We start from the raw sequence: 142,522 nt of genomic DNA, 5'->3' as shown, positions 1-142,522 counted from the left end.
TCTTGTCTCTTGTTAACCCTGGGTCATTGTCAGCATAAGCTATGGGTAAAGGATTTACCATCTCCCTTTATATTGACATCTACTCATTGGACATTTTGAGTGATTTTGAAATATGCCTCTGACTGGTTGGACAACCGTTTTTAATGGGTATTTTTTAATCTAATGCTTATATAACCTGTAGACAGCATGTATCACTGTAGGAAAAGGAATGCCTCTTCTGAGAAGAAGCATGCTGGAATGCATGTGGTCCAGCATCATAAAAAAAGTATGCATCCATTCCTTAGAACTATTGGTTGTCCTTACATGAAAATATGCAGATTTATTTAAATGGTTTAAATGGCTATCATTAACCGACTCAGATTTTTTAAATCTAGTAAGAGGCCACCGGAGTTGATTGCTGGCTCCATGTAGCTTCCTATATAATATTCAAAATGCAAGTTTTATAAGCAGACTGTGTATTTGTTATTGGACTCAAAGATCTGCATGCCTACTGTGAAATTGGTTTTCCATGTTACGGAAGATTGTGGGTCAGGCTCCTTCTTTATACATTGATCCCTCCCTTGGTATCTACTGGGGTTTGATTCCAGGATCTTCTGTGGATACCAAAATCTGTGGATACTCAAGTCTCATTAAATACAATGGATAGCAAAATCACGTGCTTAGATAAAATGGAAAAATCAAGTTTTGCTTTTCAGAATTTATATATATATATATATATATATATATTCAAGCCATGGATGGTTGAATCCATGGATAAGGAACCTATGGATATGGAGGGTTGGCTGCATTTTTTTGCACTAAAACATTGTTTTCATTTATTTATTTTAATTATTATATTGATTTGTATCCCGCTTTTCTTACACAATTGGGACCCAAAGCAAACACTTTTTTCCCTGGCACTTCCTGGGATCTTCTTCCTATCTGTTTTACTTTTAGAATGAAAGTGACCAGCTTAAGCCCATTTTTTCCACACAAAAATGTTTTAACATTATGTTAAAGTTTGTTTGACCCAGCTGACTCAAAAAGCATTGTGTTGGAACAGAAGCGGAGGGGCACAGATACACTATATATGGGTGCAGAGTATATGTGTGTGTGTGATTGTGTGAAAAAGCTGAAGAGACTGGAAGAAAAGAAGCCAAACCTGCAACTCTTACGGTTTCCATCAACATTTTTGGATCACTAGCTCATTATGACTCAGGTCCTTCAGTATGTAGCCTGGTACCCACCCCACTGTTGAGTCTCAAATGCTGTGATAGGCAACTGCAGCATGCATATTACAAGCAGCCTTGCTGATTTAATATATCCATAGTGCTCTCTTTGCTTTATGGCAGGGATAGGAACCATGTGGACCTTCACATACTGTTGGACTGCAACACTCAGCAACCCTACTTAGCAAAGGCAATGATAAGAAATGGTCGGAAATGCAATTCCAGAACATCTGGAGGACTGCGTCACCTCCACACCCGCTGTATGAGAATGATGGATGGGGAGAAGATGGCAAACCTTTTTCATCAGTAAAATACCACCAGAATCAGACCTAACATTAGGCACAGTAGTTGAATGTCTCGGGCAGCAGAGGATGTAGGATGGCAGCATACTTTAGCTAGTCTTCCTGAGCTTCTGGCAACTCTTCATGGTTAGAGAAAAGAGCTAGGGACCCTCAAGACTAAGGCTGCATGTGCAATGCAGAAATAATAATAGAATCTATTATTCTATTATTATTATTATTATTATTATTATTATTATTATTATTTCTGCATTGCAAATGCAGTCTCAGTCTTGATGATGATGATGATGATGATACCAACAACACTTCTGATTGTTGTTGTTGTTATTTCTTACCCATGGGTCGAGGCAGGGAACAACAACAGACCAACAATTACATAACATCACTTCAAAAACACAACATCAGTTAAAAACACATATCACTTAAAAGAACAGACAAGACACATGCATATTAAAACAAATCACATTTAAAATTCATCACTTAACATTTACAATTTAAAATCGTCTGGATAGGCCTGCCAGAAGAGACTGGTCTTCAATGCTGTGTTAAATCTAGACAGCATATTCAGCTGTCAAATCTCTTCCGGCAGGTCATTTCCATAGTCTATGGGTGGCTCAAGAATGCTGTTTGACACTGCTTTAACTGCCATGGCTCAATGCTATGGAATCATGGGCTCCTGGGATGTGTAGTTTGTTGTGGCATCAGAGCGCTCTGATAGAGAAGGCTATTTCATAAAACTGCAACTCCCAGAATTCCATAGCATCAAGCCATGGCAGTTAAAGTGGTGGAAAGTTGCATTATTCCTGCTGAACAGATGCAGCCTAAGACTTTCAGTCTCAGGTGCAGTGGAGATTACCATCTTGTTGCCAATGTGGGAGTGAATCTTCACTCCCCAGACTAGCCAACTTCTGAACATGGAACGGCATACCTGCCAACATTTCACAAATGAAAACTGGGACCCATGTGGCTGAGCAACATCAGAGGGTGATCAAAACGGTATGGCCAGGCAACAAGAACACAGAAGTTATTAATAGAGAAGAACACACAAAACTACTATTTAAAGCAGAGAAACCCTGGAATGTATATACAGTACTGAGTTTAGGAAAGCCTGACCTCCCTACTACCACAAATGAGCCTACTCCAGTCCCTCCAGCTGAGTTAACTGAGTGCAAACTACTTTTGTACTTTCTGCTCAGGTTTCAGCAACTGAAGTAAGCTGGGGACAAAGGGGGAAAGTGAGAAAGAAACTGGGACATTTTAAAAGGAGCTGAGAAAGTGGGACAGCAAAAGATTAATAACCCCTGCTAAACTGAGATAGTTAAAGGCTGCATCTAAACTGCAGAAAAAATGCAGTTCGACACCACATTAACTGCCCTGTCTCTGTCCTACAAGATCTGGGGATTTGTAGTCTTCTGGTCTGAGCACTGGACTATGACTCTGGAAATCAGTTTGAATCCCGGCTCAGCCATCTACACCCACTGGCTGACCTTGGGCAAGTCACACTATCTCGGCCTCAGAGGATGGCAATGGCACACTCCCACTGAATAAACTTGACAAGAAAATCCTTTCATGGGTTCCCCTTAGGGTTGCCATAAATCTGAAATGACTTGCCGGCACACAGTGACAATGAGGCAGTAACATTCCCTGGCAAAGAAGGCTAAAGACCTTGTAAAACTGTAAATCCCAGGGTTCCATAGGATGGAGTTACAGAGCTCAGGTTGTGTCAAACTGCAGTATTTCTACAATGTAGATGCCCCCTTAGTGTGTATGGAATGAAGTGGCGGTGACAACCCTGGAAATGTTGGGAAGGATATATAAATCCATGGGATTGAGAGCCTTCAAGAGGTTAAGAGGAGCAGCCAGGAGCTGACTTGCCCAATTTTGTAAGAGACTGCAATGAGCCAAAAAGGCTAGGATTGCCACAGGCAAGCAGAACTTCAGAGCCGGTCTAGCGGCTTCTCTCAAGAGGCCTGGAAGGGACTCAGGCTCCCCGAAAAAAGCCGTTACTAAGCAGTTTGCGCAGGGTGGAGGAGCAAGGCATCCCATCACACAAGCCACCAAATAGCTGAAGCTGTGCTAACGCAGCTGCTTTTTGCACCAAGAGATGGGGCGTGGATGGCTCAGGCGGAGGAGGGTGAAGGCTGGGGGAAGAGAAGCCAGGAGCAGGTGCAACTGGACTGGCCAGCTACACCTTGTCTGAGAAAGTTCCCATCAGGTGGGGGAGCCTGGTGCCTGGATCGCCTCCCAAAATGGCCGTGGCTAAGGCCCTTCCTCATCCCCTTGGCCAACTGGTCCCAGCTACTTATCCTAGAATCCTAGAATTACAGAATCATAGTGAGAGCAAAGAGAAGGTAAAATAGTGGTATATGGGAAATAAAGGGATATTCACATTGTTTAGTTTATCACACTGGGGAAAAAGACAGGAACATTGTCAGATGCTCCTGTCAATATTTGGCAAAGATTATCACATGGCGTTGCGCAACATCGCAAATGTCCCGCGGTTATCCCATGAATAAAGAGGAATTATAGTGCCGCTTTTTATTAACGGGAAAATCCCATTAATATATATGAGTCAGTGTGGTGTAGTGGTTTGAATATTGGGCTGTGACTCTGGAGACCAGGGTTTGAATCCTGGCTCAGCCATGTAAACCCACTGGGTGACCGTGGGCAAGTCACACTCTCAGCCTCAGATAATGGCAATGCAAACCCTTTCTGAGGCAACTTCCCAAGAAAACCCCATGATAGGTTTGCCTTAGGATTGCATAAGTCAGAAATGTCTTGAAGACACACAACAAATATATATCTATGAAAAATAAATAAATAAATAAAATATTCAGCCTCAAGGATCTGGGAAAGTCTAAAGACTTGCAGCTTTCTTTAAACAACAACAACAACAACAACAACAACAACAACAACAACAACATGCCATGCCTCCCCAATTCTATGAGCTGTTTGGTAGCTTTTGGAAGCAATATGGTCCTTGACTTTGCCATCTCCTGTTCCTGCTCTGCCATAAGCAACTGTGTTGAAGTCGCCAGGGCTCAACTGAACATGAAAAAAAGGAGACCCAAAGCGCCAGGCCTGCCAGGGCCCGCCTCAGCCCTGCCCTGCATCCACCTCACCTATGAAACTGCCATGAAGTTGTGAAGGCTGGCGGAGATGCAGGTGTGAGAAGAGCCCACCCCTTGGATGCCTTGCAGCAGCCAGCCCTAGATGAAAGGCTGCCTTGGTGAGGAAATCAAAAACACCTTCTGAAGCACCGCCAATGGAAGAACGCAGAAAGCTCATAAATGGGAACTGCTGTAGGCGGTAGCCGAGTCTGACACCTTTAGCAGCCTTGACAGGGAAGAGCAGGAGTACAGGATTGCCAGAGACATTACTAGGATCAGTCCCTGGGGTGGTCACCATTTAAATGTGCCTCAGTGGTTCTCATGTGGCATCGCTTGGGGCATTACGGGAAATTAAAATGTTGGCAAGTGGCCTCCAACTTTTTAAAAAGGAGGACCCAAACAGGGCAGATGTTGGCATGGAGCTGAGGTAGTAGGAACCTAGCAGCTGCCAGGTGACGATGCCATGCCTGCATGTAGAAATACCAAGGAAAGGAACTTGCCTTCCAATCTAGGACCTATAAGAAGGAACAGGAAAATGATGTAAGACAAGGAAATTCCTGCTATCCTATGTTAGTTAATGGAGATAGTCAGGATTTCCCTCCAGGAGTTTGGAGATGGGGAAAGCCTTGTCCAGAGACCTTTGCAGGCCAAATGAAGAACCGTGATGTACTGGATTAGACCTGAAGGCCAACAACTCCCCACTCCTTCTCTAAATGCTATTGCTCTTGACGGGAGGAGGCACTACGGAAACTGCTTGGGCCAAGAACAGTTCCTGCTTGGGGCAAAGGAAAAAACCATTCATAGCCTGTTCCCCCACTCATACTCTAGGCTTGAAGCTATCAGGTGACGTGACGAACATATACTTTGCTGTCTAATTGGATGGCAGCACCATCTACTTTGCTGCCTAATTTAAAAAATGACCCCAAAACCAGCATCAGTTTATCCATGGGTCAATGTGAGTCCTGTACTTTAACTCTTATAAAAAGGGGAATCATCCCCTGGTGAAAGGCAAGAGCATAATGTTCTGGAAGCACTGACCCTCTTCTATTCTTCCATCCAGCCAGCCTTTAGTGTGCACAGTAATGTTATACATGATTTGGCATTGTTTTCCTTTGCTTCATCATATAATAATAATAATAATAATAATAATAATAATAATAATAATAATAGTTTATTTATAGACCGCTTTTCCAAAATAGATCAAAGTGGTGTACAACAGAACAAAACAAATCAATTCAAAATAAAACATAACATATTACAATCATAATCAAATGATAAAACTACTAAAATTACAATTAAAAGCCATACAACTATTAAAACCCAATACAAACTAGCTGGATAAAACAATGTGCATATCGAGGGAAAACAATATCAGGATACATGGGGGAAAGCTTGTTGATTTTTTGTTCCATGCCATCAGTTTTATCCTTGACTTATTCACAGGTCATATCAAAATCCATAATTCAGCCATGGAAACCCACTGGTTGAGCAAGTCACACTCTCTCAGTCTCAGAGAAAAAGACAAAGGCAAACCCCCTCTGAAATAATCTTGCCAAGAAAATAATCTTTTGTGGGTTTTTCGGGCTATGAGGCCATGTTCTAAAAGAGTTTATTCCTGATGTTTTGCCAGCAGCTGTGGCTGGCATCTTCAGAGAATTTACTTCGCTTAAGATGAAGATGCCAGCCACAGATGCTGGCGAAGTGTCAGGAATAAACTCTTCTAGAACACAGCCTCATTGCTTGAAAAACCCACAAAAAACTATGGATGCCGGTTGTGAAAGCCTTCGACTTCCCTTGCCCAGAAAACTCTGTGCTAGGGTCACCATAAGTTGGAAATGAATTGATGGAACACAATGTCAAGACAAATGTGCACAGGCTCATTCTGGAGTGTCACCATGTCCCAAATTTGGATGTTTTCTGTGATGGTAAGTACCTTTCCTCTTATTCATGGAGGCGCATTACAGACGGGCCCATGAGGCACCGTCATCACGCCATCATTACACGCGAGGGGCGGCGCTTCCTGACGCGCCTTGCCGCTCGCGTGTAATGACTACGTCAAAATGGCGGCGGCTGTTTCACATGGCCGCCGCCATTTTGACATAGCGGACGCTCTGCGCACGGCAGAAGTGACACCACAAGTGTGCGACTAGTGCCTCGCAGCATCTCTTCTGGGGCCGAGGACGGAGCACGATTTTCGCGCTCCTTCTTTGCTGCGTCCGGGAACCGCGCGGTTTGGATGCTGTGGTTCCCAGACGCAGCAACCAGCAGCGGCGCGAGACTGCCCCTTCTGGGCCGTCTGTAACGCGCTGGAGTTTCATACTACCATCCAGAGTGCCTCAAGCTCAGATACTCATCCACTTAGGAACCATATGCCAGGAGTAAAGGGGTGGGGTGGGGTGTGTCTCCAACTTCCAAGATTGCTCTCTGGCGTCCTCCTGGGGTAGTGCAAGATTATGGACGTACACCATATCTCAGAGCTACTGAGCATGGCACAGTTACTCACTCAAAGTAACTCTTTGGCTTCTAAGTCCTTAATTTTGTTGCTCATACAACTATAGAGAGACCCCAAAGGCCATCCAGTCCAACACCAATCTGCCATGCAGGAAGACACAACCAAAGCACCCCCAACATATCACCATCCAGCCTCTGTTCAAAAACGTCCAAGGAAGGAGACTCCACCACACTCCAAGACAGTGTGTTCCACTGTTGAACAGTGTCTTCAAATTGTTATGTGTCTTCAAAATTGACCTGGAGCTAAGGAGACTTTATCATAGGTTTCTCTTGGTAATATTTATTAATAGAAAGTTTGCCATTGCCTTCCTTTAAGGCTGACAGTGTGACTTGCCTATGGTCGCCCAGTGCGTTTCCATGGCTGAATGGACATTCAAACCCTGATCCCCTAGAGCAGTGGTCCCCAAATTTGGTCTTCCAGGTGTTTTGGACTCCAATCCCCAGAAGCCCCAGCCAGCTTGGACCATGGTCAAGAATTCTGGCTGGGGCTTCTGGGGATTGAAGTCCAAAACACCTGAAAGACCAAAGTTTGGGGACCACTGCTCTAGGGGATCAGGGTTTGAATGTCCATTCAGCAGTGGAAACGCACTGGGCGACCATAGGCAAGTCACACTGTCAGCCTTAAAGGAAGGACCAACTGTAATTATATCCCGATGGCAAAATGCCTGGAATAATGTGTAAAACTTTACATATCAATGACAAACCCAGACAGGCTTCAAAACAGTCACTTTCCCCACTGTTTTGTGACAGGTATGGTGATGATCTGTTTTTATGTTCTCACTGGTTGAGTTTCCACTTGAGATAGGAACAAAAAAATGTCCAAGTGTGACGGCTTCAGAGTCGGATGCCTTGGGGCTCATGCTGTCATTCAACCCCTTGGCAACTGGAGTAATGCAACTTGCATGCAAGGCTGGGGATTCCCGTCCATAGCTCACAATGACACAGACCATGAGAACGGGCCTTAGGCCATCTTTGTCCACACAGCCAAGTACTTGTCTTTGAAAACTGGCTTCAGTGCAAGACCCACCCAGCAGAGCCCCATCTGTTCCTTGCATCAACAGCTCTCCCTTGTGGCATCAGTGAAACAATGCCAAATGGAACAGAAAAGCTGCGCCTCTATTGCCACAATGATGCACCAACATATGTTGTTGTTCTTGTTGTTGTGTGCCTTCAAGTTATTTTTGACTTATGGTGACCCTAAGGCAAACCTTTTGCAGGGTTTTCTTTCCATGGTCAAGCAAGGATTCAAACCCTGGTCTCTAGAGTCATAGGAGTTTATCACACGGGAGGAATTTCTCTTAATTTCAAATGAAAAGAAAGTGGGGCCAGAACGCATTCATGTGAATTCGCCAGTTCAGTGAATTTACGTGAATTCGAATTGCATTCAAACTGACTTCCCATTGCCCGAAAACAGTTTGCCATTGACCGAAATTGCGTGTGGTAATCTATCACACAATAACGTGAAACCCCAGGATTGCGTTCAGACTGACTTCCCATTGCCCAAAATGGCTTGTGGTAGTCTATCACGCAATAATGTTAAGCCCCATGATTGCATTCGGATTGCCATTGGATTATACTTCCAATTTCCCTTGTCTGATAAACTCCATAGTCCTATGCTTAAACCACTACAGCACATGGACTCAACTTTAACAACAACAACAACAACAGCAACAACATATTGTCCACATTTATAAATTGCATCAGGTGGGCTACTGTGGTCTAAGGGACCACATTAGCCCCTCAGGGAAATTTGGGGTCCGTGCTCCCATTGCACCCACTTCTTCCCAAAAAGACCCCCAAACACCCAAAAGCGAGATATTTTCACCATTTTGGAGCCTTCCTGGGCTGTTTTAGGCCCACAAAAAGCCATTTTAAACAAGTAATGAACAGAAGTCGCTTCCTTTTTGTGTCAAAAAAGGCCTCTCCTGGGTCTAGAATTGCCTTGAAGGGCCCTATAGCTTGCCAGGAAAGCAACCCAAATCCCATTGAACCCATTTGGGGGCAAAATAAATATTTGTTTTTGAAACATTTCACTTAAAAAAAAATAGTGGACCCAGAGGGCTTCCAAATGTAATGGAAATAATACTGGATCATGGGTAGTTTGCTGTGGCACCAGAGCTCTCCGACAGAGAAGATCACAAAAGTACAGTACCCAGAATTCCATAGTACTGGCAGTTAAAACGGTGTCAAACTGGATTGTTAGGAAACAAACAAAAAGAAACAGAAAAGTGTCAGAGGTTGTTTTGCCATGAAGCAACCACTAAGAGATTTATTGGTGGTTGCATCATGCCTCATATATATAGATATAGATATAGATATATTCTGTGTTTAAAAATTATATACACATATAATCTCAGCCACATTCCTGCTAGTAGCCAACCATCATCATTTTTTAAAAGTTAAAATAACATTCCTCAAACAAAAATAGATTGTTACCAAGGCCAACAAGATTTTGCAAGCCAATAAATAAATAGACCAACCCACCAAAGACTGGACAAGTATTGCCTAAGAAACATTATTTAAGACCTCATTAAGAAAGAAGCATTACCTCTTCCTTCCTTCCTTCCTTCCTTCCTTCTTGGATGGATTTTGTCATTAGGTTTGAGCAAGAGGAAGGGACTCTGCGTGGCTCCTCTGGCTGACACACCAACTTTAGTTTTTAAATTTGAGCCTCCTTCACACAAATACACTCTTGATGGAAGGAAGAGAAGTGGACAAGAATAACAAAAGTACATTGTGCCCATTTGTGGTGGCAATGCTGCTTGCTGGTGTTATCCTTGAAGGGCAGAAAATGGCCACTAAGAGGAGCTTCTTGCTTTTTTTGAGCCTGCCTAGCAATCACATTTTAAACTATCTGCACCTGCAGGGTTTGGCTGGACCATGAACAAAGCAAATAAAAAGAAAACTCATTTGAGGTGTAAAATTCAAACCTATGGCCGTGCCAGTCTGCAAAATCAGTATGTAGCACCTTTGAGACTGACTGAAAGAAGTTGGCAGCATGATTTATAGACTTGAGTCTACTTCCTCAGATGCATTTGAGAAAAATACCATGGATAGCCAAAAAGACAAAGAAATGGGCCCTTGACCACATCAAGCCTTAAATTTCCTCGGAAGGCAAGATAATAAAACTGAGGCTGTTGTTCTTCGGCCACATTGCCAGAAGGCATGAATCCCAGTAGAAAAGGTAGAATGCAGTAGAAAGAGAGGAAGACTGCATGCCAGACGGATGGACTCCATCAGGAACAGGGTGATCAGAGGCCCACCATTTCCAGGACATGTCCCACATGTCACCCTTCTGGACAGGAGGAGTTACAAAATGCCCTCCATTTTGAACAAGAGTAAGAAGCAGAGATTTACATTTATATGAGCGTCTTTAGCTTTTAGCTTGAAGCTGAGAGAGTGTGACTTACCTAAGGCCACTCAGTGGGTTTCATGGCCAAGCTGGGAATCCAACCCTGGTCTCCAGAGTCACAGTCCAACACTCAAACCACTGTGTCACACTGGCTCTCGCTGTTTATATTACACAGGCCCAAAACCCTGAATTGAATGCGGGCTCTTTTTACAATGCTCAGACCCAGTTTGGGGTTTCCCACCCAGAATAAAACATGGGGATGACGGCTGGCTCTCTTCCCACATGGTCTTTGCAAGTGGTCCTGCTGAGTTGCTCTGTGGGAAAGAGTTGCTCCGAGTTCAGAATGAAGCTAGGCATCTTGTTCTGATCTCAGATCAACTCATGTCTGCAGTAACAGTGCCAGCCGACTTGCAGGGGATACATAGGAATGGGGCTGCCTGGCATTTGCTGAAAGATAAGGGGTTGGATTCGGGGGGAAATTTGGGCCCAAAATACTCCAAGGGAAGCCTGGCGTATTCTGGCCAATGTAGACGAGCCCCTAGTCTGACTATTCCATAAATGTATTGAGGGCAGGGTGGACTTAAAGAAGCTGCTGTAATACCTGAGGGTTGTCCAATGTTTGTATCACATCCCAGAAACACACACATTTGGAATACAGAGCACAGAAATACTTTTATTCAGTAGTCTCCACATCAGAAGACAACTTCTAAAAGATTCAGTCCAAGGCCCTCATAAGGGCGATTTTGGGGACTGCTGTTTCTGAAGAGACTGGCATCAATCACCGCTTTCCATCTTCACATTTCAAAATGTTGAAGGCAAACTGGTTGCAGAAGAAAGACTGCCAAGGTCTTATGTGATAATAGGATAAAGCAATCTCCCTCAAGCTTGCAACTTTCAGATACCTGGGACTTCCACTCCAATCTACCCCAGCCATTGTGGCCTGTGACAATAGGTATTAAAGGCCAAGATACCTGTAAGGTAGAGGTTGAGGAAGACTGGAATAGAGAATCCCAAAGACAGAAAGACAGAGATGTCACACTGGTAGCTTCTACTGGAAACCTCCTTCACATGCTATCTTAGCTTTTTTTTGGAGAGATTTGACCTCGACTGCAACAACATTCTGGGTCCTTTGGCTAATGAGCCACTTCTTTGGTCAGACATAAATCAGGTGGAGGTCTATCATCTTCCTGCAGGAAAAGTGGCGGGCTTATCTTTCTCTGTTATAGATGCCAAATGAACTGAAAAGGTGTGGGCTGCATTTTGGCAGACTCTGAAAATACAGAGGTTGCAGCTTCATATCCCAAAGAAGAAGATATCTTGCACAGGGTGATTCCCTCATCAGTTGCTGCAGTCCTATTGGGTTTCCATCGCTTCTTGTTCCACAGTTTTCTCATCTGGCTGCATATACTTCTCCTGGACAGCCAGTGTACTGATTATTTAAGAGTTAAGGAGAAGGAAGCAACAAGTGGGACCTGATGCTCAAGGTCAGAAACATAGCTGAGTTAGTCTTGAATATCAATATGCAAAGGGATCTTTTAACATCTTTGAGTATGAGTGAGAGAAGTTGTAGCATAAGCTTTCGTAGACTGAGGAAGCAGACCAAGTCTACAAAAGCTTATGCTACAACTTCTTTCGCTCAGTTAGTCTCAACGGTGCTGCAAGATCTCTTTCCATACTGATGTTCAAAGTAAAAGATAGAAGCTCCCCAATCCATCATTCTTTATCTCTACCTGACTGTTAGTTGACAGCACAATTAATATGGGGGCATTCCATCCAAAGCACAGTAACAGAAGGGCTGAGTGATACAAAAAATGGAATTTAAGCTACATGGAATAAAAGTGGGAGAAGCAATTTGTCTATATCATAGGTAGCTATCTGATAACCCTCAGGCAAGACACAGAACACAAAACAATTTCCTCCTGACCCCACGAGTCCTCAAATTTTAATCAAAGAGTGGTAAAATTTTGCTCACAGCCTCACTCATGAGAAATTGTTTTTGAAAGCTGCAAGAGAGGGAAAAAGATGAGCCATACTTCACTGTTACCATATATCTTTGAGCTTTTGATCTGGTTAGTGCCCTAAGGGCTTGTAAAGCATCAGTTAAGTTTTCTTAGAAATCTCTGATCAAGGAAGCAGAATCTATACTGATAAACCAGATCCTTTGGGTTAGTTTACGTTGGCAAACTCATATATAGCATGCAGATGTGCCTTCTACAAATTCTTGGAGATTCTATATCTCTGCTTTGGTTCTGCATACCATAAAGAGCCAGACAGTCACATCTGGAGTAAACTCAGTGACACAATGAGACTTAGGTTAGTTATGATTTCACTGATTTTCTCAATGATTTCAGTGGGTCGTCCAGTTGTTAAACTGCCCTAGCCAGCATAGCCAATGGTCAGGAATGTTGGGAGCTGCAGTTCAACAACAACTGAAGGGTGCCATAATTCCCACCTCTAGCATAGTGCAAGTATAACCAACTAGTCTGGATTTATTCTACTATTTCAGAAAATGAAAATTTGTCTTAACTGCCATAGCCCTGACACATTTTTAAAAATATGTTGCAGTTGGAGAAATAGCTAGATCTTTGTTCACAGTAATTACCTGTGGATTTAATTCACAATTTAAGATGTCTACTTTTCTCTTTGCCCATGTGATGGTGATGTAAAAATAAGGGCATAATGATGGGGATGCAGGTTTCTGGCTGATTTATGCCTGGCCTTTGTAAATAAGACTCAGCTTCTATATATGAAGGAGGAGTGGAAAAACCATGAAAAGGATACGATGTGAAATGAAAATCAGCTCCTACTGCGGCAGACATCATTGCTTCAAGGCTTCTCTGCTCCAAGTCTCCAAAAGAATAGCCATTGGCTTTGTCCACTGCCTGCATCACACGCCTCATACTCTCCTTATCCTGGCAAGAGAAACAGTTGAAACATGTGAAGGGCCCAAAGTCATTTGTTGTCTTATGGTGAGTTTCATAAAAAGTTACTTGGATAGTTAGCTTTTTCAAGTTCTGACAAAACTGTTGTTTAAGCAATTTGTAGATATTAGTTCCCTAAGGTCTGTGTTCCCTGAAAAATGGGTATGGGTACCTGGACATTGAGAGGAATAAAAGAGACCAAGCTGTAGTCCTCAATCACTTCCACAAGTTTCTCATTTAAGCGACGGTATTTCTTGAAAAATGGATCTGAAGCCAAGTGATCCACGAGGTAAGACAGATCAAGAACTTCTGTGTAGTAATCTAGATTGAAAGCTGCAACAAAAGTAAAAGAGGAAAATATTGATGAAATTTAAGGACAGAGGTGAAAATCAAGCCAAACCAAGTCAGTCACATTGGCCTGTTACAGACTGCCAAAATAAAGCTACTTCAGGTCTCTTTGGAGGTATGCTGTTTAAATGATGCATGCATCCTAAGAATCCAGAAGCTGCACCAAAGCTGCACTCCAGTGCTTAGGAATGGAGTGTGGCTTTGGCTCGACCTCCAGACTCTTAGGACCCACGCATCATTTAAATAGCATACCTCCAAAGAGACTCGAAGCAGCTTTATTTCGGCAGTCTGTAACAGGTCATTGGTAAGAACAATGTCCTCATGTTGGTTGAGGAATTCTGGCAACTGTACTCCAAAAAATGGAACTTTTACAAGGTTTGGCTAGATTTCTTTCCCATTTAGATACAGTATGTCCGAGATCCTTTTTGACTGGAAAGAAAGGGGTCTACCATTCAGCTACAGAGCTCTTCAGGAACAGACCTAAATCACCACATTTCTTACGCTGCCTTTGGAGTGTGGTGCAGTCTCCTTCTTTGGAAGTTTTTAAACAGAGGCTGGATGGCCATCTGTCGGGAGTGCTTTGACTGTGTCTTCCTCCATAGCAAGGGTTTGGACTGAATGGCCCTTTTGGTCTCTTCCAACTCTATGATTCTATTCTTCTTATTATTCTCTCTTACTGGTACTTAATTAAAGGCTAGACTTATCTACCTCACACAGCCCTTCGTAGGAATGCACTTGCTTGAGACTCTTACCCAATTTCCCATATTGTTCTATCAGGTCCATTTTGGAGAGGACGTTGATATGGGGCAGCTCAACATGCAGCATGGTGGAGAGGGATGTGCAGAGAACAGAGATGAATTTGCCAGGGTCTGTGCAGTAATGAGAATCCACCAAATGAACTGCAGCCAGCTGCAAAGAGCAAATGAGAAAAAAAAGAAGAGAAGGAAAGAGTTGCTATCACGTTTAGGGTATTCCAACAGGTTAACACATGAAAACACAAAGTGGTTAAGATACTTTCTCTACCAAGGAGTGTGCTCCAGTTGTTTCTTGGACAGCACCCCTGACCATGGGCTGTCTTGGCCAGGACTTGGCCTGCAACATGTGGAGAGCTACTGTTGCCTAACCTTGCTTTACATCTACACTTTATTAACTTGTTGTTGCTCTCTATGGTGACCCTAATGCGAACCTCTCATGGAGATTTCTTGGCACGTTTCTTCAGAAAGGGTTTGCCATTGCCATCTTTTGAGGCTGAGAGTGTGTGACTTGCCCAAGGTCACCCAGTGGGTTTACATGGCTGAGCAAGGATTTGAATCCTGTCTCCAGGGTCATAGTCCAACACTCAAACTCCTATGCTATGCTATGCTATGCTATGCTATGCTATGCTATGCTATCCTATACTCTCCTATGCTATCCTATCCTATGCTATGCTAACCTATGCTATGCTATCCTATCCTTTGCTATCCTATGCTATGCTATCCTATCCTGCGCTATGCTATGCTATCCTATCCTATGATATCCTATCCAATGCTATGCTATGCTATGCTATGCTATGCTATTCTATCCTATGCTATGCTAGATTTTTAAAGAATACTCTTCTAACACATAATCAATAATTTGAAACAAAGGCACTTTCAAAATTCCCCCAAAATTGTGCTGTATCAATATATTTACAACATCCCTTTCGAAAACTGCTTGGTTGATATTCCTTGCCCTTACATCATCAGACAGAAAATAAGTCAACACTATATAACCACCATGAAAATACCCCTATCTATAGATGAAAATCGGAGCACACGTTTTAGTAAAGCAGTCCCATTTAGAGATGCCTGAAAGGAGATTACTATGGCGACTTAATCGCTTTCCAATGCTATTCCTGTTTACCAATCCAGTTCTGTATTGTGAAATTTAGACATGGATTCTGGGCATTCCACAATCTCCGTACAGACTGAAAGAAAAATAAAACTTAACAAATTGCTATAAAATACAGTAGCCTCTCCCAATTCATGGGGGATCTGTTCCAGACCCCCTTGCAAAAATGGCAACTTGCACATATTTGAGTCCCATAGAAAATAATGGTGTGTGGGCACACGCCGCTATTTTATTAATGGCCACTTGTCCCTCCCGCAAAGAGCAAGACCACCGATTCCAAGTCTGCAAAAAGGGAGGGACAACTGTATTTGTTTGTGTATATTGTATATGTCCTCATACTGATAATAATGCCAGCAAGTGGCCCAGGAATGATAATTTAACTATCTTTTGTTGCACCTCAGGCAATTTCCATCCAAGCCAAGCCATGAAAATGAGGCCTGCACTATGGCGCAATTTGAACTGCCTGAACCATATGAACAGAAAGCTTGCCATGAGAAGCTTCCTTCAAAAGGCTATCATGACACACAGAACTATGGTGAATTATTACTGATTCTGGCTTCAGCTTAACTTCCTAGAATGCTCTCATTGTGGAAAGCCGCTCCTAAGCAAAGCCTTAAAATGTGAGATAGTTTTCAATATGCCAGGAGTGTGCAACTTGATGGCCTCCAGATGTTGCTGGACTGCAGTTCCCATGATTCCTCCACCACTGGCTATGCTGACTAGGGCTGATGCGACTTGCAGTCCTACAACATTTGGGAGAGGGGCACAGTTTGTCCCTGTGCCAAACTTACCCTGAAGTTCCACTTAGCAAGCTGAGCAAAGATGTTTCTCAATGAACTATGGTGGGTGCATAGTTCCACTTGCCCTGGGCAGTCAAACAAGAAGTAATGACCCTTAAACTGGGCCAGTTTCTCCTGCAGCCAGTCAAAGTTAGCTTCCAAGTACTCCATGCAATAAATCAAGCCACCGTTGGGTCCCAATTCCAGGTTCTCCATGACGTCAGCCAAGGTGATCAGTTCTGATATGTCCACAGCACACTGGTAAGGAATCCTTTCATTGGCTGGGTCCAGATTCACAATGGCAACCTTGCGCCCGATTGTGGAAAGGAACTCCTGCATGCCAAGGCAGTAGGTTGTTTTCCCTGAGCCAGGAGGGCCAATCACTGCCTGGCTAAAGGCTAATGCAGACTGCTTATGGCTTTTTGACATGATGCAAACCTCTTTCTCCTAAAAAAAATGAAACAAAAAGGAAATTATCAAGTGTATATGTGTGTGTGTGTGTGTGTGTACACTTGATCCTCCACATTTGCGGCTTTGACTTTTGTGGATTGGATTATTCACGGATGTTATTACTATGTCTCTAGGTCCTCCAGCACAACTCTATAGTCAACTTTAACTAAAAGTTGCACAGAAGGACCTAGAGATTCCTATAGAGAACACTCCGCTAGGCATTTGTAGTGCCTCCAGCCTAATTCTGTGGTTAATGTTTGGCAGATGTTGACCACAGAGTTGCACTGGAGGACCTAGAGATTCCTAGAGAGGTGTTCTCTCAAGTAAAAACATAGTGTTTCTGTTATTTGCATTTTTTTGATATTCACGGGGGTCCTCTGCTCCTAACCCCAGCAAATGTGGAGTGTGTGTGTGTGTGTGTGTATATATATATATATATACACACACACACAATACAATACATGCTTGTGTGTGTATAAATATATAAACTAGATTACATATGTGTGTGTGGAGAGAGATCTTGTAGTACCTTTGAGACTAACTGAAAGAAATTGGCAGCACAAGCTTTCAGACTTCAATCTACTTCCTCAGATGTGTGTGTGTGTGTGTGTGTGTATATATATATATAGTGTGCATGTGTGTGTATATATTATGTATTTATGTGTGTATATTATGCACACACATATATATATACATAATACACACACAGACACACACACACACATATATATATTGTATTTTTATATATATATATACACTATATATATATATATATATATATACACACACACACACATATATATATGTATATATACACACACACATATATAGGACCAGGAGATGTCTTATCCATAGAGTCAGCATGGGTTGAGATTGACGTGAAGGCAGTTATCAACAACAACAACAAAAATATAAGTGTGTGTGTGTGTACACACACACATATATAGAATGTGTGTGTATAGTGGGTATATGTGTGTATGCATACAGTGTGTGTGTGTGTGTGTTGTGCATATGTGTGTGTGTATCCACACAACTAGGTATCTATTATGCTACCCTTCAATAGACTGAGGACTCCCTCCCCTCAACCATCTCTGAAAGAAAAACAAGCATGGGACCTTCCTTAAGCAGACTCTCCTTTTTAGGGTGCTTTATAAGGGCATCTGATCATTTTGTTGGGCTGAGCTGCCTGGCATCACAATGGAGACCAGAAGCTGCGCATTTGGCAAAGGCATTGGCAGGGAGGCTGGGCGCAGATCAGGAGGGAGCGAGCCCTGTCCAGAGGCAGAGCCCCTTCTTCCCTGGGGGACAATGGAATACATAAAGAGGGACACACAGAAGACTAAGAGAGAGGAGCCAAGGGACCAAGAGCAGCTCACCTCCATCTGCAGCACGGACCCTTTTCACCGACGCACCGCCTCTCCGCCATAGAGATAGGAAAAGTATAGACTGAGCATCAACTTCCGCTTTCCTCCCTCTCAGGCTTAATTAGTATTGGGCTCACTGACTTCCGGTTACAGATGTTAAGGGAGCCGAATGTGCTCCTCAGCATTGGTTCCCTCACAACATTCGGTGCAAAGAGCAGACATAACACCTCATAGGTTCCAGATATTGAAAATGAGAGAATGCACAAAAAAGTACACACTGCCTACACAAAGACACAAAACTTCAGTTCCTGAGTATGCTAATAATAATAAATATCCAAATATTAGAAGCACTGGGGACAAAACTTCAGTTTCTGAGTATACTACTACTGCTACTACTACTAGTAGTATTAGTATACTCAGAAACTGAGTATTACTACACTCAGAAACTGAATTATTATTAGTAGTAGTATACTCAGGAATTAAAGTTTTGTCTCCAGTGCTTCTAATATTTGAATTACTGATATTTGAATTATTATTATTAATAATAATTCAAATATCAATAATTCAAGTATTAGAAGCACTGGGGACAAAACTTTAAATCTTGAGCATACTACTACTAATAATAATAATTCAAATATTAGAAGCACTGGGGACAAAACTTTAATTCCTGAGTACACTACTACTACTACTACTAATAATAATAATATCAATAATAAAAATATTAGAAGCACTGGGGACAAAACATCAATTCTTGAGTATACTAGTATTATTTCTATTTTGTCGTCATGCGCAGGTGATCAGATGTCTTCCTTTTCAAGGACATGTGCCACATTTCAAACGTGTGTCCAGGATAGGGTTGCCATAAGTCAGGACCTCCAAACCGGGACAAATGTAGGGCAACATTTTCAAATGTAGGACATATTTTTTAAAAATTGAGGACACACGAAAAATTTTAATGATTTTTAAAATATCTTAATATAAATGCATGTTTCTTAGGCATGCTCAAAATGGAGGACATTTTGGCATTATTCCTAGACAGATGGCAGAAATGGACTTCCCTTTCTGGCCAAAGCACCCCCCTCCATTCCAAAACACACGACAGCACATTTGGGCATTTCACATGGCTTTACTTAACATGGCCTCTTGCATATTTCAGAGGCTTATTCCATAACCAAACCCTTTGGGTTTAACACTGAACATGGGTTAACATGGCTATGCGTATTGAACATGTCAAGGTGGTTAAACAAAAAGTGGATTTGCCCTCGGTTTCATAGAATCATAGAGTTGGAAGAGACCGCAAGGGCCATCCAGTCCAACCCCCTGGTGTCTTGCACCAACTATACCTCTCAGAAGTGTGTACTTGGTCAAGGTACTTTGGTTTTTCTTCACTGCGCATAAGTATGTAAAAATCAGAGCAAATTACATTGGCCATGCCTCAGAGGTTTCATCAGCAGCAGCATTAAAAGGAGAAAAAACCCACAGAAAAGGCACTTTGCAAAGTCACACTGTCTCGGCTTCAAAAACAGTGGGCACAGGCCTATGAAGCTGACTGATATCAATATCACTATCACCACCACCACCATCATCATCATCACTAACAATGTTAAAAGAAAGCAAACTTGTTAGCATGAAAAGCAGAAAAAATACAGAAAAAATAGACTTGGGAAAAATAAATATTAGAAAAATACACAAGGCTATGGAATCCTGGGAACTGTAGCTCTGTGGACCATTCAGCCTCCTTTTGTCAAGAGAGCTCTGGTGCCACAAGAAACTACAATTCCCAGAATCCCATAGCACTGAGCCATGGATGTTTAAGGGGGTTGTCAAACTATTTCTGCAGCCTTCTGCTACCCCAAAGCCCTTCCTATTGACAAGCAAGGCAAAAGCTCTTCCTTCCAAGGCATTGAAACCAACCCAAGGGGAGGGGGGCTGATTGCTTCTTTCCCATTGGTCAGCTTCGGGAGAGATTTGCATATTACAAGTAAAGGTGTTTAGGGCCTCAAAAAACGATCCTGTGATAAAGAATGACAAGAATACTGAGGCGGGAGACATTCAAAGGATGAGGCGTTTAGACTCCCGGTGAAACATGAACCATTTATGGCCTTTTGTTTCTCACCGTAACCTGGAAGGTAATGGCTCTTGCAAGACATATATACCAAGTGGGCCGGCGATAGCTCTGAGTGGCAGGTCTCCTGCAGGCCTGCTCTCTAGGCGAAGGGAGGCGGGAGGGGAGGGCGGCCAAGAGCCACGGGGAGGGTGGGGTGGAGCTGCCTCGCGGGGGGCGGGGCGTCCTGGGGGCGGGGCCAAACCGGGATAGTATGGCAACCCTATCCCCAGGGCCCCTAAAGGCCCATCCCCAGGGCCTGGGAGGAGGTGGGATCTGTGCCTTCCCTGAATAGCACTGGAATAATAAGGTCAGAAGAGAGGCAATGTATCCATTCAAAGCCATAGCAGCCTATTGATCCAAAGGGCCTCTTCCTGATGCAGCATAACTGCAGAGAACAATATCATTAGATTGCCCTTTCTGAGTTCTCTATTGCTTTCACAGGCATTCTCTTGACAACCGGTCAATGCATTTATTGCTTCTTAGTGTAGATCATTGCAACACAGAACCTAATAGAGCCAACCCTCCATAGCCATTGGTTTTTTTTAATCCATGGATTCAAGCATCCGTGGCTTGAAAAAGGAGCTTCCACCGGTTTCCAAGCTGGCCATGCAGCAGCTCAGCTTGGCGTCGGGAGTCAGCTCCGCATTACTTACCTGAGGGCCTCCAGGGCCTCGAACCGGCGACCAGCTGGCCATAAGGCAGCTCAGCTGGGCCGGGAGCCACGCTGGATCTCCGAGGGATAACAGCGCTGCTCGGGCTCTTATCCTCTCTGCTGGCTGCCTGTGACGTCACTTCGAACACTCGCTCCAGGCCTTGCTCTATGCCGCCCTCTGCTGGCTGCACTTCGGCTCTGCAGCCTCCTCAGACACCAAAGGAAAAGACCAGCAAAGAAAATAAAGAGGCCAAATTCAAAACAAAACATGACATTCACACGCATTAAGATTCTAAAAGAAGAAATAACATCAGATCCAAAGAAAAATAAGAACATTACAAAGACATTTTAAAAACTCAAAAATCAGATCATCAGGGCTTTCCATCTACAGGACCCTCTATGTGGCAGAAGAAGGGGATGGACTGGAGGGCCCTTGGGGATCCCTTCCATCTACAGGACCCTCTGTATTCCTGCATGGCAGAAGGAGGGTATGGGCTGGAGGGCCCTTGGGGGTACCTTCCATCTCTAGGACTCTATGTATACCTGCATGGCAAAAGAAGGGGATGGACTGGATGGCCCTTGGGGGTCTCTTCCATCTCTAGGACTCTATGTATTCCTGCATGGCAGAAGAAGGGGATGGACTGGATGGCCCTTGGGGTCTCTTCCTTCTCTAGGACTCTATGTATTCCTGCATGGCAGAAGAAGGGGATGGACTGGATGGCCCTTGGGGGTCCCTTGCATCTCTAGGACTCTATGTATTCCTGCATGGCAGAAGAAGGGGATGGACTGGATGGCCCTTGGGGGTCCCTTCCTTCTCTAGGACTCTATGTATACCTGCATGGCAGAAGAAGGGGCTGGACTGGATGGCCCTTGGGGGTCCCTTCCTTCTCTAGGACTCTATGTATTCCTGCATGGCAGAAGAAGGGGATGGACTGGATGGCCCTTGGGGGTCCCTTCCTTCTCTAGGACTCTATGTATACCTGCATGGCAAAAGAAGGGGATGGACTGGATGGCCCTTGGGGGTCTCTTCCATCTCTAGGACTCTATGTATTCCTGCATGGCAGAAGAAGGGGATGGACTGGATGGCCCTTGGGGTCTCTTCCTTCTCTAGGACTCTATGTATTCCTGCATGGCAGAAGAAGGGGATGGACTGGATGGCCCTTGGGGGTCCCTTGCATCTCTAGGACTCTATGTATTCCTGCATGGCAGAAGAAGGGGATGGACTGGAGGGCCCTTGGGGTTCCCTTCCATCTCTAGGACTCTATGCATTCCTGCATGGCAGAAGAAGGGAATGGACTGGATGGCCCTTGGGGGTCCCTTCCATCTCTAGGACTCTATGTATACCTGCATGGCAGAAGAAGGGGCTGGACTGGATGGCCCTTGGGGATCCCTTCCATCTCTAGGACTCTATGTATACCTGCATGGCAGAAGAAGGGAATGGACTGGATGGCCCTTGGGGGTCCCTTCCATCTCTAGGACTCTATGTATTCCTGCATGGCAGAAGAAAGGAATGGACTGGATGGCCCTTGGGGGTCCCTTCCATCTCTAGGACTCTATGTATACCTGCATGGCAGAAGAAGGGGCTGGACTGGATGGCCCTTGGGGGTCCCTTCCTTCTCTAGGGATCTATGTCTTCCTGCAGGGCAGAAGAAGGGGCTGGACTGGAGGTCCCTTGGGGTTCCCTTCCCTCTCTAGGGCTCTCTGCCTCCCTGCAGGGCAGAAGAAGGGGATGGACTGGATGGCCCTTGGGGATCTCTTCCATCTCTAGGACTCTATGCATTCCTGCACGGCAGAAGAAGGGGATGGACTGGATGGCCCTTGGGGATCCCTTCCGTCTCTAGGGCTCTATGTCTTCCTGCATGGCAGAAGAAGGGGCTGGACTGGAGGGCCCTTGGGGTTCCCTTCCATCTCTAGGACTCTATGTATTCCTGCAAACTAAAAGGGCAAATTTAAATAGATTCCCAAGCTGGGCGTCCGGAGTCTGCTGAAGGACCTCCAAGGAGGAGACCCCCCCCCAAAGTCCAAGGGAGGAGACCCCCCCCAAAGTCCAAGGGAGGAGACCCCCCCCAAAGTCCAAGGGAAGAGACCACCCCCAAAGTCCAAGGGAGGAGACCCCCCCAAAGTCCAAGGGAGAAGACGCCCCCCAAAGTCCAAGGGAGGAGACCCCCCAAAGTCCAAGGGAGGAGACCCCCCCCCCCAAAGTCCAAGGCAGGGCAGATGATGATGATCTGAAATGATAGGAATGTTTTGAAGGCTCTTTCTCCCTCCTTTTTGCAAAAGGAACTTGCACCGGTTTCCAAGCTGGCCATATGCTGCAGCTCAGCTTGGCGCCGGGGTTACTTACCTGAGGGCCTCCAGGGCCTCGAACCGGCCACCTGCTGGCCAAGAGGCAGCTCAGCTGGGCCGGGAGCCACGCTGGCTCTCAGCGGATGACAGAGCTCCAAGTGCTCTTATCTCCTCTGCTGGCTGCCTGTGACGTCACTTGGAACACGCGCTCCAGGCCTTGCTCTCCGCCGCCCTCTGCTGGCTGCACTTCGGCTCTGCACCCTCCTCAGACACCAAAGGAAAACACCAGCAAAGAAACCAAAGAGGCCAAATTCAAAGATAACATCACATTCACAGCAAAACAAAAAGACATGCATTCAAATTCTAAAAGAAGAAATAACTTCAGATCAAAAAGAAAATAAGAAAATTAGAAAGACATCTTAAAAACTCAAAAATCAGATCATCAGGGCTTTCCATTTACAGGACCCTCTATGTGGCAGAAGAAGGGGATGGACTGGATGGCCCTTGGGGGTCCCTTCCATCTACAGGACCCTCTGCATTCCTGCATGGCAAAAGAAGGGGCTGGACTGGATGGCCCTTGGGGTCTCTTCCTTCTCTAGGACTCTATGTATTCCTGCATGGCAGAAGAAGGGGCTGGACTGGATGGCCCTTGGGGGTCCCTTCCTTCTCTAGGACTCTATGCATTCCTGCATGGCAAAAGAAGGGGCTGGACTGGATGGCCCTTGGGGTTCCCTTCCGTCTCTAGGGCTCTATGTCTTCCTGCATGGCAGAAGAAGGGGCTGGACTGGAGGGCCCTTGGGGGTCCCTTCCATCTCTAGGACTCTATGTATTCCTGCATGGCAGGAGAAGGGGCTGGACTGGATGGCCCTTGGGGGTCCCTTCCATCTCTAGGACTCTATGTATACCTGCATGGCAGAAGAAGGGGCTGGACTGGATGGCCCTTGGGGTCTCTTCCTTCTCTAGGACTCTATGTATTCCTGCATGGCAGAAGAAGGGGCTGGACTGGATGGCCCTTGGGGTCTCTTCCTTCTCTAGGACTCTATGTATACCTGCATGGCAGAAGAAGGAGCTGGACTGGATGGCCCTTGGGGTCTCTTCCATCTCTAGGACTCTATGTATACCTGCATGGCAGAAGAAGGAGCTGGACTGGATGGCCCTTGGGGGTCCCTTCCTTCTCTAGGACTCTATGTATACCTGCATGGCAGAAGAAAGGGCTGGACTGGATGGCCCTTGGGGGTCCCTTCCATCTCTAGGACTCTATGTATACCTGCATGGCAGAAGAAGGAGCTGGACTGGATGGCCCTTGGGGTCTCTTCCATCTCTAGGACTCTATGTATACCTGCATGGCAGAAGAAGGGGCTGGACTGGATGGCCCTTGGGGGGTCCCTTCCTTCTCTAGGACTCTATGTATACCTGCATGGCAGAAGAAGGGGCTGGACTGGATGGCCCTTGGGGGTCCCTTCCTTCTCTAGGGTTCTATGTCTTCCTGCAGGGCAGAAGAAGGGGATGGACTGGATGGCCCTTGGGGGTCCCTTCCATCTCTAGGACTCTATGTATTCCTGCATGGCAGAAGAAGGGAATGGACTGGATGGCCCTTGGGGATCTCTTCCATCTCTAGGGCTCTATGTCTTCCTGCATGGCAGAAGAGGGGGCTGGACTGGATGGCCCTTGGGGTTCCCTTCCGTCTCTAGGGCTCTATGTCTTCCTGCATGGCAGAAGAAGGGGCTGGACTGGATGGCCCTTGGGGATCTCTTCCATCTCTAGGACTCTATGTATTCCTGCAAACTAAAAGGGCAAATTTAAATAGATTCCCAAGCTGCGCGTCTGGAGTCTGCTGAAGGACCTCCAAGGAGGAGACCCCCCCCCAAGGTCCAAGGGAGGAGACCCCCCCAAAGTCCAAGGGAGGAGACCCCCCCCAAAGTCCAAAGGAGGAGACCCCCCCAAAGTCCAAGGGAGGAGACCCCCCCAAAGTCCAAGGGAGGAGACCCCCCCCAAAGTCCAAGGGAGGAGACCCCCCCAAAGTCCAAGGGAAGAGACCACCCCCAAAGTCCAAGGGAGGAGACCCCCCCCAAAGTCCAAGGGAGGAGACCCCCCCCAAATTCCAAGGGAGGAGACCCCCCAAAGTCCAAGGGAGGAGACCCCCCCCCCAAAGTCCAAGGGAAGAGACTACCCCCAAAGTCCAAGGGAGGAGACCCCCCCAAAGTCCAAGGGAGGAGACCCCCCCAAAGTCCAAGGGAGAAGACCCCCCCCAAAGTCCAAGGGAGGAGACCCCCCAAAGTCCAAGGGAGGAGACCCCCCCCCCCAAAGTCCAAGGCTGGGCAGATGATGATGATCTGAAATGATAGGAATGTTTTGAAGGCTCTTTCTCCCTCCTTTTTGCAAAAGGAACTTGCACCGGTTTCCAAGCTGGCCATATGCTGCAGCTCAGCTTGGCGCCGGGGTTACTTACCTGAGGGCCTCCAGGGCCTCGAACCGGCCACCTGCTGGCCAAGAGGCAGCTCAGCTGGGCCGGGAGCCACGCTGGCTCTCAGCGGATGACAGAGCTCCAAGTGCTCTTATCTCCTCTGCTGGCTGCCTGTGACGTCACTTGGAACACGCGCTCCAGGCCTTGCTCTCCGCCGCCCTCTGCTGGCTGCACTTTGGCTCTGCACCCTCCTCAGACACCAAAGGAAAACACCAGCAAAGAAACCAAAGAGGCCAAATTCAAAGATAACATCACATTCACAGCAAAACAAAAAGACATGCATTCAAATTCTAAAAGAAGAAATAACTTCAGATCAAAAAGAAAATAAGAAAATTAGAAAGACATCTTAAAAACTCAAAAATCAGATCATCAGGGCTTTCCATTTACAGGACCCTCTATGTGGCAGAAGAAGGGGATGGACTGGATGGCCCTTGGGGGTCCCTTCCATCTACAGGACCCTCTGTATTCCTGCATGGCAAAAGAAGGGGATGGACTGGATGGCCCTTGGGGGTCCCTTCCATCTACAGTACCCTCTGTATTCCTGCATGGCAAAAGAAGGGGATGGGCTGGATGGCCCTTGGGGTTCCCTTGCATCTACAGGACCCTCTGTATTCCTGCATGGCAAAAGAAGGGGATGGACTGGAGGGCCCTTGGGGTTCCGTTCCGTCTCTAGGGCTCTATGTCTTCCTGCATGGCAAAAGAAGGGGCGGGACTGGATGGCCCTTGGGGGTTCCCTTCCGTCTCTAGGGCTCTATGTCTTCCTGCATGGCAGAAGAGGGGGCTGGACTGGAGGGCCCTTGGGGTTCCCTTCCGTCTCTAGGGCTCTATGTCTTATTGCATGGCAGAAGAAGGAGCTGGACTGGAGGGCCCTTGGGGTTCCCTTCCGTCTCTAGGGCTCTATGGCCTGTTACAGACTGCCAAAACAAAGCTGCTTCGGGTCTCTTTGGAGATATGCTGTTTAAATGATGCGTGCATCCTAAGAATCCGGAAGCGGACCAAAGCTGCACTCCAGTGCTTAGGAATTGAGTGTGGCTTTGGCGCAACCTCCGGACTCTTAGGACCCATGCATCATTTAAATAGCATACCTCCAAAGAGACCTGAAGCAGCTTTATTTTGGCAGTCTGTAACAGGCCTATGTCTTCCTGCATGGCAGAAGAGGGGGCTGGACTGGATGGCCCTTGGGGTTCCCTTCCGTCTCTAGGGCTCTATGTCTTCCTGCATGGCAGAAGAAGGGGCTGGACTGGATGGCCCTTGGGGATCTCTTCCATCTCTAGGACTCTATGTATTCCTGCAAACTAAAAGGGCAAATTTAAATAGATTCCCAAGCTGCGCGTCTGGAGTCTGCTGAAGGAGCTCCAAGGAGGAGACCCCCCCCAAGGTCCAAGGGAGGAGACCCCCCCAAAGTCCAAGGGAGGAGACCCCCCCCAAAGTCCAAAGGAGGAGACCCCCCCAAAGTCCAAGGGAGGAGACCCCCCAAAGTCCAAGGGAGGAGACCCCCCCAAAGTCCAAGGGAGGAGACCCCCCCAAAGTCCAAGGGAAGAGACCACCCCCAAAGTCCAAGGGAGGAGACCCCCCCCAAAGTCCAAGGGAGGAGACCCCCCCAAATTCCAAGGGAGGAGACCCCCCAAAGTCCAAGGGAGGAGACCCCCCCAAAGTCCAAGGGAGGAGACCCCCCCAAAGTCCAAGGGAGGAGACCCCCCCCAAAGTCCAAGGGAGGAGACCCCCCCCCAAAGTCCAAGGGAAGAGACCACCCCCAAAGTCCAAGGGAGGAGACCCCCCCAAAGTACAAGGGAGGAGACCCCCCCAAAGTCCAAACGAGAAGACCCCCCCAAAGTCCAAGGGAGGAGACCCCCCCCCAAAGTCCAAGGCAGGGCAGATGATGATGATCTGAAACGATAGGAATGTTTTGAAGGCTCTTTCTCCCTCCTTTTTGCAAAAGGAACTTGCACCGGTTTCCAAGCTGGCCATATGCTGCAGCTCAGCTTGGCGCCGGGGTTACTTACCTGAGGGCCTCCAGGGCCTCGAACCGGCCACCTGCTGGCCAAGAGGCAGCTCAGCTGGGCCGGGAGCCACGCTGGCTCTCAGCGGATGACAGAGCTCCAAGTGCTCTTATCTCCTCTGCTGGCTGCCTGTGACGTCACTTGGAACACACGCTCCAGGCCTTGCTCTCCGCCGCCCTCTGCTGGCTGCACTTCGGCTCTGCACCCTCCTCAGACACCAAAGGAAAACACCAGCAAAGAAACCAAAGAGGCCAAATTCAAAGATAACATCACATTCACAGCAAAACAAAAAGACATGCATTCAAATTCTAAAAGAAGAAATAACTTCAGATCAAAAGGAAAATAAGAAAATTAGAAAGACATCTTAAAAACTCAAAAATCAGATCATCAGGGCTTTCCATTTACAGGACCCTCTATGTGGCAGAAGAAGGGGATGGACTGGATGGCCCTTGGGGGTCCCTTCCATCTACAGGACCCTCTGTATTCCTGCATGGCAAAAGAAGGGGATGGACTGGATGGCCCTTGGGGGTCCCTTCCATCTACAGTACCCTCTGTATTCCTGCATGGCAAAAGAAGGGGATGGGCTGGATGGCCCTTGGGGTTCCCTTGCATCTACAGGACCCTCTGTATTCCTGCATGGCAAAAGAAGGGGATGGACTGGAGGGCCCTTGGGGTTCCGTTCCGTCTCTAGGGCTCTATGTCTTCCTGCATGGCAAAAGAAGGGGCGGGACTGGATGGCCCTTGGGGGTTCCCTTCCGTCTCTAGGGCTCTATGTCTTCCTGCATGGCAGAAGAGGGGGCTGGACTGGAGGGCCCTTGGGGTTCCCTTCCGTCTCTAGGGCTCTATGTCTTATTGCATGGCAGAAGAAGGAGCTGGACTGGAGGGCCCTTGGGGTTCCCTTCCGTCTCTAGGGCTCTATGGCCTGTTACAGACTGCCAAAACAAAGCTGCTTCGGGTCTCTTTGGAGATATGCTGTTTAAATGATGCGTGCATCCTAAGAATCCGGAAGCGGACCAAAGCTGCACTCCAGTGCTTAGGAATTGAGTGTGGCTTTGGCGCAACCTCTGGACTCTTAGGACCCATGCATCATTTAAATAGCATACCTCCAAAGAGACCTGAAGCAGCTTTATTTTGGCAGTCTGTAACAGGCCTATGTCTTCCTGCATGGCAGAAGAGGGGGCTGGACTGGATGGCCCTTGGGGGTCCCTTCCATCTCTAGGACTCTATGTATACCTGCATGGCAGAAGAAGGGGCTGGACTGGATGGCCCTTGGGGGTCCCTTCCATCTCTAGGGCTCTATGTCTTCCTGCATGGCAGAAGAGGGGGCTGGACTGGATGGCCCTTGGGGGTCCCTTCCATCTCTAGGACTCTATGTATACCTGCATGGCAGAAGAGGGGGCTGGACTGGATGGCCCTTGGGGTTCCCTTCCGTCTCTAGGGCTCTATGTCTTCCTGCATGGCAGAAGAAGGGGCTGGATTGGAGGGCCCTTGGGGGTCCCTTCCATCTCTAGGACTCTATGTATTCCTGCATGGCAGGAGAAGGGGCTGGACTGGATGACCCTTGGGGGTCCCTTCCATCTCTAGGGCTCTATGTATTCCTGCATGGCAGAAGAAGGGGCTGGACTGGATGGCCCTTGGGGGTCCCTTCCATCTCTAGGACTCTATGTATTCCTGCATGGCAGAAGAAGGGGCTGGACTGGATAGCCTTTGGGGGTCGCTTCCATCTCTAGGACTCTATGTATACCTGCATGGCAGAAGAAGGGGCTGGACTGGATGGCCCTTGGGGTCTCTTCCTTCTCTAGGACTCTATGTATTCCTGCATGGCAGAAGAAGGGGCTGGACTGGATGGCCCTTGGGGGTCCCTTCCTTCTCTAGGGTTCTATGTCTTCCTGCATGGCAGAAGAAGGGGATGGACTGGATGGCCCTTGGGGGTCCCTTCCTTCTCTAGGACTCTATGCATTCCTGCATGGCAGAAGAAGGGGCTGGACTGGATGGCCCTTGGGGGTCCCTTCCTTCTCTAGGGTTCTATGTCTTCCTGCATGGCAGAAGAAGGGGATGGACTGGATGGCCCTTGGGGGTCCCTTCCGTCTCTAGGGCTCTATGTCTTCCTGCAGGGCAGAAGAAGGGGATGGACTGGATGGCCCTTGGGGGTCCCTTCCTTCTCTAGGACTCTATGTATACCTGCATGGCAGAAGAAGGGGCTGGACTGGATGGCCCTTGGGGATCTCTTCCATCTCTAGGGCTCTATGTCTTCCTGCATGGCAGAAGAGGGGGCTGGACTGGATGGCCCTTGGGGGTCCCTTCCATCTACAGGACCCTCTGTATTCCTGCATGGCAAAAGAAGGGGATGGACTGGATGGCCCTTGGGGGTCCCTTCCATCTACAGTACCCTCTGTATTCCTGCATGGCAAAAGAAGGGGATGGGCTGGATGGCCCTTGGGGTTCCCTTGCATCTACAGGACCCTCTGTATTCCTGCATGGCAAAAGAAGGGGATGGACTGGAGGGCCCTTGGGGTTCCCTTCCGTCTCTAGGGCTCTATGTCTTCCTGCATGGCAAAAGAAGGGGCGGGACTGGATGGCCCTTGGGGGTTCCCTTCCGTCTCTAGGGCTCTATGTCTTCCTGCATGGCAGAAGAGGGGGCTGGACTGGAGGGCCCTTGGGGTTCCCTTCCGTCTCTAGGGCTCTATGTCTTATTGCATGGCAGAAGAAGGGGCTGGACTGGATGGCCCTTGGGGATCTCTTCCATCTCTAGGACTCTATGTATTCCTGCAAACTAAAAGGGCAAATTTAAATAGATTCCCAAGCTGCGCGTCTGGAGTCGGCTGAAGGACCTCCAAGGAGGAGACCCCCCCCAAGGTCCAAGGGAGGAGACCCCCCCAAAGTCCAAGGGAGGGGACCCCCCCCCAAAGTCCAAAGGAGGAGACCCCCCCAAAGTCCAAGGGAGGAGACCCCCCAAAGTCCAAGGGAGGAGACCCCCCCAAAGTCCAAGGGAGGAGACCCCCCCAAAGTCCAAGGGAAGAGACCACCCCCAAAGTCCAAGGGAGGAGACCCCCCCCCAAAGTCCAAGGGAGGAGACCCCCCCCCAAAGTCCAAGGGAAGAGACTACCCCCAAAGTCCAAGGGAGGAGACCCCCCCAAAGTCCAAGGGAGGAGACCCCCCCAAAGTCCAAGGGAGAAGACCCCCCCAAAGTCCAAGGGAGGAGACCCCCCCCCAAAGTCCAAGGCAGGGCAGATGATGATGATCTGAAATGATAGGAATGTTTTGAAGGCTCTTTCTCCCTCCTTTTTGCAAAAGGATCTTGCACCGGTTTCCAAGCTGGCCATATGCTGCAGCTCAGCTTGGCGCCGGGGTTACTTACCTGAGGGCCTCCAGGGCCTCGAACCGGCCACCTGCTGGCCAAGAGGCAGCTCAGCTGGGCCGGGAGCCACGCTGGCTCTCAGCGGATGACAGATCTCCCAGTGCTCTTATCTCCTCTGCTGGCTGCCTGTGACGTCACTTGGAACACGCGCTCCAGGCCTTGCTCTCCGCCGCCCTCTGCTGGCTGCACTTCGGCTCTGCACCCTCCTCAGACACCAAAGGAAAACACCAGCAAAGAAACGAAAGAGGCCAAATTCAAAGAAAACATCACATTCACAGCAAAACAAAAAGACATGCATTCAAATTCTAAAAGAAGAAATAACTTCAGATCAAAAGGAACATAAGAAAATTAGAAAGACATCTTAAAAACTCAAAAATCAGATCATCAGGGCTTTCCATTTACAGGACCCTCTATGTGGCAGAAGAAGGGGATGGACTGGATGGCCCTTGGGGGTCCCTTCCATCTACAGGACCCTCTGTATTCCTGCATGGCAAAAGAAGGGGATGGACTGGATGGCCCTTGGGGGTCCCTTCCATCTACAGTACCCTCTGTATTCCTGCATGGCAAAAGAAGGGGATGGGCTGGATGGCCCTTGGGGTTCCCTTGCATCTACAGGACCCTCTGTATTCCTGCATGGCAAAAGAAGGGGATGGACTGGAGGGCCCTTGGGGTTCCGTTCCGTCTCTAGGGCTCTATGTCTTCCTGCATGGCAAAAGAAGGGGCGGGACTGGATGGCCCTTGGGGGTTCCCTTCCGTCTCTAGGGCTCTATGTCTTCCTGCATGGCAGAAGAGGGGGCTGGACTGGAGGGCCCTTGGGGTTCCCTTCCGTCTCTAGGGCTCTATGTCTTATTGCATGGCAGAAGAAGGAGCTGGACTGGAGGGCCCTTGGGGTTCCCTTCCGTCTCTAGGGCTCTATGGCCTGTTACAGACTGCCAAAACAAAGCTGCTTCGGGTCTCTTTGGAGATATGCTGTTTAAATGATGCGTGCATCCTAAGAATCCGGAAGCGGACCAAAGCTGCACTCCAGTGCTTAGGAATTGAGTGTGGCTTTGGCGCAACCTCTGGACTCTTAGGACCCATGCATCATTTAAATAGCATACCTCCAAAGAGACCTGAAGCAGCTTTATTTTGGCAGTCTGTAACAGGCCTATGTCTTCCTGCATGGCAGAAGAGGGGGCTGGACTGGATGGCCCTTGGGGGTCCCTTCCATCTCTAGGACTCTATGTATACCTGCATGGCAGAAGAAGGGGCTGGACTGGATGGCCCTTGGGGGTCCCTTCCATCTCTAGGGCTCTATGTCTTCCTGCATGGCAGAAGAGGGGGCTGGACTGGATGGCCCTTGGGGGTCCCTTCCATCTCTAGGACTCTATGTATACCTGCATGGCAGAAGAGGGGGCTGGACTGGATGGCCCTTGGGGTTCCCTTCCGTCTCTAGGGCTCTATGTCTTCCTGCATGGCAGAAGAAGGGGCTGGACTGGAGGGCCCTTGGGGGTCCCTTCCATCTCTAGGACTCTATGTATTCCTGCATGGCAGGAGAAGGGGCTGGACTGGATGGCCCTTGGGGTCCCTTCCATCTCTAGGGCTCTATGTATTCCTGCATGGCAGAAGAAGGGGCTGGACTGGATGGCCCTTGGGGGTCCCTTCCATCTCTAGGACTCTATGTATTCCTGCATGGCAGAAGAAGGGGCTGGACTGGATAGCCTTTGGGGGTCGCTTCCATCTCTAGGACTCTATGTATACCTGCATGGCAGAAGAAGGGGCTGGACTGGATGGCCCTTGGGGTCTCTTCCTTCTCTAGGACTCTATGTATTCCTGCATGGCAGAAGAAGGGGCTGGACTGGATGGCCCTTGGGGGTCCCTTCCTTCTCTAGGGTTCTATGTCTTCCTGCATGGCAGAAGAAGGGGATGGACTGGATGGCCCTTGGGGGTCCCTTCCTTCTCTAGGACTCTATGCATTCCTGCATGGCAGAAGAAGGGGCTGGACTGGATGGCCCTTGGGGGTCCCTTCCTTCTCTAGGGTTCTATGTCTTCCTGCATGGCAGAAGAAGGGGATGGACTGGATGGCCCTTGGGGGTCCCTTCCGTCTCTAGGGCTCTATGTCTTCCTGCATGGCAGAAGAAGGGGATGGACTGGATGGCCCTTGGGGGTCCCTTCCTTCTCTAGGACTCTATGTATACCTGCATGGCAAAAGAAGGGGATGGACTGGATGGCCCTTGGGGGTCTCTTCCATCTCTAGGACTCTATGTATTCCTGCATGGCAGAAGAAGGGGATGGACTGGATGGCCCTTGGGGTCTCTTCCTTCTCTAGGACTCTATGTATTCCTGCATGGCAGAAGAAGGGGATGGACTGGATGGCCCTTGGGGGTCCCTTGCATCTCTAGGACTCTATGTATTCCTGCATGGCAGAAGAAGGGGATGGACTGGAGGGCCCTTGGGGTTCCCTTCCATCTCTAGGACTCTATGCATTCCTGCATGGCAGAAGAAGGGAATGGACTGGATGGCCCTTGGGGGTCCCTTCCATCTCTAGGACTCTATGTATTCCTGCATGGCAGAAGAAAGGAATGGACTGGATGGCCCTTGGGGGTCCCTTCCATCTCTAGGACTCTATGTATACCTGCATGGCAGAAGAAGGGGCTGGACTGGATGGCCCTTGGGGGTCCCTTCCTTCTCTAGGGATCTATGTCTTCCTGCAGGGCAGAAGAAGGGGCTGGACTGGAGGTCCCTTGGGGTTCCCTTCCCTCTCTAGGGCTCTCTGCCTCCCTGCAGGGCAGAAGAAGGGGATGGACTGGATGGCCCTTGGGGATCTCTTCCATCTCTAGGACTCTATGCATTCCTGCATGGCAGAAGAAGGGGATGGACTGGATGGCCCTTGGGGATCCCTTCCGTCTCTAGGGCTCTATGTCTTCCTGCATGGCAGAAGAAGGGGCTGGACTGGAGGGCCCTTGGGGTTCCCTTCCATCTCTAGGACTCTATGTATTCCTGCAAACTAAAAGGGCAAATTTAAATAGATTCCCAAGCTGGGCGTCCGGAGTCTGCTGAAGGACCTCCAAGGAGGAGACCCCCCCCCAAAGTCCAAGGGAGGAGACCCCCCCCAAAGTCCAAGGGAGGAGACCCCCCCCAAAGTCCAAGGGAAGAGACCACCCCCAAAGTCCAAGGGAGGAGACCCCCCCAAAGTCCAAGGGAGGAGACCCCCCCAAAGTACAAGGGAGAAGACCCCCCCAAAGTCCAAGGGAGGAGACCCCCCCCCAAAGTCCAAGGCAGGGCAGATGATGATGATCTGAAATGATAGGAATGTTTTGAAGGCTCTTTCTCCCTCCTTTTTGCAAAAGGAACTTGCACCGGTTTCCAAGCTGGCCATATGCTGCAGCCCAGCTTGGCGCCGGGGTTACTTACCTGAGGGCCTCCAGGGCCTCGAACCGGCCACCTGCTGGCCAAGAGGCAGCTCAGCTGGGCCGGGAGCCACGCTGGCTCTCAGCGGATGACAGAGCTCCAAGTGCTCTTATCTCCTCTGCTGGCTGCCTGTGACGTCACTTGGAACACACGCTCCAGGCCTTGCTCTCCGCCGCCCTCTGCTGGCTGCACTTCGGCTCTGCACCCTCCTCAGACACCAAAGGAAAACACCAGCAAAGAAACCAAAGAGGCCAAATTCAAAGATAACATCACATTCACAGCAAAACAAAAAGACATGCATTAAAATTCTAAAAGAAGAAATAACTTCAGATCAAAAGGAAAATAAGAAAATTAGAAAGACATCTTAAAAACTCAAAAATCAGATCATCAGGGCTTTCCATTTACAGGACCCTCTATGTGGCAGAAGAAGGGGATGGACTGGATGGCCCTTGGGGGTCCCTTCCATCTACAGGACCCTCTGTATTCCTGCATGGCAAAAGAAGGGGATGGACTGGATGGCCCTTGGGGGTCCCTTCCATCTACAGTACCCTCTGTATTCCTGCATGGCAAAAGAAGGGGATGGGCTGGATGGCCCTTGGGGTTCCCTTGCATCTACAGGACCCTCTGTATTCCTGCATGGCAAAAGAAGGGGATGGACTGGAGGGCCCTTGGGGTTCCGTTCCGTCTCTAGGGCTCTATGTCTTCCTGCATGGCAAAAGAAGGGGCGGGACTGGATGGCCCTTGGGGGTTCCCTTCCGTCTCTAGGGCTCTATGTCTTCCTGCATGGCAGAAGAGGGGGCTGGACTGGAGGGCCCTTGGGGTTCCCTTCCGTCTCTAGGGCTCTATGTCTTATTGCATGGCAGAAGAAGGAGCTGGACTGGAGGGCCCTTGGGGTTCCCTTCCGTCTCTAGGGCTCTATGGCCTGTTACAGACTGCCAAAACAAAGCTGCTTCGGGTCTCTTTGGAGATATGCTGTTTAAATGATGCGTGCATCCTAAGAATCCGGAAGCGGACCAAAGCTGCACTCCAGTGCTTAGGAATTGAGTGTGCCTTTGGCGCAACCTCTGGACTCTTAGGACCCATGCATCATTTAAATAGCATACCTCCAAAGAGACCTGAAGCAGCTTTATTTTGGCAGTCTGTAACAGGCCTATGTCTTCCTGCATGGCAGAAGAGGGGGCTGGACTGGATGGCCCTTGGGGGTCCCTTCCATCTCTAGGACTCTATGTATACCTGCATGGCAGAAGAAGGGGCTGGACTGGATGGCCCTTGGGGGTCCCTTCCATCTCTAGGGCTCTATGTCTTCCTGCAAGGCAGAAGAGGGGGCTGGACTGGATGGCCCTTGGGGGTCCCTTCCATCTCTAGGACTCTATGTATACCTGCATGGCAGAAGAGGGGGCTGGACTGGATGGCCCTTGGGGTTCCCTTCCGTCTCTAGGGCTCTATGTCTTCCTGCATGGCAGAAGAAGGGGCTGGACTGGAGGGCCCTTGGGGGTCCCTTCCATCTCTAGGACTCTATGTATTCCTGCATGGCAGGAGAAGGGGCTGGACTGGATGGCCCTTGGGGGTCCCTTCCATCTCTAGGGCTCTATGTATTCCTGCATGGCAGAAGAAGGGGCTGGACTGGATGGCCCTTGGGGGTCCCTTCCATCTCTAGGACTCTATGTATTCCTGCATGGCAGAAGAAGGGGCTGGACTGGATAGCCTTTGGGGGTCGCTTCCATCTCTAGGACTCTATGTATACCTGCATGGCAGAAGAAGGGGCTGGACTGGATGGCCCTTGGGGTCTCTTCCTTCTCTAGGACTCTATGTATTCCTGCATGGCAGAAGAAGGGGCTGGACTGGATGGCCCTTGGGGGTCCCTTCCTTCTCTAGGGTTCTATGTCTTCCTGCATGGCAGAAGAAGGGGCTGGACTGGATGGCCCTTGGGGGGTCCCTTCCTTCTCTAGGACTCTATGTATACCTGCATGGCAGAAGAAGGGGCTGGACTGGATGGCCCTTGGGGATCTCTTCCATCTCTAGGGCTCTATGTCTTCCTGCATGGCAGAAGAGGGGGCTGGACTGGATGGCCCTTGGGGGTCCCTTCCTTCTCTAGGGCTCTATGTCTTCCTGCAGGGCAGAAGAAGGGGATGGACTGGATGGCCCTTGGGGGTCCCTTCCATCTCTAGGACTCTATGTATTCCTGCATGGCAGAAGAAGGGAATGGACTGGATGGCCCTTGGGGTTCCCTTCCATCTCTAGGACTCTATGTATTCCTGCAAACTAAAAGGGCAAATTTAAATAGATTCCCAAGCTGGGCGTCCGGAGTCTGCTGAAGGACCTCCAAGGAGGAGACCCCCCCCAAGGTCCAAGGGAGGAGACCCCCCCAAAGTCCAAGGGAGGAGACCCCCCCAAGGTCCAAGGGAGGAGACCCCCCCTAAAGTCCAAGGGAGGAGACCCCCCCCAAAGTCCAAAGGAGGAGACCCCCCCAAAGTCCAAGGGAGGAGACCCCCCCAAAGTCCAAGGGAGGAGACCCCCCCCAAAGTCCAAGGGAGGAGACCCCCCCCAAAGTCCAAGGGAAGAGACCACCCCCAAAGTCCAAGGGAGGAGACCCCCCCAAAGTACAAGGGAGGAGACCCCCCCCAAAGTCCAAACGAGAAGACCCCCCCAAAGTCCAAGGGAGGAGACCCCCCCCCAAAGTCCAAGGCAGGGCAGATGATGATGATCTGAAACGATAGGAATGTTTTGAAGGCTCTTTCTCCCTCCTTTTTGCAAAAGGAACTTGCACCGGTTTCCAAGCTGGCCATATGCTGCAGTTCAGCTTGGCGCCGGGGTTACTTACCTGAGGGCCTCCAGGGCCTCGAACCGGCCACCTGCTGGCCAAGAGGCAGCTCAGCTGGGCCGGGAGCCACGCTGGCTCTCAGCGGATGACAGATCTCCCAGTGCTCTTATCTCCTCTGCTGGCTGCCTGTGACGTCACTTGGAACACGCGCTCCAGGCCTTGCTCTCCGCCGCCCTCTGCTGGCTGCACTTCGGCTCTGCACCCTCCTCAGACACCAAAGGAAAACACCAGCAAAGAAACGAAAGAGGCCAAATTCAAAGATAACATCACATTCACAGCAAAACAAAAAGACATGCATTCAAATTCTAAAAGAAGAAATAACTTCAGATCAAAAGGAACATAAGAAAATTAGAAAGACATCTTAAAAACTCAAAAATCAGATCATCAGGGCTTTCCATTTACAGGACCCTCTATGTGGCAGAAGAAGGGGATGGACTGGATGGCCCTTGGGGGTCCCTTCCATCTACAGGACCCTCTGTATTCCTGCATGGCAAAAGAAGGGGATGGACTGGATGGCCCTTGGGGGTCCCTTCCATCTACAGTACCCTCTGTATTCCTGCATGGCAAAAGAAGGGGATGGGCTGGATGGCCCTTGGGGTTCCCTTGCATCTACAGGACCCTCTGTATTCCTGCATGGCAAAAGAAGGGGATGGACTGGAGGGCCCTTGGGGTTCCGTTCCGTCTCTAGGGCTCTATGTCTTCCTGCATGGCAAAAGAAGGGGCGGGACTGGATGGCCCTTGGGGGTTCCCTTCCGTCTCTAGGGCTCTATGTCTTCCTGCATGGCAGAAGAGGGGGCTGGACTGGAGGGCCCTTGGGGTTCCCTTCCGTCTCTAGGGCTCTATGTCTTATTGCATGGCAGAAGAAGGAGCTGGACTGGAGGGCCCTTGGGGTTCCCTTCCGTCTCTAGGGCTCTATGGCCTGTTACAGACTGCCAAAACAAAGCTGCTTCGGGTCTCTTTGGAGATATGCTGTTTAAATGATGCGTGCATCCTAAGAATCCGGAAGCGGACCAAAGCTGCACTCCAGTGCTTAGGAATTGAGTGTGGCTTTGGCGCAACCTCTGGACTCTTAGGACCCATGCATCATTTAAATAGCATACCTCCAAAGAGACCTGAAGCAGCTTTATTTTGGCAGTCTGTAACAGGCCTATGTCTTCCTGCATGGCAGAAGAGGGGGCTGGACTGGATGGCCCTTGGGGGTCCCTTCCATCTCTAGGACTCTATGTATACCTGCATGGCAGAAGAAGGGGCTGGACTGGATGGCCCTTGGGGGTCCCTTCCATCTCTAGGACTCTATGTATACCTGCATGGCAGAAGAGGGGGCTGGACTGGATGGCCCTTGGGGGTCCCTTCCATCTCTAGGACTCTATGTATACCTGCATGGCAGAAGAAGGGGCTGGACTGGATGGCCCTTGGGGGTCCCTTCCATCTCTAGGGCTCTATGTCTTCCTGCATGGCAGAAGAGGGGGCTGGACTGGATGGCCCTTGGGGGTCCCTTCCATCTCTAGGACTCTATGTATACCTGCATGGCAGAAGAGGGGGCTGGACTGGATGGCCCTTGGGGTTCCCTTCCGTCTCTAGGGCTCTATGTCTTCCTGCATGGCAGAAGAAGGGGCTGGACTGGAGGGCCCTTGGGGGTCCCTTCCATCTCTAGGACTCTATGTATTCCTGCATGGCAGGAGAAGGGGCTGGACTGGATGGCCCTTGGGGGTCCCTTCCATCTCTAGGGCTCTATGTATTCCTGCATGGCAGAAGAAGGGGCTGGACTGGATGGCCCTTGGGGGTCCCTTCCATCTCTAGGACTCTATGTATTCCTGCATGGCAGAAGAAGGGGCTGGACTGGATAGCCTTTGGGGGTCGCTTCCATCTCTAGGACTCTATGTATACCTGCATGGCAGAAGAAGGGGCTGGACTGGATGGCCCTTGGGGGTCCCTTCCATCTCTTGGGCTCTATGTCTTCCTGCAAGGCAGAAGAAGGGGCTGGACTGGATGGCCCTTGGGGTCTCTTCCTTCTCTAGGACTCTATGTATTCCTGCATGGCAGAAGAAGGGGCTGGACTGGATGGCCCTTGGGGGTCCCTTCCTTCTCTAGGGTTCTATGTCTTCCTGCATGGCAGAAGAAGGGGATGGACTGGATGGCCCTTGGGGGTCCCTTCCTTCTCTAGGACTCTATGCATTCCTGCATGGCAGAAGAAGGGGCTGGACTGGATGGCCCTTGGGGGTCCCTTCCTTCTCTAGGGTTCTATGTCTTCCTGCATGGCAGAAGAAGGGGATGGACTGGATGGCCCTTGGGGGTCCCTTCCGTCTCTAGGGCTCTATGTCTTCCTGCAGGGCAGAAGAAGGGGATGGACTGGATGGCCCTTGGGGGGTCCCTTCCTTCTCTAGGACTCTATGTATACCTGCATGGCAGAAGAAGGGGCTGGACTGGATGGCCCTTGGGGATCTCTTCCATCTCTAGGGCTCTATGTCTTCCTGCATGGCAGAAGAGGGGGCTGGACTGGATGGCCCTTGGGGGTCCCTTCCTTCTCTAGGGCTCTATGTCTTCCTGCAGGGCAGAAGAAGGGGATGGACTGGATGGCCCTTGGGGGTCCCTTCCATCTCTAGGACTCTATGTATTCCTGCATGGCAGAAGAAGGGAATGGACTGGATGGCCCTTGGGGTTCCCTTCCATCTCTAGGACTCTATGTATTCCTGCAAACTAAAAGGGCAAATTTAAATAGATTCCCAAGCTGGGCGTCCGGAGTCTGCTGAAGGACCTCCAAGGAGGAGACCCCCCCCAAGGTCCAAGGGAGGAGACCCCCCCCAAAGTCCAAGGGAGGAGACCCCCCCAAGGTCCAAGGGAGGAGACCCCCCCTAAAGTCCAAGGGAGGAGACCCCCCCCAAAGTCCAAAGGAGGAGACCCCCCCAAAGTCCAAGGGAGGAGACCCCCCCAAAGTCCTAGGGAGGAGACCCCCCCCAAAGTCCAAGGGAGGAGACCCCCCCCAAAGTCCAAGGGAAGAGACCACCCCCAAAGTCCAAGGGAGGAGACCCCCCCAAAGTACAAGGGAGGAGACCCCCCCCAAAGTCCAAACGAGAAGACCCCCCCAAAGTCCAAGGGAGGAGACCCCCCCCCCAAAGTCCAAGGCAGGGCAGATGATGATGATCTGAAACGATAGGAATGTTTTGAAGGCTCTTTCTCCCTCCTTTTTGCAAAAGGAACTTGCACCGGTTTCCAAGCTGGCCATATGCTGCAGCTCAGCTTGGCGCCGGGGTTACTTACCTGAGGGCCTCCAGGGCCTCGAACCGGCCACCTGCTGGCCAAGAGGCAGCTCAGCTGGGCCGGGAGCCACGCTGGCTCTCAGCGGATGACAGATCTCCCAGTGCTCTTATCTCCTCTGCTGGCTGCCTGTGACGTCACTTGGAACACGCGCTCCAGGCCTTGCTCTCCGCCGCCCTCTGCTGGCTGCACTTAGGCTCTGCACCCTCCTCAGACACCAAAGGAAAACACCAGCAAAGAAACCAAAGAGGCCAAATTCAAAGATAACATCACATTCACAGCAAAACAAAAAGACATGCATTCAAATTCTAAAAGAAGAAATAACTTCAGATCAAAAGGAACATAAGAAAATTAGAAAGACATCTTAAAAACTCAAAAATCAGATCATCAGGGCTTTCCATTTACAGGACCCTCTATGTGGCAGAAGAAGGGGATGGACTGGATGGCCCTTGGGGGTCCCTTCCATCTACAGGACCCTCTGTATTCCTGCATGGCAAAAGAAGGGGATGGATTGGATGGCCCTTGGGGGGTCCCTTCCATCTACAGTACCCTCTGTATTCCTGCATGGCAAAAGAAGGGGATGGGCTGGATGGCCCTTGGGGTTCCCTTGCATCTACAGGACCCTCTGTATTCCTGCATGGCAAAAGAAGGGGATGGACTGGAGGGCCCTTGGGGTTCCGTTCCGTCTCTAGGGCTCTATGTCTTCCTGCATGGCAAAAGAAGGGGCGGGACTGGATGGCCCTTGGGGGTTCCCTTCCGTCTCTAGGGCTCTATGTCTTCCTGCATGGCAGAAGAGGGGGCTGGACTGGATGGCCCCTTGGGGTTCCCTTCCGTCTCTAGGGCTCTATGTCTTATTGCATGGCAGAAGAAGGGGCTGGACTGGATGGCCCTTGGGGATCTCTTCCATCTCTAGGACTCTATGTATTCCTGCAAACTAAAAGGGCAAATTTAAATAGATTCCCAAGCTGCGCGTCTGGAGTCTGCTGAAGGACCTCCAAGGAGGAGACCCCCCCCAAGGTCCAAGGGAGGAGACCCCCCAAAGTCCAAGGGAGGAGACCCCCCCAAAGTCCAAAGGAGGAGACCCCCCCCAAAGTCCAAGGGAGGAGACCCCCCCAAAGTCCAAGGGAGGAGACCCCCCCCAAAGTCCAAGGGAGGAGACCCCCCCAAAGTCCAAGGGAAGAGACCACCCCCAAAGTCCAAGGGAGGAGACCCCCCCCCAAAGTCCAAGGGAGGAGACCCCCCCCCAAATTCCAAGGGAGGAGACCCCCCAAAGTCCAAGGGAGGAGACACCCCCCCAAAGTCCAAGGGAAGAGACTACCCCCAAAGTCCAAGGGAGGAGACCCCCCCAAAGTCCAAGGGAGGAGACCCCCCCAAAGTCCAAGGGAGGAGACCCCCCCCAAAGTCCAAGGGAGGAGACCCCCCCCCAAAGTCCAAGGGAAGAGACCACCCCCAAAGTCCAAGGGAGGAGACCCCCCCAAAGTCCAAGGGAGGAGACCCCCCCCAAAGTCCAAACGAGAAGACCCCCCCCAAAGTCCAAGGGAGGAGACCCCCCCCCAAAGTCCAAGGCAGGGCAGATGATGATGATCTGAAACGATAGGAATGTTTTGAAGGCTCTTTCTCCCTCCTTTTTGCAAAAGGAACTTGCACCGGTTTCCAAGCTGGCCATATGCTGCAGCTCAGCTTGGCGCCGGGGTTACTTACCTGAGGGCCTCCAGGGCCTCGAACCGGCCACCTGCTGGCCAAGAGGCAGCTCAGCTGGGCCGGGAGCCACGCTGGCTCTCAGCGGATGACAGAGCTCCAAGTGCTCTTATCTCCTCTGCTGGCTGCCTGTGACGTCACTTGGAACACACGCTCCAGGACTTGCTCTCCGCCGCCCTCTGCTGGCTGCACTTCGGCTCTGCACCCTCCTCAGACACCAAAGGAAAACACCAGCAAAGAAACCAAAGAGGCCAAATTCAAAGATAACATCACATTCACAGCAAAACAAAAAGACATGCATTAAAATTCTAAAAGAAGAAATAACTTCAGATCAAAAGGAAAATAAGAAAATTAGAAAGACATCTTAAAAACTCAAAAATCAGATCATCAGGGCTTTCCATTTCTTCTTCGTGGTCTCTGCGAATCATACAAATGGGTTTCACTGCGCCTGCGCAGTGCTGCTCGGAACCTACTGGAATCACTGGGCAGAGTTTTACTCTGCAACATATTGAAACTTTTTGGCGGTAACTCCGCCCACCCGTTATAAGGCCCCTGCCTTCCCGCTCTTTTCCCCAGTTCCTTTTTTCCGCCGCGCTAGCTGCTTCAGAGGAACCTTCGCTTGCTTTGCTTGCTTGGAATCACTTTCGTTTTGACCATTCTTTGTCTCCTGCTGGTAACTTCGGACCTTCGGACTGTTGACTTCGTTTTCGGATCTCCCATCGACTTGGCGACTTTGAAATGCCTGCGGCTTTCAAGAAGTGCGACATTTGCAAGGGCAAGATGCCCGTTCAGGACCCGCACTCCACCTGCTTGCTTTGCCTTGGTCCAAGCCACGATCCCAAGGCCTGCGCACTCTGCAGATCCCTCTCTTCCCAGGCCCGGAAAAACCGTGAGTCCCGGCTTACTTCGGCGATTGCCCTGGGGAAATTGCAAGAAAGGGGTCCGCGGTCTTCTTCTGTCCCGCCTCTGCCACCCCCCGCTTCATCTTCTCGGGCAAGTGTCTCCAGCGTGGGATCGGGGAGAGCCGCCGTCCCCAGCGTGGTGTGCGTCCCGGCCGGGACTCCTTCCACCACCTCCGATGTGGCCCGTGGCTCCAAACCGCCCAGTGCCACCGACAAACCCTCCAAGCGCCCCCATAAGCCATCGGGGACTGAGGGTACCGAACGGGCCTCCAAGCCAAAGGAGGGATCGGAGTGCCCCCGTTCCAAGGAGGCTCCCAAACCGGAGGTCCATCTCGCCTCGCCTTTGTCCTCCAAGGCATCCAAGGGATCACGGCATGCGATGCCTAGCGACCATACCGAACCGGTGCAAGGAACAAGGTCCCCGAGGCCTTCGTCATCGACACCGACTGCTGTCCTCCTGGACCTCCCGGACAACCCTTTCTTCCCATCGGAGGAGGCTCCCAAGCCTGGGAAGAAGAGGCACCATGACAAGGCTGACCGTGATCCGGCCCCTAAGAAGGCCAAGCCCTCCAAGGACCGGCCCACCACCGACCCGCTGAGGGCAAAGGACAAGGAGCGCTCCCACTCCAGACAGGCCCGCGCCTCCGCCTTGCCAGCTCCATACCAGGAGCCGACGCCGGTAGACCAGGGGACCCCAGTTACATCCCTGCCTCCCCCGGCCTTGGACTTCATCCACGGGACGGATGACGCCCCTCGCTCTCCTGATCATCGGTCTCCTTCCCATCCGGCGACCGATGATGAAGGTCACTCGGCCCACATACAGGGGATCCCGGACCTCTTCTACGACGTGCAGTCGCGCCGCTACTACATGTCGGTGCCGGAGGACAGAGCCCTGAGGGAGTTCACCAGACTGAACCCCCACCCCGTAGACCGAGCCGACCCGGCCAGATCGGTTCCCACCGTGTCGGTCTACGAGAGGTCATCATCGCCGCCCCGTAGACGCGAGAGGTCGCCGTCTCCACTCCGTACTCGTGAGAGGTCGCCGTCCTCAACCCGCAGACGCTCCCGATCATCAGTGGACTTCGTCCGCCCGAGATCCCAGGTCAGGGTGACGGACCCCCTCTCCTCCGACCTGGATTCTGAGGACGAACCGCTGCCACCTTCGGAGGCACCCTCGGACGAGGATGTCCTCTCGGGTTCGGCCTCCCCTCAGAGGATGCACAACCCAGGGCCGTCTTCGCCGTCGGACGACGTCAGGGCCTTCACAGAGCACGTGGTCAGGATGTCACGGGCCCTCGACATCGAGCTCGCAGCTGCGGAGGACGACGCAGAGGACCCGGTCGAGCGTAGGGTGCATGGACGGGTCCCCACTCCGCCATGCCTTCCTCTCCTCCCCTCTCTCCAGACCATCGTAAAAAGGTCTTGGGATGCTCCGGCCGCCCTATCGGCACCCTCCCGCAAGGTCCAATCCCTCTATAGGGTCGCCCCGGCGAGTTGCTCCTGGTTGGCAGAACACCCCAGACCAAACTCGGCCATTGTGGAGGGGGCCCAGCACAGCTTCGTTCCGAAGCAGGCTACTTCCCCTGTCGACAAAGAGGCAAAGAAGATCGATGGACTGGCAAAAAAGGCTTATTCGGCTTCGGCTCTTGGGGTCAAGGCCGCCAACTACACCGCCTGCATGGGGGCCTACATTCAAACCCTCATGGAACGGATCTCTCCCATGGTTCCGGACGTCCCAGATGACATCCAGAGGCAGCTGGTGGAGATCAGAGACGAGGCGCACTCCATCGGAAGCTGGCTAATCACCACTTCCAGGAACATGGCGGACTGCTCCGGGAGGTCCATGTCAGCTGCCATGGCTCTTCGGCGCCACGCGTGGCTCAGGGCCTCCGACCTCAACCCGACGGTTAGAGCGGCCATTGAGGACATGCCGCTCGACGGGACCGGCCTCTTCCACGCCGAGACCGACGACCGCCTGAACCGCAAGTTCAGGATGAAGGCGGCGGCGAAGAAGCACGGCATGTCTTCAGCACCAGCTTCTCCGTTCCGGAAGCGACAGCGCCCGTGGCAGCCGCAAGGTCAGTCACAAGGGATCTTCTCCCGGGACCGACAGCCCCAGCACCAAGGCTCTCAGAGACAGCGCTTCCCTTCGCAGTCTTCCTCCTCCTCTGGCCGTCGCACCTTCCCGCCTCGGTACCGCAAGTCCCGCCGGCAGGATACCGACCAGGGGAAGAAGAGAGCCTGAAAGGACGCAGCGCGCTTCGTCTCCCCTTCACCCCTCTTCTTTATGGACATCTTGAGGCCCTATTTTAACGCCTGGGCCTCTATAACATCGGACTCGTGGGTTCTTAACATCGTCCGTAGGGGTTATGCCCTCGAGTTCCAAGAGCTCCCTCCAACTGGAGCCTTCATGTCCACTCCCCCCTCGGACACCCTTCTCGACGAAGTGCGCACCTTGCTTTGTAAGGGGGCAATCTCCCCTTTACCGCCCGACCAACATCCTCGGGCCTTTTTCTCCAGGTACTTCACCGTACCTAAAGCTGATGGGGGCGTTAGGCCCATCCTGGACTTGAGACAAGTGAACTTGTTTTTGAACTACCGTCGCTTCCGAATGGTAACCATGGCCTCCATTCTGCCTCTCCTCCACCAGGGCCTGTGGTTCGCGACTGTCGACCTGAAGGACGCCTATTTCCACATCGGGATCCGAGAATCCCACCGGAGATTCCTCGCCTTCGCTGTCGGCTCCGACTCGTACCACTACAACGTGCTCCCGTTCGGCTTGGCCACGGCCCCACGAGTCTTCACGAAGTGCATGGCGCCGGTGGTGGCATACCTTCATCAGAAGGGCTTCATGGTGTTTTCCCTACCTGGACGACTGGCTGTTTGCAGCCGAATCCCAGGAAGAGCTGCACGAGGCAGTCTCATTCGCCTTGCACCTCTTCGACTCCCTTGGGCTGGTTGTCAACAGGGAAAAGTCCCACTTCACGCCGACCAGACAGGTCAAGTTCATCGGGGCCATCCTCGACTCCGACAACTGCCTAGCCTTCCTTCCTCCGGACCGGTTTCAGGCCCTGGCTACATCCCTCAGGCCGTGCATCTCACACAGAAGGATAAGAGCCAGAGACGTCCAAGTCGCCCTGGGCCACATGGCATCGACGACATTCGTCACCCCCTGGGCAAGACTGCGTCTTCGTCCTCTCCAATCCTGGTTCCTCTCCGTCTTCTCTCCGTTGACGGACCCACCTTCAAAGTGGCTCACGGTACCCAGACCTATAGCCGCTTCCCTCAGATGGTGGCTAGACGGCTCCAACGTCTGCACCGGGATGCCTTTCCATCAGCCTCAGTCACAGCTGACGCTGACAACCGATGCATCCCTGGAGGGATGGGGCGCCCACCTGCTCGACCTTGTCGTCAAGGACAGGTGGTCCGCACAAGACAAGCTCCTCCACATCAACGCTTTGGAGATGCTCGCAGTGGAGAAGGCTTTGAGGGCATTCGAGTTTGCTGTCTCAGGAAGAGTGGTCCTCCTGAGGACGGACAACACCACCGTAATGTACTACATCAACAAGCAAGGTGGTACCAAGTCCAGGACCCTGCTCGACCTCACGCTCCGCATCTGGAACTGGTGCATCCAAAGACGTGTCCTCCTCCAGGCGATTCACCTTCCCGGAGAGGACAACGAGCTGGCAGACCGCCTCAGCAGATCTCCATCGGTGTGCCACGAGTGGAGGCTCCATCCCGAGACGGTCAGCGACCTCTTCGATCGGTGGGGAACCCCCCGGATCGACCTCTTCGCGACCAGCTGGAACAGCCACTGTCCCCAGTTCTGCTCCAGGAAGCGATTCGACGGATCCCTTGGAGACTCATTCGCTTTCCTCTGGACGGGGGAGCTCCTCTACGCCTTCCCTCCGTTCCCTCTCATCGTCAGGGTGGTGTCCAAAATGACAATGGACCGCTCGCAGGCGATCCTGATCACCCCGTGGTGGCCGAGACAACCATGGTTCGCATCCCTTCTCCACCTCTCCGGGAGATGCTTCCTCCGTCTCGACCCGCGTCCGGACCTGCTCTCGATCCAGGACGGACGAATTCTCCACCCGGACATCGAGAGCCTGCCGCTGGTGGCCTGGAAGATCCGGCCCTGACCGCCTTGCCGGAATCGGTTAGGACGGTGATCCTGGCTGCCAGAAAACCTTCCACCCAGCGTTCTTATGCCCTGAAATGGAGGAGATTTTGCCTCTTCCTTGACCAGAAGGGCTTGTCTCCTGCACAGGTTTCCACTCCAGTGGTGCTAGAGTTTTTGATGGCGCTTTTGAACGGAGGGCTGTCCCTGACATCCATCAAAGGCTACCTTTCTGCCATTTGTGCAAAATATCAGTTCGGGGGGAGGGTGTCTTTCTTTAAGGATCCCTTGGTGAAGGGCTTTCTGAAGGGTTGTGCCAACCTATATCCTCCTGTGTCGGTACCAACACCGGCTTGGAGCTTGGAGTCGGTACTGTCCGCTCTCCAATCCAAGCCCTTTGAACCCATGGCCTCAGCGGACTTGAGACTGTTGACTTGGAAAACCGCTTTCCTTGTGGCCATCACCTCTGCCCGCCGTGCGGGCGAACTCTGTGCCTTACGGAGGGACGAACCATTCCTGAGGTTCCACAAGGACAAGGTGGTCCTCCGTATGGACATCACCTTCTTGCCAAAGGTGGTGTCTGCTTTCCACATGTGCCAGGACATTGTGTTGCCCACTCTAGCATCCGATCCGACGTCGGACGAGGAGCGACGCCTACACTCCCTTGATGTCAGGAGGGCGCTGGCGTTTTACCTGGACAGAACTGCTGCCTCCAGCCGGTCCGAGAGACTCTTTCAATGCTACTCGGAACCGAAGAAGGGGTTGCCCGTGTCTACGCAGAGGTTCTCCAAATGGGTGGCCAGTACCATCCACCTCTGCTATGAACTGCTGGGCAAACCTCTCCCTGGCAGGGTTCGGTCACATTCCACAAGAGCTGTGGCGGCATCCTCAGCATTCCTGTCTGGGATTCCTTTGGAGGATGTCTGTAAGGCTGCTGTCTGGTCCCAACCTCTCACTTTTATTAAGCATTACAGGTTGGACACCAGGGCCATCCGAGACGCAGCTTTCGGGAGGGCTGTGTTGGTTTCAGGGTTGCATTGATTGCACTACTGATGTATTTGTGTTATACAGTTTACACTGTTTATACTGTTGAATGTTGATTTGCACAACTCCTATGGGATCGGTCTTGCATGACCTCTGCTCCCTTCTCAGGTTTAGCAAAGTTGTTGCTATTTTATCTATGCATGAACAAAAAGACTGACTCTTTATGGTTCAGGATGTTTATTTGTAATAAATATACCTTTGGTTTACCATAGCTTTGGTCTCAGGACACTCCCTCCGCCACATACCTAAGCTTGTCAGTCTAAACCCATTTGTATGATTCGCAGAGACCACGAAGAAGAAGGACAGGTTGCTTACCTGTAACAGTATTTCTTCGAGTGGTCATCTGCGAATACATACAAATCCCACCCGTCCGTCCCCTCAGTGTCCTGCTCTCATTGGCTCTCTTCCTTCGCCTGCTTGGCGGAAAAATTGCGGAACTGGGGAAAAGAGCGGGAAGGCAGGGGCCTTATAACGGGTGGGCGGAGTTACCGCCAAAAAGTTTCAATATGTTGCAGAGTAAAACTCTGCCCAGTGATTCCAGTAGGTTCCGAGCAGCACTGCGCAGGCGCAGTGAAACCCATTTGTATGTATTCGCAGATGACCACTCGAAGAAATACTGTTACAGGTAAGCAACCTGTCCTTACAGGACCCTCTATGTGGCAGAAGAAGGGGATGGACTGGATGGCCCTTGGGGGTCCCTTCCATCTACAGGACCCTCTGTATTCCTGCATGGCAAAAGAAGGGGATGGACTGGATGGCCCTTGGGGGTCCCTTCCATCTACAGTACCCTCTGTATTCCTGCATGGCAAAAGAAGGGGATGGGCTGGATGGCCCTTGGGGTTCCCTTGCATCTACAGGACCCTCTGTATTCCTGCATGGCAAAAGAAGGGGATGGACTGGAGGGCCCTTGGGGTTCCGTTCCGTCTCTAGGGCTCTATGTCTTCCTGCATGGCAAAAGAAGGGGCGGGACTGGATGGCCCTTGGGGGTTCCCTTCCGTCTCTAGGGCTCTATGTCTTCCTGCATGGCAGAAGAGGGGGCTGGACTGGAGGGCCCTTGGGGTTCCCTTCCGTCTCTAGGGCTCTATGTCTTATTGCATGGCAGAAGAAGGAGCTGGACTGGAGGGCCCTTGGGGTTCCCTTCCGTCTCTAGGGCTCTATGGCCTGTTACAGACTGCCAAAACAAAGCTGCTTCGGGTCTCTTTGGAGATATGCTGTTTAAATGATGCGTGCATCCTAAGAATCCGGAAGCGGACCAAAGCTGCACTCCAGTGCTTAGGAATTGAGTGTGCCTTTGGCGCAACCTCTGGACTCTTAGGACCCATGCATCATTTAAATAGCATACCTCCAAAGAGACCTGAAGCAGCTTTATTTTGGCAGTCTGTAACAGGCCTATGTCTTCCTGCATGGCAGAAGAGGGGGCTGGACTGGATGGCCCTTGGGGGTCCCTTCCATCTCTAGGACTCTATGTATACCTGCATGGCAGAAGAAGGGGCTGGACTGGATGGCCCTTGGGGGTCCCTTCCATCTCTAGGGCTCTATGTCTTCCTGCAAGGCAGAAGAGGGGGCTGGACTGGATGGCCCTTGGGGGTCCCTTCCATCTCTAGGACTCTATGTATACCTGCATGGCAGAAGAGGGGGCTGGACTGGATGGCCCTTGGGGTTCCCTTCCGTCTCTAGGGCTCTATGTCTTCCTGCATGGCAGAAGAAGGGGCTGGACTGGAGGGCCCTTGGGGGTCCCTTCCATCTCTAGGACTCTATGTATTCCTGCATGGCAGGAGAAGGGGCTGGACTGGATGGCCCTTGGGGGTCCCTTCCATCTCTAGGGCTCTATGTATTCCTGCATGGCAGAAGAAGGGGCTGGACTGAATGGCCCTTGGGGGTCCCTTCCATCTCTAGGACTCTATGTATTCCTGCATGGCAGAAGAAGGGGCTGGACTGGATAGCCTTTGGGGGTCGCTTCCATCTCTAGGACTCTATGTATACCTGCATGGCAGAAGAAGGGGCTGGACTGGATGGCCCTTGGGGTCTCTTCCTTCTCTAGGACTCTATGTATTCCTGCATGGCAGAAGAAGGGGCTGGACTGGATGGCCCTTGGGGGTCCCTTCCTTCTCTAGGGTTCTATGTCTTCCTGCATGGCAGAAGAAGGGGATGGACTGGATGGCCCTTGGGGGTCCCTTCCTTCTCTAGGACTCTATGCATTCCTGCATGGCAGAAGAAGGGGCTGGACTGGATGGCCCTTGGGGGTCCCTTCCTTCTCTAGGGTTCTATGTCTTCCTGCATGGCAGAAGAAGGGGATGGACTGGATGGCCCTTGGGGGTCCCTTCCGTCTCTAGGGCTCTATGTCTTCCTGCAGGGCAGAAGAAGGGGATGGACTGGATGGCCCTTGGGGGGTCCCTTCCTTCTCTAGGACTCTATGTATACCTGCATGGCAGAAGAAGGGGCTGGACTGGATGGCCCTTGGGGATCTCTTCCATCTCTAGGGCTCTATGTCTTCCTGCATGGCAGAAGAGGGGGCTGGACTGGATGGCCCTTGGGGGTCCCTTCCTTCTCTAGGGCTCTATGTCTTCCTGCAGGGCAGAAGAAGGGGATGGACTGGATGGCCCTTGGGGGTCCCTTCCATCTCTAGGACTCTATGTATTCCTGCATGGCAGAAGAAGGGAATGGACTGGATGGCCCTTGGGGTTCCCTTCCATCTCTAGGACTCTATGTATTCCTGCAAACTAAAAGGGCAAATTTAAATAGATTCCCAAGCTGGGCGTCCGGAGTCTGCTGAAGGACCTCCAAGGAGGAGACCCCCCCCAAGGTCCAAGGGAGGAGACCCCCCCAAAGTCCAAGGGAGGAGACCCCCCCAAGGTCCAAGGGAGGAGACCCCCCCTAAAGTCCAAGGGAGGAGACCCCCCCCAAAGTCCAAAGGAGGAGACCCCCCCAAAGTCCAAGGGAGGAGACCCCCCCCAAAGTCCAAGGGAGGAGACCCCCCCCAAAGTCCAAGGGAAGAGACCACCCCCAAAGTCCAAGGGAGGAGACCCCCCCAAAGTACAAGGGAGGAGACCCCCCCCCAAAGTCCAAGGGAGGAGACCCCCCCCCCCCCAAAGTCCAAGGCAGGGCAGATGATGATGATCTGAAACGATAGGAATGTTTTGAAGGCTCTTTCTCCCTCCTTTTTGCAAAAGGAACTTGCACCGGTTTCCAAGCTGGCCATATGCTGCAGCTCAGCTTGGCGCCGGGGTTACTTACCTGAGGGCCTCCAGGGCCTCGAACCGGCCACCTGCTGGCCAAGAGGCAGCTCAGCTGGGCCGGGAGCCACGCTGGCTCTCAGCGGATGACAGATCTCCCAGTGCTCTTATCTCCTCTGCTGGCTGCCTGTGACGTCACTTGGAACACGCGCTCCAGGCCTTGCTCTCCGCCGCCCTCTGCTGGCTGTACTTAGGCTCTGCACCCTCCTCAGACACCAAAGGAAAACACCAGCAAAGAAACCAAAGAGGACAAACTCAAAGAAAACATCACATTCACAGCAAAACAAAAAGACATTAAAATTCTAAAAGAAGAAATAACTTCAGATCAAAAGGAAAATAAGAAAATTAGAAAGACATCTTAAAAACTCAAAAATCAGATCATCAGGGCTTTCCATTTACAGGACCCTCTATGTGGCAGAAGAAGGGGATGGACTGGATGGCCTTTGGGGGTACCTTCCATCTACAGGACCCTCTGTATTCCTGCATGGCAAAAGAAGGGGATGGGCTGGATGGCCCTTGGGGGTCCCTTGCATCTACAGGACCCTCTGTATTCCTGCATGGCAAAAGAAGGGGATGGGCTGGATGGCCCTTGGGGGTCCCTTCCATCTACAGGACCCTCGGTATTCCTGCATGGCAAAAGAAGGGGATGGACTGGATGGCCCTTGGGGGTCCCTTCCATCTACAGTACCCTCTGTATTCCTGCATGGCAAAAGAAGGGGATGGGCTGGATGGCCCTTGGGGTTCCCTTGCATCTACAGGACCCTCTGTATTCCTGCATGGCAAAAGAAGGGGATGGACTGGAGGGCCCTTGGGGTTCCGTTCCGTCTCTAGGGCTCTATGTCTTCCTGCATGGCAAAAGAAGGGGCGGGACTGGATGGCCCTTGGGGGTTCCCTTCCGTCTCTAGGGCTCTATGTCTTCCTGCATGGCAGAAGAGGGGGCTGGACTGGAGGGCCCTTGGGGTTCCCTTCCGTCTCTAGGGCTCTATGTCTTATTGCATGGCAGAAGAAGGGGCTGGACTGGATGGCCCTTGGGGATCTCTTCCATCTCTAGGACTCTATGTATTCCTGCAAACTAAAAGGGCAAATTTAAATAGATTCCCAAGCTGCGCGTCTGGAGTCTGCTGAAGGACCTCCAAGGAGGAGACCCCCCCCAAGGTCCAAGGGAGGAGACCCCCCAAAGTCCAAGGGAGGAGACCCCCCCCAAAGTCCAAAGGAGGAGACCCCCCCAAAGTCCAAGGGAGGAGACCCCCCCAAAGTCCAAGGGAGGAGACCCCCCCCAAAGTCCAAGGGAGGAGACCCCCCCAAAGTCCAAGGGAAGAGACCACCCCCAAAGTCCAAGGGAGGAGACCCCCCCAAAGTCCAAGGGAGGAGACCCCCCCCCAAATTCCAAGGGAGGAGACCCCCCAAAGTCCAAGGGAGGAGACCCCCCCCAAAGTCCAAGGGAAGAGACTACCCCCAAAGTCCAAGGGAGGAGACCCCCCCAAAGTCCAAGGGAGGAGACCCCCCCCAAAGTCCAAGGGAGGAGACCCCCCCAAAGTCCAAGGGAGGAGACCCCCCCCAAAGTCCAAGGGAGGAGACCCCCCCCCAAAGTCCAAGGGAAGAGACCACCCCCAAAGTCCAAGGGAGGAGACCCCCCCAAAGTACAAGGGAGGAGACCCCCCCCAAAGTCCAAACGAGAAGACCCCCCCAAAGTCCAAGGGAGGAGACCCCCCCCCCCAAAGTCCAAGGCAGGGCAGATGATGATGATCTGAAACGATAGGAATGTTTTGAAGGCTCTTTCTCCCTCCTTTTTGCAAAAGGAACTTGCACCGGTTTCCAAGCTGGCCATATGCTGCAGCTCAGCTTGGCGCCGGGGTTACTTACCTGAGGGCCTCCAGGGCCTCGAACCGGCCACCTGCTGGCCAAGAGGCAGCTCAGCTGGGCCGGGAGCCACGCTGGCTCTCAGCGGATGACAGATCTCCCAGTGCTCTTATCTCCTCTGCTGGCTGCCTGTGACGTCACTTGGAACACGCGCTCCAGGCCTTGCTCTCCGCCGCCCTCTGCTGGCTGCACTTCGGCTCTGCACCCTCCTCAGACACCAAAGGAAAACACCAGCAAAGAAACCAAAGAGGCCAAATTCAAAGATAACATCACATTCACAGCAAAACAAAAAGACATGCATTAAAATTCTAAAAGAAGAAATAACTTCAGATCAAAAAGAAAATAAGAAAATTAGAAAGACATCTTAAAAACTCAAAAATCAGATCATCAGGGCTTTCCATCTACAGGACCCTCTATGTGGCAGAAGAAGGGGATGGACTGGAGGGCCCTTGGGGGTCCCTTCCATCTACAAGACCCTCTGTATTCCTGCATGGCAAAAGAAGGGGATGGGCTGGATGGCCCTTGGGGGTCCCTTGCATCTACAGGACCCTCTGTATTCCTGCATGGCAAAAGAAGGGGATGGACTGGAGGGCCCTTGGGGTTCCCTTGCATCTACAGGACCCTCTGTATTCCTGCATGGCAAAAGAAGGGGCTGGACTGGATGGCCCTTGGGGTTCCCTTCCGTCTCTAGGGCTCTATGGCCTGTTACAGACTGCCAAAACAAAGCTGCTTCGGGTCTCTTTGGAGATATGCTGTTTAAATGATGCGTGCATCCTAAGAATCCGGAAGCGGACCAAAGCTGCACTCCAGTGCTTAGGAATTGAGTGTGGCTTTGGCGCAACCTCTGGACTCTTAGGACCCATGCATCATTTAAATAGCATACCTCCAAAGAGACCTGAAGCAGCTTTATTTTGGCAGTCTGTAACAGGCCTATGTCTTCCTGCATGGCAGAAGAGGGGGCTGGACTGGATGGCCCTTGGGGGTCCCTTCCATCTCTAGGACTCTATGTATACCTGCATGGCAGAAGAAGGGGCTGGACTGGATGGCCCTTGGGGGTCCCTTCCATCTCTAGGACTCTATGTATTCCTGCATGGCAGAAGAAGGGGCTGGACTGGATGGCCCTTGGGGGTCCCTTCCATCTCTAGGACTCTATGTATTCCTGCATGGCTGGAGAAGGGGCTGGACTGGATGGCCCTTGGGGGTCCCTTCCATCTCTAGGACTCTATGTATTCCTGCATGGCAGAAGAAGGGGCTGGACTGGATGGCCCTTGGGGGTCCCTTCCATCTCTAGGACTCTATGTATTCCTGCATGGCTGGAGAAGGGGCTGGACTGGATGGCCCTTGGGGGTCCCTTCCATCTCTAGGACTCCAGGAGGAATTTCAAAACGTTCTCCATTTTGAGCATAGCTTGAAAGCATGAATTTAGATTTATACTGGCATTTTTAGCTTTTATTTTGCAATCTCCTACATTTTTCTTGAATGTCCCATATTTGTGGTGCCTCGACTTCCTTTGCAGTTAGGCCATCCACTCATCCTTTACATGTGTTATAATGGAATTGCTCTAACCTATTGTATCTCTACAGTGAAATAAAGCATCGTGAAGTTCCACTAAGCTCATTGATCAGTTCGTTAATTCTTTATTCTGCTCCGGATAGAAAAAAGTAGGCGCACATCACTGAAGTCTCCATACATTACAGAGATGGTCAGGATGCTTCAGTCTAAGCCACGTGGCGACTGCCCTCTGCAGGGCAGAGTTCACAACTGAAGCCTTTTTGTGTTGTCTTTGGCATCCTTTCTGAGGCCACAGAAATCAAGTAGGGTGAAAACAGGCATTAGTCTGATAGTTACACATCACACAGCTCTTCAACTCTGCAGAAATAAAGCAGTTTGACACCAGTTTAGCTGCCATGGCTCCATCTTGTGTAATCTTGGGATTTCTGGTTTGGCAAGGCATTCAGCCTGGTCTCTCAGAGAGATCTGGTGTCCACTATTGCTTTCTGCTCATAACTCATCCTAATAATAGCCCTCTTCCTTCTGAAGATTCCACCCTCGATAAAAGAGTACCATGGTACAAGTGATCAACAGCCAATAGGATCAATAGTTCTTAAATCAGTGTTAAATAATTACCACCACCCCCCAACGCATGGTATTCATGCTCCACAATCTTGAATAGAAATAGAAACTCCTTTATAGTCTTCCATAACTAAGAGATGTAGCCCTAAGAGCGGCTTCATTAGTGCGTCCTTCAGGATTACTAGGGGTGTGTCTACACTGCAGAAATAATGCAGTTTCACACCGCTTTAACCGCCATGGCTCCATACTACAATATCCTAGGATTTGTAGTATGATGAGGCACTATCATGCCTTGGCAGAAAACGCTAAAGACCTTGTAAACTACAAATCCCAGGATTTCATAGGATGGAGCTACAGTGGTGGCGCCCAACTGGATTATTTCTACAATGTAGAGGCACCCTAGAACCATCACAGACTGACAGAGCTTCTGATCATTTCTGGTACCTCAGTCATAAACCGTGCCCTAGTAGATTTCTTGAGCCCAGGGGGGGGGGGGTCCAGTATCTAAAGAGCAAGCTGTAGGCTTCAGTCCCTTTGAAAATGTATTGACAGGTACATATTATTCACCATATTTTTAATAAAAATAATTACCATTTGTTCCAGCTTGGCTAATAAAAATAATTACAATTTTTAATTTTTAAAAAAACAATCACACAACAGAACAACTTTTGCTACTGCAAAAGCACAGTCCAAAAGCCAGTTAATGGTGGCAGTCCCTCAGGATGAACTGGAGCTCTGATGAAAACCGTGCACATTGTGGTCAAACTCCACATTTTGCCGATACTTCAAGTTGATTGGTAGCTGTTGCCGAAGCAGTTGCTCTTTTCTGTCCTCCGGATGCGGGTCGTCATAGATGGTGGAGATCAGTCCACAGCCGTCCTGACGAAGTTTCTTGGGCTTGACAAAAGTCTGGAGCTTCTCACCATGGTACCTACAGGAAAGGAGAGGGAGAGTCAAAATTTTCAGAGACATAGCAGAGTGAAGACAAATTGTGTTTGCCCTGACAACCCTATGATCCAGCTTTTTTAGATGTAAGAGATGCAGGTTACAGAATATCCCAGAGGGGTGTGAATTGGGTGGCCTGTTGACAGTTAGCAGCCTAGGGATGGGGCTCAGTGTATCCTTGGACCCCACGAACGAACCCCCAAATTTAAAAATTATTCCAAAACATTGCCTAGTTAGGAAGCGTGGCTAATTTGAATAAGAAAGACAACAGACTGGGCTTTTCAAATATGAGTATCAGATGAGCAAAGTGGTTACTAGCAGATTTTTGTTTTTAAATGCCTAGGAATGCATTTCTTGCTTTGCTCATCTTTTCTGATGTAAAGGGCTATTTCTGCAGAGAATGAATTCTCTATTTGGGCTTAGATGCATTTCGCCCATAGGGTCAAAGGATCGTGGAGGGAGACCTAAATGTACAGCAGTGATTTCTACAAAAGGCTCCAATGAGGTTTTGGTTCTATTGAGGAAGGACAGAAGTACAGCTGTTAGTTCCTAGGTGCTACTCTTTCCTCACACAATTTCTTGCCCCCTTTTGCCAGTGTGGTGTAGTGGCTAGCATGAATGATGGACTACGACTGAGGACAAATGAACTCAAATCCCCATTCAGGCATGATGTTCACTCTCAATCAGTGTGATCCTTATAGTGTTTTTGTGACAACAGCAATCTGAGAAAGAAAAACTGAGATGCAAGATTTCTTGATATTTTCAAGCCAAGGAGGAAAGCCTGTTTTTAATGTATTATTTGCATCTTATTTAACACAACAGTAATATAAAATGCTCCATTCATAACTAAGTTGGCACACACAATTGTATTATCTGGCATGAAAGCAATAATTTTGCAAGAAAAGGCTTTGGGAATCTACTTGGATCCTACATTTGTGCCATTCTGGCCGAGACCAATTTAAAACAGAGCTCAAAATCACAAACTTTAGACCAGGAGACCATGTATTTTTTAAGGGAAATGTCCAACGCTTACCCCAAACCCCTCTTGCATTTGGGATTCTGGCCCTCGTTGGCCAGTGCTTCAGCCATCCCTGAATTGTTGCTTCCCAGACCAAGGCCCTCAGTCCAGCCCTGCTTCTCCATCACTTTCCTGCCGATACCCTGAAGAAGAGAAAAAGAATCTCTAAAGCAACAGACAATTGATTCAAGAAAAAAAAAATCACATTTCCAGTTATATCAAGTTTCACTATTATTAGCAGGACCAAAGAAAAGATGGCTGGAATGCTTTTTATTAAGAAATCCAATACAGTAGGGACAGCATTACTGCAAAAGCCTTGTATATTATATGAACACATTCAGTTCCAGTCCTCAGACCCAGGCCAGTGGGGTCCCTAGGGTAGGGATCACCCGTGTGGTAACTCATGGTGTAACCCCCTCCCCCCACCCCCATTGACCTCTTCCCATTTCACACCATACATAATGCTTTTTTGCATTAATGTGACTTGTAAATCATAATTCCCATATATCATTGAATGTAATGCTAATTGTCGTGACATAAACAACTAGCAAAATTAAAATTATACCTTCAAATTGCTATATCATATTCACAACCTAAATGTATTTACATATACACCCTTGTTAGGGTGTCACCTGTTGCGGTCCACATACTCCACACACCCCTAGTGATGCCACTGACCCAGGCCAGTGTGGCCTTAAAAACTGAAGCAAGCTTGGCTCTTCAAAATCTGCTCTACTATAAGCTCCAAAGATCCTTTCCATTCCTTCATGTAATTTCAATTCTTACCTTGGTATATTTTTCAAAGTCCCCAATTGTTTGTCCCAGAACAGACCCATCTTCCAAACCATCCCGAAGTCTCTGCTCAAACCGCATCCGGACCAAATCCCGAGCATCCTTGTCCCCACCATCTGGAATGAAGAGAAATCCCACATAATTCTCTGCTGCTGCCCCAAAGGGGTAGAAAGCCAAAAGGTATAGAAGACAGGGGAGAACCTATAGCTCATTGAAACAATCCCCTAACGTGGTGCTATCAGAGGTCTTCATGACTCTGTCTAGCCATTAAGAGAGCGACAAGGGATTTAAGCCTTTCCAGTTAGGTGCTATCAGATGTCTTGTGCTAGATCTTCTAAAATCAGAAGTTGCAGTCCAAAACATCCAATAGGACCAGGTGGGGAATGGCTGGCTGAGTGGGAAGACACATGTATATGCTTCAATATTAACAGATGGCCCTGAGCACTTCTAGTTAAAAGGAGATCAGGTCAAAGGGTGCCTCCAACTAAGAAACCAACTTCCAACTGGAGCCAGAGCTACTTTGAAGAAGCCCGAGGAAGAACCAGGGGTAGATAAGTTGACCTAGAAAAGGGATGGGAAGTAGAAAATGGTTTCTGATCACTAGTAAAAACAGAGGATAGCAATACAAACTATGATGAAAGATTTTTGTGGTGTCATGTGCCAATCTGAGCACACATGCTAGGAGCAGTATGGCATGTTGAGATGTTGAGGTGAGGGGTGTTGGAAGAAGGACTGGCTTATGTGTGTCACATCACCTCTTGTAGTACTTCCACTGAAGGCTGACCAAAGTGTGCATGGTAGGTAGAGTCATCAACAGACATAGATACTTTCTACTTTGAATTGTGCTTGGAAGATTAAAGGACCACAGTGCAACACCCTTGTAATGTCTCATCCAGGCCAGAACAGATACTGAAAACATCTTATAGACTGCACCCCCCAGCAACTCCTTATAATGTGTGCTACACTAACTTAAGTTCTCCACATCCCTAGCATCATAAATGGATATATTTATTTCAAATACCTTTGTCATAGTAGATGCTCATATCTACATCCCAGTCATCTGCTGTCTGCTCATCAAAATCTATCAAAAGAAAAGTTACATGTCAAATCATTAGTATGTTATCAGCTCAGCAGATACTCATACCTGAGGTATCTTAAGAATCTCAGATTCAATTAACATAGGCTTGTTACAGACTGCCAAAATAAAGCTGCTTCAGGTTTCTTTGGAGGTATGCTGTTTAAATGATGCATGCATCCTAAGAATCCGGAAGCTGCACCAAAGCTGCACTCCAGTGCTTAGGAATGGAGTGTGGCGTTGGCGCGACCTCCAGACTCTTAGGACCCATGCATCATTTAAATAGCATACCTCCAAAGAGACCCGAAGGAGCTTTATTTTGGCAGTCTGTAACAGGCCATAGTTTCAAAGAATGGAAGCACATAAAGGGCTATTTTCTTTTCCTGCTTATTAAGACCATCTACTGAGACTCTACTCTAGCTGTCCCCATATTACCTCTGTGGGGGTCTCTTTTGGTTCAGACCTGGACAAAAGAGACTTTCTGCTGTTTGTCTCCTTATGGGTGCCTGGATCACTTGCCAGGCTTAGTCAAGCTTATGCTCTCCAGGGTCACTCAGTTGATAATTCTCTGAAGTGGGGTAGGAAGCAGACTTGTGACTTTTCAGATGTTGCTGAATTGCAGATATGCAATTCCATAATCTTTTACTACTGGCTGTGGTAGCTATGTCTATGGCAGTTGCAATCCAACGACATCTGGAGGGTCACTAGTTGCCTATTCCTGCACTAGTCCAGTGCATCGTTTCACATTTTTGTATTTCTCCAGAATTATGGTGTCCTATAGTTTGTTGCTGCAAAGGACCCTCCAAGTTTGGCAGCTAACTAGGACTGACTGGTGGTAGAGACAGCACTCTCTTCAGCTCACCCTCTTTGATTAAACATAGGCTTAGCTTAGAAAGTTTTAACCTACTCCATTATTTCTCAGCTTTGAGAGACTCCAAACTCTGTAGTTTTTGCTTTCATAAAAGGACATATCATTGTGAACAGGTTTATTTATTTATTTACGGTATTTATACCCTGCTCTTCTGCCCTAAAAGCTATCAGAGGTTCTCATTAAGACTAAAGTATTGGGTAGAAGCCTGGAAATAATCTCTCCTTTCTTGTGCAACCTAGGCACATGTGCACCAGGATGGAACTGATGCAACAGGGAGGCAAGTAAAATGCAAGCAATGGGCAATGGAAGTAGGCAAGAGCAAATAACAATGGCCTTGCAACCAATGAAAGCTCAGTACCAGAGGACTGGAGAGTTACGTCAAGGAAGAAGCAGGTTCCTGTAGGAAATCAAACAAGAAATATGCCAGGAGAAGTTTTTAATATTTCTTCACCGAAGGGCTCAGATTATCTAATATTTCCATCATTAACACAAGGGCTCTTGCAAGATGACTAACTGGACCAGGATTAAAAAAGAATTCACAAAAGCTAAGAAGACTTTGGTTATGGTTACCTCCTCCTCCTTCTTCTTCTTGCCAGTACTGTGCATCTGTATAGAACACCAACCCAGAGCCTCCCTTTTCCCATTTCAGTTCAATTTCCTCCTCATACAGACGTTCCTTGATGCGTTCCTGGCTTGTGACATCTTCATGCAAAGCCTCATGTCTCTCCCATTCTTCACATCTATCATCATCATCATCATCATCCTGTAGCAGAGAGGTGAAGGAACAGAAAAATAGAACATTTAAAAATGGACTCGTCTCCTTCCATTAACTTACTTCAATAATTCTAGTAGTGGAAATTCTTTTGCAATCAGCCAGGAGTGAAGAGCTTGCTAGAAAATTGGTCTGGAATCTCTACAGATGGAGAGACCAAGAGTGAGCTTTACTCATATCTTCTGCTGACATGGCCTCTGAGCTAGGTGTCATTTCTATTTCAATGTTGCTATGTAATTCTAGCTTTGCTTCAAAAGAACACCCAGTACTGTAGAATCAGGAAGATTCCTTTCTTAAGCACAGACAGTGTCTCACAGGATGCATCTACACTGCAGAAATAATCCAGTTTGACCCCAGTTTAACTGCTATGGCTCAATGCTATGGAATTCTGGGAACTGAGGTTATATGGCCCCAAAGCTCTCAGACAGAGAAGGCTAAATGTATCACAACACTACAGTTCCCAGAATTTCATAGCATTGAGCCATGGTAATTAAAGTGGCATCAAGATGGATTATTTCTGCAGTGCGGATTAGCCCCTCAGTTGAAGTATTACACTCTGCTTTATAGAGAGCAATGACTTGAAAGCACACAACAACAGAGAAACACTAAATATTCACAAACTCACTTTTTCCTTTCTTAAAGTAAACATAATTACAACAAAAGCTAAAAACATGTTTTCTCATCTTCTAACAAGAGAAAACTACTTACACTGCTCACTGGAGACTTTGCTGCTTCTTCCTTCACTGAATCGTCCCAGTCTTTCTCCTTAGTGTTACTGCCTTGGTTAGCCATTCCTTCTCTTGGCAGGTGCTCTCCTTCTGTTATTTCCTCCCCGGTAGCTGTGTATACTCGCTCCTCCTCCAGAACAGTCTCAGTTTCCTCATATATAAATGGCACTTTCCCATACCTGCGAGAAGAACCAGACTTGGGGAACTGCAACTGCAACTTCCGGATAACACTGGAAGGCATCCGGCAAGCTCTGATGAGATCCAAGAAGACTCTCAAAGGGGTTCCAACATTTCCATGAGGCATGAATGCAGGAGGATTTAGTTCAGGGAGATGTTTTAAATCACTTTGCGTGAAAGTTTCACTCGACATTCTGTGTTGCTCCTTTTTAGTTTTATAGGTGAATGTGTCACCATCTGTGAGAAAGCAGATAAACAGAGTGGATTAAAAGAAGTCCCCAATATGCAAGCATTCCCCAATGATTCTCTATGGTCAGGTATTTTTCCAATGTTTCCCTATGGGCAAGTATTCTCATCTGGGAAAAACCTTCCTCAACCAATAAAGACCAGGTTGACGATGGTTACCCAGAGGGCCTCCTCATCAGCTGCTCCCAAATTATGGACTGGCCTGTCAGAAGAGATCCGAAAATATTACCAATCTTGACAGCTTTAAAAGGGCTGTCAAGATGGATCTCTTCCGACAGGCTTTCCCTGAATAATCCACCCAGTCTATCATAGAAGTGGATTATCACAGAGAACACCCAAATTGCCCTTCCCCTTGTCTCGGACTGGCTTGATGTTTATCTAATTGTTTTAATTGTTCATGTTATTTTATTATAGGGTAGTGGGGTGGGATACGTATCCTCCAATGCTTTCTTATGGGCAAGTATTTTCCAATGCTTCCTATGGGCAAGTATTCTCCATTGATTCTCAATGGGTAAATGTTCTCCTATGGGGCAAGAATGGTTTCTCTATGGGCAACTCTTCTCCAATGCTTCCCTATGAGTAAATATCCCCCAGTGATTCCCTATGGGCAAGTATCCTCCAATGGGCAAGTATTCCCCTATGGTTCCCAATGGGCTACTTATTCCCAATGCTGCCCTATGGGCAAGTATTCCCCAATGCTTCCCTATGGGCAAGTATTCTCCAATGATTCTCTATGGACAAATATTCTCTTATGGGACAAGAATGGTTTCTCTATGGGCAACTCTTCTCCAATGCTTCCCTACGGGTAAATATCCCCCCAGTGATTCCCTATGGGCAAGTATCCTCCAATGTTTTCTTATGGGCAAGTACTCCCCTATGTTTTCCTATGGGTAAATATCCCCCAGTGATTCCCTATGGGCAAGTATTCCCCTATGGTTCCCAATGGGCTACTTATTCCCAATGCTTCCCTATGGGCAAGTATTCTCCAATGATTCTCTATGGACAAATATTCTCTTATGGGACAAGAATGGTTTCTCTATGGGCAACTCTTCTCCAATGCTTCCCTACGGGCAAATATCCCCTCAGTGATTCCCTATGGGCAAGTATCCTCCAATGTTTTCTTATGGGCAAGTACTCCCCTATGTTTTCCTATGGGTAAATATCCCCCAGTGATTCCCTATGGGCAAGTATTCCCCTATGGTTCCCAATGGGCTACTATTCCCAATGCTTCCCTATGGGCAAGTATTCCCCTATGGTTCCCAATGGGCTACTATTCCCAATGCTTCCCTATGGGCAAGTATTCCCCTATGGTTCCCAATGGGCTACTATTCCCAATGCTTCCCTATGGGCAAGTATTCCCCTATGGTTCCCAATGGGCTACTATTCCCAATGCTTCCCTATGGGCAAGTATTCCCCTATGGTTCCCAATGGGCTACTATTCCCAATGCTTCCCTATGGGCAAGTATTCCCCTATGGTTCCCAATGGGCTACTATTCCCAATGCTTCCCTATGGGCAAGTATTCCCCTATGGTTCCCAATGGGCTACTATTCCCAATGCTTCCCTATGGGCAAGTATTCCCCTATGGTTCCCAATGGGCTACTATTCCCAATGCTTCCCTATGGGCAAGTATTCCCCTATGGTTCCCAATGGGCTACTATTCCCAATGCTTCCCTATGGGCAAACATTCCCAATGCTTCCTTATGGGAAATCCCTGCCATCTCTTGCCCCATAGAGATGTCCTGAGGCGCCGTACCTTGATCCGGGGCGACGCGGACCCTCCGGATGAGGCACCTTCCGGGGAGGCTCTCTCCCTCCTTGTCGACCCAGCGCTTCCCGGAGTACATACGGAGGAGGCGGCGCCGGGAGCATCCAGGGCGGAGCAGGGCCAGGCAGCAGCAGGTGGGCCCTGGGCCTCCGGGCTTCCCTTCTCTCTCGGGGCGGTGCCTGTAGTGGAAGCAGAGGAAGCCTCCGCCTTCGACGAAGTGGCTGAAGAAGCAGCGGAGGTCGGCGGAGCGGAGCCGGGCGGGGATGCCGCTTACCAGGCAGAAGCGGCCTCCGGCGGGGAAAGAACACAGACCAGACGCCATCTTGAAACGCCGCACGCAAGTCACGTGAACGTCTGCGTCATCATGATTGCGACGGAGGAGGACAAAGGAAGAAATGGCGGAGGAGCGCACGTGACCCGGATGTCTCACGTGACCCTATAGCTGTGACTATAGAGATAGTAAAAGTAAAGAGGTCCCCCCATCTTTACTGGATTTTATTAAACACAGCCACAAACAGAGAAACAAACAACATAAAAGATAAACAAATAGTTATACATTACATACATTACATACAACATTTCTTCTTTACGTTTTGTTCTTCCTTTCATCCTAAAATTCTTATTTCACTTACTGGCTTCCCAACTACATTAAAAACAAGTGGATTATTTTCAATGCACTTGTTTGTCTTGCATTTTTCCCTTCATAAAGGTTTAAAACTAAAAAAAATTACCTGTCCGTAATACTATATATGTATATTATCTATTATATATTAATACATATATAAGGACGAGATCCCCATCAGTATTTTATTTCATATAAACTTTCCTTTTTTATATCTATGTCTTAAACAGAATCAGTTCTAATTACTATTACTACTATTAATAATAATAATATTATTATTATTATCATCTAATTATTATTCCAGTTATTCTTTTTATTATCATTTCAAGTTTTTATTTTCATTTCAAGATGTTATTTCCATAATTTGGATGCTTCTTCTTCCCATCGCTCCTCGTATTCTTTAGGGGATTTATGATTCAGTTGGTTCGTAATCTTATCCATAATTGATAAGTCAATTAATTTGATGATCCATTCTTCTGTTGTTGGTGGTGCATCTACACGATCCACACTTTGACTGTCATGGTTCTCATCCTGGGAGTTGTAGTTTTGTCAGGGATCGACACAAAGGGCAGAGAAGGCGAAATGATAAAGAACCTTGTAAAACTACAAATCCCAACACAAAGGGCAGAGGGGGCTGAAGGACCGCATAAAACTACACATTCCCAACACAAAGAGCACTAGAGCTCTCTGACAGAGAAGGCTCAATGTCTCACAAAACTACACTTCCCAGAATTCCCTAGCATTGAGCCAGGGCAGTTGAAGATGTCCCAAACTGGGTGATGATTTCTGCAGTGTGTTTTGGACCTTACTCTCTACAATGCTAGGCATTTGTAGACTGAAGAAAAATTTAACGGAGACACTTGAATTATTATTTAGGTATCAGTGGCTTCAAATTCCTCATAGCTCCATGTTTGGCAGCATGTTTGCTTTGAAGGTAAAGATGTAGCTCTTCAGGGTGAGCTCTGGCCCTCCAGGTGAACCTCAGTCCTTTCAACCAATGTGCAAAGGACTTATTTTCCATACGGTTGGCCACCTTTCTTGCCCATCATTGGAATCTGTTTCTGTTTGTCTATGTATCTCTTTACATGGGACAAATGGTTACAAAACATGGCTAAACCCAAATCCCCTTAATCTGCGTAATGACAATAGCCAATAGTTACATTGCAAAACATTTTTATTTGTGTTTTTCTTACAAAAATAATAAATTAGTATATCTTATCACATACAAATCACAAGGAGGTGCGCATAAAATACTGACATCGGGAGCCGGTGCAATAATGATATGACAGGTGTTGTGGTTTGAGCATTGGACTCTGAGGAGCAGGGTTCAAATCTCGGCTTGGCCACTAAAAGCCACTGGGTGATCTTGGGCAAGTCACACTCTAACATCCTCAGAGGGTGGCAATGGCAAACCTCCTCTGTAGAAACCTGCCAAGAAAACCCCATGATAGGGTTGTCTTAGGTCAGAAACACAGGCACACAACAACAACAATGAATTAAAGGGATGAGAAGTTACTAGACTGGATGACACAAGATGACAGGCAGTAATTTCATCAGCTGTGGAATAGATTCTGTTATAAAAGGAATGAAGGTTTCTGACCTTAATTGTTCGTAGTGGCATGAAAATCAAAGGCCAAACAGCAAAAGATAGAGAGATCCTACTATAATTTGGTTGCTCCACACTTCAGAATTAATGCAGTTTTCCTTCTTGTGTTTTGTGTTGTCTTGTGTTTTGAAAGTCTGTGCAAAAATCATCTGTCAAGCCAATGGCCTCCGTCTGCAAAGTCCTCATTGGGATGCCCTCGTCCACTGCATGGTCCATGTCAGCCATCTCCCCACCTTGGAATTGAGCAAGCAATGTGTTTGATGCATACTCCGAAGGGGGACTTCAGAGAGGAGCTATTTCATGAGCAGCATATCAGAGAGCAGTTCGAGAATGTCCGTGTTGCCAATGACCGGCTGAAAGAACAGGTCAGTAATAAGGGCCGGAGGGATGGACTTCAGGGAGGAGGAAATTAGCAAGATGCGGGCAAAGCGGCCTTGATCCTCCAGGTGGAGGAGCGCCAAGACTTCTTGGAGTGCTCTCTGAGCTTCCTTCTGCAGGCTTTCAATGTAGGAGGAAGCTTTAAGGCCAGGTATGTCTGAAGGAGGAGAAGAAAATCCAGATTAAGCATAGACTGTGCAAATTTCAGCTTGAATCCTAGAAGGAGATGAACCTGAGTGCATTCAAGTGTGTACTTGGTTCATGTTCTTATCAAGATCATGAAGATGTATTGGAGTCCCAAGCCAGTATAAATGCAGCCCAAACCAACATGTAAAACATCCAACCAGCATGTTTTTCAAATTTACCATTGTTGCGTTATTTAAAAAAGCTAAAACTTCAGTCTATTCCTCCCCCCTTTTTTAATAAGGGACACCATTTTACTACCACACTGTATACAAAGGGAATTAAGCATCCATGGATTTTGGTCCCCACGGCGGGTTCTGGAACTGAACCCTGGTGGATATAAAGGACCCATTGTAATTCATTTTAATGTATATAGTACTTTTTAAAAAATGTAATGTGCCCAGTGTTCTTTTTTATTTAAATAAGGTTACACACTGTCCTTTGTGGAACAGAGGAAGGCTTTCAGAGTGCCTCTTTCTACCCTTTTCTCTCATATACCAGGCACATCACCTTCTCACAGCTAAATATCAGTGCCTCTCTACCCACATCTTTCCTAATTCCCAATGCCTTTGTCCACAAATGACCATAGTTAAAACTGGACTTGCCACTTTATTTCCATACACAAAGGATTTTTAATTTGAATTTACATTCTCACATACCAATGGCATATATATGTCTGTCCCTGGCTTCCACTCCACCAAATGTATCGGAAGAAGTAGACTACGAAAGCTCACACTGCCAAATTTTTTCTTTCAGTTAAGTCTCAAAGGTGCTACAAGATCTCTCTACATAGCTTTCCATGAGTCTCAGCAAGTCTTGAATCCTGTGTCAAGTTCTTGATGCTATGGTGCCTTTCACCCATATAGTAAATATAGGATTTCTCAGCAACAGACTCCACGGTATGGTAAGAATGGGTGAAGTCCTCACTTTAACGTTCATAGCTTGAGGCATCCTTTAAGGGGCTGGCAAATTGTGAGCAGTAATGCTTCAAAAACCTGTTCTGTCCCCTTATTGCTGTTGTTGCATGCCTTCAAGTAGTTTCTGACTTAAGACATCCCTATAACATAGTTTTCTGAAGCTAAGCATGTGTGACTTGAGGTCACCCAGTTGGGTTTCCATGGCCAAGCAGGGATTTGAACCCTGGTCTCCAGAGTTGTAGTCCAACTCTGAGCCCTGGTGGCGCAGTGGTTAAATGCCTGTACTGCAGCCGTTCACTCGAAACCACAAGGTTGCAAGTTCAAGACCAGCAAAGGGCCCAAGCTCGACTTAGGCTTGCATCCTTCCGAGGTCGCTAAAATGAGTACCCAGACTGTTGGGGGCAAATTAGCTTACTTGCAAATTTGCTTACTTGCTGTTCACCGCTATGATCTTTGGAATAGCGGTATATAAATAAAACAAATTATTAATTATTATTATTAATGCTCAAACCTTGCTGGATCCTTCTGTCCCCTTACTACTCCTTGTATTTATTTCTACAGAATGGCCTTAGGTGTGATGCAGTTCTTTTCCTGAGGATAAGCATGTCTAGCCCTATAATTAACAGCTTCTTGGAAAATATGATGCTTATAGGCTGTATTAATGTTGTAGATCAGGGTCAGGGAACCTATTATGGATTCCAATGTGTATCTTTCGGAGCCAGTTTGGCCCCTAGCGAGACACAATTGCACTAAATACTCCAACATCTGGAAGTGAAAGTGTACTCTGAGAGCCAGTCTGGTGTAGTGGTTTGAGTACTGGACTATGGTTCTGAAGACCAGGGACTGAATCTTGGTTGGCCATGAAAGCCACTGGGCAGTTCACACTCTCTCAGCCTCAGAGGATGGTGATGGCAAACTCCCTATTGCCAAGAAAACCCTGTGGTAGGTTTGCCTTAGGATTGCCATAAACTGGAAATGACTTTTAGGCACACAACAACTTCATGATCAAAGTTGGACAGCCAGATGCTTTTTGGCATACAATCTCTCAGTATAGCCAACAGTGAAGGATAATGGAAGCTGCACCACAAAAGTATCTGTCTGGAGGTTTAAAGTTGCTTGACCTTGTTATAGATAACTGGTGAAGTTTTGGAGCCACCTTCTGTTCTTCTGGCTGATGTCAGAAATCAAAAATCATGCTCATCATAGACACAGGATGGGGCACTCAAAGGCTTAATTTAACATTCAATAGTTACACCCCTTGTATTTTAAACTATGTATATGGCTTTTTTCATGTGAACCATGATGGTGTACCCCAACAGTGGAAACTTTTGGATCTCCCTATTATTTTGGGCTTCATCTCCCAGAAGCCCATCCAGCATGACAATGGGAAGCGATTGTAGGATCTGTACTTCTAGACATCTGGAAGGCCAGTTTCCCATCTCTGTTGTACCTACTAGTTAAGACCTATTTGCAAAACTGTGTTCATAATATGTTGTATTATTGAAAGCTTCCCACTGGCATCGTATGGCTAGTAGTTAGCTAAAGTAGGGATAGGCAACTATGTCTCTTTGAAGGTTTTGGCCTACAACTTCCACCAGACGTAAGAGTGTTGAGGTATTATGGAACTTGCAGCCCATCAACATAATTGCTCATCCCCTGGATATCAGATCAGAACTGGGATCAAATTCCCCCATGAGCTACAATACTCTTTTCAGTGACCATAGGCCAACAGTCTGTACCTCCCTCGCAGAGCTGTTGTGAAAATGAACCAGTGCCAGAAACTTTCTTGGAGGAAAATGGCTACTATTGTAGCGAATAGTTATGGTTACTGATGGTTAATTTTTGTCAGCAGATACTCACTGCAGCCTGCCTAGTTTACACCTCACCTATTTGTAAGGTCAGAATAGACAGTGAAAGATGTTTGTCCAAACTGTGTGGAGCGAGGGACCTGGAAAGGGGATAGCTTGAATTTTATCCAGGATAGAATAAAATGACTCTAAATTTGGTTGTTTTAGATGCCAAAAATTGTTGTGTTGCTGTATAATGGGAAACCAAAGCTATTATTAATGCACTGCCTGGTATGTCTTTTCTTCTGCATGTCAGTTGTAATGGCTCAGCTGTATTTTATACCCTCACCCCTCTAACTAATAGTTGTTGGGGGCAATCAGCTTACACTTTGTAAATCGCTTAGGGAGTGCTTAAGTGCACTGGTAAGCGGTATAGAAATGTGCTTGCTATTGCTATTCTCCTGTAAGGAGCTGCCCTGGAATTTTTTCTTCCACGACATTGGAGGAAAAAGATATGTGAACCTTACAAAGTTTTTAGGTGAAAGATTACACACAGCCCAGGATGACTCATTTGTTTGTACAGCGTAGGCTCGCAGGTGTACTATGAAGCCCTTGTTGGATTAGAACATGAAAAGCCAAAGTTTCATTGCTTAATTAATTTTTTTGGGGGGTGGGTGGGGGGGAAATCACCTAAAAAGTGTTGACATTAGTTTGCAGTTTTAGAAGAAACTTGACTGCAAGTGTGTGTAACAGCTGCTGATGACAATTGCCTTGCTAAAAGGGGGGTCCATCCTCTCCAAAGGGAGGAAAAAGTCTTCTACAATTGTCTGCTGCAACACACATGTACATAATGCAAAAACAAGCAGGAGCTTCAACAAAATGTTGCAGCATGGAATACTCTGAATTTGATTATATCTAGCCATCTTCTTTGACAATATTCCATTGCCTCCCTGTCCCCCAGAGTTAGTCACCATTCTTTGTGTACTGAGAATGTACTTTTGGCTATTAAAATGGGCCTTTTAATGTGATTTTTTTTAAAAAAAGAAAGTTACTAGACTAACTAGGAAAAAATAGATTGGACCAATAAAAGATTTACTCAGTTTGCAACCTTTGTGAAAAAAATTGCCAATATTTTGCAAGTGAGTTTGAGAGAGTATGACTCCAACCCTTCCGTAATACTGCCTATGAAAAATTTGGTTGTTTCTCAAGGGCTCTCTTACTGTGCAAGAGTTCAGTTGCACTTACCAGGGTTGAAAAGAATGGCACCTTTTAGATAGGCATACTCTTTCGGACTCAGGTCCAGGCTCCAGAAAGAGTTCAAGCAACACTGGAGGCGCTGTACACTGGCCAGGGTGGGCTGTGCCCTTTGTGGCGCTTGCCTTTTGCACGACCCATCGAGAAGGATCCTCTCCAGCATGCTGGGAGCTGGGGTCTCCATGACCTCAAAGGTCACCATCTCCTGGACCAGCCCCAGAAGAAAGAGAGGTGCCCAGCAGCTGTCTAGCAGCAGAAGCTGGTCTTCCCAAGGCAGGAGCTGGAAGGAAGGCAGGTTCTTCATGAAGCTGATGGTCTTCACTAAGACATCAGAGGCGGCTTGGCAAGTGGCTTGTGGGGTCTGGAGGCAGACCGTGCGGCGCTTGTGGCACATACAGCTCTGTTGAGAAAGGCTGTGGTCACCCCTATGGTGGGTCAAGTTCTGACTCAGGAGGGTGTAAAGGATGGCATTCTGGTTTTCTTCATGGTGGCATGGGCCACACTCCATGTCCAGGTAAGAGCAGAATGTACAGGATCACGATCTGAAAAATAAACGCTTTCCCCACAGGTTTCTTGTACTTCCAGCTACAGGGGTATTTTTGTCACTTCTCCACCTCTCCTGTCTTTTCTGTGGCTTCGATTTCCCAGCTCTACTTATAAGTCCCCTGAAGGGATGATTGGAAACCACCCCTTCCAGCAGCCTTGACCTCCCTTTGACAAGCAGCGGCCAGCTCATTGAAAAACAAGCCTGCCCTGAACCGATTGGCTGGGGAGAAACCGAATCTTCACGTGGCCCAAAGAAAGGTTTTCTCAATGAAGGTGCCAGCCGGGGCCAGGAGACCCAGGACCTAGAGGACTACTTTTATCTCAATTGTCCTTATCAGTATAAACAAAGTCATTAACCCAGCCTGTACCAAGGCACCAAGGCTTCAGGTGTGTAATCAGGTTTCAGGATATGGCAGGGGTCACTGCCAAGGAGTATGTACACACACCCTCCATTTACAGCCCAGGAAAGACAGCCCAGTGGCAAAACAGCTCATAAAGTTCTAGCCTTGGAACAAGCAACCTGGAAGTCAATTTATCTGCAAGCTGTTTGTTTAACTCAGACAGTTGCTCTTTACTGATAATGAAGAAAGGGTAGGGGAGCCAATACGCTCACTGGCAAAGACACCTAACAGACCAAGTATTATGAGGTTTCTATAGTGGAGAAAGCCTGCACTTTTGTGGTGTCTTTGTAATTTGTCAGAGGTTGAACAGAGGCACAAGTAAACTACACAAGGAGTACTTGGTCTATGCCATTGGCAGGGGCAGCTACTGAACTATTTCCTATATTCACAACTTTTCTTCCAGTGGCTACACCACCTACTTTTATGCAAAGCTGCAGGCACCTATTCCTCGATCCAGGGCCCCTCCAGTTCTTTGGACCATGGGAAATCACATTACACGCCATTAAGCAATGAACAGGAGATAGGGTGATCAGATTTGCACAGAGCATTCTCATACATGTAAATACACACATATGAAAACAGGAGGAATATTCAGCAAACACTCAAGGCCGTTCATGAGATTACAAGAGTACAACTGTGTGGGCATAACTGCTGCTCCGTGGCAAGAAGTCTTGCAGTTAGTGAATGGCCATAAAGCACAGAGGAATGGGGTCAATGACCTGCTGTCAGCACAGGAAAGAAGGGAAAGATTGCAGCTTCCTGCAGGGGAAAAACACTGAAGCATGTAGAAGGCTGAAACCTTCAAGCTTATTGAAAGCAACCAGTTACAATGCTGTAAAAGCTTGCACACATTATACAGGCTTTTCTGAAGACAATGTTATACTGAACCAGTATGGTGCCTTTTATATATTTTGGACTACAAAGTCCATCATCTCTACTCAATGACCAGGTTGAATGGGACTTAGGGAAGCTGTAGTCCAAAACTACCACCCACACACTGCCTAAAACATTTCTTGGTATTCTTTCTCCTTCATTGGAGCTGAAAGACCTGGCAAATGCTTTGAATTATACAACATGGGAAGGTACTTATAGTTTATAGAAGTTGCTGGTTATCTTGGGGTAATGCCTAGGCTAATTTGGTAAACAGGTAGAAACTAGAGTGACAGCACATGAAAACATAGCCTTTTTAATTGTACATGCAGAATACAAGCTGTTTAAGCAATGAAGGAGGAGAAAGCAAGGAGGATAACTATCTCCCAGCAAGTCAGAGATCTACTTGCCATCCAATGTGCCCCGTTGATAGCAAAAAATCCACTTGCCAGCTGTTACTGTAATGATAAGACAGCGTTCTTCAACCACTTGGCTGCCAGATGTGTTGGACCGCAAGTCTCATCATTCCCAGCCATGGTGTCTGAGAACAATGGGTGGCAGTTCAGCACATTAGGAAGATGCCAGGTCAGAGAAAGCTGCGGAAAAATTTCTGCAGAGTTCACATTCATCAATTAACTTAAGCAAAGTACAAGTCAAGCTCCTTGAAGTATTCAGACATTTAACAACAAGCCTAGCTATCCCTAAAATCAGGTTTTCTAAACCAAAACAGTATCGCAACACAACCCCACTAGCATTTGGGACACTGAAGCTCCGAGATTATTACAATAGGGCCTGGCAGGAATGGCTGAGGACAAATCCATTTGATCTGAAGAAAGCAGGAGCAAAATACCAGATTCTGATGTACTGGCCTAAACAGTTCTCGCATTTCAGCCCACAATATACACATGGTAGTCTCTCTCTACCATGTACATGCCTCCAAAATTAAATCTGGGGATTTGAAAAAGCAATGACACAGATACAAGTAGTATTCATGCTGCTGCTTTCTGTGCTTTTACAGTAATGCCAAGTAGGAAACTGAGCAAACTATGGGCACATCACTCCTAAATAGCGTCTCCCCTTTAGAGATTATGGTATACATACAACAAGCATGAGACAATCATGGATTCACCTGCCAGTGCTTTCTGTATGAAACTACTCTCAGAGGTGCTGCACTGACTTAACATTTGGCAGGGGTTGCTTGGCTTGGAGCAGGCCTCCTAGAGTAGGAATGCTGAATGGATTGATCACTGTGTTTAAGGAAGGTTGCTCAGTCCTAAGTTCAAAAGCAGGAGCTAAAAGATCAGTGGATGAGCAAGGTTGAATCTCCAGTGCCTCAAACAGCCAAATGTAAACCTGTCAGAATAAAGAGACCCAAGGGAAATCCATGATTTCTACTATTAGTCCTCTTTTTTTGCTTCACTTCTAACCCTCCCTGACTTATTTATACAGAAATAAAACAGGCTTCAGATGATAAATAAAGCTGCGATAAATCCAGAAGCCTAGGCAGGTGGCCACATGGATTAAACAGCACAGCTATTTTTTAATATGAAAAATTCACTCTGGGACAATATGAGCATTCACAGCATCCCATAGAAAGTAACATGTTGTGCTGCTTGAGCTTCTTTTGAACTTTAAAGGTTGACTGGAGAAAGGGGAAAAGAAAAAAAAAGGTGGTGTTGGTGGTGGGGAACGTATCAGTTGAATTTTGCTTTGGAGAAATCCATTTCTGGATGTTGTTCCATGAACCTGGAAGAATGAGAGAAATGGACATTAGTTGAAACAGTTAGGTAGATAGAAGAAAAGTTATGCCATATTTGGAAGTCAAATGACTGTTGTTGTTGTTGCTGTGTTGTTCCCAACTTAAAGCAACTCCTGTCAAGAAGTTTTCTTGGCAAGATTTGTTCAGAGGGAGTTTGTGTTTGCTTTCCTCTGTGGCTGAAAAAGTTATTTGCTGAAGGTCACCTGGTGAGTTTCCATAGCTGAGTGGTATTCAACCCTGATCTCCAGAATGTTAAACCAATGCTCAAAGCACCAAATAATGCTCAAGCCAAATAATGCAATTCCCAAAACAGTGCACCTGGTACCAACTCCTGAGTTGTTAAAATGTGGTTTTGTTACATATGCAGGAACAGGCCTTTTTTTTTATAACAACTACTGCTGCTTTCAGTGTTTATTTATAGCATTTGAATACTACAATATATCCTCTGATTTCTAAATAGTTTTTAGTAGTTATTGATTTGCTTGAATATTATGTTAGTTTTTATTCTATTGTTTGCTTCAGACTATTCTTTCATTGGCTGATGACAATTTGTGACCCATACCCTGGTATTGTATTGATAAAGCAAGATGAAAATAGAAATGTCTTAAATAAGAAAGACCCAAAGAGACAGAATTACTAATTCTGAATGTACTTTCTACAAAACAGAAACAGTCAAATGATGGGTTCATGGGCCAGATTCAGCCAGTGAAGCAATTTTATCTGGCTTCTACAAGACAAAGGTTTCAAGTTTGAAATAAAACAGATTCCATACTTTAAGTCTTGTGGGGTTTTTTTTTTTGCATGTTGCAGCAAATCCTACTGCAGAACAATTTCCCCACTTATATTGTAAAGTCACAGGTTCCCCTGCTATCTGTGTAGCTCTGCTATAGGTCATGGCCTATAATACCACATCAACGCTCCCATTAGTAATATCAGTAAAATTGCCCCATTACGATGCACTACAGTTGTAAATGAGTGACAGCAAATTAATCAAATGTGCCCTTGGGAACTATTAGCTCCAGGTCAGACACGTAGCACCTGGCTTAAAGAAAGCAGTTTTCCGCTCTGTGTGCAAACACTATTTTTGTTTGTGCAATAAGAATACCACTGGCTGAAGGAGGGTTGCAGAGAAATCCTGGTAAGAAGTCAGAGTCCTCTGATAGATTTGTTCTAACTTAGGCATCCTTGCAATCAAACTCTTTTGTCAGCAAGATCATTTAACAGCATAATTTATGCAAACCCTTTTAGTATGGTTTGCAAGGTTCACATTTTTTGTTTTTATGACACCCCTGTCACAAATCGGAGAAAGGACTACAATTATATTAACACTTTAACATTATAGGGAGAAAGCAGGTTAAGTGTTACAGGTACACAGAAAAACAATTTATTGCACACCAAACTGCTGACTGCAGTACTAACTGCCCATTATGTAAATGCCATCAATACACATGTACCGTTTTACAAGTATAAGATTTAAGGCTTGGTGTTAAGTGCCATTCAATTACAGTTTGCCAAAATTTACAGGAAATTGAGAGGCTCAAAATGATGAGCAACAGCAGAGAAATGCTATGCCAAAACTTGTTGCTGTTACCACATTTAGGGCTTTTTGGATCAGGTCAAAGATAGGTGGGAAGACATAACAGAGATACTGAAAATGATGTATGGTATGGAAAAAGAAGAGGAGGGGTTTTTCCTCTCTCAAAATACTAAAGTAAGAGTCGTCTGCCAAGCTGAATGAGAGGAGATTTAGGACAGACACATTTGAAATACTTTACACATCACACAGTTAAACGGAATTTACCTCCATACCATGAAAAACACCAACATGGCTTTAAAGAGGCATTACAAAATTTACAAATTATGATGGCTACATGTGATTTCCATTATGAGAGGTAATTTGTTTCTATAAATCAGCAGCATGACAACAAAAATGGGCCAGCCTACTGCATTCATTTCCAGTTTGTGGGCTTTCCAAATGCAGCTGGTTAGCCTGCGTTTTTTTTTCCTGGTTAAAAAAAATGCAATACTGTTCTACAGTCACCCTTCTGTTTTCACACGGGATCCATTCTGGACCCCTCTCTGCAAAAATGGAAAAATGCCAATATTGGAGTTCCCATTGACTCCAATGGCGGTGTGCTCCTGCGTGCGGTGCCATCTGCCTCATTGTGTCACCCTCCATTTGCCCCTTGTGTATTTCTGAGGGACGCAGATTCCAAGTCCGTGAAAACAGAGAGGCGACTGTAGTTAGGCCTTCAGTCTGATACAGCACAACTCTTTTTTTTCCCTGTTAGAAAAAAATGCATATGGGCCACTGTCTACACTCCCATTTTTTGAAGGAGAGGAAGTGCACTTGAAGCACTGTGCCCAACAGAGTGGGCAAAGAGTCAGATTTCAGAGGTAAATGGCAAATTACAATTCTCAGAATTCTTACGGAGTATAAATATGAGATATCTGAATCAGCTTTCTTTACATTAGTAGAAGCAGTGCAGCAAAAAGAAGATTCATGGCAATATTATAGACACATCCACTTAAGCATATTAGTTTGAGTTAGATATTTACGAGAGAGGAAGGGTAGCTGTGTGCTCTTTAATTATTCAGTTACCAACCTGAAAGCAGGGAGCGTTACCCTGTGTGGCCTTAGCAGGGGAATTACTCACAGAAGCTTTTACCTACACCTTTGCCAAGCAGGGCAATAAAATGATAAAAGTATGACTGTCTAGCAGTCACTGCAGCAGATGGCGCACGTGGGGGGGGGGGGGGAGAGTTGTTATCTCACTGAAGCAAATAGAGATCAAGAGTCAGAAACACTATGTGATAATTCAGAGATGGTACTGCCAGGCCCATGAGTCCCGACATTGCCCTACTAGCTGCACGTAAGAGCAGGATTTGACCTACAGATGAACCTGTACCATGAACAAGGGTCATTTGTGATCTTCCGTTCCTTCATATACTTCTACTCAAATAGCTTCTACTCACTTTTTCAATATGTCCTGCTTCTTCTGCTCATCAGATGTGGGGAGACCCATTGATTTCTGCCGCTGATCGTACATCATTTTCTCCACCATGCTACGTGTTTCACTGTCCAAGTCTGATAGCTTAGAAAATGAAAGAGAGAGAAAGTGCGTATTTATTTGTTTATGCATTTAAGAAATTTATATCTTATTTTATAGCCCCACCTTATGAAGCAGCTTACAAAAATTCTCACAACAGAAACACATTAAAAGACTGGCCACAATAACAAAATGTGGCTTTTGTACAAGTTGCCAGGATTAGTTTTTTGTCCTATTCTTTCCCTGAACATTGCTTTTTAGCCATTGACAACTTCTATAGAACATCTCCTATTACAGGTTTGATTCAGCAGCCAGACCTTACTCAGTCCTTGATGAAGGCAAGGCTTCCTTTGCCAGGAGTATCATATGAAGAGGGAAACTGTGTCTTCATTGGAAAACACACATTGGACTGGATTATGCTCATTTTTAACTCTTCGGCAATGTACTTTACTCAATCAGATGACTAAATCTCCAGTTTATAAAATTTTGAAATCCTTCCTGCACTTTTTCCGAAAATAATTTTATCAAAATCTGATTGCTCTAAATACCTGTATTTTTGATATCCATTGCATATCTTTCCTTTAATTGTCGAAACAGGAACCAATTTATACAAAAGCCTTCTTTCATTAGCTGATCCATGGGCTTCATAATTAATTGATTCGTTATTTGATCTTTAATTAGAATATCCTTGTATGTAACCCAACAGTTACACGCTATTTCGTCATTCCTATGGAATGCTTCGTTTATAGAAGTCCATACCGGGATTTTTGGATAAATCAAATGCTTAAATTTCATCCATACTCTCAGGAGTACCTTTCTAACAAGATGTAACGAAAAAGCGTGATTGATTTTGGTCTTCTCATAAAATAGGTAGGCATGAATGCCAAAGATATTCCCTGCCATTTCCAAATTTAACAGATTTCTATCATTTAATGTAAACCATGGGATTAACCAATCAAAGCAATTTGCGTAAAAATAAAGTTTTAAATTGGGGAGATCCAAACCGCCATGTCTAGTTTCATCATACATAATGAAAACGAACACGCGGTTTTTTCCCTCCCCATAAAAACTTACTTATATCTTTATTCCATGAATTAAGAGGAGTTTCATTGGTCAAAATTGGTATGGTTTGAAACAAAAAAATCAGTTTTGGGAGAATCATCATCTTTACTACGGCAACTTTTCCCATCCAAGACAATCCTGCTTTCTCCCAACGTGATAAGTCCTCTTTGATCTTTTGCCATGTCTTACTATAATTGTTCTTGAACAGATCAGTATTCTTTGTAGACAACCATATCCCCAAATATTTTTGTTGAACCTCGAGATGCATGAGGAGTTGATAAAACCGACCATGGTAAAATGGGCACAAGACTTAGGTGAAAGCTTACCGTTAGATCAATGGGGAAAAAATTGCTCCATTAGAATGAAATATATGGCTTGTGTTATAATTAGAGAAAACTATCTGAAAATGCAGTATAGATGGCACTTGACCCCTTTGAAGCTTTCTAAGATATATATAAATCAAAATCCGATATGTTGGAAATGCAATAAAGCCATCGGCTCTTATGTACATATGTGGTGGTTTTGCGACTTAGCAAAAGTATATTGGAAAATGATTCATCAAAAGGTGCAAATTATTTTGCAACAGACATTTCCTCTAGACCCTAAAATGTACTTGTTAAATATGATTATGGACGATAAATTAGAAAGATCGCATGGTAAATTATTGTTTTATATAATTTCAGCAGCCAGAATTGTGTTTGCCTCTTATTGGAAAGCGACCCAACATCCTTCGTGGAACGATTGGGCCATGAAGTTGTTGGATTTCATGCAAATGGATAAACTAACATGCTATGTAAGAAACCTGGATTGGAAAAAAGAAAAAAGAGTTTGGGAACCTTTTGTATGTTTTTTGGAAAAAGAAGACTTGCCCTCAAATTTTATTTGGTAACTAGCAATTGCATAAGCTTATTTCTATGGTTTTATGGATGGGCAAGATAGCGAAGCACAGAGGCAAATACTTAAGAAAATAGCTTGATGTTTTGAGTAATATTAAGCATGTGAGAAATGAGCTATGTAATCACGACAGAAATGTAATAGGTTTTCAGATTCACACTCGCTTGTCTCGCCTCCTCAGAGGAAGTTTTGATTTTAGTTTGGCAAGGGAAAAACATGTGTGATTGGTGTTTTTATTCTGTACGATAATTATCATGTAATGTGAAAACTTTCATGTATATAATTGTGATTGTGTGTTTTTTTCCTTCTTTTTTTTACTGTTTAAAATCTTCAATAAAGAATATTAAATAAAAAAAAAAAGATGACTAAATCTCCAGTTAAAGAGTTAATAAGTTTGTAAAGCAGAGCGACAAGGTACTGTCAATCCTCCCATTAAATTTTCATTTCAATGAAGCACTTAAAAGTACCTTTGAGTTCTCTGGGTTAATTTTCTTGGTGTTAATCTCAGGGTCTGTTTGAACTAACTTATTCCACCATTCCATCTTGTTGATCTAAATAAAACAGATAATCAAATTAAGCATTTCACAACAATAGCATCTTCTCTGAATGGAATATGTGCATTAGGAATTTAGCATTTTAAAGACTGACAGTTAATACCCTGTCTCATCACAGTTAGATAATCCGTTTGATTTGTTTATTTATTTGTTTTATAACCCATCTTTCTCCCAGCCCACAATTCAAGGAGGCTCACAACAAATTAAAACACAACCTTTTTGCAGTTAATAACTGGTTCAATCTGGAAGCTCCTTTCCCCAAGAGATACCATCTCTAGCAGCACACCTATGTAGTCAAAACTCTAGCAAAACTAGCCACAAATATAGGCACAAAATGCTTTGCTCTTACCTTCTCCAAGTGCACAGTGACTATTTTTCCATCCTCAATCAACCATGAGCTCTCCTCCACTTTCACCTCATTGTATAAGGCTGCGTCAATGATAGGGGGGTGGCCCTTCAATCCCACCTTTAGGTGTCGTCTCTGTACATCAACTATCATATCCTTTCCCTTCAGCTTGAAGTTCACTTTGAATGGGACAACCAGCTAGATAACAGAGGAAGCAAAGCAAAGGGAAGTAACAATACTCACAGAAATACTTCTAGTACAGATGATGTGCCAATCACCATTTGTTATAATTTATAACACCTTAGATCAGAAGCAGGCAGCTTTCGGTTAGTCCCCCCCCCCTTATTGTTAAATCTCCCACCCAGAAGACATTTGAAAGCAGTAACACTCATAACATATACATACAAACCCCCCCATCTTTTTGACCCCAAATAACTTTTAGGAAATGTGGGGGCATTCTCACTCTTTGGTTATTCTGAGGCCAAAAAAAGGAGGGGAAAAAAAACTTTTGCAAAGATTTGTTTTGACCGCTAAGAAGTCCAAGGAGGCTCCTGACATGACCTCCTCAATACCTGGCATTTTGGAGTTTAAAAAACAAGGTTTTTTGCAAAACAAAGTTTTGACCTTGGTGACCACAAAACCAGCCTTAGAGGACCACACTTTGCCCACCCCTGCCTTAGATCTATATTTGTTTGTGAAATTGCTTTCTGTGTCTCAGGTACTATTTGAAGCTGCCTTTAAGATGAAAACCAAAGATTAACTCTTGGTGTCATTTTTCTTCCTTCCATCCCTCCTTCTCTAGAGCTAGACCCCAACAAGGAACAGACTCTGCTTCCTTTGACTTTTATTTCACAGATTCAACCTAGCCTTGAGCAAATACCCACCCCCCATAAGTAAAACTCTCATATTCTACTCAGACTATACTTACATCTAGTTCAGAGAGGGTCTGCGTCCATCTGTAGTTTGGAAGGTCTGCTCCATTCCCAGAGTTTGGTTTCAGCTTGCCTTTGTCCTTCTCATCTTCTTCCTCTTCATCTGTATCCTAATCAGATGCAAACACAGTTTAGGTACTCTTTGCATACATTCAACTTTTATCAGGCTTAATAAGTATATGGGAGATTTTTCCTGTCAGCTGCACTACTTGAGTAAACGTGGGTGGTTCAACTGTTCTGCATTGTTGTTGTTGTTGTGTGCCTTCAAGTAGTTTCCAATTTACAGCAACCCTAAGGTGAACATATTATGGGGTTTTCATGGCAAGAGTTATTCAGATGACACAACTTAATCTGCTTGAAACTCCATCTTGAAATTCCAAACAGAGACTAACAGTTTAACCAATTTATTATGACAGTCTTTCATGAACTAAACTTTATTCCAGAAGCATGAGGGGTTAATCTTAACTTGAAGGTACATATTGCAATTTTTTGGGAGTGTATTAGTAAACAAAGAAGTTAGAAATACACCTCTAGCATTAAAAAAAATCCTATGATTTTACTGCATATTCATGCTTGCAACCACATGCATCTGCATCAGCAGCTAAGAACTAACACTTCATGTACAGTCCATTAAAGCCTATTCCGTAACACAAGAAACTGCTTTTTACTAAGTCGACTGGTACAAACAGTACCAGTGAGCAGCAGAAGCTCTCCTCAGAGTTTCAGGCAAGATTGTTTCCTTTTGGAAATCTCTTGAACTCAAATATAATCAGGCCCAACCTTTCCCAGGTTCCAAAACCAGAGAAGACTGGATGTGTTCATAGTCATGCAATGTGGTGTTAATCTTGCTTTTGCTGTAATAGATGTAATCTGTTATCCGACATAAATTGTTAGGGTTACATTTTTAAAAGAGTTCTCACATCTCAAAGACTTTACTGTATCAGCATTTAGTGTAAAACTAATATAAAAGTCCGTCAACATTCTCTTATATGAAGTCTATTTCCCTTAGCTTTGTTCATATCCAGACATTTTGATGGATTCTGTGTGTGTTATTAAAGACAGACACTAATCAAAGCATTATTAAAAATGTAGGCAAATTTCTTGCTACACCTATTCTTGTTTATTTATAGCCGTGATGGCAAACGTTTTAGAGACTGAGTGTCCAAACTACAACCCAAACCCCACTTATTTATTGCGAAGTGCCATGTCCCCCTGACTTTCTAGTAACAAACTCTGTGCTGAGGTTGATGGCGTGTGTAGCCACAGAGAGGGCTCTGAGTGCCACTTTTGGCACTCGTGCCATATGTTCGCCACCACTGATTTATAGTCTGTTTTGTCACTGTTGTATAACTTCAAGTCATTTCCAACTTATGGTGACCCTATTATGGGGTTTTATAGGAAAGATTTGTTCAAAGTGGTTTTTGCCTTTGCTTTCCTCTTGAGGCTGAGAGAGTATAACTTGCCCAAGGTCACTCAACAGGCTTCCATAGCTGTGGAGATTTCAACCATGGTCTCCCAGTGTCATAGTCCAATAATCACACTCAAACCACTATGTCCCTTGGCTCTCTGATCTGTTATACCTTTTGATATGTGAACACTTATTCTGGTACATCCACCTACGCTGAATGAGAGGAATATACAACTTTTATGGACTTGAATAAGAATGATAATCATTGCAGAAACCCCTGGAGTCCATACATTCTGGTGAGCACATTATTGGTATCATATGCTACATGAACTATGTGAAAGCAATACAACAATATGCTCACAGACAAAAAACCTCTAAGAGCACATTACCTGCTTGCTGGACTCTGGAGTTTCCATTGAATTTTCTGTGGATTCAACTGGGACATTCTGAGCCACACTTTCTTTTTTCTCATTTTTCTGTTGCAAAAAACACACACATACAAGCATACACAGAGAGAAAGTTTTAATGAAGAGATGGAAATGTTCTGTGCTGGTTTACTATTAAGTAGAGCTGCTTTTTTCACTTCTTATTTTCAACACAAGTGGTAAAGATGAATAAACCAAATGGAATGTTGGGGTGGGGAATTTCCAGATACAGTATGAAAAAATGGACAAGTACAATAGCCTAGAGAGAGATAAGAGATATTTAAGACAGGATCTGAATTATTTCTGGGGGCTGAGACTTGAAATGCAGCCTCCAACCAAGCTGAAAGCAAGTCATTGACAAACTATTCACAAGCAAAACGCCACTCTAAGTTTTGTCCAGTTGTAACAAACAGGAATCATACCTGATCAATTTCCAGCTGCAACCTTTCTGCCTCTTCATCTGTAAGCTCCTTAATCCGTGGCTCACTATCTTCTTGTTTTTTTTCTTTGGCAAGTTTAGCAGCACGTTCTGCTTTCTCCTTCTGCTCTGCCTCGTGACGGGTCTTCTTCTCTTTCTGTGCTTTCTGAGCCAGCTTGTTGTGACGGCTGAAAGTCTCTGTGATTAACTAGGAGAGTTGGGAATAGGAATAAACCTTGTAAAAACTATTGAAGTAATAGCATTCGTAATACAGGGGTTGGTAAAACAGCTTCATTTATATACTGCTCCATACCGAACTAGCAGTGTCTAAGCGGTTTACAACTGTAAGCTAATTGCCCCCAACAATCTGGGTACTCATTTGAGCGACTTCGGAAGCATGCAAGCCTGAGTCAAGTTTGAGCCCTTTCACTGGTATTGAACTCACAACCTTATGGTTTTGAGTGAATGGCTGCAGTACAGGCATTTAACCACTGCACCACCAGGGCTCCTGGTAACTTGTGCCTCTTCAGATTCTGGTGCACTCCAACTCCCCAAGACTACCATTTATAATGATCAATGCTCAGGAAAGTTGAGAGGCTGAGTTCAGTAACTTTGGAACAGCCAAAGGCTCTGCAGCATTGCTGTAGTTTCAAAAATAATTTTATGATTCTCCATTATTTAAAGAAGCAGTACTAATAAAGGGATTATTATTATTACAAGGAATATCATCATCATCATCATCATCATCATCATCATCATCATCATCATCGGGATGTGGTGGTTTAATGGCTAAGATGCCAATTCTGATGCTCAGAAGTTTAAAAGGTTGGCAGTTTGAGGTCGGAGTGCCGCATGACGGGGTGAGCTCCTGTCACTAGTCCCAGCTTGTGCCAACCTAGTAATTCAAAAGCATGCAAATGCAAGTAGATAAATAGGTACCACTTTGGTGGGAAGGTAACAGTGTTTGGTGCAGTCATGCTGGCCACATGACCACTGGAGTAGTCCTCGGACAAAGCTGGCTCTTTGGTTTAGTAATGCAGATGAGCACCACCTGCTATAGTCAGTTATAACTGGACATTCATGTCAAGGGACTACCTATACCTTTAGCAGCACTATTAATGACTAATTGTAGAAAAATCCAGAATTTGATATATTTAGTAAAGAGGATATTTGGAAAACCCACATAGTTTCTAAGCTCCATCATCTCCCCAATTTTTTTTTACATTTGCAAGGTGCACATTTTTAGCTATGAAAAGGCAAAGACTCACTCTGAGGTGTATGTGTGTACACAAGTGACTGTATCCTTGCTTTTACTCAACCAGGAGGTACAGAAGGTGCTACAGATTTTGAAACATTTTAAAAATGTCTTATCTGTCTCTTTTCCAAGAGCCCAGAGTGGGGACAAATACAGTAACCTTTGTCCTCAATTTAGAAGAAACAGACTGGGGGTCAGGGCTCTAAAATGTTTGCTCCAAGAGGTGACGCAGCCATCTGACTGCATCACTGGCTGGATTTCAAGGGTTCCCACCGCTGGGTGACCTTCACAGGTGCTGCAGCAAGCGAAGGCCACAAACAGAATCCACAGAATTGGTAACCTATGATCTAGTATGCCCTTTGTACACTGACATGTTGGAGACTTTTGCCTACTACAGAAAAACCATGATGACCTTGTTCCCATTCTCTGATTTTTTTAAAAAAGGGTGCAATAAAGGAATCTTTAAATAGCATGTTACCTGTATGGCTCAGAACCCATATACGGATATAGAAATCTTTGGCCTCATTCCTATAACATGGAATCTGACTTTCAGGACAGAATCTAGTGGCTTGATCATAAATCATTAAAAAAAATTCTAACAAACTCCTGAAATTTATTTTGTCAGCTTAAAAAGCAGGAAAAGATTTTACCCACTTTTTCATGTCCTTCTGTGGAATAGCATGGCAGTCTTGCTTCCATGCTCCTAACATGAATTATTTAGAGTGACCACAGGTTTCTTTCATGCGCTTGGATTCAGAAAGACAAAAGTATGATTTGGAAATTCCTCAAGATTTTAAATTCAGGATGGGAAACCTTTGTCCCTCTAAATATTCTGGCCATGCTGAGTGAGGCTTGCAAAGTAACTAGAGGACCAAGTTTCCCACCACTGAAAGGAATCTTTAAAATTTATTTCCTGCCTTATTGCGAAGGCCAAAAATATCTATCATGTACTAAAACAAACCAAAACCTTTTGCTGTAATAATCGTTCTCCTTCTATTTATATCTACTTAGAAAATAATGACTTTTCTGACCTATTTACATGTGAGAGCCACATACCCCTTCAGCTATTGTTGCGATACTAATTCCTAGCAGCCTTACCCAGCACAGGCAATGTGAAGAATGCTGAGAGTGGCAGTACATCATCTGGAGGGCTGTATGATTCCCACCCACAATATACAGCTACTCCCAGACTATCTATGAAATGCAACATGAGAAGTGGGGTGTATCAAATTCCTACCCACTGCTGCAAATCACAAAAGTCCCAAATAATAGCAGAATATTCAGGACTGGGGCAAGGGCCTCCCACTCTACAAGCCACAGGCTTCACTCCTGGCATGACAAGAAATGATGTAATTTCACTCCCAGTTTTGGGCTATAGATTGGACAAAAGTTGTTTTTCTCATTTTTAATTTGTTTTTGGGGGGATAATGGGGAGGCAAGGTGCCCCTAGCTGCCATCTCTTTGTGGTGGTTTGGGCATTCTGGGGGCAGATGATTTTGGCTGGAGAATAAACTGAGTTTTTAATAGAGGAACTGTGGAGTCCTCTGGGGAGGCTTCAGGGACTGCAAAAAAAGGCCAGACACCATCTATAGTTTGCTCTTATCCCACCTCTCCTTTAGGAACACTAAAAACATCCCACACATACAGGTTAGGCAAACCCTGCTCTTTGGTTGTGAAGTCACTACTATGAAAGTGGACTTAGAGCTTTTCTAGAAATGAACAAACAAAGTAAACTGGAATTATTGATCCTGTGTTGTCTGGCAGAGTTAAATTGGTACATTGTGGCATGCCAGCTTTTCAAGCTAGCCTTTGGTCAAAGCACAGTCCAACACTCCCACCACTCAAACAAACAAAACACAAAAATGGCTATTGGTGTCATCCACAGAAATAAACCTGCTCAGCCAAGGTCAGTCACTACTTCACGTCGCTCGCCTCTTCTGTTGCTTTCCAGATTCCAAATGGAATGTGACATCATCACTTGTTACAGAAAACTCAAAAGAAAAGTCATGGTATATATGAGCCATACAATGACACTGCACACAGCAGTTCAGACTACAAATGATAGGTACTATCTTTACACAGGCCCAGTGATGAAGTGATGATTAAGTCACATACCTTCTCAGCAGCGCCCTCTTCTCCTCCAACAAAGAAATCAGTCTTGCGTCTCAAGAAGCTGAAAAAGGTGTTCACAAGCTGTAAGGAAAAGAGACAGGATGTTTTCAAAGCACAATAACATTGTCAAAAAAATTCAAACACCTCTTTGGAGTTATCTGATTTGTTTCAAAGCCCTTGCAGTTGCTTCTCCTCTTTGCAACCTGTTCTTGCTCAGAGTCAGAAATCATGTTGAACGGAAACTGCAAGTATAGTCCTCCTGTCCTAGAATTCTGTAGCAAATCAGGTAGTCACCAAGAAACCAGTATAAACACTTGTTCCATTTATAGCTGCATACAGATTTCAGAAACCAAAGGTATTAGAAAACTTAATGAGGTTTCACACTTTAGCTATCTCAAATAATGGACCTTGCATTGAACAATAATCTTTAACTGAGATATGCTGACATGCCTAATAGTTAATGCTATTTCAGTTCAATTTTAAGAAGTCGTTAAAACAGCTGTCTAGAGGATCAAGGATTTGATCCAGTTGACTGAGAAATAAAAGTGAGGAAATAAAGAATTTGGTATTCTTGATTTGGGATATGTGACAATTCAGAAGTTCTGCTTCAGATGATACACTACACTTTTCCTTCCTGGCTGTTGAACTACTTTTACTAGTGAAAAACACTGAGCAAAAGCAAGAGTTGAATGGACCTGTACAGATTATGAGTGATATGTCATAATCCTCTGTAATTCCGTCTTGTTCTGCACAATCACAGACAATCTCAAACAGTGACTGATCTTTTGCTCTATAAATTTTCCTAATTAAAGTAACTAAATTTCTGTCATTATTTTGCACTGGCCAGATATTCCATAAATTTATGGCGCAAAATTCTTTGTATCAGTCAAAACAGCACTAGCCAGCTTTGTTAGAAGACTAGTTGTTTTGTATTATGATGGGATACTGTTCTCTATCACATGCTAAAAACTTGGAATTGTTTACTACAATAATGTCTCTATGCATGGTTTTTTTTACTCTCTTGTAACAGTGTATTCCTCTATATGCTATATCCTAAAATATAATCGTATGGCAGAAAAGTACAACTGGGGCCCATAATCTGGATTTTCAGGTCCTAGGCCAAAGCTGAGAATCATACAACCCTAGCACCCCTACTTTCCCCAAATCTTTGCTCACGCTCCAAAAACCTCTCCAACTTACCCAATTAGAAAACAAAAATTCCCAGGACCACCATTTGTGTTAAAATGTTACTTTGGCCTGCACACCATTCCAAAACCTCAAAACAATATACAAAACGCCTCCAGCTATGACCTGGAATGATGGATAGTCACTCCCAGTTATCCAAAATGATGGACACAGGCCTGTTACAGACTGCCAAAATAAAGCTGCTTCGGGTCTCTATGGAGATATGCTATTTAAATGATGCATGGGTCCTAAGAGTCCGGAGGTTGCACCAAAGCCACACTCCATTCCTGAGCACTGGAGGGCAGCTTTTGGTGCAGCTTCCGGATTCTTAGGATGCATGCATCATTTAAATAGCATACCTCCAAAGAGACCCGAAGCAGCTTTATTTTGGCAGTCTGTAACAGGCCACAGTGATGAAAATCTTGGCCCTGACGGGTGCCCACCACTGCTATATGCTTTAATCTTTCACAGAGAATAGAGGGAATCTCCCTTGAGGTTGTGACATCGGCACACTAGAATACTCAAGGATGATTGTATAAGAAAGGCCTCTTTTGTTAATTCTGCATAATCTCAAACTGCAATTTGAAACTTCAATTTCAAGCCTCTTAATAGTACTTCTGGGAGATATAATCCAATGCATCTGTTTGTCATTTTGTTGTGTGCCTCCAAGTAATTTCTGATTTATGGTGACTCTAAGGCGCACTTATCACAGAGTTTTCTTGGCAAGTTTCTTCAGAGGGGATTTGCCACTGCCATCCTCTGAGGCTGAGAGAGTGTGACTTGCCCACACTGACACTATGTCATGTAACAAACTGCATTACACTTGCTATAATGAACTATATACTTGAATCTCCCAGAGACAAGATATTGGGTAAGATGGAAATATGAAGGCCAGAGAACACAGGGGAGAAGAGTATGAATCATAGAGTTGGAAGAGACCGCAAGGGCCATCCAGTCCAACCCCCTGCCATGCAGGAAATCCAGATCAAAGTATCCCCAACAGATGACCATCCAGCCTCCTTTTGATGGTCATCAGTCGGGGATGCTTTGATCTGCAAAGGGATCTTTTAGCACCGTTGAGATAACTCTGTAGCATCAGCTTTTGTAGACTTGGTCTCCTTCCTCAGATGCACTGAGTGAACTGAAGCCCAGGAAGGACCTTTATAATCTGATTGTATGCATTACCATAGAGATGCAAAACCTGTGGGTATGGTGATGAGGTGACAAGTTCAGTTTTAACTATGGTTGTTGAGGGACTAAGACGGGAGAAAAGATGTTGCCTAAGGCTAGGGTGGGTGGATATGAACTGTGGAAGGAGTTTTGGAATATGGTGTGTGCAGGCTGGGAACCATGAAGGAGATATAAGATGGTTGTTAACCAGTGTTAGGGCATCTATAGTGTGCCAGGAGGCCAGTGCCTCTGTTCAACCCACTGTTGACGGACTGGAGTTTGTGGACATGTTCTTATTTAAATGTTTCTCTTTCCAATCTTCCTTTTGCTCTTGAAGGTATCTTTGGTCTCTACAAAAACAGACTTCCACATGTCACACAGGGCAGGAGCTATGCTTCTTGCGCTGTTATGCAGAAGGGGGAGGGAACTGTGGCTCAAAGATGTCATGTTACATGATACACTTGTCAACATCCTTCCCATGCGCTGATAAAGCCCAGTGAAGGCCTATATCCTTTAGCATCTGATCAATATGACACCCCTTCAAGTATTTAAACAGGGCTATCCTATCACCTCTTAACCTTCTCTTCTCCAGGCTAAACATCCCCAGCTCCCTAAGTCTCTCCTCATAAGGTATGGTTTCCAGACCCTTCTCCATTTTGTTTGCTGTCCTCTGGACATGACCCGGCTTCTCGATATCCTCCTTGCAATACACAAGCAATACATTTACTTGCCCAGGTGACCTCTTCTTGCTTCTGACAAACTGAGCTCTTGCTAACAAAACTTCATTCCCGTTTTAATTACGTTTCGATCTATTGCACTTTCAACAGCCCCTTTTGATACCCATGGCACCCCTACAAAAGCTAAGGCGCTCTGAGAAGGGCTCTTGAGTCCGCATCTGAGCCTGTCTCTCTGTGCGAACGGATCACACGCCGAAGGAAACGTCCAATGCTTCTTGAAGGTTGCACTGCAGAGAAAGGAAGAGGAGCGCGTTATCCTTCGGAGGATCTTCCCTGCCATCATGGACTCTCAGCAGATCGAAGGGTCCCCAGGACTCTCTGGAACACAGTTCAAAGCACACAATGCTTTTGAATCACAGAGTTGGAAGAGACCCTCCAAGGGCCCTGATCCAGTCCAGCCCCATTCTGCCATGCAGGAACTCCCAGTCAAAGCATCCCCATTGACAGATGGCCATCCAGCCTCTGTCTAAAGGCCTCCAAAGAAGGGGAACCCTCCACTCTCTGAGGAAGTGTGTTCTGGGGCCCAGTCTGGCTATCTATCTATCCATCCGAAAAGGGATTCCACCTCAACATCAGGAGGAACTCCCTGACAGTAAGAGCCGTTTCATAGTGGAATATGGTGCCTTGGAGAGCGGTGGTGCCTCCTCCTTTGGAGGCTGGATGGCCATCTGCCAATGGGGATGCTTTGATTGGGAGTTCCTGCATGGCAGAAGAATGGGGTTGGGCTGGATCAGGGCCCTTGGAGGGTCTCTCCCAATTGTATGATGCTGTGTTTGGCCTGGAGAAGAGAAGGTTAAGAGGTGATATGAGAGCCCTGTTTAAATATTTGAAGGGATGGCATATTGAGAAGGAAGCGAGCTTGTTTCCTGATGCTCCAGAGAACAGGACCCAATGGAGCAATGGATGCAAGCTCCAGGAAAAGAGATCCCACTCAACATTGCTTTGATTGTGAGTTCCTGCATGGCAGGAGGAGGTTGGACTGGCGGCCCTCGGAGGGTCTCTTCCGAGCCCAGGCTCCTAGGCATTGCTGCCTGGAAGGGGGTCCTTTCCACTTCATCCCTCCAGGGCCCTATTACCTCCCTGACGCCGCCCTGGTGCTGCTGAGCCATGGCCAGCAGCATCCCGTCGAAGCGCTCCTCGCTCTCCGCCGCTTCGTCGCCGCTGGCCCCCATCTTCCGCGCCTCCTTCCTCTTCGCAGCCTAGTCTCCAACCGGCCCTCAACTGCCCTCGCCGCCACACGCACCGTCTCCTGGCCGGAAGCGGAACCAGTACCGCTCGCCCGCCCCGCCCATTCCGGGAGGCTTCTGGCCAATCGCCGAGCGCGCCGCCTTGATTGGCAGCCTCGCCCTCCAATCAGCGCGGAAAGGAGCCCTCCTGCGGCGACCGTTACGCTTCCGCGTTTTGGCGTGGGTTGCTATGGTTACCGGCTGGCTTTGCTGCTGCCGAGGGGGCTGATGGGAAGTTCCAGAAAGCTCTTTCTAGAGCCAAAGGAGATTGTGGCGCTGGCTGTGGCTTCAACCACACTTGTAGTTGTGTAGTTGTGTATGCATATAGTGTGTGTGAAAGACAGAAGGGCAACATCTCTACAAGGCTATAAGTTAAAAACATTGCATGGCAATATGAATAAACTAGGGGAAACCATGCAAGATCACATTGGCGCATATATATATATGTGCGTGTTTTCACACACAATATATACACACACACATATATGTACTATATATACATATTAATGTGCGTATACATATATATATATAGAATGTGTGCATGTTTTCACATACAATATATATATATACACACACACACATATATATGTACTATATATACATATTAATATGTGTGTGTATATATATATATATATATATATAGAACATGTGTGCGTGTATTCACATACAATATATATATATATACACACACACACATATGTACTATATATACATATTAATATGTGTGTGTGTATATATATATATATATATAACATGTGTGTGTGTGTATTCACATGCAATATATATATGTACATATATATGGACACGTACTATATATGTGTATATACACACACTGTGTGTGTGTATAGTACATATATATTTGTGTGTGTATTCACATACAATATATACTATATATATATGTACACACATATGTACTATATATATATACACACACACACACAATGTGTGTGTGTGTATATATATATATATAGAACATATATGTGTGTGTATTCACATACTATATATATATGTGTACATATATATGGAATATATACACACATTATAAATTGTGTGTGTGTATATATATATATAGTACATATATGTGTGTGTGTATTCACACACAATATATACTATGTATACTTGTATATACCATATATACTAAATATAAAATATACAATATATACACAGTATATACTAGTATATACACATACATTATTTATTTATTTATTAGAGTACTTATACCTCGCCCTTCAGCACTAAAGGCTATCAGAATGGCTTACAATTATTATTATTAATTAGATGGTTCCCTGCCCTCAGTGTGTGTGTGTTAATAATAATAATAATAATTATTATTATTATTATTATTATTATTATTTATATCCCGGCTCTCCTAGCAGATCAAAGCGGCTAACAATAAAACAAGATTAAAATACAGTAAAACGTCATAACCCATAAACCCTCCCATCCACAATTAAAGTACACTTTAATTATAAACTAAGCAGGGGCAATTGAAGGGCAATTGATTGGAGGCCACTGAGAGGCTAGTCTGGGAAAGCCTGCCGGAAGAGATGCATCTTGACCGCCTTTTTAAAGCAGTCAAGACTGACAACAACAACAACAACAATTTATTTATACCCCACTCTTCAGCCAAAAGGCCATCAGAGGGGCTTACAATATGTCGGATCTCCTCCAGCAGACTATTCCATAACTTGGGAGCACTATATATGTATATGAGAGTCAGCGTGGCATAGTGGTTTCAGTGTTGGACCGTGACTCTGGAGACCAGGGTTTGGTTCCCCGCTTGGCCATGAAACTCACTGGGTGACTTTGGGTGAGTCACACTCTCTCAGCCTCAGGAAGGCAATGGCAACCCACCCACCCCCAAAGAAATATTGCCATGAAAACCCTTACGATTGTGCTTATGATTGTGCTTTTATTCCACTATTAGTATGTGTTTTATTCCAAAACAGGGATAAAAGCATTAATATATTTGGGGCTTATATTCACCCAAAGTCTTTCCTACAGAGGACTCAATACTAACGGGATTTTAGGAGACAAGGTCATCAGGGAGAAACAGCTTCTGCTCCGCTGGCTTCAGTGATTAAAGTCCATGGCTTTAGGCTTGCAGCCAACTTTGGTTCAAGAGCGGTCACTCCTCTTTGTAAAAGTTAGAAGAGACGGGGCTTATATAGTTGCTAGGAATTGTACGGCTTGATTCTAACAGGTTTTCTCCCAAATGTAGTACATGAGCTTTCAGTTGTTTTTGCCACACGATTCTGAACACAGCTGACTTCAGAAGCAAGCAGGTTCAGCCTTGGTTAGTATTTGGATGGAAATCTCCAGGGAAGGATAGGGAAGAATCCTGCATGAAACTCTGGAGAGCTTTTGCCACTTAGACCTGGCTATAAATATGGCCTGGTTAAAGGTACTTACCCATGCACTTTCCAACAGCCTCTAGTTTCTGCTATCCCTCCTTTGTACATCACTATCTCTCTGTCATATGAGATCCCATATTTTAAGTTTTCAGTCTATGGGAGTAACTTAGCCAAAACTACAACATCTACAAGAAAAGAGAGCCGTATTGAGAAGTCTTGGGGGAATCCCAAGAATTGTACAAAGCAAAGAGAGAGAAAAAAGATGAAGAGGAAATAGAAGGGATTAAAAAATGTCACCAATTGTGGTGTTACTGTTGCAGGGATGGGGTACAGAGAAGGAATATAGAACGGGGCAACTGATTCTGAACTGCCATACTCCACAGTTCAGCATTTTGTTGCAGGGCCCATTTGTCCTGAATGTACCTCTTAAAGGATATTGATGTTGGTGTTAACTGCCTTCAAGGTGACCCTGACTCATGACAACCCTGTGAGTGAGACACCTCCAAGAAGACCTGCTATCCTCTGCTCAGGTCTTGTAGGCTCAGGGTCACATCATCCTTCATGAAATCTATCTAGTATGTGGTCTCCCTCTCTTTCACTGCCTTCCGCCTTTCCAAGCATTATTGCCTTCTCATGATGTCTTCTCATGATGTGGCCAATGTACGACAGCCTCAATTTAGTCACTTTGCCTTCTAGAGAAAGTTCAGGCTTAATGCGTTCCAAGACACATTTGTTAATGCCATCCACGGGTATTCACAGGATTCTTCTCCAGCACCACATCTCAAACCCATTTCTTTCTATACGTTTTCTTCACCATTTAGTTCTCTCACCCATAGATAGTGATGGGAAGAACAATGCTATGGACAACCCTAACCTTGTGTTCAGTATCTTTGCACTTCAGGATCTTGTTTACTTCTTTTATAGTTGCCCTTCCCAGTCCTAGTCTTCTGATTTTGTGACTGCCATCTCCATTCTAGACACTGAGTGATCCAAGGAATGGGAAGTCTTTACTTCAAATTTCAAATAATTTCAGGGACCGTTCACAAAACATAGTAGATAAGAACGCTTAGATCTTGGCATTGGAAGGTGAGAAAGATATCCCTCCTATCACCCTATACATACATCTGAAACTAAACAAGAGTGTTTAATACTTGGACAGATGATCTCTAAGGAATACTAGGAATCTTCAGGCAGGGATAAGAATCCTTCCTAAAGCCCTGGCAAGCCCTGCAAATCGGAGTCGACAATATAAGGCTAATTCAATATAAGGTAGGCTCCTTTGTTCCTAATTCACAACTGATTTAATTCAATAGCACATCCAGTTCCAATATGCCACCTAGTGGACACAGATCTGCTGACTTTACCTTTACCTTTACCTTTACTGTATTTTGCCATATCCTTTATCTCAAAAAGGAAGTATAGGCAGTTGCAAAGACAGAGAGATCAGATGGGTATTATTGAGACCAATACATACGACACCATTGAGGTAAAAAATAAATTCTTTAAAGGGTTCCTAAAGGTGAAAATAGCAGGTGCACAGTCTTCTTAACTGGGACTGAGACAAGAAATGAAGGGTTAAACCCTCCCTCCACTTCAGTACCTCCTACTTACTTTTGGAAAACTATACAACTGCTTACTGCATGACTAGGGTTGCTTGAACCGTGTGTCTGGCTTCCTTTTAGAAAACGCAATCACTGTGCGCAGCTCTTTACAGAGTAAAAAGCAAGAAGATAGACCCATGCCCTGAAATGCAGTCTAAACACACAGAGTGACAGAGGACATGTTTTGCATGTTCAAGGTCCTAAGTTCACTTTCTAGCACCTTGAGGCAGGCTTGGAAAAATGCACACACGAAATCCTATTCAGAGAAAGATGCCAGTGTCTGTGGCTGGCACCTTTCTCTGAAGATGCCGGCCACAGATGCTGGCGAAACATCAGGAATAAACTCGTCCAGAGCATGGCCACATAGTCCGAAACCCCCACAAAAAGTATGAATTCCGGCCATGAAAGCCTTCGACTTCACTTTGTATGTCTGAGATACCTCCTCTGCTAGAGAAAAACAAAGTCGCAGCAATTGCTTGGGTTATGAATCGCCCATGGCTAAACTCAGGTCCTGCTCTGCTTTCCCAGTTACAAGGTCACAGTTGTGTCGTGCCACAAAGGCAGTGTTGTCATCGAAGACCAAAATGTTCAGGAACCAAGGCCTTGACAGGGCTTAGTGCAAACAGCTTACTGTGTCCTCTTGCTCCGAGAGCAAACAGACTCTGTGAGAATGGACTTCAACCCTACTTCCAACCCGCGTGCTCCTAAATGCATTTTAAAAAATCCTTAAAAAAACAAAACTGGTGGAACGATGGTGGCATGTTCTCTGGGCATAGGAGAGAACCATGGCACTATATATGGCCTTCACAGCTAAGTAATTTCTCACAGCTAAATTCTACAAATTGATGACAGATTCATTTAAAGAGTCATATGAGGACGAACACACGTTTAAAAAAGTGAAGTGAGAGCTGCAACCAGAGCACCTAGAGAAATAAATCACCAAGGACTGATGCCATACCATTAGAGCTGTTCCAAGCTAAAGAGACAGAATGCTATGGAATTCTGGGATTTGTAGTTTTGTGAAATACAGTATTTAGCCTTCTTAGCCAGAGAGTTCTGGTGCTACAAGCTACAAACCCCACCATGGGCAGTTAAAGTGGCGTCAAACTGCATTATTTCTGCAGTGCGGATGCAGCCTAAAGTTAACAAATGGATTTGATTGCTTCAAGTTATTGGCAGCTATATCATTGTTGATCAGTCCCTATAATCCAGCATCAAAGCATACGTTGTATATGCAAGAAGTCCCAGGTTCATTGCCTTATATTTCCAGACTCTAGTCTGAAATACTAGAGGACTCCTGATAGTCAGCATAGGATTAGGATGTTAAACAATGTAGGCCAATAGCTTTCCCTGCTTGAAGAAAACTAGCACATCAGGAAGCAGAGTGCTAAAATGACCCTACTGTGTGAGTGTTCTGCTGGCAAAGTTATTTTATTACACAGGGAACATTAGAACAGTGATGGCGAACCTATGGCACGCATGCCAGAGGTGGCACTCAGAGTCCTCTCTGTGGGCACACATGCTGTCACCCTAGCACAGAGTTGCCAGAGTTTCTTACTAGAAAGCCAGAGGGATGTGGCACTTTGCAATAAATAAGTGGGGTCTGGGTTGCAGTTTGGGCACTCGGTCTGTAAAAGGTTCACCATCACTGCATTAGAACATAAATGTCCTGCTTGCACCCAAGTATAAAAATGTATTTTACCACTACAGTTCTTCTGCATGTGCAAATTCAGCATACATATAATTATGGAAAGAGGAGAAGGAAAGTCAGAAAAGGAACCTGAAATCATTTTTCTCTGCAGAGGAACTTGATGGTGACGGAGTAGATTTTCCTTCTGGCATCAGAGAATGGAGAAAACTGGTCTTTCAAGTCCAGGACATGCTGGCCTTTGAATTTCCCTGAGGCTGTAAATTATAGGCAAAAAATGAAAAGAAAAATACTTTTAACCCATTTGGGGCACATTCAGACCAAAGCAATGTATTTTTCCTCAATAGTACCCAAGTTTTTGTCAACACCATTTTCAGTCAGCATAGTTATTTTTGCAGATCAACAAATAATCCCCAGGAACTAGGATTAAGCTTCTGGGGGGAGCAATATGGGCACCGCTTTAAAGGGAAAGAGATCTGAGCAAAGGAAACAGAAGCTGTGTTAGACTTTGCAGTTCATTACAAGGAAACAAATTAATTCCATCAGTTGCACCCCTTCCTATATATCGGTTAATTTATTTGTTACATTTATAGCTTGCATCTCCTCCAATGGCTTCAAAGTATTATTCCCGGGTTTGGTTTTTCTTGTCCCTCCTTTAGATGAAAACAATTCTGTCCGCCTGAGGAAGAATAATGGGACCAGGGCAACCAAATGACTTTCATTATTCTGAAGACCTGGCTCTCCCAAGCCTCATCTTGTTCCTTTGCTTGCGATAACAATCAAAGGCTGCTAGTATTGCTAGGTTTTCAAAACAGCAGTAAAGGAGAGTCATAGTTCATGACTTGCAAGGTTGACTGGAAGTCGCAATCAACAAGTTTGTGTTCTAAGAACAAATGAAAGTCTTTACTTCAGTTAATCTAGCCATGGCTTCCTCTGTAAAATTAACATATTGTCCAGATTCATAAATCGTGTGATGCAGACATTTTTGTCTCCATGAAGGGCCCGCACTGCAAAATATAGGAGTTTTTGGTATCTTGTACACTGTTGCGTAGTGGTTTGAATGGACTATGACTCTGGAGACTTAAGTTTGATTCCCTGCTTGGCCATGAAACCCATTGGGTGATCCTGAGCAAGTCACACTCTCTCAACCTCAGGGGAAAGCAACAGCAAGCCTCCTCTGCACAAATCTTGCCAAGGAAACCCCATGATAGGTTTGCCTTAGGGTCACCAAAAGTTGCGACTTCAAGGTACACAAGAAGAAACAGTCTATATAAAGGGCAAAATTTTATAAGGGATAACTTGTTATCCCTTGTAACAAGCAATACTTGTTAGTTCTGTGGGACAAGTTTTCTAACCCTCATATAAGTGACATCCCTTATAATATGGGAATATCCAGCCGCCCTAAAGAATACATGAAACATTTATGTAGAGGCTATGCACAGAAGGTATTGAACTACAAATCGAGGACAGCAACTGTTGCTTTTGATTTCCCCCCCTTTTTATTTAATTTAAATCTACAAACATTAACAAATCTGCACAATTGTACATATTCAGAGACACCCTGATCACTTGAAGAATTACTCAGTCAAGTTCTTGTATAGGGTATTGGTGATGTGTTACATTCTTGATATAGACATCTCCAAGGATGCCATTTTTCTTCAAAGGGGGTGTAGTATGATACCAGAGTTCTTACCACATATTGTATGTGAGCTTTCCCATTAACAATTTGCCCCAGATCCTTTCCCACCATCTTCTGAGGGAGGATTTGCCCATCTTCCAACTGGAAACAATTTCTAGTCTTGCATTTATAAGCAGGACAGCAACTGTTGAGGGGTCATGGCAGCTGAAAGTCAACATCTGGATGGCTGCACAATTCCCAACCCTATCAATACATGAAACATAAACCATGGTCTGGATTGTGAACATGGTGCATTAAAAAGTAAATATTTAGGAAGCAAGACAGAAGTTGAATATGCATGAAGAGGGGCCTATAAACTAACTCAGCTCCTGCATTAGTAAATGTAACAAGATTCAACCAAGAGATCTTTTTTCTAGACAGTGCTTCCAGAGCACGGGTCCCATGTTTTGTCTCAGAGAAGGATGCAATTAATCAATAATAAATACATTTGTTATGAACAAACTGTTCTGGTTGTTAACAATTAATGAGTTAGGAAAATGTTTAGGCTTTGCTTTCTTTTGTCAGACTTCTGAGAGGCAAAAGTTGAAACATTTCATGAATTAATTTATTAAGTTCTGCTTGTTAATCACTCTTATGTGTGTATAAGTATATACAGTATATGCACACACGTTGTTGTTGTGTGCCTTCAAGGCATTCCCAGTTTATGGCAACCCTAAGGCTACTGGGGAGATGGTTTCTCAGCATGCCTCTGAACATTGGTTTGCTGGGAACACAAGCTGGAGGATGCTATTATGCCTGTGGAGTTTCCAGAGGCTTCTGGCTGGCCATTGTGAGAAACAACAGTTCTGATATAGCATGACTGTTCTTGTCAGAGCCTGGAAAAGTTATTTGATAAGTCCCAGGATCTACAGCCAAAAGGCCAGCTCTTCTTGATATGCATTCTGATTTATGCAAATCCTATCACAGGTTTTTTGTGATATGAGTCCGAGGAGATGTGCCATTGTCTTCCCTTGAGCATGAGAGTGTGACTTGCCCAAGGCAACTTACGGGGTTTCCATGACTGAGCAGGGATTAGAACTGAGGCCTCCCAGAGTCCTACTCAAACCACCACACATCAGTTTCTCTCTTTAGCATGGCCAGTACTACTTAATTTTAACAAGCAGAGAGCAGCCTTTCCTTCAGTGAAGCACTACTTCGGATAAAGGCAGTCCATCATTTAGTTTCCCACATGTCTCCTAAAAAAGAGACTACCGTAGTTACTGTAGTTCAGGCAGAGTAAACAGTACTGGACTATACAAAGCAATTTTCTGATTCAGCTAAGGCAAATTCACGTGGTGCACTTTTTCTCTTGCCCTTTAGAAAAAACACACATTCAAATACATGTTTCAGATTTTATTTCCAAATGTAGCCAGAAGCAGTCATTATACTACTCTGTAAAAGTGATGTCTTTATTTACAAAAGGCAGAGTATTCACTCTTTCTAAACTGCTGCCTCCTCCTCCTCCTTTAGATTAGTCCCTTTGTACAAATGGAAGAGAGCAAGCTTTGTAGAAACATAAAGAGTTTTGTTTTAAAACAAAAAGGGCTAATTTCCTCATTCTAATAAAATGCCAAAGCACAAGAGGAATCAAAGTTACCTAAGATTCAGTAATAGCCACCATGCCCTACATTTCTAAACCATTCCTCCAGACAGGCCAAGGTTCATATGAGACATAAAAGTGCAGAAGTGAGGCAACAAGGGACATTTCAATTGGCACATTAGAAAAAAAAGCAGCACAAGTTTATCACCATGTCTCCCATTGTGTTAGTCACAATTTAGAGTGCGCATTTAAAGAAAAAATTACACACCAAGAGTGGTCAAGATTGAGTTCAGAATGAATAAATGGCCAGTGACCCAAAGGATATCAGTTGTACAAAGGAACATGGCAAGCTAAGGATTTCTTTTCTGCCCCAGGCAAGGGAAGAATACAGACGTGAGCCACCTGGCAGGCTTCATGGGCTGGAAGGTGGGAAAAAAGGAGTAAAATGGAGTTTGCCTGTGTTGATCTTTTAGTATGAGTGGCAATTTGGGGTGGGTGGGATATGTTCTTTCTACTTTGTGTATGAGTGCATGCAGGCATACATGCCCTCATCTCCCCCCAATGATCTGCAAATTTATTGGGCTCTGGGATTGTGGCCACCATTTCTATAGCCACCACCACATTAATTCTGATCAAATGTTGCAGCCAAATAGGACCTGATTAGGAAAGCAGGATCTGAAAAAGTCACATTGTTGCCCATGAGCTCAGGTGTATTGATGGGAGTTGATCAAGGTGTGGTGCCCTGGACCCTGTGGCAGCATGTCTAGTGACAACTTGGGTCTCTCCCTTTCCCACAGCTGGAACTGTGAGTTGTGAGTCTTAAAGCAAATTTCTTGCATTTGGAAGGGAGTATGTCCCCATGAAACAAGAATCCAGTGTTAAAACTTTACCTTGCATTGTTATATCTACAATATACACAATTGGTCCTGTTAGGATTCATTCTAACTTTCTCTTAAGTTGAAGCAATTCTGCTGCTCAAGCAAAGACAAGGATACAACTCTAGAGATGACTCTAACTGTACAATGGTAGAAGGTTATGTCCAGATGTTGGTGAAAGTACCCACACCAGTGGTAGGACAATTCTATTTACATCACAGTTCCTTTTGCAACTTCTAAGGGGAAGCAAAATAGAGCTGAAGCATTACGCTGAAAGCATAGCTTTCGTGAAAACTGTACTCTCTCGGGAGCTATCTGACACATCTGAACTACAAATTTAAAACCAGTTTCAAACTTTTTAACTTGCTTTCAGCCAAGCAACCTTGGATATTTCAGTTTTGCAGATGAAGATCCCCAAAAGGGTTGCCTTAAACTACTGTTCCTATTGTTCTTCAAGAGGAGATAAAACGAATTAGTCTGAAACCAATTTGCCTCTGTAGATATACAGCAAATTCCTATCCATCTCCCTCAAAGTCCTTGTTCCTCTATAATAGCCAAAACTTATCAGGGAGAGTTTCTCAATGGCATTCTTGAGCTTGGCAATTACAATGAAAACTATGATTTGCTTGGTTATAAACCAGCTTATCTTACTTGCCAAGAATTAACTCTGGAAAGGAAGGGTGGGATAAGATTAGTGAAAAGAGGAACTGACATATTACATTTGAAGCAACATCCCATGGTATTCAACTGCAACCCATAGACCATCTATTCTGGTTCAGCCTCACTGTTTTCAATAGGACTACTAAAGAACAATTTGCTCAATTCCAACTTTGATTCCTGACTCTAAAAGACGGTTGGCAGTTAACTGAAACATTGTTCTTACAATCAACCAACAATCCACACAAACTCAGATCTTGGCCAGCATGTTTGCAACTAATGTCAACTGGCTTGAGTTAACATAGCTTGAAACTTCTGGAAGATCATCCCAAATAACATGTTGCCTGAAGACTCTTGTTATTGCATGCTTGCTGTCAAGGCACTTTTAGGTTAAAACATGGCATGCAGCCATAGAAACCAGCCCTCCAAATCTTCATGTACCATCAAATGGACAAGCACCAACAGACAAACTCAAGGCAAAATGTGGAATCTTGCATGGCAAGAGTATTCACGTCCTTTGGCTTTTGCATCTGGAATGATCACATAGAAGAACATGTGTAAAAAAGCCATAATTGCTAAACACAGTGAACATCCCTAGTGCTGACAGATGAAGGTTATCCCCCAAAAAACAAAGGCACCAAGTGGACATCTGAAGGCACATTTTCAGCAAACTGAACTTGGAAAATTGCAACAGTCCTTAGAAGGCAAAATGGATTGCTCCTACTGTACAGGCTGTTATCCTTTGCCTGCTCCAGTGGGTCCTTGATATTCACTAAGGTTTAGTTCCAGGATCCCCACGAATACCAAAATCCATGGATGCTCAAGTCACATTAAATATAATGACACAGTAAAATGGTGTCCCTTATATAAGATAGCAAAATCACGGTTTGCTTTTTGGAATTCATAATATTTTCAAGCCATGAATGGTTGAATCTGTGGATATGGATGTATTTTCCTTCTAGACTACCACCTGTTTGTCAGGGCCTCTCAAAACTTAAGTTAAAATGAGGCAAGTTGATCTTTAAGATCAAACCAACAAGCGGGACTGTTCTTGTCGTTCATAAAACAGGAACTCGCCCCAGTGGATTTGTTGCCCACTGATGTTCCTAAGGTCCATCTTCTCAGCAATATGCTTTAAGTAGAGGGGCTCCAGAAGAATCTGTCTCTGTGTCTTGGTAAGAAGAGCCTCTGCTCAATGGAGAACCTGGGGATGGAGAAGGGGAGAATTTTTTTAAAAAGCTCACAATGAACTATACACACTGCACCAAAGCCTGGGAATACATATACGTATATTAGCTGGACTATTATACTGTAATCAGATATATTTTATTATCTGCTCTGATACGTTCAAATTCTGTGTAATAAAATAAAATAAATGGGACAATTCAGGAACAAGCGGTGCAAACTTGCTTTGGTTTACATTCTTTTAAGACACTGCAATATGAAGCCAATTGTTATACAATAGCTCTCCTCAATATGACACCCTCAAGAGGAGAGAAATTTTGTAGTACATTTGAGACTAACTGAAAGAAAGAAGCGGGCAGCATGAGTTTCATAGCCTAGAGGAGTTAGAATACAATGGCAAGGCTGGCTGAGAATGGTAGGAGTTTAGTCCACCAGATTTGAAGGTCACCCTTTCAGGAAAGTGCATTATAAAGTGCACACATGGTTAGACTTTAAACCTCCTTGTTGAAGCAATGAAATTAATTAATAAAATAAAATAATGCTTGAGATAAATAAAAATAAATTAACAATACCAGATCACCCTCTCTATACACTGTGATTAGTAAGTATTTGAAATGGCACAAACTGACAGGCTTGGTCTGTCAAAATATTGATGAAACAACACCAATAGCATTTTTTCCTTCCAAAAGAGGTCTCCATTTTTAATTTATTGTACTCAAAACTCATGGTGTAAAAAACAGGATCTGTCTGTATCAATGCAAAAATGTTTTAAAATCATTCTTTAAAAAATAAAACTTGTTTCTGCTTGCCAGAGAGAGGAGCACTAAAGCCTAACAGACTACAGAGGTCATTCTGCTAAGATTTTACTGCATGTTTTTAAGTGTCTCTTTGTACTAGCAGAAAAAGCTAGTTCCTCACTTGACAAACAAATGAAGGCCAACATTCTCCACCAAATCCCATGCTCACACTTGTGGAGTTGTGGATGTATGGAAGACCTAATGCCATGTTTATACCTATCCCAAGATTTTACATAAAAACATAGAACCCAACCATTCTTGAATTAAGCTTAAAGAATGTGGCTTGACTATGAGCTATTTTAGATGCTATTAAATTTGGTTAGAGTTATAAATCCCTAACACATAAGGCACATCAGCAATCCTCCTCCATGTGGCACTAACTTCAACCCTAAGAACAGGAGGCAGATGGGGAAAAAAAGGAAGAGGAGAACCACAGAAGAGGTGGCATCTTTTTAAAGCAGGGGTAAGCAGCAGGTAAATTAGCAGCTACTAGTAGATGCCTGGGTAACTCATAGTAGAGTGGGATGACTATCTGACTCTCAACTGTTTATAACAGTTGCAAAAATAATATGACTTCTACCACTTAACCCAAACTGCTAAAATAAAATGTGTGCGGTAACACCGAGTAGATTTTTATGTGAAAGGACTGTGAGCTCAATTCAGATTCAGAACTCATTTTTAGGTTCACGATGTGCTTACAGGAGCCTTGATATTTAGAGTACTGTATGTCTTTTGTACTTGGCTCTGGTTGGTGGATCTTGGGCTCTAGAAATAAAATAAAACTATTCCAGGAAGGCTGAAGTCATCCCATTTTCTGGTTTAAAGACACACTTCCTCTTAATTCTAGGTGTATGTCATTGCCCTAGAATTTCACACCTGGTTCAGGCAGAGGGACCTTAAAAAAACAACATAGAATCATAGAATTGGAAGAGACCACAAGTAGATCCCACTGTGTTAACATTTGCCTACCCCTGTTTTAAAGTACCTTGGAAAAGGGAAGAAAATGTATTTCTGAAAAGGCAAGGGATTCAGGTACCTGGCAATGCCCTATAATCCAATGCAAGCAGCCGAGCCTACTCAAAATCTGCAGCCATGAGGGCTAGAACCTGCCTTTGAGAAAGAACAAGGAACCTTGAGATTCTTTGCATCCCACTTAACCTAGCATTTAAGATTACAGTCTGACCTAGGCAGTATAACCATGACTATTCAGATTTCCAAAGGCCTCCCTTACCTCACCCAGGCACCCTGCTTTTATGGGAACTGATATTATAGGACAGAGTTCAGAATCTGAAGAATCTCAGTTGGCCTTTTAAAAACAAGAGCAAGTTCCTAGCCCTTAAGGCTGTGCAAAGAGGCTTGAAAATGTACACAGGTAACTAAGAAACCTCAGAAGCCAGCAGAGCATTGGAGCACCATTTCCAGCAGCCCAAGAGCAGAGCTTCCATACCTTGTATAGTGCTTTGCCTCTCTCCATGGCTAGCAGAAAAATAACAACATTACAAAAAGGTTTTTTGCATACATCATACAGCTCAGCATGCCCACAGTTGGAAAGGTGTATTTTATTAGGAAGGATGCTCAGGGGGCCAAGACCCTGAAGTGTATCTAATTTATCCATTGAGAGTTTTATTTTGTTTTAGTGACATGAACATCCAAGAATTCAAATGAGTCAAACTTGCAAAACCCTGTGTAAATCTGTTTGCTAAATCTCCTTCCCCCAACTCAAGCCTCTTTCTACCCTTCATCATAAATAGCACTGAAAGAGTAAATCAATATGTAAATACAGCGGCAAAGTGGCCTACCATCTTACTGAAATGGAGGAGGCTGGGGCACAAAGTTAACAGTACATTTCCAGACTCAAGTTAAAGTGTTGGTATTAATCTCTGAAGACATAAATAGTTTGGAAACATTCTTTAAAAGGTTCTTTAAAAAGACTACCTCCACTTATATGATCTTGCCTATACATTAAGATCTTCAGTCATCCTGCTTGTGAGACTACTAGTAAGATTAGTTAGGCTGGAATGGAAAAGGAAACAGGGCCTTCTCAGTGGTGTTATCCCCTAACTGTGTTTAAACCCTTCCTCTGCTCTCCATGTTGTGGAGGGCATGTTTACAGAGGGAATCTTTTCTTAAGTGCATAGGCCAGCCTTCTCTACCTGGTGTTGACCACATGGTTTGGTTTATTACTCCTATGATCCTCCCACCATTGGTCATGTTAGCTAGGGTTGACTGGACATCTAACTGAAACCAATTGGAGGGCACGGACTGGACTGGGAAAGTTGGCACAGTCTTTCCCTGTGGTGGTAAATTTCATTTAGTCAACCACAGTGAGGGGGAATGTTCATGGTTACAGCAGGCTCCCCACCACAGAGGTCCTTACAAAAGCACCAACAACAGGGCTAGGACAAACTTTGAGAGCTATTTTAAAAAAGAATGGTTACAATGACATACTGAAGTTAACCATAAATGAGCAGTAGTAGAATGATCTCTGGAACTCAGAACACCCATCTACCCACTTGGTTATGGATGGCTTCAGTGTGTCATTGCATTCATCTTTCTGCAAAATAGTTCTCTAAGCTTTGAGTTGGAACCTGTGGGCAAACCCCCTGTTCTCTCATTTCAAACAATGAAACACTGTGTAACCTGAACACTTAAATAGAGCCCATGCAGTTATTTCACATACAAATGAAGTTAATACCTTAGTAACAATCAGTACTGTCCTGGAACAATCTTCCTAATTAGTTCTGTTAGGAGCATTTTCAGATCATTCTAAGATGGTGCTGGGAAAGCTAGGGTCTGAGTACTGTACTGCAGAACAAAACATAACTACTAACAAGGTTCAGTTTGTTAAGGAAGCTTACCTGCAGCACTATAAAGCCCATGCCTCATGTTCCTGGCTTTCACATCTGCTGTGGTTTCTACAGATATCTGAACAGATAAATCTGGAAAATGGGTAACAAAAATGTTGGCATTTGAAGGCACACAGAGTTTCTTTACATATTTTAGTGTGATTGATAGTTTGATGGCACACAAACAACACCAACAAAGACAATAAATACATTTTTGCACAATACACATTTCATACAGATTCACTCTTAAATGGGAATTGTAGTCAATCACCACTCCCTGGCAATCTTATTTGGTAGTGAAACCAAGCTTGCTTGGCTTTAGTGAGCAGGATTATGCTAAATTTTGAGGTGCAGGCATTCATGACAGCCATGCCCCCAAGGAAAATCCAAAAAACGCAGGCAGCTGCATTGATCCATATCAAACCAGTTCTAGCACTTTTCATCTCTGCTAGAAGTAGATCATTTGTAAACCTAATGGGACTTAATTGTTCGTTCAAGAATCAAGCATTCCAACTTACTTTACATTACAAGCGGAGTAGTGTCCAAGATTATACAGATGCTGCTACTGGGGAAAAAATCCATTCCCCCATACTCCTATGAAGGCTATGTTCAGGGAGAATGGGCAATCCAGAAACAGAGGGCAGATAAAACCATCAATCCTGTTATTCAAAGGGTTTCAGCACGCTGGTCTTGTCAACCCAAGCTCCATTACCCTTAATATGTGAATCAGCGAAGAGGGAAGCCATGTTCTATGAAAGGTGAACCTTTATGTGAACAAAACCCATACTTACTTCATTTTGTTTCCTACCCGTATTGCAGAAATAAAGCATAGAGTTATCATCACGATCTCACTCCTCCATCCCATTGCTATTTGGTTTAAAATAAAGAACCATGGGAGAGCATATAAGATCTCTTGTGCCATCTCTAGTTTGGTCCCCTGAGAAGTTCAACAATAGCTATTGTTTTTGAATTTACAAATCTTACTTCAACAGGGAGGTGTGCAGACCTACTTTGTAAACATCATTTACCTATTGACTTTGGTGTTAAAGTTTAAAATAACTGCACTTACATGGGGAAGTACGCTATTTTCTTGCCACTGTGTGGAAAAAGATGACTGCAGAATCTCCGACCTTGAATATAACTTAATTTTTTTTACTGTCCAAGTCTCCTCTTTAAATGGGGTCTACAAAATTTTCTATTGTGAAATCTTTTACTATAAGAGAATCTTTGGGACCAGCCTACATATAACAGACTTTGCAATATAGCACCCTGCTTGAGAATTAAGCAAAGAGATTTGTTTCCTCAATTAAACTGTCCCCAGGCAAGTGGCGCCTTGCTCAGTTTGCATCTTGGAAAAAAAGGTCTGTTCCATTCTGCAGTCCAGGAAAGGGGCGATAGTTTTCTTGTTTGTATACAATCAAGGCATCCATTGCAGAATTGCAATAACTAGGAATCAAACAGTTCTGGAATACGAAATGATGCACCTGCAGAAGAATCGGGCACACTGGGTCAGGGACAGCCATGGCACAGATGGTAAAATATGGCATCTCATACATGGGCAGCCATCCAACCCCTTGATCATTTTGGCAACCTCTCTTCTGTAGCATTCTCTTTTCCCCACTTGTTCCCGACATGGAGCGGAGGATCATACGTACCTTCTTCACTAGTGAGCACAGATGCCAACATAGTCTCATTGCCGCTGTCAGGTGGGTTGCCCCGGTTGCCATTCTCTTCCTGACTCGGGAGAGTGGGGACAGAGACACGGGGCCGGACCCGGCTTTTGCGTGTGCTGATGCGAATGATCCCCCGAACCAGCCTACACTCAGCATCCTGTTCGTCCAGGTGATAGTCCTGAGTGATGCTGTTGATGAGGTCAGAGATCTTGTTGGTCTTTTCCAGGAAGACCGTGTCTGAGGTACACTTGGCCAATTCATCAATTTGGTGGACACTGAAAAGCTCGGTCAGTTTCTTGAAAATCAAAACATCGATCTCCCTACTGGACATGGAGCTGTTCAGCTCACCAAATTCGAGATCTGATTCATGGAAGGAATAATGTTCCTCAGAGCTTCGATGGCTACTGGGGGGATGCTGCTTTTCTAGGTTGGTCCAGGGACTCTTTTCTGGCAGAGGCTCCTTGTAACAGGAGTCAGTGTCTGTGTGAGAGCCAGGGCTCCGGTTTGGAAAAACTGGGATCCCTTTCAGTTTCACATCTGGGTAGCTGAAACTGCTGCCCATTGTGCTCTTTTTTGTGTGACTCCCATTCTTTTCGGTGGGAGAATTACTGGTTGGGCTGTTTGGTGAGCGTCCATTGCACTCGCGATTCTTGACATCATCTGTCAAGGCCTCATTGTACGGGTATGGGATTTGGGGCCTGCAGTCCTTGAAGCAGCCCCCACAAGTCACAATACAGCAGAAGATTGCTTTGTACGCACTCCAGGCACGAGAAAGGCTGGGGCAGCACACAGACTGGGGATCCTCTGCAGTGCCAGAGATAAAGGTGGTTGTTTCTCCCTCCCTCCCATTGCTGTCTTTGGGATCAGCTTTACAGTTCTTTCTATCCCGTGCTGTCTTGCGGGTCAGCTTGAGCTCTGGTGTGGAGCCACTGAACACCTCCAGGTTAATGTTGTTCCCCCTGGGTGTAATGATCTTTGGAGAGACGGCCACATCTTCATGGGGTTGGTGGCAGTCACTTAGATTTTGGCGATGCCCTTGTCTTCTTCCAAGCATGACTTGCCACCCTTTAAACTCCTGAGGTTGGAATGGGGAAACACAAATAAGACACACATTCTCTCTGAATAGCAGCACCAGAAGAGAAAGAGATCAAAAACTAGATCAAGATTTTTATTTACAGTAAAGGCTCTTTCTGTTCTGTGTTACTTGTACTCTACATTACCTGTTGTACACAAAGTCACGCAAAACATAGAGAATCACATGTGGGCCAAAGAGATGCAGGGAACAAATTCCTAGCAAGGCTTGGGAAATATTGTCAGTACATCCACTATCATATTCTGAATCCTGACATTTCTTTGACACATAACCTACCCTCTCTTCCATGTGTGATTTTTGTAGAGCTTGAGAAAGTCTTTCTGGACTACAATTTGCATGGCTAATGATCAGGAGGATTAGGGGATTGTGAGAGTTGTAATCCAGAAAAGTAACTTTTCTATACTACAGACTTTTGTGCAGATACATCTCCCACTGAAAGGAAGGATCCATCGGGAGAGGTGGGAAGATATAAATAAAAACAATAATAATTATTATTATTATTAAGGCACCTTTGGCCTACCATCATTACACATTGGAAAACTCTCTTCAACAGGCAAAGTGTTATCGATTTGTTTTGCCTAGCTCACTGTGCCTTGATCATGGCCTAAGGCCAACTGTTAGTCCTAATCATACCAAACCCAATGAATCAATGGAACATACATACATAAGTGTTGACTTAACAAGTTTCCATTGATTCAATCAATTTGAGCCAACTGGGATCAATGATTGAATTTGGGCCCTGTTGTCTTTGCTACTCTTTGTCCCAGGTTATATTCTACCATTGCTACACAGGGACTGTTAAATTTCTAATGACTGCCTTCAAGCACTGGCCATGAACCTCACTCTCTCATCCTACAATACTACATATAGGTGTCAGATGACATCAAAATGTGTAGCACCTAAAAGACTTCAGTTGTGGCAGAAATGATCTGTTAATGGATTTGCCTAGCACAAACTGGTGCATCCTTTTGATGCCAAGTGAAAACTTATTTTAATTGGCACAGCTATTTAAGAACATAACAGACCTTTTGAATTGTATTTTGTAAATGCTAGGTCACAGTTTGAAGATCTACAATTCTATGAAGCTCTTAATTATGTTTGATTTTAATTTGTTAATTGCGCACTGGTTTTTAATATTTTTGTACACTCCCCTAAAATCCTTTTTGGTATGATAGCTGCAATAGTGATCGCAAAACACCTGTAAATAAAGTAACATTTTGGCCCCATACAGACAGGCCAAAATAAAGCTGCTTCAGGTCACTTTGGAGGTATGCTGTTTAAATGATGCATGCCTCCTAAGAGTCCAGAAGCCGCACTAAAGCCACAATCCAGTCCTAAGGACTGGAACACAGCTCTGGCGCAGCTTCCAGACTCTTATGATGCATGCATCACTTAAACAGCATACCTCCAAAGTGACCCGAAGCAGCTTTATTTTGGCAGTCTGTATGGGGCCGTTGTCAATTTTGACTTTTTTAAACCTACAAAGTGGTCAAAATAGCTCAGAATAACTCACAGGTGCTCAGCCTCATAAAACCTCATAAATAAGCTGAGAAATGACCAAAATGTTGCCCAGAAGTGATGCAACATCACTTCTGGTGCACCGAAACTCAGTAGTAGGTCAAGGGATGGTCATAATGGTGAAAACTGCCCCCCTTCCCATTTGGTTGCCCCACTTGCTATAGAAATTTTTTTTGCAGATTGAGGGCTAAACTGACTTTTGGTAAAATGGCAGGGAAGTGTGCCAGTGATAGGTGGGTCTGCATCTGGAAGTAGGCGAGGGATACCTCATTGCTGGTATGTGACCCCAACATGATAATCACCACAGTTCCTATGTTAGGCCTGAGGACCCCATCGCTGACATATAAACAACTTCATTGTGCTCCACTCCATCCCTTGCTTTGTCTCATCTCATTCACAAAGTCCTGTATTTTGAATGATTTACCTTCTGTTTTGCCTTCTTTGGGATTATGTGAGACCCTAAACTGTTGCTTCATCCATTTCAGAAGATCCTATGCTCAGAGACAAAAAAGAGAGAGTTTAACAGTAAATTGATTCAGAGGAGGATACTGAACAGATAAAGCCATCAGATATTTAGGAAGAGCTATCAGCCTACCTGGCATTTACTAACATTACACAGATCAAAGGTGGCAGGCCCCTGTTTCAAAGGAGTTTAAAGTCTAAAACAGACAACAGGGAATACAAGAAAGATATGGAGAGACAAAGGTTTAATTCAAAAGTTCAAGCATTATCCTTCACATTTTTAATAGTTACCTCTGCATCTTGACTTTCCTCTTGTAGACTCAAGGTGACATAATGGCTTTTTCCCTTCCATTTTTATCTTTACAACAATCCTGTGTGATCGGTCAGGCTGAGACAGTGACTAGCCTAAGCTTAACCAGTGAGGTTCACAGCTGAGTGGAGATATTAGACTTGCTCTCTGGCATTCTGATAGCAGAACACTATACTGGCTCGCCTACATTTTAGAATGGATGTATCCCAAAAAGGTAGGTAAAAATTAGTGTTGGACAAATGTAATTACAGACGAGGATGAAAGGTAGGGTAACTGTCTTATAGTGGATGTTTCTCTATTTTGAAGGGCTCTCTCACAGGACAATGTGTGTTTCTTTTTAGCAGCAATGTATAAGTGCCCAAACTTAAGATAGAAAAAGAAAAATGTCACTAATGAAAAGGGATTTTAATCCTTGTAGGAGGGATTTAAAGGAAGAAAAAAAGCTGCACCACTCAGGGAATGCAGGCTCAAAATATTTTGCTGCACAAACTAGAACAGCAAATAGACTCCACTCTAAGTCCTAGTGACTACAGCAGCACCAAAAGCTAGTTAATTTATTCTGGTACTTGAGGCCGAAAATCCCACAAGGGCTGCTTTCTAGCAGTAAAGATACAACTGTCTTTTAATGACACCCAAATCAATTGCCCAAGGCAAATGCCTCACTTTATTCAATCACAGGGCTGGCCTAGATATTCATGCATAACAGTTAGGAGGCTTCAATACTTATTTGTTTAAGAAAAAGGTTCAGAGAATACCATAAAATAATCAGTTGCTCTTTGCATGCACAAGGAATTCCAGAGTGGTTCTGTCAGAGGTGGCCTAATGGAAGAAAAAGACTTATTTTCTTTAGACCAGGTTTAGGCAACTGCAGCCAACTGTACATTGTTGGACTGCAAGCAATCACCTTATCAGCACAGCCCATGATGAAGGGAGTTTCAGGTTAACAAAACAGACAGCTACAGACTAACTCTTCTTTCTTTCAGTTAGTCTCAAAGGTGCTACAGGACCTCTCTACATACTAATTCTACAGACTAACCTGGCTATATCTTTGAATTCTACCCTTCATATAATCACTTTAAAAGACCATGAAAAAAATCAAGAGGCTTACATTTTACAAAAGACTATTCTACATGGATAACATGTAATAATCAAGAAATAACAGAACAGTTCTGCCACAAGGCCAAACCATGAGTTGGTGCTGTATGAATCAGAATGATGCACTTGAGGGAAACTGACACAGTTGAGAAGTGGTTTAGGGAGCTGGGTATGCTTACTCTGGGGAAGAGAAGGTTAAGAGGTGACATGATAGCCCTGTTGAAGGGATGTCATATTGAGTCCGGAGGCTAGAGGACATGGAGCAATCGATTCAAGTTACAGGAAAAGAGATTCCACCTAACAATTAGGAAGAATGTCCTGACAGTAAGAGCTGCTGGAGAGTGGAATACACTGCCTTAGGGTGTAGTAAAATATCCTGCTTTGGAGGCTTTTGAACAGAGACTGCATGGCCATCTGTCAGGAGCGCTTTGATTCTGTATTCCTGCATGACAGAGGGGGTTGGACTAGATGATTCTTGGGGTCTCTTCCAACTCTATGATTCTATTCTATGAGCACCCCATCCTTTACCTGTGAGGCATGGCTTTCCATCAAATCAGATGTGAAAGGGGGAATCAGAGAATGCCAGTATTTTCATAAGACACCTGGGCAAATACAACAGGAGTTCCTTCTTCCACAGGACTAGTCCATGACATTTTGGCACAATTTGTAGAGAAACCTCAGACTTTATAACACTATTATATATGGGATATTAATTTTCTCCATTTAGTTTTTTTAATTTATACTCCCTTCCTGTTCTAATACTGATGAATTAAATCAATTTTAAAATCTTTTATTTTTTAACAGAAAGACATTTTGGCACTGGAGTGGCAGGAAACCCAGATGTTACCGCTGTTTTACTTATTAATGAGAGGCATAAGTCACAGGATAAGACACAGGTCTCACTGAAATGAATGGGAGAGATCCAACAGTCGCACTCAGGAGACCCTCCTGAAGGATGGAGAGCAGACCTGATTTGCTGCTGCTTCTTTAAAAAAAATGTTAAGTCACACACATTGTCTGCTGTTTAGGACAGCCATCACACCATGCCTCATATTGCATGGCTGTTTCCGTTCCTCCAGAGGTCACCAAATGTTGCAAATCTTCTTTGCCCCATAAGTCATACCTCCAGTCATACTGTGCAAAAGAGTGGCAGAACTGGATTTAGAGGCACAGAAGGCCATCACGAAATAGTAATGTGAAGATGTTTGTATCATTTGGCCATCTCAAGGCATCTAGACAATGGAAAACAAAACAAGGACACCAACTGCTAAAAATCACATTAACAAAACCAACAAACCTAAGACTCCAATAACTTGACACACCTGGTGCAAATCCTGGAGACAGTTTAAGCAGTGCCATGGCACACTCGACCACGTGCCCACTCCCAAACATGCTCTGAAACAGCAACGATTTCACAAAATGCTTGAAGGCCAGGAAAGCCAGAGGATACAGGATTCTTGGAGATGGGAATTTTGGAATTTGGTATAAGTGCCAACAAAGCCATAAACTATATAGTCACTCAGTTTTGACAGTAAAGAAGGACACAGAGCAGGGTCTCACATTAAGACCTAAGTGAAATGAGAACTGCTCAGGCCCCTGGCTACCTGCAATCAAGTGAGAGTTTTTGTATAGCTCCAAGAGCCCTTCCATTGCCAGAAATATATTTTTCCTTTAAAAAGGGGGAGAAAAGATTTCCCCTCCGTGGAAATCTCCCAGTGCTTGAATTCTTGGCTATAATGCAACATACTGTTTTAGCCCCCAAACCAATTTGAGAAACAAGAAGTGACTTCCCAGTTACTTCTGTTTTTGTCACAAGTGGCTGGTACACTCTGTAGCAGATAGAGTGGTGATGGAAAATGGTTGTTGAATCTTTTGCAGTTGCCCATCCCTGATCTATACCAACAAGCAGGATTTCTTCAAAGATTCCCAACGGGGATCTAAGCCAATGCTGGTTAAACTAGAGAAACCATGGGGATATCACTACCAGTATGAAAGAATACAGAATGTTCCAGGAAGAAAGTGTTTCGGTATAGCAACCAGCGTTCTATAAAATGAGACAGCAATTCTGTAAACACTTAGCACACACTACCAAATGCAAAGAGATCTACTGACATACATGCACAGGACTGTGTGTCTTCATTCAGATGCATTTTTGATTATGTATATTCATTATGTACACACACAGCGAGACCTAATTCTTTATCAGCAAACTGTGACTTAAGAGTTCAGTCTGCTTGCACTGAGTACAAAATATTTAGTTTAAAAATGTGTCTAGCCTTCATAAATTATGCTCCTTCATATGGTTAAAACCAAAAATGCAAAAATAGGTTCTTCCTTATTGACAATATTCCTATAAGTGTATCACATGAGGCTGGAAATAAAGAAAAGAGGTAGGAAAGTTGTGACAACAAATTAGCTGAAGTTGTGATCTTTTTAATCTGAAAGGGCTTTTAATAAAGGGTTTTGACACTTTCATTAACAGTCCCTAAGCTATTCACCAGCATTATTGACACACCTTCAAGCTTATTTTTACAGCCTTCAGGGCTAAAAACCTGGAGTCAAGATGTTCAGCACAGTGAACTGTACATGGATTATTAATTGCTGAGCTCTCGCAGCAACAATCATGTTGTGGTACTACAGGTGGTTATGTGTCTTACTTTACAGAGGACAGTCCTGCATTTGAAGGGCTGTCAGAACAAAGTGTCCCTTATTTATCTGCAGGGCTATCCAACCTAAATCCAAGTTCAGCTGGAGAATAAAGAACGTATGAAGGGAAAACAGGGGCTGAAAGTTCCACAGTAACAATGTGGACCGGACTAAGCAGCTAACACACAGATCCTCTGATCACAGTCTTCCTGTCTATGGGAAAATCCAGCGTACTCCTATTTCAAATACAGTAATTACTTCTAATGTGCATCTGCATATAAAAGTGCTTATACAAATTTTATGCAAACCAGGAGCCTCTTTGTGGCTATGGTTTTCTTGGTACTACATAAGTAATTAGCCTGTATGTCATGCGTACAACACTGCTACTTGGAATCCATATGTGCAGGTTGCAAAACCAAGGACTTGCTCTGGATACCACTGTCTTCAGAGCTAAGGCAGGAAGCTGTCCATGCATTGTTCACTTGAGCCTTTCAGGACAAAGCACAACACAAAGTGCAGAGAATGTCCACTTTCTTTGTGCTTAGCTCTGAAGACAATCCTAATTGCACAGTTTGTTCGACACAATGCTTTAAGGACAGGCTTCCCCAATATGGCACTTTCCAGATGTGCTGAATTATAAACCCCACCATCCCCAGGCAGAAGTCAGATTGTGGCGTCAGTATACATCTGGAAAGTGCCAGGCTGGGAAAGGCAATGTTAACTTCCAAAAGACCATCAATGAAGGAGCCACCAACAAAATGTGAGCAAGAGCACCAAAGTATTATAATTAACAAAACACATTAAGCCCTTTCTGCTAACATCCCACAGTCATTCCTAATGATGATACTATGAGATATAATGCAGCTGGAGTGGGCAACCATTTAAACTGATTTGACACACTGACTGCATATTGATTTTGAATGTTAATACAATGGGATTCCTTCAAGAAATAAACAGTTTGAAGTTTGCTGGACAGAAAGGCAGCTGAGCATAGAACCTGCTGACATCAACCATTTCTAACTGACATTCTAACTGACATTGTTACAGATGTTCTAAAGGACATGACTACATGGTAAGACTCAAAAGCTTTGCTAGGGGAACAAGGTGCGGCTTAAGAAGTTAGGCTCAAGTCGAAGTGTCCTTGAGAATCAGAACAGTTAAGGAATATGGCCACTAAGCAATGCAGTACAAGGAGGTGATCTCCACTACAGGCAATAAGGCCAACAGGTATGCATTGAACAAACAGAAGATCTCACTGTTTGATCCCATTTGCAAATGATTCGGGAATTATCAGATCAAACCTTCCCTGCTCATTGTTATTTAGAAAAAAATTCCTTGAGGGAATTATCCGCACCCACCATGCATGCATACTCCTTGTCACTAACTTAAGACACATGCATTTTAGTATTAAATGTAATCCACCACCCAACTACCAAAGTCAATAACCAACTATTTCAAATACTTTAGAAAAGACCCCAGTACTATAGCCTTTGTAAATACAATAATCAGCACTAAGCTGGTGGAGTGCATATTGACTGTTCTAGCTATCTCTTGTAGAGCTTAAACCATATACGTACAGAGGCAACATACTACATTGTCTTCATGCAGGTGAGTTATCCTGTAACATACAGTTGGCCCTTCTTATACACGGATTTTTTATACACGGATTCAAGCACCCAGTTTGAAAATGTTCAAAAAAGTATAAATTTTAAACATCAAACCTTAATTTTCCATTTTTTATAAGGGACACCATTTTGCTATTTCATTATATTTAATGAGACTTGAGCATCCACGGATTTTGTTATACATGGAGGATCTTGGAACCAAACCCCAGCGTATAACAAGGGTCCACTGTACTCTTCTCTCCATATCTTTCAGTCAGGGTAGTCCCAAAGGTTAGAATATTTGCTTTCTTTAAATGCACAACTAGAAGCATGGCAGTTATGCTGAATGCAAAAGTAACATTACAGAGGTGCTCTGCCCTTTAGAAAGCTGGAGAGAACAGCAGCAAACACAATGCTTTGTTTGCAATTTAGTTCAAGTTGCATGCTAAGAGGAAGAGAGACTGAATGCATATGTTCAAAGGTGCTGGTAATATGGACTAAGTTGATTGATGAAGGTTTGGCTTAAATACCCTAGAGACCACCAATGAATACCTGTTGCTGCAGGCTGTAACTCAGAGGAAGGAACCGGCAAAACCACCTCTGAGTAATTATCCCTAGCATTATTCCTTGTCTAAGGTCCAAAACCCACTGCAGAAATAACCCAGTTTGAGACCGCTTTAAATTGCCCTGGCTCGATGCTAGGGAATCCTAGGAACTGTAGTGTTGTGAGACATTTAGCTTTTGCTATCAGAGAGCTCTGGCACCCCAGTAAACTACAATTGCCAGAATTCCCTAGCACTGAACCAGGGCAGTTAAAGCGGTCTCAAACTGGATTATTTCTGCAGTGTGTTTTGGACTTAAGAAAAGGATATGAAATGCACGGGATTGCCGTAAATTATACACACAGATTGATGAAGAGGTTTTCCAAATAAAGTGGCAGTTTTTGAAGTCAATTAGACAAATTAATGAGGACGGGGCTATAAGCAGCTGCTAGTCATAATGAGGATACATTACCTTCAGTCTAAGTCTGTATGCTGGGTAGAAGGCTGCCTTGCTTGGGGGATTCCCAAAGGCATGGGGTTGGTCACAGTAGGAGCAGAAAGCTGACCAAGATGGGCCTTTGCTGGACTATAGAACTATAGACATGGAGACAGCACTGCATTGGATTAGCTGAACTTCCAGATCTGAAACATCAGTAAACCTCTGAGCTGAAGATGCAATCTTGACCCTCCCTACTCAGGAGTAACCCCAGTGAAATCAATAGAGCTTCCAGTCATCCTGTCTGGAAAAGGCAGGAGGCCAGGGATCCCAGGTCCAAAACACACTGCAGAAATAATCCAGTTTCAAATCACTTTACCTGGGGAATCCTGGGAGTTGTAGTTTGCCGTGACACAGATCTCCCTCACAGAGGAGCCTAAATGCCTCGCCAAACTACAGTTCCCAGGATTCCCTAATAGCACTGAGCCAGGGCCTCAAAGTGGATTATTTCTGCAGTGTGTTTTGGACCTAAAACCACTTACATTCCCAGAATCAAAGCTTTTTAAAAACAGTTCCCTGTATGATTTACCCAAAAACCAAAACCTCCCACAAAGACAAGCAAACCTCTGACAAGGAAAGCGGCACCTGACCTGAAAATCATTATTTCCTTGGCTTTTCATACAAGGAAAAGCAAAACTGAACCGCAGGAGATAGAGGATTTTAAAAACGTCTATGTTATTTTTACTTTTCTATTATCTCCTTTGCGCTTTTTCTTTCTTTCTTGTGCTATGCGTTGTTGTTGCTTTGTTTTATATATTTGGAAATCTTAATACTCATTTAAAAAAGGGTTACCTGTAACATATATTTGATTAAGAAGCAAAGGGGGGGGGGAAGTTTTCTATATTTCCTTACCTTTATTCTTTCATTTGGATTCTCCCTTTCTAGTTTTATGTACTGTTTATAACAATAATAATAATAATAATAATAATAATATCTCTTCCTGCTTTTGTTTTGGGTTACCTTTCCTCTATTATTTTCCTGGGCTTCTGCTCTTCCTTGTTTTATTTACTGTTGCTCTTTCGTTTTATACACTTGGAAAGCTTCAATAATAACAATAATGATAATAATAAATCGCATTACCTGTCATGCAGCAAAGAAAACGAGGGGGATTTCCCCCCCCTCTCCTTTTTGTTGCCTTTCTCTTTTTCTCGGGTTCCCTCTTTCTTGTTTTATGTACAGTTTATGTACTTTAATAATAGTAGTAATAACAACAACAACAATAATAAACAGTATTACCTGTCCTGCAGTTCTGATGGGAAAGAAACAGAGGGGGGAAACGACCCCCTTTTCCTTCTTCTTCTTCCCTTGGGTCCCTCTCTTTCTTGCCTTATGTACTGTTGATGATAATGGTAATCAAGGGGGCTTGTTACCTGTGAGGCAGAAGGCCAGGTATTGCTGAAGGGGCTCCTTCTTCCTTCCCTTCCTTGGCTGGAGAGCCTCTGCCGGGGGTCTGTCTGCCCTTCCGGACCCTCAGCGCCACAAACGGACCCCCTCCGGCCCCGCCTTAGCCTTACCTGCCCAGCCAGGTGAACGGCGTCTCCGGCTCCGCCCTCACCTGCGCCCCAGGTGAGCAAACCACGTGACGTGACGCTACGGAAAGCCCGGGAGGACGCGCTTCCGCGGAAGGCAAAGCAACACGCGCAAAAAAAACCCTCACTCCTCCTCCCTGAAGGTTCGATTCCAACGCCACTCTCAGGGATTGGCCACGCCCCCTCCCAGGTATTAGTCACGCCCCCCAAGTATTAGCCCCGCCCCCTCACAAGTATCTTTCATTCCACTCTTATTTCGCTGTAGGAAGAATGAAAAGCAGATTGACACTGCTTTAATAGCCGCGGCTCAAGGCTGGGGGATCCTGGGATTTGTAGTTTTGAGAGACGCTTTGGGACTGGGAGGGAAGGGTTGGAGACCTTTGGGAAACTACAAAGCCCAGGGTTCCACAGCCCCGTCCCTTTGGGATCCTAGGATTTGTAGTTTTGAGAGGCACCTTGGGGCTGGGAGGGAAGGGTTGGAGACCTTTGGGAAACTACAAAGCATGGGAGTCCATAGGTCCATCCCTGTGGGATGCTGGGATTTGTAGTATTGAGAGGCACCTTGGGGCTGGGAGGGAAGGGTTGGAGACCTTTGAGAAACTACAAAGCATGGGAGTCCATAGGTCCATCCCTGTGGGATGCTGGGATTTGTAGTATTGAGAGGCATCTTGGGGCTGGGAGGGAAGGGTTGGAGACCTTTGAGAAACTACAAAGCATGGGAGTCCATAGGTCCATCCCTGTGGGATGCTGGGATTTGTAGTATTGAGAGGCACCTTGGGAGGGAAGGTTTAGAGAACTTTATGAGTCCAAGGATTCCATAGCCCCATTCCTGTGGGATCCTGGGATTTGTAGTTTTGCAAAGCTCCGCTCTGGGCCCCACAACAAACTCCAACTCCCAGAATGGCATAGCCTTGAGCCAGAAAGAGTTAAAGCAGGGCCAAACTGGGTTATTTCTCCAGTGTGGATGCAGCCTTGGAGCTATACTTCTACTGATGCAGCCTAGAACTGCATTGGCTTTTTTATCATGGGGCTTTCTTGGCAAGATGTATTCAGAAGAACAGTAATGCAGCCTCAGCTGAGAGAGTGTGACTGGGCGAAGGTTTCATGGCTGAGATGAAAACTGACAGAGCCCTATATCCAACAATTCAACCCACTTCCCCACGTCGGCTCTCTCCGTCTACCCAGCCATTTTATTCTCACAACAACCCTGCAGGGCAGGCTCAGACTCACCCAATGGACCTCTGAACATGGAAGAAATAATAATAATAATAATAATAATAATACATTTATTTGTACCCCGCCTCTCCCAGTGGATCGAGGCGGCTTACATACATGGAACATATAATATCCATAAAATCACAAAATGACATGCAATTAAAATCCTCTATCCCCTTATCCCAACCAACCCAAAAACTAAATATACAAGTTAACGTAATAACAACATTAAAATCTTTAACATCTATAAAAAAACCACTTAAACAATCCATGACTGGAAAGTGTTGAAGAACTAGGCTCTGCGATTGCTTATTATGTTGAATGAAAGAGTGAATTGCTGCCTGATTGCTATATCTCTTCTTTTCTGCCTGTCCAAAATAGAAGCAATGGCTTTCATCTTTCTGATGGGTCGGCCTAGTTCATTAACCCAGGCAATAAATAGCTTTCAGATCTTTTAAATGAAGAAAGTGCCAGAAACAAGATAAGCCTTGCCTTATCAGGGAAGAAGAAATTGGGAGTCGAAGGTCTGTGTCCGCTAGATGGCAGATTGGAACTGGGTTTGCTGTTAAAGGAGCACAGGTGCGAATGGCCTTACCTGTCTCAGGATGCTTTGTGAATGGTCACTATCATTTATAGATGCTTCGTTTCTTTCCGATCTTCCTACTTAATTCTTTTGCCCCCCATCACCCATGTACTTGTATGTAGAGAGGTCTTGTAGCACCTTTGAGGCTGACTGAAAGAAAGAAATGGGCAGCATGGACTTTCGTAGACTTCAGTCTACTTCCTCAGATGCATTTAGTAGACTTTTATCCTTGACTTATTCACGGGTCATATCAAAATCCATAATTTTGGCCCCAAAACCTGCCCTTGACTTATACATGAAGTCAACTTATAGTCCAGTATATATGGTGATACCAGAGAACACCAGAGTAGTTTCCAGGTGGGGTAGTGAAGAGGAACATGGTATAGTCAAGTGTGTAAAGGGATCTGTAGCTCCTTTGAGACTAATTGAAAGAAAGAAACTAGTAGTATGAGCTTTCGTAGACTTTCACAGGTGCTTCTGAGGAAGTCAACTCAAGTCTATGAAAGCTTATGCAACCGCTGCTTTCAGGTCAGGATATGGAGTGGAGACTGCCATGGTCCCTTGGTCGTTGATCTCCATTTGGGCAATGACAGGGGGAGTGGGGCCCTGTTGGTGCTCTTGGACCTCTCAGCGGCCTTCATTACCATAGACCATGGTATCCTTCTGGAACGCCAGAGGGAATTAGAGGCACTGCTTTGCAGTGGTTCAGGTCCTACATCTCTGGAAGGTTCCAGATGGTGTCACTTGGGGACAGTTGTTTGGCCAAGAGGGAGCTCAGTTCGGGCATATCTCAAGGTGCGATACTGTCGCCAATGCTATTCAACATTTACATGACGCCGCTGGGTGAGATCATCCGGAGACATGGGGCAGGGTGTTATCAACATGCTGATGACACCCAAATTTGCTTCTCCGTGTCTCAGACTGCTTCGGTGACCAAGGATGGCATCTCCCCTCTGAATGACTGCCTGAAGTCAGTAATGGACTGGATGAGAGAAAATAGACTTAAACTGAATCCAAATAAAACGGAGGTACTCGCTATAGGCAATCCTAATCCGGGAATGGTGATAAGCTCTCCAGTTCTGGACAGGGTCACACACCTAAAGGACTGCGTCCGCAGCTTGGGGTACTCCTGGACTCGTCGCTTCAGCTGTCATCTCAGGTGGATGCGACAGCCAGGAGTGACTGTTATCAGCTTCGGCTGATACGCCAGCTACGGACCTCCCTGGAAAACCTAGAAAGGGTTGTACATTCACTGGCAACCTCTCGTCTCGATTTCGGCAATGCGCTCTACATGGGGCAACCCTCATGCCACATTCAGAAGATGCAATTGGTCCAAAATATGGCAGCCAGATTGGTGACAGGGAGTTCCAAATTTGATTCTATTACACCTATTTTAAATCCCTACACTGACTGCCTATTAGCTTCCAGGCACAGTATAAGGTGTTGGTCATTACCTATAAAGCCCTAGATGGCTGGGTCCAGCTTTCCTGAGGGAACGCCTCCTCCCATACAATCCTTCCCGCACTCTCAGGTCCTCTGGGAAGAATCTCTTGCAGTCTAAGAAAACCAGATTGGTAATGACTTCCTAGAGGATGTTTTCTGTTGCCGCTCCAAAAATCTGGCATGACCTGCCAGAGGAGATCTTCCTAATAATAATAATAATAATAATAATAATAGGATTTATTTATGGAGGCCTTTAAGAAGGCAATAAAAATGGATCTCTTCCAGGAGGCATTCCCAAATTGACCTCCTCGGAATGTTTCACTCTCCAGTTGGGAATTGTCATATTTAATGGTATTTTAAGGTGGGAGGGAGATAGGGAATTGGATTTTATATGTTTTCCTATGTTTTTGTGTGGTTTATTTTTATTGTTCTTATGTTTGTTGTTACCCGCCTTGATCTAATACAGGGAGAGGCAGGATACAAATGAATAAATAAATTATTATTATTATCATCATCATCATCACTGAGGATAAAGCAAGTTTGTTTTCAGCTGCTCCAGAGACTGGGACCCAGAGCAGTGGATGCAAGCTACAGGAAAAGAGATTCCACCTCAGCATTAGGAGGAATCTTCTGACAATAGCAACTGTTTGACAGGGCAGCATGGTGCCTTGGCGTGTGGCGGTGTCTCCTTTGGAAGTTTTTAAACAGAGGCTGGACGGCCATTTATTAATTGTGTCTTCCTCCATGGCAGAACGGGGGTGGCCTGGACAGCTTTTGGGGTCTCTTTCAACTCTCCGATTCTGTGCAGACAGACCAACCGGTGTTGCAAACTCATCTTTCCTCTTTCATTGTGCATTCTTATGGTTGTGGTTCCTCTTCCCTGTCCTACTTTCCCCCTTTTAATAAACTGTCTATGGCCTGTTACAGACAGCCAAAATAAAGCTGCTTCAAGTCACAGTGGAGGTATGGTGTTTCAATGATGCATGCGTCCTAAGAGTCCAGAAGCCACACCAAAGCCACGCTCCAGTCCTTAGGGCTTTGGTGCGACTTCTGGACTCTTAGGATGCATGCATCATTCAAATACCATACCTCCACTGTGACTTGAAGCAGCTTTATTTTGGCTGTCTGTAACAGGCCCTTGAAACCATTGAGCTGAAATTATTTGCACCTTCTAGAAGCATGAGTTCTGTCCCCCAGAGCATCCTGTTGCCTAAACTGTGTGAATCACACACTGCAATAGCAACCCTGGTTGGCTAAGCCCTCTCTTTACTTCTAAGAAAGACTCCTGAACTGTCTGTCAGCATGGTTAATAGTTTGAGCATTGGGCTAGGACTCTGGAGACCAGGCTTTGATCCATTTGGGGGCTAAAGAAACAAGGAAAGCTGAAATATGGGGAAGCAGACCCAAGTCACAAAAACCCTCTTCACTTCTACTCCTCACACTGCATTTCATGATGTCTTTTTAAAAATCTGTGCTGTTCAGCTAGGTTTGTTAAATTAAGATCCACAACAAAAAGGGTATGACATGATATTTTTAGGCAAGGCAGCCTTCATTGATCCGGTTGCCCTCCAGATGTGTTGCAATACAACACTTGTTATATTCGTGTTTTAACTGTACTATTTTGATGTTGTTTTTAAGTATCTTCTGTGAGCCTCCGTGGGTCCAATTTGGGAGAAAGATGGCATATAAAATAAATAAATAAATAATAAATTCAACATATGGCCATATTAGATTATAGGAGTTCTGTCATAAAATATATAGAAGGTCCCAGGCTGGGGAAAGCTATAAAAGAGGATGGGGGCACTCTTAGAGTCCCAGAAGTTAGTCATGAAGTTGAGTGTCTTCCTTCTAGAGCAGTGGTTCCCAACCTTTCTAATGCCGCAACCCTTTAATACAGTTCCTCATGTTGTGGCGACCCCCAACAATACAATTATTTTCATTGCTACGTGCAAATATGTGTTTTCCGATGGTCTTAGGCGACTCCTGTGAAAGGGTCGTTCGACCCCCAAAGGGGCCCCGACCCACAGGTTGGGAACCAATGTTCTAGAGAGTCAGACAGGAAAAACTGATGGCCGACGATAACAATACCAATCTACTTGACAGTCTCTTCAACAATCCCTTATAATATAGGAAGAAAGGAAGGGAATGGCTATGTATGTCATCTTGACCTCACTTGAGGAAACTAGGGATAAAAAAACAAGTTGTCAAGGACCTGATTGTGGTCCTCAGTATCCCCTGAACCCTATCCCATTGCCAATGTATTTCTTTTTTGGTTTCTCCATTTCCCCATCCATCCCCACAGGCTCCCAAATGGACAGTCATGTTCCCTGAAGCATCTAAAGGATCAGATGCTCCACATTTGAAGGCTAACTGAGATGGGCAAAGACCCTTCTGTTGCCTTAAGTAGAGAGAATGCATTAATGAAATCCATGAATGATCAAAGGTGCAAATATGGAGGGGTGAGTGTACTTTGCTATATTGCCAATATGGCTGCCCTGTTTCCAGGGGAGATAGTTCATGTCAGCCAATGGGAGGCATGGAGGTGGAGAGACCTGATTGGCTCTGACATACACAGTGTTCTGTTAGCCAGCCAATGGGAAGAGAGACAGTGGAGAGACCTGATTGGCTACTGGCTCCCACTCGAGTTATTTTAGCCAGCCAATGGGAAGAGAGACAGTGGAGAGACCTGATTGGCTACTGGCTCCCACTTGGGTTCTGTAAGTGAAACAGTGGAGAGACCTGATTGGCCCTGGCTTAGGGTTGCCATAACCCGGCGGCCCCCGTGCCAATCACGGTTTCGGGGGGCCCCTCCCGGTCCCGGTCCGGTTTGGGCCCCCACCCGTGCCTTGTTCCCGGTTTGGGGGCCCGCTCCAGCCATTGCCGCTGCCGCTAATGCGGCTGCTGCGGCGCCAACCCACCTCCTCCTCCGGCTCCGCCTTCCTTCTCTTCCTCGGCGGCAGAAGTGCCGCCGCCACCGCGCCCCCACTGTGAGGGCTCGTGCGCCGCCCAGGCCTCAGCAGGGGCCAGTGGCAGCGCGCGCGCCTGCCCCATTCCCTCCGCGCGCATGCACCTGCCCTTTTTTTCTCCGCGCGCATGCGCGCGCCTGCCCCAATTCCCTTCGCGTGCTAATGCCTGCCCTGGTTCCCTCCGCGTGCACGCGCCTGCCCTGGTTCCCTTCCTCCCGCGCCAGCCATCATAAGGAGGATGAGGGGGGAGAGGAGGAGGAGGAAGGAGCTCGAGGAAGGGTGCCTGAAGGCCAGGACAGAATTGGGGCGGAGGAGGAGGAGGAGGAGGAGGAAAGCTGAGTCAGTGGCCATTAGGTCTGCCTTGGTATTTTGGGGTTTTTAAATTATATTTAAAAATATAAAATACTTATTTTATTTAATTTTTTTAATTTTTATTATTGCTTTTTATTTTTTATTTTATTAATTGTTATTATTGCTTGTTTTTGTTTTATTTTATTAATTTTATTATTGCTTGTTTTTGTTTTATTTCATTAATTTTTATTATTGCTTGTTTTTGTTTTATTTCATTAATTTTTATTATTGCTTGTTTTTGTTTTATTTTATTAATTTTTATTATTGCTTGTTTTTGTTTTATTTTATTAATTTTTATTATCAAATATATACACCCCGCCTTGTTTTTTATTTATTTTTTCATTATTTTTTATTATTAAATATATGCAAGTGCATTTTCTGTGTATTTATGGTGCTTTGAATGCTAACAAGTCTGCCTTTCTTGGCCAATTATAGTGGTGGTGATGATGATGATGATGATGGTGATATTGATATCAACAAGCCTCTGAGGCACGGCCAATGTAACTTACTGTGATTTTTACAAACTCATGCGCAGTGAAGAAAAACCACAGTCCCTTGCCCAAGTACACACTTCTGAGAAGTAAAGCTGAACCCGAGGGCAAGTCCATTTCTGCCATCTGGTGGCGCCCTGGTGGCGCAGTGGTTAAATGCCTGTACTGCAGCCATTCACTCATGACCACAAGGTTGCGAGTTCAAGACCAGCAAAAAGCCCCAAGCTCGACTCAGGCTTGCATCCTTCCGAGGAGGGAGCTAAAATGAGTACCCAGACTATTGGGGGCAAATTAGCTTACTTGCTAATTAGCTTACTTGCTGTTCACCGCTATGATCTTTGGAATAGCGGTATATAAATAAAACATATTATTATTATTATTATTATTATTATTATTATTATCTGTCTAAGAATTATGCCAAAATGTCCTCCATTTTGATCATACCTAAAAACATGCATTTATATTAACATTTTTAAAAAAAACCTCAATTTTTTGCGCGTCCTCCATTTTTAATAAAAATGTGTCCTACATTTGAAAATGTTGCCCTACATTTGTCCTACATTTGTCCCAGTTTGGAGGTCCTCACTTATGGCAACCCTACCCTGGCTCCCACTTGAGTTATTTTAGCCAGCCAATGGGAAGTGAGACAGTGGAGAGACCTGATTGGCTACTGACTCCCTCTTGGGTTTTTGGAGAGGTTCCTGAGGAGAGAGAGGGATTGTAGTGGAAATAGGTATAAACTGCTGGAGTCCTAAACAAAAATCATAGGCAGTCAGGTTGGGGTGACTAGGGGTCCTCCTTTTTCCAGGAGTGTCCTCCATTTCAGCCCACCCTCGAAGGGGACATCTACAGTGTCCTCCATTTTGAGCAGGGCTAAAGGAGCATGAGGGTTTTTTACACTTATGTCGGCGTGTTTGGCTTTCGTTTGGCCTCACCGCCTGCCTTTGGGTTGAATGTCCTCCATTTTGTGGACATCTGGTGACCCTGGCTTAGCTTCCTAGTCCTTTTAGAAAAGGGATGGAAAGCATTTGTGGCCGAAGAGCGGGATATAAATAAGAATAATATGACTAATATAAATAAGTAATTAAAACTGGGTAGGAAGCAGGGGGAGTTGGAGGGCACTATGTATATATATATATATATATATATATATATATATATATATAGGTTTTTTTTCCCCTTTTCTTTTTGGGGGGAAGAAAGGTAATTGGAAACCTTGTGCTTTGAATTACTATTATTACACTCCATATTTGCGTCTTTGATATTTGCAGATTTGATTAATCACAGATTTGATTCATATCTCCTCTCTAGGAATATCCAGGTCCTCCAGTGCAACTCTATGGTCAACTTCAACCCAAAGTCTCACTGAAGGACCTAGAGATGCCTAGAGAGAACACTACTCTGCTCCTCCAGTGCAAGTTCTATGGTCCGTGTCTGTCGGACGTTGGCCACAGAGTTGCCCTGGAGCACCTACAAAATGTATCTGTATCCCGCAGTTACCTTTCACTGTGTAATTTTCCTACTTTTTAAAACAATATTAAAGGCTTCACTTTTTAAATTATTCCTAAAGGGAGAGTGAAGGGGAAGCTCTGGTCTTACAGCTCCATGCCAGAAGGACTACCTCTGGAGCACCAAAGGTCTGGAAACTATAAAGCTCTATGAGGAGAAACTAAGGGAGCTGGGTATGTTTGGCCTGGAGAAGAGAAGGTTAAGATGGGCCATGATAGCCCTGTTTCAGTATTATGAAGGGGTGTCATATTGAGGATGGGGCAAGCTTGTTTTTTGCTGCTCCAAAGAATAGGACGCAGAACAATGGATGCCAGCTATAGGAAAAGAGATTCTCCCTCAGTATTAGGAAGAACATGACAGTAAGAGCGGTTTCACAGTGGAAGAGACTTCCCTGGAGAGTGGGGCAGTCTCCTTCTTTGGAGGTCTTTAAACAAAGGTTGGATGGCCATCTCTAGGGGCTGCTTTGAGTGTGATTTCCTGCATGGCAAGGGTTGGACTGGATGGCCCTTGGGTCTCTTCCAACTCTATGATTCTATTATTCTATACCAGGAACCCTATAGTTACTGTTCTCTGTTCCCTAAAGGCAAAAGAGAGAGGAGGAGGGGGTCAAGCCTGGAACCCGGGAAGGAATGAATATCCAAAGAACGGGTTGTTGGCAGCATTGCACCGGAAAGAGGAGGCAAGTACCTGGGTAGATTTTGGCCACATCCCAGGCCCCTTTTGGCCACACAGCAGTTCTCCCAAAATGATATTCAAGGAAGAGAGCCTTGAGCCTTTTCACTGGAGAGGGAACGTTATGCGTTTGTGAGATGCAAATGGTTTGTCTTGTTCTTTGCAGACAGTGGGACTCTGGGATCTCATCGACAGACAGCCCCTCGGAGGAATCAGTTCCTGGGCTTGGCAGCTCACCTCAAGCTGTACTTCTGGGAAGAAGATCAAGACCTATGTACTTCTGGGTAGAAGATCAAGGCCTAGCTGTCTAATACCACTCTCCTCTGCCGTGTGAGTATTGTTGGCTGTGGCCCCATACAGACAGACCCAAATAAAGCTGCTTCGGGTCACTTTGGAGGTATGCTGTTTAAATGATGCATGCATCTTAAGAGACCCAAACCTGTGCCAAAGCTGTGCTCCAGTCCTTAGGATTTGATTGTGGCTTTGGCGCGGCTTCCGGACTCTTAGGACGCATGCATCATTTATACAGTATACCTCCAAAGTGACCCGAAGCAGCTTTATTTTGGCCTGTCTGTCACAGCTATCCCTCTAGGGATTTACCCCTAGCCCAGAGTTCACATAGCTAGGATGTAAGGTCTTTGGCCTTTTGGGGCAGATTCTGGCGAAAGTATCGAAGAGGGAAGCACATGTTGCCCTAGAAATAGGACCTTTCGGTCTCCCATAGAGAGGGAAAGAAACGCAAGGGCTAGATCACAGAAGAAAATAACCTCTCTTTCCTTTCTGTAGGAAAGATTGGTAATTTAATTTAATTATTTAAATATTTGTGTCGTCTTATTTTAAAAATATTAAGGTGACACACGATAAAACTAACTTTCCCAGCTTAAAACAATGCAAGCGTGTGGCGTCTTGGTTTGAATGTTGGCCTCCTATTCTGGAGACCAGGGTTCGATTCCCAGCCTGGCCACGAAACTCATTGAGCGCCCTTGGGCAAGTCACATCCTCTCAGCCTCAGAGGATGGCAGTGGCAAGCCCCCTCTGAAGAGCCTTTGCCAAGAAAACCCCATGATAGCCTTGCCTTAGGATTGCCGTAAGTCAGAAACGACTTGAAGGCACACAAGAACAATTAACAGGATTTTAAAAGGCAAAAACGTAAACAAGTTAAAAGAAGATAAAGGCTGCATATGCACTGCCAAAATAGTCTTTCTTGACACTTTAACTGCGATGGCTCGGTGCTGTGGAATTCTGGGATTTGTAGTTCGGGGAGATATTTAGCCTTCTTTGACCGAGAGTTCTGGGACCCCACCAAACTACCATTCCCAGAATTCCATAGCATTGAGCCATGGCAGTTAAAGTGGCGACAAGCCAGACTATTTCAGCAGTGCAGATGCAGCCAAAGACAAAACGGTCCAAAACTATTTAAAACCACACACATGTAGATTTGTGTAAAATCAATTGGCTCTCAAAGGTTTTAGTAGAAACATTGGTGGAGAGCCTGCATCAGAGATATAGCTATTTCATTGCCTAATCAGACCCCAGAAACTCATTAGAAAAGTCATCCTGAGTGATAGGTTTGCTTTTGAGCAAGGTCCTGCAGGATGCCACACTGGCCCCTTTTGCCAGAGAGCAATGGCTGAGTAGTAGAAGCAGGGCCCCTATAGCTCTTTCCTTTCCACACTTCAATCAGAAAAAAGAAACAAAACCAGCACATGGTCAGCAACAGCTTTCCCTGCAGCCCTTTGCAGCAGCCAGGGCAGTACTCTATCCCCGAACTGTGCCCTGTAAGAGATTTTGGACTTCAGCTCCCAGAAGCCTCAGCCACGTTGGCCAATAGTCTGGGATTCTGGGAGCTGGAGTCCAAAATCCTTTAAAGAGCACAGTTGGGGGATCACTGAGCTAGAGCACTGGATGTCCAAGGACCGGTTTCGTGGCTCAAAATAGAGGACGTTTTCCACCCAGGGTCGAGGCTGAAATGTAGGACATGTCCAGGAAAATGAGGACCTCTGGTCATCCTGTCCCAGGACAGCTCACTCACCTTCTGTCTTCCTTTTTTAGGCACCAAAGAACACTGGAAGAACAGGCAGCGGCCGGCCTGGGTGACAGTGTTCTGGTGAGATGCTCTTGGAGTTTGCATTTTCTCCTGCGAAGAATCATCAAGTGTATGGTAAGTGCCTCTCTCTCGCTTTGCTCCAGAGACACATGGGAGGATGTGTTGTGGGGGGCTATGCAAACAATACAGTTGTTGGTTTTTCCTCTCTGCTAGATTTCTCAGCTCAACGGAAAAGGGAAGCAGGCAAGGCTTTTCCTGCTGGAACAGGAAGCATCCTTCAGCAAGGAGATCAGCTGCTGTGTTCAGATGCATGTCTGACACATGGTCAACCAAGAGGACAAACTGTTAGTTTCTGAGTTTATGCAAGATTGTGTGAGCTTGGAAGAGCTGTTATCTGAAGCAGAGGGCTGGCCCCATACATCAATGTCTGGGCTCATCCGCCTGTTTTGGTAGAATGGCCGGTGTCATCTCCAGGCTCCTGAGGCTCACAGAAGTTACTCAGAGGCACTGCTGCACTTTTAACTCAGGTATTACAGGAGACAGGAGCTTGAACTGAATTCATAGAAACAATGAAGTACAACTTATGAAACAAATGCCAAGATGATGTAGCAGACACAGAGGCCCCATACAGATAGGCCAAAACAAAGCTACTTGTGGCACTTTGAAGGTATACTTATTAAATGAAGCATGTGTCTTAAGAGTCTGAAAGCGGCTCCAAAGCCTTGCTTCAGTCCTTAGAACTGGAGCATGGCTTCCGGACAGGGTTTGCCTGGTTGGGGCTTGCCCCTCCTCCAGGGCTGTCAGGCCTCCTCCGCGACTGGAAGTTCCGTCCCTTCCTGGCCTCCCAACCAATCAGGGAGACCCCCAGCTGAGAGAAAGGCGGGCCTTCCAGCTGCAAAGCGTTACAAAGGTTGGGAACCACTGCTGTATAACGTTGCATCCCTATAGAGGGGGACTCAATGTGCATGCAGCTTTCCCCCCAGTTTTGTTTGTACTGTGTGTAGTATTTTGTAACGTTGCATCCTTATAGAGTGGGAAGCAATGGTGGCATGTGTACGTGGTCCCCTCCCCCTGGTTTAGGGTTGCCATATCCTGCTTTTAGGTGGGATGGTCCCGATTTCGGGGCCTTGGAATTGTCCCTCCCCAGGTTTAGCAAGATGTTCCAGGGCCGGCCGGCTGGGGCCCCTCAGGCTGCCACCTGCCTCTGCCGCCCGCAGGCCTGCAGCTCCTCCTCCTCTAGACTTGAACGCTACCTACAGCTTCTCCAACTGCCCACAAGGGGCAGTGGCCCAGAGGAGGAGGAGCTGGACTGTGGTGGGGGGAGGTTGGGGCCTCCGCGCCGCCACTTGCTGCGCTTTCGCCACTGCGAGGGGCCTGGCTGGCTGGCTGGCTGGCTGGCTGGGCCCCCCCTGTCCTACATTTTGTCCTTCATTTTTTTATGTTTGTTCCCGGCTTGTTGGTACCAGTTATGACAACCCTACCCCCATTTTGTTTGTACTGTGTGTAGTATTTGCAATTTTATATGCCTATAGAGTGGGACTCAATGGTGGTGTGTGCATGCAGCTGTGCTGCCATTAAGGACAACGGGACTTCGAGTAAGTCCCCGTTGTCACACGTGCCGCTACTGCGTGCACATGCTGCCATTGGGGACAGTGGGGGCTTGCCATCCGTGGATGTTTAAATCTGGCAAGCCCACAGATAAAGAGGCATATATACATATATTAAGAAATGTATCAGTGTTCTAATAAAATATTTTTTTAAAAAGGAAAAAATCCACTTGTCCAGACTGAGGTTCTGTGTCACTGGCAAGCAGGGTGCTGAATGAAGGGTGGTGCACTGAGCTCCTTCCCACCAGTGAGCTGTGGGATAGAGTAAGCCAAGGGAGGAGAGACAAGAAAAGCTCATTGTCTCTGGTTGTGTGTCTGTGTGTGTTCTAAGCTGGACAGCAAATGATCGTCCCACTGGGCGTTCACTCTCTGAGGGGTCACACAGTATTGTGCAGTGCAGTCTCCATCCCTTGTGCACCCTTAGTGACACCTCTGGAAATGTTAAGGTAAATGATCCACTGGGAAAGTTGAGAGCACAGAACATTGGGCATGAGTGATGTGTGGCTGGGAGTATGAATGTGATTTGAAAAGGTGTGTAAGGGTTACTCTGTGTTGTTGTTGCATGCCTCCAGCTTGTTCCCAAGGCAAACCTATCGTGGGGGTTTTGTTGGCAAGATTTGTTTGGAGGAGTTTTGCCTCTGCCTTCCCCTGAGGCTGAGAGAGCATGACTTTGTCTAAGGTCACCCAGCAGATTTTGTGGCTGAGCTGGGATTAGAACCGTGGTCCCCAGAGTCCTAGACTACAACTCAACCTTATTTTTAAGTCTAGGGCAGGTTTCGGGGGGGGGGGGGAGTTATGGATTTTGATATGACCCATGGATAAGTCAAGGGTAAAATCTCAGGGCATGCAGCAAAGGCTCTACAGCAGCGATTCCCAAGCTTTGGTCTTCCAGATATTTTGGACTTCAGGACTGTTGGCCAGAGCTTCTGGGTGCTCAAACCACATGCCACATTGGCAGTTCTGGAGACCAGGGTTCGATTCCTGCTGGGCCATGAAACCCACTGGCTGACCTTGGGCAAGTCACACTCTCTCAGCCTCAGGGGAAGGCCATGGCAAACCCCTCTGAAGAAACTTGCCAAGAAAACCCCATTATAGGGTCACCATTAGTCAGTAACAACTTTAATGCACACAACAACAGTATTCAGAATCAGGGCACAGAAGTCAAGAGGACTGCAGTGTTTCAGGTTGGCCACCACCAAAGGGCATTCCAGTACAGGAATTAATTTTTGCCCAGTCACATACCCTCAGCCCCAGGAAATCCCATGATAGTTTTTCCTGGAAGGTACACAACAACAACCCCAAAGAGAAGATTGCAGAGCAAAGTGGTCTCCAAAGGGTGCTCTACTATTGCTGCAGTGTTCAGCAAAGGAAGCTTCAGTAATAACACATACTTCCCTGGAAGTGATGGGGCAGAAGCCATCCCACTGACATGGTTGGACTCAGCTGCAAAAACACAAGAACTAGGTTAGCAAACTACAGTGTTCCTCATGGCTACCAGAGGGCAAACCGGTATAAGAATTGCTGTATGTGTTTAAATTTTAGATGGTGAGCTCTGGACACAAAGCCCAGACCGGTAAGAAAAAAGGATAGGAACTGCATCTCTTGGGGAACAGAGGTCAGCAGGCAATAAAAGGGTCAATTCAGTGGCAGCATGCTCCCCAGAGAGACTTACCTGGACTATCTTTGTCTTCGGCCAGGAAATTCATTAACTAGATATAGAAAAACAAGTTGCTAAAGAATTCAAAGATATAGCCCTGTTAGTCTGTAGAATCAGTATGCAGAGAGATCTTGTAGCACCTTTTGAGACTAACTATTGAAGGAAGTTGGCAGCATGAGTTTTTGTAGACTTCAGTCTACTTATCTGCATCTGAGGAACTAGACTTGTCTACAAAAGCTCATGCTGCCAACTTCTTTCCTTAGTTAGTCTTAAAGGTGCTACAAGATCTCTCTACAAGTTGCTAGACTTACAGACATGGCTTCCCTGACTCATAGTCATCCTTTTACCTTAGCCAGAGCCATCCATATGAGAATCCCCTAGTTGCAAGCACTCTTTGCTTATTTTCTCCAGTGCCAGCCCCATCACACACTGTTCACTGTCACTCTGCCAACCTGTCATCGTATTATGATGCATCTAAACATGGAGATTCCATTCTGAGGTCACAATCAACTGCCATGATACTTCAAAACCCAATGAGATTGATGTTCTAACCTTGTTCTGGGTAAAGCAAAGGTGGGCAGCAGCCCTAGGCATAGGAGCAACAAATATCCCTACTGTCTCCCATGCCTTCCCATCCAAAAATCATCTGAAGTAGCAGGAAAGGGCCCCTCCTGATCACTAGGGATTAATTTCACCAAGGATTCACCTTCTCCTGGTGTGAGTTAGGACCTACCCTTTTCTTTTTTTCCCAAGCAATCCCCTAAACAAATCTGGCAAAGGGGTCATTCTTTGCTCCTCAAGCAAGCAGGAGGGACAAGCATGAAAGCTGGAGGCTTCCTTCAGATGACGACACATTTAAATATAGGAAGAAATGTTTTCAATTGTACTGTTCCTTTAACTTGTTCTCTGCTCTGAGTTCCAATATTGAGGGGGGGTGGGAGTGGAATATAAGTACATTCATAATCATCATCAGACTTAAACTGAATCCAAATAAAACGGAGGTACTCGCTATAGGCAATCCTAATCCGGGAATGGTGATAAGCTCTCCAGTTCTGGATGGGGTCACATTTCCCCTAAAGGACTGCATCCGCAGCTTGGGGTACTCCTGGACTCATTGCTTCAGCTGTCATCTCAGGTGGATGCGACAGCCAGGAGTGCCTGTTATCAGCTTCGGCTGATACGCCAGCTACGGACCTCCCTGGAAAACCTAGAAAGGGTTGTACATTCACTGGCAACCTCTCGTCTCGATTTCGGCAATGCGCTCTACATGGGGCAACCCTCATGCCACATTCAGAAGATGCAATTGGTCCAAAATATGGCAGCCAGATTGGTGACAGGGAGTTCCAAATTTGATTCTATTACACCTATTTTAAAATTCCTACACTGACTGCTTCCAGGCACAGTATCTCTGGCTTTACTCTCTGGCTTTACTTCGTGAACGAAGATTCAGGAAGGACTCATCCAGTGCTTTCTACAAGCGCGTTGATGACTTAAAAAGGCCAATCCGAGATAAACAAGTCCGGTTGCAGAAGGCACAGCAGAAAGTCTCCTTGGGTGATGTTTCTGGGTGATGCTTCCGGGCACAGTATAAAGTGTTGGTTATTACCTATAAAGCCCTGCATAGCTTGGGCCCAGCTTTCCTAAGGGAACGCCTCTTCCCATATACAGTAATCATTCCCGCATTCTCAGGTCCTCTGGGAAGAACCTACTGCTGTTAGAGAGAACTAGACTGAAGACAACTTCCCAGAGGACGTTCTCTGTTGCTGCTCCAAAAATCTGGAACGATCTGCCAGATAAGATCCGCCATCTAACATCTTTGGAGGCCTTTAAGAAGGCAATAAAAACGGATCTCTTCCGGCAGGCTTTCCCAAACTGATCTCCTCCGAATTTTCGCTCTCCATTTGTTAAGCTGTACCCACCAGACTTTGATCTCGATTTATTTTATTAACCATTTTATTGGGAATTGTTTTTAATGGTATTTTAGGATGGGAGGGAGATTGGGGAGCTAGGATCTAATATGTCCTGTAATGCTTTTATCTATTGATAGTCATGTTTGATTTTCGTGTTTTTGTTTGTTGTTACCCGCCTCGATCCAATACAGGGAGAGGTGGAATAATAATAATAATAATAATAATAATAATAATAATAATAATAATAATAATAATAATTTCAGTTAGTCTCAAAAATGCTACAAGATCTCTCTACATACTGATTCTACAGACTAACATGGCTATATCTTTGAACATCTCAAATGAGTTTATTTTCTTCCTATCTGCTTTCTTCACTGTCCAGACTTCATATCTGTACATTGTGATGGAGAAATACAGTGACTTGGACTATCCTCACTTTAGAGTTCAAGAGTTATATCTTTCCAGTTTAGGATCTCATCCTGTTCTTTCATAGCTGCCCTTCCCATTCCTAATCGTCTTCTGATTTCTTGGCAGCATTCTCTGGGAACGCAAAAGACTACACACAGCTTTCCCAGCCAGTCTCTGCCAGCCTAACTATGGGCCTTGGAAGGATTCACATTCAGTGGTCATTCAGCAATAAACCAGTGGTAAATGCAGCATTAGTGCAAACACACCAGTATACAGTTATTTCCACGGGTTTTGGATCTACAGATTTATCCAACCACAGTTTGAAAATATATTTTTAAAAAGAAATTCCAAAACGAAAACCTTGAATTTTAGTTGTCATTTTATATAAGGGACGCTATTTTACTATGCCATTGTATATATTGGAATTTGAGCATCTAGGGATGTTGGTATCCATGGGAGGTCCCAGATAACCATAACCTAGTGGATACCAAGGGCCCATTGTTTTGGGCCCAATAAGGCCAATCTATACTGTGGATCAGAACTAAAAGGATAGTTTGTGAAAGAGCTAGTTTATTCCTTCTAGCATGCTGCTGCCATGTGAGTGAGTCACTTTTCTCACTAAGTGAATGGTAGTGATTCACCTTCCCAAACTATGTGCGGGAATAATATAAGTGAGATTATTTTGTGTGGGAGATTTTGTGAACTGAAGAGTTTGAGAATGTAGGGAGCCAGGCAAAAACTGAGAAGAGGCAAAGGAGGCAGCTCAAGGAGCCAGGCCATGTCATGCTTTGTCTCTGTGCCATGCATAAGAAACAATAGATATACTGTGAAGTCGAAGGCTTTCGTGGCTGGCATCCATAGTTTTTTTGTGGGTTTTTCGGGCTCTGTGGCCATGTTCTAGAAGAGTTTATTCCTGTCGTTTTGCCAGCATTGACTGGCGAAATGTCAGGAATAGACTCTTCTAGAACATGGCCACAGAGCCCGAAAAACCCACAGAAAACAATAGATATACTCATTCTGGGCAAGTACAATTCATCCCAGTTATCTTTACTCTCAGAAAATATCGCAAAATAGCCAAAACTAATCCATAATGCAATCAGTGCTGCCTTGATTCTGAACAATATAATGCAATATATATGCAATCTAGGGATTTATTTTTGACTCATCAACTGTGAAGGGGACTGATTGACTATATACTTTAGCCTCACAGTTCTCCCTGCCTTGAGTCATTCTCTTTGCCCTTCTCTGTTACTTTGCCTAACTCTACAACATCATTTTTTTTTAAAGAATGGGACAACTAGCACTGAACACAGTATTCCCAAAGTGGCTGCATCATTGCTTTAATATGATACTGCAGAGTATGATTCAGTCAGCAGCACGATGCTGGCAGGTTTTATTTTCAGTCCCTTTGCTAAGGAGTTTCAAGGGTGGAACATGCCTCCCCACCAACCATGCCAGCATCAAAAGCTGCTGTGTTCTGAATTAGCGTTTTCATTGATCCTAAGCAGCCATGCAGTTAGATCATTACAGACTTTGGATCAGAGGATGGGGAAGCTTTTTTTTTTTTGGGGGGGGGGGGAGGGATGACAGTTCCCAAAATCCCCTAGCTCCCATATTGACTGGGCAGTGCTGAGAATTGTAGTCCCCCAAAGTAGATTTTCCATGCTCGGCTGAAGATGTAATGGTCTTACAGGCACCCCTCTCTTTAGATGGCCGTCTCCATTGCAGCACTTTAAAATGTGGTCAGTTGTATTTCAAGAACTCTTCCTTCTTACCCATTTTGCTAAGAGCAGCCCTGGATTTCTGCCCCAGAGCCCTGACCTCAAGGTATCACTAGTCAGAACTGGCCCTGTCTTTAGGGAGGGTGAGATAACTACATCAGGCAGCAGATGTCTATGGGTTGGCAGTGGCACTAGCAAGATTTTGAAGAGAGAAACATGTGGCTTGTCTGGGGTTCTCTGAGCTAGTCGGCTGCCCTCAAGGGAAGTGGGAAAAGGATATTCCTCCTCATAAATGCAGATGTACAATCCAATTGCAAGTTTGATAAACACATCAGGTGGCATCTGATTTTGGATGAAAGGCCGGCTCAGTCCTCTTTAGGACTTTGGATGGAGCATCAGGAAATACCAGAGAACGCCTTAAGGATCTTCAAGTAAAGGAAAGAATGCTGCCTGAATCCCCAGAGAGTATTAACACTGCTGACAATACTAGACTAGATAGGCCAGTAGTCTGACTCAGTTTAAGCCAATTTCCTACCTCTGGTCAGCCTCAAATGGGAGGCGGTATCTTTTGTCTTCAGTACATCTGGTGAATGAAAACGGGAGAAGAGCCTACTTATTTCCCTCACTCCATGTTTATGTTTGTTTCCCACCTTTCTAATATTATAAATATGTATGTACCTGCCAAATACCCTAAAGGCACCAGAGTATTTCTGATCTTGGAAACAAAGTAGGATCAGCTGAGGTTATCACTTAGATGCGAGGCTGCCAACAATACCAGATACTACAGGCTACATTTCAGAGGAATTAACTGGCAAAACCACCTCTTAGTATTACTTGCCTAAGAAATCCCTTTGAAATTAATAGTCATCATAAGTCAACAAAGGTAGGAAATATGCATAAAGGCATGTATGCATACATGCACACATATGTACTGTACAGATGTATTGGAAAGAGTGCACAACTCAAAGACTCCCTATCCTCCACTGCTCTCCTTAGTTGCTGTAAATTCATACCCATGACCTCCTTAATAGCATCTATCCATTTAGTGTATGGTCTTCCTCTCTTTCTACATCCCTCCACCTTTCCTAGCATTATTGTCTTTTCTAATGAGTCATCCATTCTCCAAAGTATGACACCTCGATCATCTTGGCTACCAGGGAGATTTCAGGCTTCATCTGTTGTAGGACCCATTTGCTTGTCTTTTTTGGCTGTCCATGGTATCCTCAGTACTCTTCTCCAGTCCTGCTACTCTTCTCCAGTCTTGCTACATAACCAGAACGTCTCTCCAAAGCTGCTGGCCCCTGGCTGCACACTCTGACCTGATCAGGGATGATGCAGACGTAGTTGCAGCCCAAATAATGCTCTGCATCCCAGAAGGAAAGGCTGTGCTATTAGTCAGCAGACAGAGCTACACAGCCAAGGACGCATTAAAGCAGCCGCTGCTGACGTCAAGGATGCTTATTGGAGGCTGAAGTCCCAGATGGATAATGCTCTGGCAAAGGGCCAGAGAGCATCTTCAGCACAGGGGGTGCTAGCCACTGATTTAAGAGTCCATTCTCTTTGCTGGGGTTGATGGGAGCAAAGTTCCATCACATTCTAGAACTCGGTGCTGAAAACTAGATTCTGATATATGGGTATTTATTTCTTTTCCTCTTCCCATATTAAACACTGCTTCGCTGTCAGAGTCCCAGCTCAAAACATACTGATGTTTGCGGTGGACAGTTCAAACAGCATTGTCCCAGTTAATGGCAGGGCACTGACCTATTCATTTCATCAGGAGATCTTCCCTGAGGATTATACCCTACAAGTTAAACCTGCCGATTTTGATTTTAATTCTGTAGTTCTGTTCATTTCATTAGGAGATCTTCCCTGAGCATTGTATCCTACAAGTTAAACTTGCCGATTTTGATTTTAATTCTATAGAGTGTGACTTGTCCAGGGTCACCCAGTGGGTTTACACAGCTGAGCTGGGATTCAAACCCTGGTCTCCAGAGTCCTAGTCCAACACTCAAACCACTAAACCATGCTGGCTTCCTCTCCCTATTTCTCATTTATTTCATCATGCGGCATTTGTTAATTTGAAAAGCATTTCCTATGCAGCAGTGGCTGATGCTGACATTATTATTACCATTATTAAACCATCCTTTAATCTCTGTGCAATATTCAGCTGCCCGTATTGTCACATCCGCTCACCGCTTTGACCACGTTTCTCCTCTTTTATCCTCCCTTCATTGGCTCCCCTTCCCCTTCCGCATCCGGTACAAGCTTTTGTTATTGACTTTCAAAGCCCTCCATGGATTGACCCCTCCTTACTTATCTGACCTTCTTTCTCCTTACATTCCTACTCGCACCCTCCGCTCTGGTAGTCAAGGTCTCCTGTCACAGTGTAGGACTACCACTGCCCCCTCCCGAATTCGTCCCTTCTCGCTTGCTGCCCCTTACTCCTGGAACCTTCTTCCCCCACATGCACACCTCATCACTTCTCTACCCAGTTTCAAAATTGAATTAAAGACTATATTGTTTAGAGAAGCATTCCCAGAGGTGAGCCCTCTCTGACCCAGGAAGCCTCCTTTTAACCATCCATTAAGATGCCAAGCCCTTCCTCCAGTCCATCTGCCTTGGTCCAGGCCTCGGAGGTGGAGAAGAACTGCTGGACCTGATCCCATTCCCCACCACCACTCCCTTCTCCTTTTGTGTCGTGTCTTCTTAGATTGTAAGCCTGAGGGCAGGGAACCGTCTAACTAAAAGATTGTACGTACAGCGCTGTGTAAATTTACAGCGCTTTATAAATAAAGGTTAACAACAACAACAACAACAACAACAACAACAACAACAACATGTTTGAAGATCTTACCAAGGGCATCTCTTTATGACATCTCAATGGTCCCCCCCCCCAACTTGAAATTTCAGGGCCTGGGGTATTCTTGACATGACAGCCCTGGCTCTGATTCTGCTGGGATGGGATGCCAAATTGCACCATTTGATCTTGGCTTTGATTTTTAAAACCTGTGCATACATTTATCTTTTAGAATTGTTTTCAAACTGCTTTTAAATGAAATGTTATGGGCAGAAAAGCAATGTATAGGTACTAGGAAGGGAGGGAAAGAGGGAGGGTTTTGAGCAGCAGCATCCTGGAAACGTTCAAAATAACAATGTCACATCAATCCACCATCCCCCAGTCAGAGCTTTGCATGATAAGAGAAGCACCACATGGAAAGGGGTTTTATCTGGTCCATCCTTTTGGATAAATAGATGTATCCTGGCAGATAAGTGGGTAAAGACAATCTGCCAGTAGAGCTTAAAAGCATTTAGCCGGTGACGTACAGCCCAGAAAATGACTTTATCTCTGAATTTCTGTAAAACCCTCCCCGCAAATACCACATCTTGGTCTTCCCCACCCACGATACCATGATGTGTGCGTTCAGCTTTCCAAGAAAGCATTTCCATTTGTTTTCGGATGCTGGAACAATTATTGCATGAGTTGTCGTAAGGTTGTCCCAAGGCGTTTTGCTGCCTGAAGGGAGGGACAAGGTGGTGCAGATTTTCAGCTCCACAGATACTGTTTTTAAATATCCCACATTTTAATGTAAAGTCAGAAACAAAGCATGCTTTGCTCCTAGTTAGCCTGTTATCAGTTTTGGTTTCTCCATTGGAGGCATTACCATCATGTTGCATTGGACCATGAACCTCTTGTGCAACTCTATTTTTATATTCTCCTTACCAGATGAGAGACCCTTTCACACTGTACAATTTATAGTGCTGTAAGGGGGCATTCACACTTACTTTTGTGTCCCAAGGAGATCTGGATCTCTGCAGTGATGCAGTACCGGATCGACATTCCTACTACATTTCCCATTCCCCAGTCTCTCTATGCCATTTTAACCCTGTTGCCATTCATATCGATTTCAAATGGAGCTGCCTCAATTTCTAGGAATCATGCAGCGCGATCTGGATCAATTCAGTAGCATACTCACACTAGCAAAGATCTGGATTGTTGCGGTGCTTAAAAAAAGATGCGCTTAAGAACCTGTTGTTGAATACACCAGGTTAAGTGGGTTCTTCCATGGCCCTCCTGCAAACAGTGCTGGGTGCATTCGAGGCCAGTGGGAACGTGGTGAAAATAACCTGGTTTCACACCGTGTTATTTCCATAGTATGGATGAGCCCTAAGTCCACTTTAACTGCTATGCATCCTATGGAATTTGGAGGCTATAGAGGTCTTTGGCTGAGAATGCTAAATATCCCTCCCTAAACTGTCAATCCCAGGATTCTGTAAGATGGTTCCATGGCTGTTAAAGTAGAATCATATTGCTATAATTGTATAGTGACAAAGGGCCTTTGTTTGGTATACTTTTTGGCTTAGATCCTGGACTGAAGGGAACCTGTCCTGCTGGGAACAGGCCATCTCTGTCCCCGAATCATCTATTCATGCTGGATTTCATTTCTCAGCAATGTTATCAGACTTGCTGTGGGCTATGATTCTCTGCCTATCTCTCCGACTATCATCCAGGTATCAGAAATGTTGATTTCAGTTTCAGGCCTCCACATCTAATCAGTTGTAGCCAGGGGCTTATGTGTCAATGGGATGGTGAATCCACTGTCAGTTTTACTCCAAACTTTATGGGGTCATTCAAAGTGCTGAATCTTTTGGAGGATAGGGGCTGGCACTTCGGATAGCCCTTTTCCAGTTCAGACTAAACCCCAGAGTGGATGCGCCATCCGACTGACACGGAAGCCAACAATGCCCAACTATATATAATGTGCTGTGTTGCTTTTTTAAAAAAACTATTTTAAGTGTCTGAGAACTAAAAGTCACTGGGAATTTTTCCCAGT

At 45.7% G+C, this 142,522-nt stretch overlaps 5 protein-coding genes and 1 long non-coding RNA gene across 20 annotated transcripts; 1 reads left to right on the top strand and 5 right to left on the bottom strand.

Annotated features, from left to right (window-relative positions):
• Positions 1-11,145: 11,145 nt before the first annotated feature.
• On the bottom strand, positions 11,146-21,000 carry GPN2 (GPN-loop GTPase 2). Of its 4 annotated transcripts, none has more exons than XM_089478526.1 (7): positions 20,972-21,000; positions 18,224-18,492; positions 16,410-16,844; positions 14,502-14,658; positions 13,574-13,734; positions 13,262-13,392; positions 11,146-11,909 (listed from the first exon to the last, which is right to left on the bottom strand). In XM_089478526.1, exons 2-7 carry the CDS (start codon positions 18,227-18,229, stop codon positions 11,834-11,836), a joined length of 966 nt encoding a protein of 321 aa, XP_089334652.1. In that variant the 5' UTR covers positions 18,230-18,492; positions 20,972-21,000; the 3' UTR covers positions 11,146-11,833. The 4 variants fall into 4 exon arrangements, with proteins under 4 accessions (XP_089334652.1, XP_089334653.1, XP_089334651.1 ...); XM_089478527.1 differs by lacking the exon at positions 20,972-21,000 and adding an exon at positions 20,328-20,348; XM_089478525.1 differs by lacking the exon at positions 18,224-18,492 and having other exon boundaries at positions 20,972-20,996.
• A 35,017-nt stretch (positions 21,001-56,017) lies between these two features.
• GPATCH3 (G-patch domain containing 3) lies at positions 56,018-64,227 on the bottom strand. Its single transcript, XM_089478574.1, has 7 exons — positions 63,853-64,227; positions 61,656-62,089; positions 60,746-60,938; positions 59,251-59,310; positions 58,224-58,345; positions 57,453-57,580; positions 56,018-56,405 (listed from the first exon to the last, which is right to left on the bottom strand). The coding sequence occupies exons 1-7, from the start codon at positions 64,184-64,186 to the stop codon at positions 56,192-56,194; spliced, it is 1,485 nt and encodes a 494-aa protein (XP_089334700.1). The 5' UTR covers positions 64,187-64,227; the 3' UTR covers positions 56,018-56,191.
• Positions 64,228-65,642: 1,415 nt separating this feature from the next.
• Positions 65,643-71,655, bottom strand: NR0B2 (nuclear receptor subfamily 0 group B member 2). Its single transcript, XM_089478113.1, has 2 exons — positions 70,603-71,655; positions 65,643-66,627 (listed from the first exon to the last, which is right to left on the bottom strand). The coding sequence occupies exons 1-2, from the start codon at positions 71,117-71,119 to the stop codon at positions 66,386-66,388; spliced, it is 759 nt and encodes a 252-aa protein (XP_089334239.1). The 5' UTR covers positions 71,120-71,655; the 3' UTR covers positions 65,643-66,385.
• Positions 71,656-72,728: 1,073 nt separating this feature from the next.
• Positions 72,729-91,001, bottom strand: NUDC (nuclear distribution C, dynein complex regulator). The gene is made up of 9 exons (XM_089478112.1): positions 90,812-91,001; positions 86,647-86,724; positions 83,281-83,484; positions 82,823-82,909; positions 81,022-81,135; positions 80,097-80,291; positions 79,661-79,744; positions 77,164-77,282; positions 72,729-74,174 (listed from the first exon to the last, which is right to left on the bottom strand). Exons 1-9 carry the CDS (start codon positions 90,905-90,907, stop codon positions 74,123-74,125), a joined length of 1,029 nt encoding a protein of 342 aa, XP_089334238.1. The 5' UTR covers positions 90,908-91,001; the 3' UTR covers positions 72,729-74,122.
• Positions 91,002-99,395: 8,394 nt separating this feature from the next.
• On the bottom strand, positions 99,396-119,165 carry KDF1 (keratinocyte differentiation factor 1). Of its 12 annotated transcripts, XM_089478682.1 has the most exons (8): positions 119,096-119,139; positions 118,818-118,951; positions 117,558-117,679; positions 111,022-111,085; positions 110,851-110,917; positions 107,798-108,890; positions 106,155-106,235; positions 99,396-102,518 (listed from the first exon to the last, which is right to left on the bottom strand). In XM_089478682.1, the coding sequence occupies exons 6-8, from the start codon at positions 108,867-108,869 to the stop codon at positions 102,436-102,438; spliced, it is 1,236 nt and encodes a 411-aa protein (XP_089334808.1). In that variant the 5' UTR covers positions 108,870-108,890; positions 110,851-110,917; positions 111,022-111,085; positions 117,558-117,679; positions 118,818-118,951; positions 119,096-119,139; the 3' UTR covers positions 99,396-102,435. The 12 variants fall into 12 exon arrangements, with proteins under 12 accessions (XP_089334808.1, XP_089334809.1, XP_089334804.1 ...); XM_089478683.1 differs by lacking the exon at positions 118,818-118,951 and having other exon boundaries at positions 117,558-117,727; positions 119,096-119,165; XM_089478678.1 differs by lacking the exon at positions 119,096-119,139 and having other exon boundaries at positions 118,818-119,089.
• An 8,898-nt stretch (positions 119,166-128,063) lies between these two features.
• Positions 128,064-132,146, top strand: LOC149305083 (uncharacterized). Its single transcript, XR_016271877.1, has 3 exons — positions 128,064-128,670; positions 130,393-130,501; positions 130,601-132,146. It is a non-coding gene; the product is annotated as an uncharacterized LOC149305083 (long non-coding RNA).
• The last annotated feature ends 10,376 nt before the right edge of the window (positions 132,147-142,522 follow it).

Source organism: Sceloporus occidentalis, unplaced genomic scaffold, assembly GCF_023333645.1.
Source record: "Sceloporus occidentalis isolate IW3139 unplaced genomic scaffold, rSceOcc1.0.p SCAF_13, whole genome shotgun sequence".
Taxonomy (NCBI): domain Eukaryota; kingdom Metazoa; phylum Chordata; class Lepidosauria; order Squamata; family Phrynosomatidae; genus Sceloporus; species Sceloporus occidentalis.
Note: the sequence above shows the minus strand (reverse complement) of the source record. Positions and strands in the feature narration are given on the sequence as shown.

Excerpts from the sequence above, each read along its gene's own strand:
- KDF1 (XM_089478683.1), bottom strand. The coding sequence starts at position 108,869 with ATGCTTGGAAGAAGACAAGGGCATCGCCAAAATCTAAGTGACTGCCAC. Across the intron at positions 106,236-107,797 it reads TGTGCTCACTAGTGAAGAAG|ATTTATCTGTTCAGATATCT; the intron begins GTACGTATGATC and ends CCCATTTTCCAG. Across the intron at positions 102,519-106,154 it reads TGGGCTTTATAGTGCTGCAG|GTTCTCCATTGAGCAGAGGC; the intron begins GTAAGCTTCCTT and ends CTCCATCCCCAG.
- GPN2 (XM_089478526.1), bottom strand. Across the intron at positions 13,393-13,573 it reads TTATTCCTCTCAATGTCCAG|GATAAGGAGAGTATGAGGCG; the intron begins GTACCCATACCC and ends TTCTCTTGCCAG. Across the intron at positions 11,910-13,261 it reads GCTGATTTTCATTTCACATC|TACACTGGCTGTCCAGGAGA; the intron begins GTATCCTTTTCA and ends TTAAATAATCAG.
- NR0B2 (XM_089478113.1), bottom strand. The coding sequence starts at position 71,119 with ATGGAGTGTGGCCCATGCCACCATGAAGAAAACCAGAATGCCATCCTT. Across the intron at positions 66,628-70,602 it reads TGCCATTCTTTTCAACCCTG|ACATACCTGGCCTTAAAGCT; the intron begins GTAAGTGCAACT and ends CTCCTCCTTCAG.
- GPATCH3 (XM_089478574.1), bottom strand. The coding sequence starts at position 64,186 with ATGGCGTCTGGTCTGTGTTCTTTCCCCGCCGGAGGCCGCTTCTGCCTG. Across the intron at positions 60,939-61,655 it reads CAAAGTCTCCAGTGAGCAGT|GATGATGATGATGATGATGA; the intron begins GTAAGTAGTTTT and ends TCTCTGCTACAG. Across the intron at positions 57,581-58,223 it reads ACTTTGAAAAATATACCAAG|GGTATCGGCAGGAAAGTGAT; the intron begins GTAAGAATTGAA and ends TCTCTTCTTCAG.
- NUDC (XM_089478112.1), bottom strand. The coding sequence starts at position 90,907 with ATGGGGGCCAGCGGCGACGAAGCGGCGGAGAGCGAGGAGCGCTTCGAC. Across the intron at positions 86,725-90,811 it reads ACCAGGGCGGCGTCAGGGAG|CTTGTGAACACCTTTTTCAG; the intron begins GTAATAGGGCCC and ends TTTTCCTTACAG. Across the intron at positions 80,292-81,021 it reads AGACCCTCTCTGAACTAGAT|CTGGTTGTCCCATTCAAAGT; the intron begins GTAAGTATAGTC and ends TCTGTTATCTAG.